The following is a 123,675-nucleotide window of genomic DNA, read 5'->3' as shown; positions in this document are numbered from 1 at the left end:
TTAAGTTTTAGGGTACATGTGCACAACGTGCAGGTTTGTTACATATGTATACATGTGCCATGTTGGTGTGCTGCACCCATTAACTCGTCATTTAACATTTGGTATATCTCCTAATGCTATCCCTCCCCACTCCCCCCACCCCACAACAGGCCCCGGTGTGTGATGTTCCCCTTCCTGTGTCCATGTGTTCTCATTGTTCAATTCCCACTTATGAGTGAGAGCATGTGGTGTTTGGTTTTTTGTCCTTGCAATAGTTTGCTGAGAATGATGGTTTCCAGCTTCATCCATGTCCCTACAAAGGACATGAGCTCATCCTTTTTTATGGCTGCATAGTATTCCATGGTGTATATGTGCCACATTTTCTTAATCCAGTCTATCATTGTTGGACATTTGGGTTGGTTCCAAGTCTTTGCTATTGTGAATAGTGCCACAATAAACATACGTGTGCATGTGTCTTTATAGCAGCATGATTTATAGTCCTTTGGGTATATACCCAGTAATGGGATGGCTGGGTCAAATGGTATTTCTAGTTCTAGATCCCTGAGGAATCACCACACTGACTTCCACAATGGTTGAACCAGTTTACAGTCCCACCAACAGTGTAAAAATGTTCCTATTTCTCCACATCCTCTCCAGCACCTGTTGTTTCCTGACTTTTTAATGATTTCCATTCTAACTAGTGTGAGATAGTATCTCATTATGGTTTTGATTTGCATTTCTCTGATGGCTAGTGATGATGAGCATTTTTTCATGTGTCTTTTGGCTGCATAAATGTCTTCTTTTGAGAAGTGTCCATTCATATCCTTTGCCCACTTTTTGATGGGGTTGTTTGTCTTTTTCTTGTAAACTTGTTTGAGTTCATTGTAGATTCTGGGTATTAGCCCTTTGTCAGATGAGAAAATTGCAAAAATTTTCTCCCATTTTGTAGGTTTCCTGTTCACTCTGATGGTAGTTTCTTTTGCTGTGCAGAGGCTCTTTAGTTTAATTAGATCCCATTTGTCAATTTTGGCTTTGGTTGTCATTGCTTTTGGTGTTTTAGACATGAAGTCCTTGCCCATGCCTATGTCCTGAGTGGTATTGCCTAGGTTTTCTTCTAGGGTTTTTAAGGTTTTAGGTCTAACATTTAAGTCTTTAATCCATCTTGAATTAATTTTTGTATAAGGCGTAAGGAAGGGATCCAGTTTCAGCTTTCTATATATGGCTAGCCAGTTTTCCCAGCACCATTTATTAAATAGTGACTTGTTTCCCCATTGCTTGTTTTTGTCAGGTTTGTCAAAGATCAGATGGTTGTAGATATATGGCATTATTTCTGAGGACTCTGTTCTGTTCCATTGGTCTATATGTCTGTTTTGGTACCAGTACCATGCTGTTTTGGTTACTGTAGCCTTGTAGCATAGTTTGAAGTCAGGTAGCGTGATGCCTCCAGCTTTGTTCTTTGGGCTTAGGATTGACTTGGCAATGTGGGCTCTTTTTTGGCTCCATATGAACTTTAAAGTAGTTTTTTCCAATTCTGTGAAGAAAGTCATTGGTAGCTTGATGGGGATGGCATTGAATCTATAAATTACCTTGGGCAGTATGGCCATTTTCACGATATTGATTCTTCCTATCCATGAGCATGGAATGTTCTTCCATTTGTTTGTATCCTCTTTTATTTCATTGAGCAGTGATTTGTAGTTCTCCTTGAAGAGGTCCTTCACATCCCTTGTAAGTTGGATTCCTAGGTATTTTATTCTCTTTGAAGCAATTCTGAATGGGAGTTCACTCATGATTTGGCTCTCTGTTTGTCTGTTATTGTTGTATAAGAATGCCTGTGATTTTTGCACATTGATTTTGTATCCTGAGACTTTGCTGAAGTTGCTTATCAGTTTAAGGAGATTTTGGGCTGAGACGATGGGGTTTTCTAGATATATAATCATGTCATCTGCAAAGAGGGACAATTTGACTTCCTCTTTTCCTAATTGAATACCCTTTATTTCCTTCTCCTGCCTGATTGCCCTGGCCAGAACTTCCAACACTATGTTGCATAGGAGTGGTGAGAGAGGGCATCCCTGTCTTGTGCCAGTTTTCAAAGGGAATGCTTCCAGTTTTTGCCCATTCAGTGTGATATTGGCTGTGGGTTTGTCATAGACAGCTCTTATTATTTTGAGATACGTCCCATCAATACCTAATTTATTGAGAGTTTTTAGCATGAAGGGTTGTTGAATTTTGTCAAAGGCCTTTTCTGCATCTATTGAGATAATCATATGGTTTTTGTCTTTGGTTCTGTTTGTATGCTGGATTACATTTATTGATTTGTGCATGTTGAACCAGCCTTGCATCCCAGGGATGAAGCCCACTTGATCTTGGTGGATAAGCTTTTTGATGTGCTGCTGGATTTGGTTTGCCAGTATTTTATTGAGGATTTTTGCATAGATGTTCATCAGGGATATTGGTGTAAAATTCTCTATTTTTGTTGTGTCTCTGCCAGGCTTTGGTATCAGGATGATGCTGGCCTCATCAACTGAGTTAGGGAGGATTCCCTCTTTTTCTATTGATTGGAATAGTTTCAGAAGGAATGGTACCAGCTCCTCCTTGTACCTCTGGTAGATTTCGGCCATGAATCCATCTGGTCCTGGACTTTTTTTGGTTGGTAAGCTATTAATTATTGCCTCAATTTCAGAGTCTGTTGTTGGTCTATTCAGAGATTCAACTTCTTCCTGGTTTAGTCTTGGGAGGGTGTATGTGTCAAGGAATTTATCCATTTCTTCTAGATTTTCTAGTTCATTTGCGTAGAGGTGTTTATAGTATTCTCTGATGGTAGTTTGTATTTCTGAGGGATCGGTGGTGATATCCCCTTTATCATATTTTATTGCGTCTATTTGATTCTTCTCTCTTTTCTTCTTTATTAGTCTTGCTAGCGGTCTATCAATTTTGTTGATCTTTTCAAAAAACCAGCTCCTGGATTCATTGATTTTTTGAAGGGTTTTTTGTGTCTCTATCTCCTTCAGTTCTGCTCTGATCTTAGTTATTTCTTGCCTTCTGCTAGCTTTTGAATGTGTTTGCTCTTGCTTCTCTAGTTCTTTTAATTGTGCTGTTAGGGTGTCGATTTTAGATCTTTCCTGCTTTCTCTTGTGGACATTTAGTGCTATAAATTTCCCTTTACACACTGCTTTGAATGTGTCCCAGAGATTCTGGTATGTTGTGTCTTTGTTCTCATTGGTTTCAAAGAACATCTTTATTTCTGCCTTCATTTCATTATGTACCCAGTAGTCACTCAGGAGCAGGTTGTTCAGTTTCCATGTAGTTGTGTGGTTTTGAGTGAGTTTCTTAATCCTGAGTTCTAGTTTGATTGCATTGTGGTCTGAGAGACAGTTTGTTATAATTTCTGTTCTTTTACATTTGCTGAGGAGTGCTTTACTTCCAACTATGTGGTCAATTTTGGAATAAGTGTGGTGTGGTGCTGAGAAGAATGTATATTCTGTTGATTTGGGGTGGAGAGTTCTGTAGATGTCTATTAGGTCCACTTGGTGCAGAGCTGAGTTCAATTCCTGGATATCCCTGTTAACTTTCTGTCTCGTTGATCTGTCTCATGTTGACAGTGGGGTGTTAAAGTCTCCCATTATTATTGTGTGGGAGTCTAAGTCTCTTTGTAGGTCTCTGAGGACTTGCTTTATGAATCTGGGTGCTCCTGTATTGGGTGCATATATATTTAGGATAGTTAGCTCTTCTTGTTGAATTGATCCCTTTACCATTATGTAATGGCCTTCTTTGTCTCTTTTGATCTTTGTTGGTTTAAAGTCTGTTTTATCAAAGACTAGGATTGCAACCCCTGCTTTTCTTTTTTTGTTTTCCATTTGCTTGGTAGATCTTCCTCCATCCCTTTATTTTGAGCCTATGTGTGTCTCTGCACGTGAGATGGGTTTCCTGAATACAGCACACTGATGGGTTACTTGACTCTTTATCCGATTTGCCAGTCTGTGTCTTTTAATTGGAGCATTTAGCCCATTTACATTTAAGGTTAATATTGTTATATGTGAATTTGATCCTGTCATTATGATGTTAGCTGGTTATTTTGCTCGTTAGTTGATGCAGTTTCTTCCTAGCATCCATGGTCTTTACAATTTGGCATGTTTTTGCAGTGGCTGGTACCGGTTGTTCCTTTCCATGTTTAGTGCTACCTTCAGGAGCTCTTTTAGGGCAGGCCTGGTGGTGACAAAATCTCTCAGCATTTGCTTGTCTGTAAAGGATTTTATTTCTCCTTCACTTATGAAGCTTAGTTTGGCTGGATATGAAATTCTGGGTTGAAAATTCTTTTCTTTAAGAATGTTGAATATTAGCCCCCACTCTCTTCTGGCTTGTAGAGTTTCTGCCAAGAGATCAGCTGTTAGTCTGATGGGCTTCCCTTTGTGGGTAACCCGACCTTTCTCTCTGGCTGCCCTTAACATTTTTTCCTTCATTTCAACTTTGGTGAATCTGACAATTTTGTGTCTTGGAGTTGTTCTTCTCAAGGAGTATCTTTGTGGAGTTCTCTGTATTTCCTGAATTTGAATGTTGGCCTGCTTTGCTAGGTTGGGGAAGTTCTCCTGATAATATCCTGCAGAGTGTTTTCCAACTTGGTTCCATTCTCCCCGTCACTTTCAGGTACTCCAATCAGATGTAGATTTGGTCTTTTCACATAGTCCCATATTTCTTGGAGGCTTTGTTGGTTTCTTTTTATTATTTTTTTCTCTAAACTTCTCTTCTCGCTTCATTTCATTCATTTGATCTTCCATCACTGATACCCTTTCTTCCAGTTGATTGAATCGGCTACTGAGGCTTGTTCATTCGTCACGTAGTTCTCATGCCTTGGTTTTCACCTCCATCAGGTCGTTGAAGGACTTCTTTGCATTGGTTATTCTAGTTAGCCGTTCGTCTAATTTTTTTTCAAGGTTTTTAACTTCTTTGCCATGGGTTCGAACTTCCTCCTTTAGCTTGGAGTAGTTTGATCGTCTGAAGCCTTCTTCTCTCAACTTGTGAAAGTCATTCTCCATCCAGCTTTGTTCTGTTGCTGGTGAGGAGCTGCGTTCCTTTGGAGGAGGAGAGGTGCTCTGATTTTTAGAATTTCCAGTTTTTCTGCTCTGTTTTTTCCCCATCTTCGTGGTTTTATCTACCTTTGGTCTTTGATGATGGTGACGTACAGATGGGGTTTTGGTGTGGATGTCCTTTCTGTTTGTTGGTTTTCCTTCTAACAGTCAGGACCCTCAGCTGCAGGTCTGTTGGAGTTTGCTGGATATCCACTCCAGACCCTGTTTGCCTGGGTATCAGCAGCAGAGGCTGCAGAACAGGGGATATTGCTGAGCAGCAAATGTTGCTGCCTAATTTTTCCTCTGGAAGTTGTATCTCAGAGGAGTACCTGACCTTGTGAGATGTCAGTCTGCCTCTACTGGGGGATGCCTCCTAATTAGGCTACTCGGGGGTCAGGAACCCACTTGAGGAGGCAGTCTGTCTGTTCTCAGATCTCCAGCTGCGTGCTGGGAGAACCACTACTCTCTTCAAAGCTGTCAGACAGGGACTTAAGTCAGACCACAGACTTAAGTCTGCAGAGGATTCTGCTGCCTTTTTTTGGCTATGTCCTGCCCCCAGAGGTGGAATCTACAGAGGCAAGCAGGCCTCCTTGAGCTGTGGTGGGCTCCACCCAGTTCGAGCTTCCTGGCCGCTTTGTTTACCTACTCAAGCCTTGGCAATGGTGGGCGCCCCTCCCCCAGCCTTGCTGCCGCCTTGCAGTTTGATCTCAGACTGCTGTGCTAGCAATGAGCGAGGCTCCGTGGGAGTAGGACCCTCCGAGCCAGGCGCGAGATATAATCTCCTGGTGTGCCATTTGCTAAGACCATTGGAAAAGCGCAGTATTAGGGCGGGAGTGACCCGATTTTCCAGGTGCCATCTGTCACCCCTTTCTTTGACTAGGAAAGGGAATTCCCTGACCTGTTGTGCTTCCCGGGTGAGGGGATGCCTCATCCTGCTTTGGCTGATGCTTGGTGCGCTGCACCCACTGTCCTGCACCCACTTTCTGACACTCCCCAGTGAGATGAATGCAGTACCTCAGTTGGAAATGGAGAAATCACCCATCTTCTGTGTCACTCACGCTGGGAGCTGTAGACTGGAGCTGTTCCTATTCAGCCATCTTCGCTCCACTCCCAGAAGGAACTTTCAATGTGGCAGCAAGGAGAACCTCACAAGTAGGGAAGAAGAAAAGGCTATAACAACTGCAAAAATTAACCCAGGCATTGAATTTGGCTGTTCACTTACCAGGACTCAATTTAGGGTACCTTGGGAAGTCAATAATTCTTAACTTGTTTCTAGAGAAGAAGAGTGGTGTAATGGGAAAAGCATAGAATTTGGACTTTGAAGTGCTCAATATACTTAAGTCTAAAGTTAACATATTGATGCACCCACTAAAAAATGAGCACTATAACAATAATTACTTCCAGACATTTTTCCCTTTTTAAAATTATGAAATATACATACAACAATTTTAATAGAGTTTTTAGAGCAGGTTTGACTCACAGCAAAACTGAGAGAAAGATGCACAGATACACCATATAATCCCTACCCCCACGTATGCATTGCTTTCTTATTATCAATATTCCCAACCAGAGTGGTACATTTGTTACAACTGATGAACCTAAATTGAGACATACATGTGGCCAACAAGCATATGAAAAAAAGCTCAATATCACTGATCATTAGAGAAATGCAAATCAAAACCACAGTGAGATACCATCTCACACCAATCAGAATAGCTACTATTAAAAAGTCAAAAAAATCACATGCTGGCAAGGTTATGGAGAAAAGGGAACACTTACACACTATTGGTGGGAGTGTAAATTGGTTCAACCATTGTGGAAAGCAGTGTTGAGTTCCTCAAAGAGCTAAAAACAGAACTACCACTCAACCCAGTAATCCAATTACTGGGTATATACCCAGAGGAATATAAATCAGTCTACCATAAAGACACATGCATATGAATGTTCACTGCAGCACTATTCACAATAGCAAAGACACTGAACCAACCTAAATGCCCATCAATGTCAAACTACATAAAGGAAACGTGGTACATATACACCGTGAAATACTATGCAGCCAAAAAAAAGAACAAGATCATGTGTTTTGCAGGAACATGGATGGCGCCGGAGGCCATTATCCTTAGCAAACTAATGCAGTCACAGAAAAGCAAATACCACATGTTCTCACTTGTAAGAGAGAACTAATTGATGAGAACACATGGACACATAGAAGGGAACAATAGACAATGGGGCCTGTCAGAGGGTGGAGAGTGGGAGGAGGGAGAGGAGCAGAAAAAGTAACTATTGAGTATTAGTTTTAGTACCTGGGTGACTAAATAATCTGTACAACAAAGCCCCATGACACGAGTTTACCTATATAACAAATCTGCACATGTACCCCTGCACCTAAAATAAAAGTTAAAAAGAAAGAAACATTATCACCCAAATATCACCCATAGTTTACATTAGGGTTTACTCCTGGTGTTGCACATTCTAAGGGTTTTGACGAATGCGTAAAGACATTAATGACGTGCATTGACTATTGTACTAGCATACAGAATAGTTTCACTGCCTTAAAAGTCTTCTGCACTTTATTGATTACTTCCTCCCTCCTAACCCCTAGCAACCACTGGACTTTTTATGATCTCTATAGTTTTACTTTTTCCAGAATGTTATACAGCTGAAATCATACAGTACGTAGCCATCCAAATTGGCTTCTCTCACTTAGTAATACACATTTAAAATTCCTCCATGTCTTTTCATGGTTTGATAGTTCATTTATTTTTAGTACTGATTATATACAGATTTGATGCATAAAATATTACCGTACAGCCTAATGAAAACTTATAAAGATAACGTCACAGGATAACCACTGCCTAAGTCAAGAAATAAAAGACTGACAGCATTCAAGAAGCAACATATCCCATGTAGACTTCTAAAAGAAAACTAGTTGGGACTCTAAAATTTCAATAACATGAAAAGAAAAGTTAGGAGGTCTGTTTTAAGTTAAAAAAATATAAAAGGACAAGCAACAAAATGCAGTGTGTGAATCTTGTTTGGTTGCTGGCTTCCCACCCTACCCACCTAAAAAATTATAAAAGATTCTTGGAGAAACTTGAACATGGACTATTCATTAAATAATACTATAGAACTGTGTTAATTTACTCAAGAATGATAATGTATTGTGGTTACATAAGAAGATGTCCTTAATTTGGGAGATGCATGCAGAAGTTCATAGGGATGAAGTTTCCTAATGTCTGCAACATGTTTTGATATGGTTCAGGAAAAATATATGTATGGGAGTTCCATTTCTGGCATAAGAATGTGAGATCTGTGGACTGGTTCTCCCATGAAATGAAAAATTAGGAAAAAAATCCCCAAACCATTAAAAGTCTCTGGAAATGAGTATGAAGACATACAGTGAATGAAGGAACATCTAATCAAGAAAGTCTATTAAAACTCGGTGAGAACATTGAGAGTTTGGTACTTGAACCAAGACTCATCCTCTCCCTTCTTTCCCAGCTCTGTGAGAAGAAATTCCACTCCAGATTGGTACAGCCAAGGACACAGGGCTCCATCTTCCCCCAGCTCCAAGCTGGAAGATTATCTTCTCTGGAGGGGCAGGATGTGAGTGTTTTTCATCCTTCCCTCAACTACCTGTTGCTGAGGCTAAGATCCAGTGAATGTAGTCAAGAAGTGTGGGTTTCCTTCTTCCAACCATCCTCCACTTGGTGGGATGGAGGCTTTACCTTGGGCATGGCACTGCTAAGAATACTGGGGCCCTGATCATCCTTGCCCTGGCTTGTAAGATAGTGGTTTCATACTGGTAGAGGCAAGCCTAGGAGACATAACGCTACTGCCCCCCGACCCACCCACTTCACGGAGCATTAAGTTCCTAGAGTGGGAGTGTCACTCAGAAAAAAGTGTGCTGTTTTACCCACCCCCAGCTCCAGGGCCATGGCTCAGAAATTTTGTCTTGTGGGAGAAGCAGGCCATAAACAGAAAGCTCTGAATGTCTTCCCAAATGAACTGACTTCATTTGCAACAGAGTGCAGAGAAGTTCCAGTTGAAAGGTGTTCTCAGAAACAGTGGAGAGTGTGGTGAAAGGCAGGAGAATGGGAGATTCATTCATCACAAGCTAAACTGTAAGCTGGCTAGTTTGCTGGAGAGAACCTGGGAAAGAGACAGCTAGAAGAAGACTTTCAAGGGTCAGAACAAACCTCAAATACTTGCCTCAGGAAATGTCCTTTCAAGGGAGTCTGAATGTTTGTTTGTTTGTTTAATTTTTTATTTCCATAGGTTTTTGGGGGACAGGTGGTATTTGGTTACATGATAGTGGTGATTTGTGAGATTTTGGTGCACCCATCACCCTAGCAGTATACACTGAACCCAATTTGTAGTCTTTTATCCTTCACCCCCTTCCCACCTTTTTCCCCCTGAGTACAAGGGATTCTGAATTTAATTGGATTAGTCTGTTGAGCAATTTATGCTCCCAGAGCATTGTTGAAAACAATAGGGCAATCAGTTGAAAATTCGTGGAGTTTAACAGCTAGGTTTGGTTAGGGATAAAGAGACTAAGAGAGCCCTGTGAAAACCATTGTTATCACCGGGTAAGGTGGGAATACCCAAGGCTGCATCACTAAGAAGCAATATCACAGCCTTCACATTGTGATGGTAAATAGGAAATAGACTTCACTGAAATAATCCAGACAGCCATTAAACAACAAAACAAAACAAAATGAAAACAAGCAAATACAAATAACAAGCCTTTAAGCAGGGATCAGTACCCAGAGTTGCTATAATATATTATCTAAAATATTCCATTTCCAACAAACATTATGAGACATGCAAAGAAACAGGAAAGTATAATTTATACATGAGGGGAGAAAGGCAGGCAACAGAAACTGTTTGTGACAGTGTTATGGACTGAATGTTTGTGTCCATCCAAAATTCATATGTTGAAGCCCTAACCCCACTGTGATGGTATTTGAAAGTGGAGCTGTCTTAGTCCATTTTCTGTTGCTGTAACTGAATACTACAGACTGAGAAATTTATAAAGAATAAAAGTTTATTTAACTTATGGTCCTAGAGGCTGGGAAGTCCAATATTTAGTAGCTGCCATCTGATGAGGACCCTCTTGCTGCATCGTAACACAGTAAAAGATATCACATATTGAGAGAGCAAGAGCAGCTCAAGTCTCTTCTTATAAAGCCACCAATTCCATCATGGGGGCCCCACCCTTGTGACCTTCTCTAATCCTAATTACCTCCTAAATGTCCCACAGCCAAATGACATCAACATATCAATTTGGGGATTAAGTTTCCAACACATAAAATGTGGGGGACTTGCCAGGCATAGTGGTTCATGTCTGTAATCCCAGCAAGTCGGGAGGCCAAGGCAGGAGGATTGCTTTGACCCAGGAGTTTGAGACCAACCTGGGCAACATAGCAAGACCCCATCATTAAAAACATAAAAAATAAAAAGAAAAGAAAACTGGGGGGACACACTCAAAACATAGCAAGGTCTTTGGGAGGTAACTGGGTTTAGATGAGGGCATGAGGTTAGGGCTCCCATGATGGGATTAGTGTCGTTATAAGAAGAAGAGACTGAAGCTTGCACACATGCTCTCTCCCCCCAGTGATGATACAGCAAGAAGGCAGCCATCTGCAAGCCAGAGAGAGGGCTCTGACCAGAACCCAACTATGCTTGCACCTTAAGTTTTTAATTCCAGCTTCTATACGTGCGAGAAAATACACTTCTGTTGTTTAGGCTACCCAGTCTACGGTATTTGTTATAGCAGCTGAACCAACTAAGACAGACAGTGACCACATGATAGATTTAACAAATACTTCTAAATAGCCATTATGAACATATTCAAAGAATGAAAGGAAATCATGATTAAAGAAGAAAAGGCATGATGACAGTATCACATCAAATACAAAATATCAATAAAGGGATATAAATTATGAGAAAGAGCCAAATCTAACTTCTGGAGTTGAAAAGCAAAATAACTGAATTAAAAATGTCTCTAGAGAGACTCAGCAGTAGATTTGAACTGGCAAAAGAAAGAATTGGTCAACTTGAAGATAGACCAACAGAGTTTATCCAATCCAAAGAACAAGAAAAAAAGATCAATAAAAAAATGAAATGACCCTCAGGGAAATTTAGGACACCATTAAGGACACTGGTATACATGCAATGGGAGTACCAGAAGGACATAAGAGAGAGAAAACAGTAGAAAAATTATTTGAAGAAATGATGGCTGAAAATTTCACAAATTTATTGCAAAACACCTACACATCTAGGAAGCTCAATAATTTCTAAGCAGAATAAAAAAAGATATACAAAAACAGATACATCATAGTAAAACTGCTGAAAGTCAAAGACGAGGAGAACATCTGGAAATTGGCAAGTGAAAAATGATTCATCACCTACAAGGGAACCTGAATGAGATAGCTGACTTCTCATTAGACACAATGGAGAACATTTTCATTTGTATATTGGCCATTTGGATTTTTCACTTTTGTAAAGTAACTGTTTATGGTTTTCACCCATTTTTAAATTTTGTATCATTTTCCAGCAATTCTGTATATGTTCCAGGTCCTAGAACTTTATTTGAGACATATTTATAGCTCTATCTATCTATCTATTGGAAATCATGATTAAAGAAGAATAGGCATGATGACAATAGACAGATATAGATGCTACCTTATAGCTCACTTTTTAATTCTCTTAATGGTGTCTTTTGATGAACTGGACTATTTAATTTTAATGTGGTCAGTTATGAATTCTTTCCTTTATGGTTAATGGTTTTGTGTACTGCTGAAAAGGTTCTTCACTAGCCCATGGTTGTGAATATAATCACTTATATTTTAAAAGCATAATTTTGCCTTTCGGATTTAGATTTATAACTACTTGTAACTGATTTGAGGGTATTAATTGAAGTAAGGTTCATATATACTCTTACTACCCAATTCTGCTTCCTTCTTGTTTATCTTTTAGAGATGATACTCACACACTCCCAATAAACTTCTTGTATTTCTAACTCCATTTAGCATCTGTTTACTGGAGGTCTTAAAACTACACACCTTATTCTATTTTTCTGCGTTGCTACCTCTGTCATAAAAGAAGTCTCCATATATATTAATCTGCTTCAGGGCTCTCTTTTCTGTACTATTTGTCTGTTTGTTTACCTCTGCCAATATTATATTGTCTCATTTACTATAGCTTTATAATATGTCTGATATTTGGTAAAGCGAATTCTCTCACTGTTTTGCTTCATCAAAAGTGTCTACAATATCTCTAATCCATTCCAATGTTTTAAACTATTCTGACATCTTCCACATTTTTATCTCTGTACCAGAATGCCCACTGCCAAGCTTTAGATTTTTAAACACAGCTAGTATCTCTACCTGGATATCTTACAGATATCTCAAATGCCAAAAGTTCAAAATTGAATTAGAGTGATGTCAAAAGCAATAGTGTAGTAAGGAAGAAAAATTTTTCCAAAGAAACTATGAGAATGGTGGCAAAAATGGCCAGAATCAACTTTTATTTTTATTTTTATTTTTAATTTTTTTTAGATGGAGTCTCACTCTGTCACCCAGGCTGGAGTGCAGTGGCACAATCATGGCTCACAGCAACCTCTGCCACCCAGGTTCAAGCCATTCTCCTGCTTCAGCCTCCCAAGTAGCTGGGATTATAGGCACCCACCACCACACCCAGCTAATTTTTGTATTTTTTGTACAGATGGGGTTTCACCATGTTGGCCAGGCTGATCTCAAACTCCTGACCTCAGGTGATCTGCCCACCTCAGCCTCCCAAAGTGCTGGGATTACAGGTGTGAGCCACTGCACCTGGCCCAGAATCAACTTTTTAGACTCTGGAAATTAACCAAAGTTTTGTAGGAAGCAGGAAGTGTTTGTTGAAGAAAAACAACTAAATTATGCAAAAACAACAAGCTCTACAATGTTTTAACTTGTTCTATGCCCATCCCCTTCTCTCCAGCTCTGCAGTAGCCTTGAAAACATATCACACAATAATGTGGAAAATCAGGAGCTTGTAAGTCACTAGAGGAGGAAGAATGGAGTTAGAGCTCCTTCAAAGCTCTATACTCATGTAATTGTCATTACTTGACCCATATGATAGTTCCCTGGAAGACTCTACTCACAAAGTTTGTCTTTATTTTACCTGACTCAGAGCTTGTTCAGTGTGAAAAGCCTTTCATTGAAGATATTTGTTGAAAACAATAAGTGGCAATTGTTTAACATCATGGCTGCCTGCTGTTGAAGTGGATAACAGTTAGGGCAAACATTGTAGACTGACCAAAAAGCTTAAAATAAAAAATGGGGAAATTAAAACTCCACAGGGGCTTTGACAAGCTCTGACAAATTCTCAAGAACCTAGGAGGGAATACATATGCATAGGATTTCCCATTCCCAGGGCTGTGAACATGTTCAGAAAAGACCTGAGAATGTCCAAAGCTGTCATTCCTGACTGACTTTGAGGCCCCACATGAGGAGGAGATGAAAGCCACGACAAAGTTTCAAATCAACTGGCCAAGTGCCAAATGCCTCCAAATAAACACAGAGCCCTTAATAAAGAGTGGAAGCCTTATTGGTTTTAGGCACTTCAGGAGATATCTGTCTCATCATTAGCTGACCACCAAGCTAATCAAGCAGAGACATCAGTGATCACACATGACAAAAATATAAACTTTACAGATCACTTCAGTAAAATTATTAAACAGCAACAGTAATAAAAACAAATGGCAACAAAAACATGCCCTGGAATTAAGAGAGAATCTTATTTCCAGAATTGCCACATTGCATTATTTAAAATATTCAGTTTTCAAAAAAAATTGAGAAATACAAAGAAAAATAAGAAAGTATGGACCATAATGGTGTGGGTGTGTCAGGGGAAGGTGGCAGTAGGAAAAGGCAGTCGATAAGAATTGTCCCTGAGAAAGCCCAGACATCACAATTACTACACAAAAAACTTTATGTGAGATGATTTAAATATGCTCAAATAAAGGAATCCAAATCTACAGAACTAAAGGAAAGTATAATAATGATGTCTCAACAAATAGGGATTATCAATGAAGAAATAGAAATTATAAAAATAATGAAAAGGAAAGTGTGGAGTCAAAAAGTACAAAAACACAAATGAAAAAGTCACTAGAGGAATGTGACAGCAGAATTGAGCCAATCAAAGAAAGAATTAGTGAATTTAAAGATACGTTAATTGAGAGTATTGAATCTGAAGGGCAAAAAGAAAAAATAAAGAAAAATGCATAGAGACTCATAGAGCTGTTGAACATGACCAAGCATACCAACATAGACATGATAGGAGACCCAGAAAGAGAGGAGAGAGAGAATAGCAGAAAACGTATATTTGAAGAAATAATGACAGAAAGCTTTCTGAATTTCACTAAAAACAAGAATCTACACATTCAAAAAACAAAAAGAACTCCAAGTAGTATAAACTTAAAAAGATCCACATCTAGCCAGGCACGGTGACTCATGCCTGTAATCCCAGCACTTTGGGAGGCCAAGGTGGGCGGATCACGAGATCAGGAGATCAAGATCATCCTGGCTAACATGGTGAAACACCATCTCTACTAAAAAATACAAAAAATTAGCCGGGTGTGGTGGCAGGCACCTGTAGTCCCAGCTACTCGGGAGGCTGAGGCAGGAGAAGGGTGTGAACCCAGGAGGCAGAGCTTGCAATGAGCTGAGATCACACCTTTGCACTCCAGCCTGGGTGACAGAGCAAGACTGTCCAAAAAAAAAAAAAAAGTCCACATATAGACACGTTATAATCAAACTGTCAAATGACAATCTTGAAAGCAGCAAGAGAGAAGTGACTCATTAGATAGAAGGGTTACTCAACAAGATTAACAGCTAATTTCTCATCAGAAACCATGGACACCAGAAGGCAGTAAGATGACATACTAAAAGTGCTGAAATAAAAGTATTGTCAACTAAGAATTCTACAGCCAGCAAATCAACTCTTTAAAAATGAAAAAGAAATTAAGACATTCTCAGATAAACAAAAACTGAGAGTGTTGCTGGCAGACGTGCCTACAAGAAATCCTAAAGTGGGGGTTTTCTGGCCACAGTGAAAAAGCAGGCGATAGCAACTCGAATCTACATGAAAAAGCAAATAAACCAGTAAATTTAACTACATAGTAAATATAAAAGACAATATCAGTGTATTTTTTCTTTGTTACTCTTTGTTTTGATAATCACTTCTTTACCCCATTGGTGAAGGATGGATCTCCAACCTAGGGTTATGGAGATGGCTGAAGACACCTGACACTGAACAAATGAGATCAACAGCAGTTTTTTAGTCACATATACCCACGACCCAGGGGAGGAAGACACATGCCATGCAAGACCACAAGGCGCTTGTGTTTGGGACCAGAGTGAACAAGCAGGGTCTGTGGGAGGCAGACTTTGTAATATCAAGAGGATAAGGTGATCCTTGGTTCCCACAGAAGAATGTGATTGGCTCATTTGAATAATGACATGGGCTGGCAGGGACTGAGGCCTGCTACTCAGTGATAAATAACAACTGTGTCTGATCCCTGTGATAAGGAGAGCTTTTTGGCTAGGGGACCTTATCAGTAGGAGCAGAATGGGGAAGGGAACTTGTGGTTAGGCTATTTGAGACCTTCCTGATTTTTCTAGATGTCAAGGCAGCACTTACTATTAATTTTAGGATTTATATCACAACTGACCCCTTGATGTTTTGACATCAGTTTAAACTTGTTGATCACTGCAACTTTGGGGGGAATAGAAGCAGAACATTCCTAGGAAGCAAAGTAGGCACTTGACCAGAAGAAAGATGGGTACATGGTGAGGTGGTCATCAAAAATACATTAACATTAGAGGTATCCCCATTTATGGCCAATAAAGGCATTTGAGGGACCTGTGTGACATTGGTACAGGGAAGGCATGTCCCCAGGGGGCATGAATTTAGACTAATCAATGTCTGTGGCAACAGTGACACCCAGTGGGGTGTCCATTTGTCACTTTGCAAATTAAATTAGAGTTCTCTGAAGAACCCATTATGCTTCCAATTAAACCAGCTGCCTGAGACCTATAGGGGTGGTAGAAGTTCCATTGAATGCTTTCTTCAATAGCTCGGCATTGTGTATTCTGAGAAGCGAAATGAGGGCCTTTGCCAATATCAGAAATGTCTGGAACTCCAAAGGGGATAAGAAGTATCCTGGTAAGGCCATGTATCGTGGCCTTAGTATATGTAGAGATGTGTGTGACCTTGATTTACAGATTGGGTATCTATGAGGCAAGAGATTCCCAGAGTTCTTTACCCCAAAGGAGGCAACTTTTAGGCAGTGGACCAAGAGTTTGCAAAAATGTCCAGATGGAACTATTTTTTGGCCAGGGCATTCAATGTTAAGATGACTGCCTGAAGTGTGGCTAATTGTGCTGACTCTTGGGTCCCATTCTTTTCAGGGACATTCTGGTTAAGGGATGGAAAAGCAGGAACATTCTGCTGAACTCCATCATGTATGATGGCAAGATATCATCCATAAAGTGTATGAATTTCTATTGCTGATCACTCAGTTGATCCTAAGGAGGTTCTTCAGGTAGCCAAGGGCCTGGGAGAGGGCTGACTTCCTCCAGTATTATGGCATCCAACAAGACTGAGAATAAGGGAGGCCAGTCCCTCCTGTAAGATTTACTAGAGTGACCAGGTTTGGCTCTGCTCTGTAGCAAAGAGGCCTCAGTAGCTGTGCTGTGCTTGTGAGGTTCTGCTTCCATAACACAAGACATAATGAGCAGCTGGGTATAGAAGATTACAGGTACAGGGGCTGCAAGAGCCTAGATTTTCAGGATAGCCCAGTATGTGGCCAGCAATTGCTGCCCTAATGGTATATAGTGCAGGTCTGAGAAGGGCAGTGCAGTTTCTTGCACCAGAAGCCTATGGACTGCTTATGTTCGTCATAGGTGGTCCAGAGACCCGAGAAGGCATGAGAGGAGGTTGCTAAAGCTTCTATGGTGAATGAGTCTCTGAGGACACTAACAGGAGTGCCTGTTGATTTGAATTTGGACAGATTCTAGGCTTTTTGTTGGAGAAGGATCCATTCAAGGTGGGCTGATTTGCAAATAACAACATCAGTGAAATTAATTAAATTTGAAACTGAGGAATATGTTGCTTCCAGAACCCCAAAAGTACTAAAAGATGGACATACTAACACTGGGTGCTAAAAGGATCGATAGTTTTTTCTTAACAATGTCAGGAATACAGTAGCTTTCAGTTTACCAAATAATGTTCCGGAATTTAATAGAGGTGGCGGGGCTTTACACTATGTGTGGAGCAATGTTCTTCCCCCTTTTTGTGAGCTCCTTTGTATTTGTAAGTCCTTAATAAATGTGTCAGATGAATCTCCTTGGAGGAGGATGTCATCAATGTAATGTCATACCTGGTCATACGTGTGCCCCTACAGAAAGGTGAGTGCAATTGGGATCTTGCCTGCAAAGATTATGTGCCAGGCAAGGCCTGGCAAACATGTATTGTGTCCTTTAGGTGGTGGAGACAAATGCAATTGAGAGGCTATGAAAAAGACACTAAACAGAACATATCCAAATCTAAAATAGGACAATATTTACCAATTGCTCATTGGATGAGTCAGTAATTCCAATAATATTGAGTATTGGGTATGGGGGCCTCAGTGGATGAGACCATAGCATTGAGGTTGTAGCTACCCAGTGTGACGCCCCATTCATTCTTTTCAGGTTTAAGATCAGGACAATTGAGATGTTAAATAGAGGAGCAGTGGGAGTAATCACTCCTTCACTAATTAGGTCTTAAATAATAAGTTTTAACCCTTGAAGCTCTGTTTTAAGTTACATTGGGCCATAGTAATTATTTTAACTGGGGGGATCCATGGCATCTCATTTAGTTTAGCCAGTTTTTAAGTGTGAAAGACATAATTTAACTTTATTTTTCGTGGGTCAGAGTAACCTTGCCCACCACAGGATACTTTAGGATAATGGGTACTACGACCATAAGGAATTTAGACAAAATATTAATTCTGATGGTTAAGGTGAGGCATATTTATTTGTCCTCTATTTTATATTTGGCAACTCCCTTAAGATTTTAGGGGGTATCTTGTTTAAATATAATGGGTCCCCATGTATAACTGTAATTTGAGCCTCAGTATTGATTAAGTCCATGAAAGCCTGCCAATTAGTGCATTTCGGCAAATGATTTTTTATTGTTCTTTTCTTTTTTCTTTTTTGTTCCTTTTTTCTTGTTCTTTCAGCAAATGTTGATGTTAATTCAGAACCTATTTTGTAGAGGCACAAAAGCCAATCAGAGCCTTTTTTCTTTTTGTTGTGAAAATAATTTTGTCAATAATATCTAATTATGTCAAATTGTGGACCTCTGTTTCAATTTAATTTTTTTCCTGCAAGCTTGAAATTTGAGCTCTTTATTGCAATGGAGGCATAAGCAGGAGAGTGGCGTAGCAGAAGAGCACTGTGCCCACAATTCTGCTACAGACCCGCCCTTTCTCCCACACAGGCTTCCTTTTTGTCCACACTATTTCTGCTGTAAAAATCCCCTCATACTAGGCCAGGAGCAGTGGCTGATGCCTGTAATCCCAGTGCTTGGGGAGGCTGCAAAGGGAGGATCACTTGAGGCCAGGAGATCGAGACCAGCCTGGATAACACAAAATGACCCCCATCTCTTAAAAAAAAAAAAAAAAAAACAGGTGTGGTGGAGTGTGCCTGTAGTCCTAGCCACTCAGGAGGCTAAGACGGGAGGGTTGCTCGAGCCTGGGAGTATAAGGTTACAGTGAGCTATGACTGCACCACTATACTCCAGCCTGGATGACAGTGGGAGACCTTGTCTCTAAAAGAAACAAACAAACAAACAAACACAAGATTCCTTTGTAATAATTTAGATTTATAGTCACATAAAGTTGTTGCTTTCAGTTTCTGTCTGCACAATCACCATGATGCAGCCCTTCTTGATGGTTATGGGAACAGGTTTGGGTTCCTGGGGCCCGACTCATAGGTGGTGGCCTCCTCTTCAAGAGAATGCCAATCAGTCTTTCCAGGGTTGAGTTCCACATCCAGTAAGATAATTTTGTCTGTGGCCTGGATGGAATCTATCAAGTCCTGCTGTCACAAGATTAGCCCTTTGGCGTGCTGGTAAGCAACAGTGCTAAACAAATCCCAGGTACATTGGCTAGGGGTTATGCATTGGGAGAGCAATTGAGTACAAAATGCTCCTTCTCATTTTTAAATAATCAGTGTGTGGCCATGGGCCACCATGGATGTGCACCTCAATACCTTTGGAGGTCAGGAGAGCACATACAACAGCAGCAATGGAAGCAGTATCACAGGAGAGAAGCAACTCTTGCCTGAACAACAATGACTATTATGCAACCAAAATGCCATGCTTAATTCTCCGCAGGGTGGTGGTCTTCTTCTTTTCCACATACTCTACAAAAGGCCATCTTGGGAGTACACAATCACGAACGGTTTCATGGCTGTCCCAAGCAGCCAGTGATGGTAACTAGGCTATACACAGTGATCAGAGAGCTCCAGCTCTGCCTTTGGTAAGGTGGGACTCAGGTGTCAGCTGATTAGGATGCTGTGTTGTCACTTCCACAGGCAGAAGCCTCAGAGATTATCTGCCCAACACAGGCCAAACCCAGTGGCACATCATGCCACAGTATAGTCAATAAACAGAAGTTCTTGTCTTGAGGATTATAGCATTTCGAGTGGGAAGAGATGGCGACATCTGGCAAAGAAAACACAGTTCCATGCAAGCCAAAGCACAAGTCCACTAGTAATCAGCAATTCTGTTCCAGGCAGTATTTGCCATATCATGAAACTAGTTAACTAGCCGTGAGCAGTTAATTAAAGCTGACCAGGTGTCCTTGGTTATTGTTGGTACATCCCATTCACGACACCAATTGTTTTGATCACTTCCCCTCCACCCCATTGGTGAGGGAGGGATTCCACCGTAAGGTTATAAGTATAGCTGAAAACACAACACCCAACACTGGACAGATGAGATTGACAGCAATTTATTAGTCACATATAGTTATAGCCTGGGGGAGAAGGATACCACATAACACACAGGGCCACAAGAGGTTTGCAATCTGGAACAGTGAACAACCAGGTGCTGTGGGAGGCAGGCTCTATAGTAGCAAGAGGGTGGGTAGCCTTTGCTTCCTGAGGGAGGATGTGATTGGCTTGTTTAAACAATTCTATGGGCTGGCAGGGAACTAAAGCCCACTACTCTTAAAGAAAAAAATTATTAAATTACACTGGTTGAAGATGGTAAAGAAGATTTTATTCAGGAGCATTGTGATAGGTGTAGGGACCACTGTAATGTGATCTTATGGTGTGAGAGAGAGATTGGGCTTAACTCCCAATACAGCATAAGAAAATGAGAATTTATAGCCAGGGGGCAGGGTAGGGGTCAGTGGATGGCAAATTACCAAGAGGAAGCAGCAGGGGTAAACGAGAATTCTTTTTTTTTTTTTTTTTTAAATAGAGGCAAGGTCTTGCTATGTTGCCCAGGCTGGTCTCAAACTCCTGGGCTCAAGCGATCTTCCCACCTCAGCCTCCTAAAGTGCTGAGATTACAGGCGTGAGCCACTGCACCAGGCCAGGGAGAATTCTGATTAAACCAACCTAGCAGAATGCTTCCTGAAGGCAGGCCAGGGTGATGATGGAGGATGAAGATGAAGAGCCTGATTAGATATGGAGGGATCAGATATCAAGGGTGAGAGGTTCTGGTTAAACTGACTTCATGGATTCTTGTTAAAATTGGACAATGCAGAGATACACATGGAAGTCTAAAAGTTAGGCCTGGTTGAAAAAGAGTTCAGAGGAGCCTGAGACTGAGTAGAGTTTTGTCAATGAGAAAATCTTTGTTAATATTCAGGGATGAGCATGAACTGTGCCTGGTCTGCATGATAAGGAGGATTGCTTGGCTAGAAGACCTTATCTGTGGAAACAGAGTGGGAAGGAGAATTTGCAGTTAGGCCAATTTTACCATGTCAAGGCAGCACATAATATTAATTTTAGGCCTCATAACACATTCCTTTTTATCTTTTTTGATTTAAGAGACAACTGTGGCCAGGCACAGTGGCTCATGCCTGTAATCCCAGCACTTTGGGAGGCCAAGGCGGGCAGATCACCTAAAGTCAGGAGTTCGAGACCAGCCTGGCCAACATGGTGAAACCCTATCTTTACTAAAAATACAGAAATTATCTGGGTGTGGTGGCACATACCTGTAGTCCCAGCTACTAGGGAGGCTGAGGCAGGAGGATCGCTTGAACCTGAGGGGTGGAGGTTGCAGTGAGCCGAGATCATGCCACTGCACTCCAGCCTGGGTGACAGAGCAAGACCCTGTCTCAAAGATAATAATAATAATAAATAAAAATAAAAACAAAGACAACTGCATAAAGGAATCATGACAAATATGTGTTGATACACATACAATGTATAAAGATGGGTTTTGTATGACAATAACAATACATAGGAATAGGGATGGAATGGAGCTATATTGGAACAACATTCTTGTACAATATTGAAATTAAGTTAGTATTCATTTCAACTAGTTTTTCTAACTTAATATGTTAATTGCAATCCCCAGGGAAGTGATCAAGAAAATGGCAAAAGAAACAACAAAGTAATTAAAATGGTAGGTTAGAAACTGTCCATTTAATACAAAATAAGGCAGTAATGAAGGAACTGATAAACAAAAAAGACATGCCACATACAGAACAAATTGAAAAATGCCAGACACAAATCCTACCTTTTGTTAGTTATATTAAATTTAAATAGATTAAGCCTACAATAAAAAAGCAGAGATTGAAAGAATGAATTAAAAATGATCCAATTATGTGCTATGTATAAGGGACATGACTTAGATTCAAAGACACAATTAATTTGAAAGTAAAAAGATGGAAAAAAGACATATCTTACAAACAGTAACTGATATGGTTTGACTGTGTTTCCACCCAAATCTCATCTTGAATTGTAGTTCCCATAATCCCCACATGTTGTGGGAGGGAACTAGTGGGAGGTAATTGAATCATGGAGGCGGTTACCCCCATGCTGTTCTTGTGATAGTGAGTGAGTTCTCACGAGATCTGATGGTTTTATAAGGGAATTTTCCCCCTTTGCTCAGCACTTCTCTCTCCTGCCACCCTGTGAAGAGTTGCCTTCCACCATGATTGAAAGTTTCCTGAGACCTCCCCAGGCATGTGGAACTGTGAGTAAATTAAACCTCTTTTCCTTATAAATTACCCTGTCTTGGGTATTCTTTCATAGCAGTGTGAGAATGGACTAATGCAGTAACCAAAAGAGAGTTGGAGAAAATATGCTAATACCAGACAAAATAGACTTTAAGACAAGAATTGTTACTAGAGACAAAGGAGAGCATTTTATAATGACAAAATTGTCAATAATTCAGGAAGATATAACAATTATAAACATATACACATCTAAAAACAGACTCCTGATATATATGAAGCAAAAACTGAAAGAACCGCAGGAAGAAATAGACAATTCAGCAATAACGATTAAAGACTTCTATACCTAACTTTATCTAGTGGATAGAACAATTAGACCAGGGGTATCCAATCTTTTGGCTTCCCTGGTCCACATTGGAAAAAGAAGAGTTGTCTTGGGCCACACATAAAATACACTAACACTAACAATAGCTGATGAGCTAAAAAAAATTGCAAAATGTTTTGCAATTCCCATAATATTTTAAGAAGTTTACGAATTTGTGTTGGGCTGCATTCAAAGCCTTCCTTGGCTGCATGCAGCCCACAGACAGTAGATCAACAAGGCAATAGAAGACTTGACCAACAATATAAACCAATTAGACTTAACAGACATCTTTAGAACACTCCACCCCACAACAGCAAAACACATTATTCTCAAGTGCTCATGGAATATTTTTCAAATTAGACCATGTGCTAAGCCATAAATTGTGTCTCAATATATTTAAGAAGGTTGAAAGCATCCAAAGTATGTTTTTTGACCACTATGGAATAAAATTAGAAGTCAATTACAGAAGGAAATTTGGGATATTCACAAACGTGCAAATTAAAAGACAAACTCCTAAAAAAATGGGTCAAGGAAGAAATCACAAGGAAAATTAGACAATATTTTGAGATGAATGAAAACAAAAAACACAACATACAAAACTGATGGAATGGAGCTAAAGCATTGCTTATGGGGAAATTTATAGCTATTAATGCCTACATTGAAAAAGAAGAATGATCTCAAATCAATTACCCAAGCTTCTACCTTAAGAAACTAGAAAAAAGAGCAAATTAAATCCAAAGCAAACAGAAAGAAGGAAATAAAAATATTACAAAGGAAAAAATGAAATAGAGGATAAAAATAAGAAAATCAATAAAACTGAAGCTGATATTTTGGAAAGATCAACAAAATTAACAAAACTTTAGCTAGGCTGACCCAGAAATAAAGAGAAAACACTTGAATTAATATAATCAGGAATAGCAGAGGAGGCATTACTACTGACATCACAGAAATTTGAAAAAATATATGAGAATACTATGAACAATTGTATGCCAACAAATTAGATAACCTAGATGAAACACACAAATTTCTAGAAAGACAAAAGTTGCCAAAACTGACTCAAGGAGAAATAGAAAGTCTGAATAGAACTATACAAATAAAGTGACTGAATCAGTAATCAAGTATTCCCACCAAAAACAAAAAGTCCAAGATCAGATAGCTCCACTGGTGAATTCTACCAAGCATTTAAAGAATAAAAGAAGAGTTAATGCCAAGCCTTGTCAAATGCTTTCAAAAAATACAAGAGAAGGGAATACTTCCCAATTCATTCTGTGAGGCCAGTATTACTCTGATACCAAAACCAGAAAAGCCATCAAAACAAAACTACAGACCAATATCCATTCCTTTAAAATCTATTCACTAAATTCCTCAATAAAATACTAGCAAATAAATTCAACAATGTATCAAAAGGATTATACTTCATCACCAATTGGAATTTATTACAGGAAATGCAAGGTTAGTTCAGTATATAAAAATCAACCATTGTAATACAACATACTAATAGAAGAAAGGAAAAAATAGCATGATTATCTCAACAGATGCAGAATAAGCATCTGATAAAACCCAACATCCTTTCATAATAAAAACACTCAACAAACTAAAAAGAGAAGGGTACCTCCTTAACTTGATAAAGGGCATCTACAAAAAATCCACAGCTAGCATCATACTTAATGGTAAAAGACTAAAAACTTTCTCCCCAATATCAGGAACAAGACAAGGATGTCCACTCTCACTGCTTCTATTTAAGATTGTACTGGAGGTCCTAGCCAGTGTAACTAGGCAAGAAAAATAAGTAAAAGGCATCCAGATTGAAAAGGAAGAAGGAAAACTCTCTGCAAGTGACCTTGTATGCAGAAAATCCTTTAGAAATCACAAAAAAACTATTAAAGCTAATAAATCAACAGTTCAACAAAGTCCCATGATAAAAGACAGACAAAAATCAACTGTATTCCTATATACTTGCAATGAACAGTCTGAAAAATGAAAGTAATAAAATAATTGCATTTATAATAGAACTAAAAAAGAGTAGGCTGGGCACAGTGGATCATGCCTGTAATGCCAGCACTTTGGGAGACTGAGGCAGGCAGATCACCTGAGGTCAGGAGTTCAAGACCAGCCTGGCCAATATGGCAAAACCCCATCTCTACAAAAAAATACAAAAATTAGCCGAGCGTGGTTGTGCGCACCTGTAATCCCAGCTACTCAGGAGGCTGAGACAGGAGAATCGCTTGAACCCAGGAGGTGGAGGTTGCAGAGAGCCGAGCTCGCGCCACTGCACTCCAGCCTGGGCAACAGAGTGAAACTGTCTCAAAAAAAAAAAAAAAAAAAAGTAAAGTATTTAGGAATAAATTTAACGAAAGAATTGCAATACTTGTACACTTGTCAGTGTACCAGATAACATTATTGAAAGAAAATACAGACCTAACTAAATGGAACATTATCCCATTATCATGTATTGGAAGACTTAATATTGTTAAGGTGGCAATACTCTCTAAACTGATATACAGACCCAAGGCAATTCCTATTAAAATCCCAGCTACCTTTTTTTTTTTTTGGCAGAAATTGACAAAAATGGAAATGTAAGGGACCAGAATCTTTTTTTTTTTTTTTTTAGACAGAGTCTCTCTCTGTCACCCAGGCTGGAGTGCGGTGATGTGATCTCGGCTCACTGCAACCTCTGCCTCCCAGGCTCAGGCAATCCTCTCACCTCAGCCTCCTGAGTAGCTGGGACTACAGGCTCCTGACACCACGTCTGGCTAATTTTTTTTTTTTTTTTTTTGTATTTTTGGTAGAGACAGGGTTTCACCGTGTTGTCCAGGCTGGTCTCGAACTCCTGAGCTCAAGCAATCTGCCTGTCTCGGCCTCTCAAAGTGCTGGAACTACAGGCATGAGCCACCGCACCCGGTCGGAAGCAATCCTGAAAAAGAACAAAGGCAGAGGCCTCACACTTAACCAATTTCAAAGCTTACTACAAAGTAACAGTAATCAAGAGTGCATGGTACCTGCATAAGGATAGACATATAGATCAATAGAATGTAACTGAGAATCCAGAAATAAGAGTCACTTTTATGGTTAACTGATTTTTTTTTTTTTTGAGATGGAGTCTCTCTCTGTTGCCCAGGCTGGAGTGCAGAGGCATGATTTCGGCTCACTGCAAGCTCCGCCTCCCGGGTTCACGCCATTCTCCTGCCTCAGCCTCCCGAGTTGCTGGGACTACAGGTGCCGGCCACCACACTCAGCTAATTTTTTGTATTTTTAGTAGAGATGGGGTTTCACTGTGTTAGCCAGGATGGTCTTGATCTCCTTACCTCGTGATCCGCCCTCCTTGGCCTACCAAAGTGCTGGGATTACAGGCGTGAGCCACCAGGCCCGGCCGGTTAACTGATTTTTGACAAGTGTGCCAAGATCATTCAATTGAGAGAAAAAAGAGTGTTTTCAACAAATGGTGCTGAAACAACTGAATATGCACATCAAAAGAATGAAGTTGGACCCCCTACTTCATACCACATACATACATTAACAAAAGATGGATCAAAGACGTAAGCACAAGTTACATCTAGAAAACTTTTAGAAGAAAACGTAAGCACAAATCTTTGTGGTTTTTGGATTAAACAATGGATTTTTAAACATGACACCAAAAGCACGAGTGACAAAAGAAAAAAATAGATAATTGAACTTTATCAGATTTTAAAACTTCCATTCTTAAAAGGACACCACCAAGAAAGTAAAAACTGACAACCCACAGAATGGGAGAAAATTTTTGGAAATCATATATCTGATGAGAGACTTGTATCTAGAATATATTAAAAACAGTTACAACTTAATAACAAAAGGACAAGTAACCCAATTAAAAGATGGTTAAAGGGTCTGAATATACAGTTCTCCAAAGATACACAATGACCAATAAGCAAATGAAGGGATGCTCAATATCATTAGTCACTAGGTGTATTAGTTAGGGTTCTCCAGAGAAACAGAACCAACAGGACACATATATATGTGTGTGTGTGTGTGTGTGTGTGTGTGTGTGTGTGTGTGTGTGTGAGAATAATGCTGCTATGAACATTCATTTATAAGTTTTTGTGTGGACATATGTTTTCAATTCCCTTGGACGTATACCTAAGAGTGGAATATCTATGAAATATCTTAACTCCATAATCAACATTATGAGGAACTGCCAGTTTTACAAAGTGGCTCTAACCATTTTACATTCCACCCAGCAATGTACAAGGGGTCTAATTTCTGCACATCTTCTCCAGCATTTGTTATTATTTGTCTTTATAACATTCATCCTAGTGATGACCTTATGCAGAGGCATGGAGAGGGTGCTGCTGTTTGTTGCGTTTCCTAACTATACAATCATGAGTGTATCTCATGGTTTTGATTTGCATTTCCCTAGCATGATGGTGAATTTTTATCTGTCAACTCGAATGGGCTAAGGGATGCCCAGATAGCTGGTAAAACTTTTGGGTGTGTCTGTGAAAGAGTGTTTCTGGAAGAGATTAGCATTTTAATCAGTAACCTGAGTAAAGAAGATCTCCCTCACCCATGTAGGGTGCATCATTCAATCTGCTGAGGGCCCACATAGAACAAATAGCTGGAGGAAGGGTGAATTCACTCTCTGTTTGATCAGGGACACTCATTGTCTCCTGCACTCAACATCAGTGTCTCTGGTCTCTGGCTTTCAGATTCTTACTGAATTGTACCACTAGCTTTTCTGGTTCTCCACTGGGTCTCCAGCTTGCAGATGGCAAATCATGAAACTTCTTAGCCTCCATAATCATATGAGCCAATTCCTATTATAAATTAATCTCTGATTTATTACATATGTACATTATATATGTTTATAACATATTATATATATGTATACGTATGAGAGAGAGTTTCTTATCAGATATATAGATATATGGTTTTAAAAAATTTTCTCCCATCCTGTGGGTTGTCAGTTTTTACTTTCTTGATGGTGTCCTTTGCCCAGAGGTGGTACCACAGGCAAAGCCTAGGAATCTTGAAGCACTCTCAACTGCCCACAGAGCAGTAGACTACTCTATCCTTTCTTTGAATTTAGAAAGGGTTGTTATGGCCGTATCAGCTTGGGTTCTTTTGGTCCTGAAAGCTACTCTTTCCACTGTAAACTGTGGCCTTAATAGTTCCAAGCACTGCCCCCATCCTGAGTCAGATCCCTGTGGTGATCCTAGGGTACACTCTGGAGGGATTTAGTGGAAGTTTTTCAAACTAGGGAAACAAATACCTGCAAGAAATTGTAACTAGCTCATCCAAATTTTCTCTACTACTGGGAAACATCTTATACCACAGATCCTGTGAGGAAAGCTCAGCATACTCAGCTTGGATGAAATGCACCCAATGTCATTTGAGTGGTAAGACATGGTAGTCACATAGGTCTCCACTGTATTTCCTAGATGTTAGGGAGTATAATACTGACTACAGAATTTTTGCAAGGCAGTGTAATAACCTCTGTGCTTCTGATGGGAAAAATAGTCCAAGAAGTGTTAATTAGATCAGGAGACTCCAGTCATTTTATGGGGAGAGGTCATTTTTCATTTCATTTAAGTCTTGAGAACACCCATGGAGGTAGAGGAGAAATGTATGCATGCACTTGTGCATGTGTGAGTGTGTTGGGAGGAAGCTGTCAGTGAAGGCCTTGAAGCCAGGGTGAGAGTGATGGATCTGAAGGGACTCAGGGAATAGATAATGATAGGAGGGGGCTAAAGGAGCTGACGAAGAAGATCCTGGGGGTGGGAGGGAGGCTGACAGTAAAGGTCCTTGAAGTGGGGAGGAACTGACAATCTGACAGTGATGACCTTACACAAAGCCATGGAGTGGGTGCTGCTATTTGTTGTATTTCCTTACTAGTTGATCCAGTATCCTAGTTTGGGCCCCCTGGGCTGGACTAATAATGTACGTGCCCCACTACAATGCCAACATATCAAACAAGCCACCATTAGAACAGGATCATTTTCCTCCAGGCAGCTGCTTGCTGCAATCATTCTGCTGATTAAATTTCATTCTGGAAAATACTGCACAGACATTAATCAGGTGTCACAGCCACTCCATCCTATAGAGCCAAAGCCTCTCTGGCCTTTAAAAATACACCAAACAGTTGCTAGAACACATCTCCCTAGGAAGGACAGATCCTCAGGCCAGCCCACAGAAATCCATGCTGTCCTCGTCCCCCTCCACCCAACCTTTTTCTCCCCGAAGAGAGCAAACAGTACCAGAAACCATTCTGATATTTTTACCTGGAGGACTCTGGTCAGCCTTCTGTCTTGGTGATACCATCAGCCCCCTACATATGTGGATTTGAAGGTTTGAAAGAGTTTTCCCATCTCAAAATAGCTTCCCCACTGGCCTGTTCGCACTGCCTGACATTTTCACTGTAATAAGCACTTCTCTCAGTGAAAACATTGTAGTCTTCAGAAATCCCTTGTTTAAACAAAATAAAATAAAACTGGTTTACCTGGAAGAAAGAATTCATAAGTAATAATGGCATTTTACAATCTCAGAGCACTTTTCCTTGCTCTCAATGTACTTTCCAACATGTTATTTCATTTTATTTTACATCCATTATATGAGGAAAATATTACTATAATCCCCATTTTACAGATGTCAAAATGGAGCCTCAAAGAGATTAATTGACTTGGTCAGAAACATAGGGCTAGAAAATGGTCTTCTGATGCCACGCCTTAAGTGCTTTCTGTCATGCTAACACAAATGAATGCTGTCAACTGAGACTTCGAAAAAGAGATGTGTTTTGATGGGGGGTGGTGCAGGCAATGGCTAAGGAGGTCATGTCTAAGTAGGATGTCAAAGAAAAGGCCTGCAAACAGCCAGAGGACATGTTGGAGACAATAAACACCTGGGTGAGAGGAGGCAGACAGGATGGGAGAGGGGCCGAAAGCAGCCTGGTCTCCTTCACCAATTCAGATGTTAGTGTAAGTGGTCCCATTTTCCTTTCCCCCAAGCAGGTAGGTGGCAAATAAAGTGCCTTATCTCTAGTTGTGCTTTCCTGCCAGAAGTGGTGAAAAGATGCTGGATGTAATCAGAGGAGGGACAATCACATATTTGTGTTGGGCTGAGTTGGGCTACCCTTGGTGACATGTACCAGCTGCCTCTGACTGCCCACTCTCTTCAGGCGGTGCGCATTCAAGTCTAGGGCATAAGGACTAAGATAGAACATTATAACACTGTATCAATAATGTAAGACAGTGCCCTGTCCTTAAAGCAAAATGTAATTTAAAATGCAGTGTGTAGTAGACTGCAACTTAATTGGAAGGGATGCCTCGGACCATTTGGGACACTACAGAACATTTGGCATAGCCATTAAAAACTGTTCTCCAGAGCCCAGGAAACTAATTGCAAATGGTTAGGTAATGCACAGCTGATAGAAAGAAGATTTTCCTTTAAATTGATTCCATGGTATATGTACAGGGATGTTTATAGCAACATTGCTTGTAACTATAAAAAACTGGTAATAAACTAAATGTCCACCCATGGGGGTTCTTCAAGTAAGTTAAAACATTCGCACAATGGAATGTTAGGCAGCAGCTTAAAAAACATGAGGCAAACCTATATATACTGACACGGAAAATGTATTTATGAAATAGTATTGGATTTCTTAAAAAGTAAGTTGCAGAATAATATTTACAGTTTGCTTCCATTTTTCTTCACTATGTGTGTAATTGTATGTGTGTATGCATATCCTTATATATACATAGGAAAAGTGGAAAATCTTGGGAAAATATACATCAGAATAGAGGTTACCTCTGAAGAATGACATTGGGGAAGGAAAGAATTTCACTTTTTATTTTATACAATTTTGTATTGTTTGAAATCTGTGTGCATATTTTACTTTTGTAATGTTGAGTGTTTGTTAAAGGACAATAGCCTTTATTGGACAGCCCCTTTCTCGTTATAGTGGGATTCCAGGTTCCTGAGCAGATTTGAGCAGTGGGCATGGATTTAGGTGCATTTCACCTTCAATAGAACTTCTTACAGGTCCAATTGAACTGTATTTCTTATAAACAGTAACACACTAAAATATAGCCTTACCAAAGGAATCCTCTCTAATAAGCACAGCTGCTGATTTTTATTCCTCTCTCTATTCTGTTTTACCTCCAAATTTCCTCCTCTCCTCCCACCTAGGCAGAGTTTCTTCTATCTTCCTAGACAGATCAGTTACCCAGAAAGCTGCTCCTTCCAGGCAATCCACAGAGTAGACAGCCCCCTACCGGTGTAATTTTAGGGGCATCGACAAAGCCAGACCAGAAAAAGTACTTGCCCACCTGCCAGCACCAACAAGCCTCAATCATACAATGAAAAAGAAGTACAAATTCCCTTGAGAGAGGTGACTTGTTGCCTGAAACTAGCATTCAGGCAAGAAAGACTGACAGAAGAGCTGTGTGTGTGTGTGTGTGTGTGTGTGTGTGTGTGTGTGTGTGTGTGTGTGTTTGTGTGTCTGTGTGTGTGTGAGAGAGAGAGAGAGAGAGAGAGAGAGACCGACCAAACCAAAGTAGGTGGGTCCTGGGCAGCCCTAGGCTCACACTGCAGGACAGACACAGTGCAATTTATTAAACATTCGCCTGTTTAATTCATTTGTAAAATAGAATTTGAAGTAGTTTGTGCTTTTTAATAATACATGCTCATTGAATGTATTTGAAAGATATAGAAAAGTATAAAAAAGAAAGCAATCTCCTGTAATTTCACTACTCAGAGATAACTACAGTGGATATTTGAGTTTCTTTCTAGTCATTTTTCTCTGTATATATGTACAATTTTAAACAAAATGGGATCAAACTATACATGCAGTGCTTAGCCTACTTTTGCACTCATTATTGTATATATTTCTGTGTTCTTAAATATTTGAAATACAATTTTAATAGCTATATAACATATGGAATCATTTGGTTGTGGTATCATCTAGCTAATCGTTCTCCTAATTTTTGTCATTTCAGGGTTTTTTTTAACTTACGAATAACATTGCCACGGACATTGTTGCACGTAAATCTTAGTCCAGATTTCTCTTTCCTTAGGACTGATTCCCAGAAGTGGGATTACTGGGTCACAGAGTGTAAACATTTTTAAAGGCTCTGTGGAGCAGTTTGAACTGGTAGCAAATTTATTGATTCCTAAGAACCACTGAACACAGAAATCCTCTTCAGTGCAAGCCTGAACCAAGCAGCTGGACACATGCACCCCCGCTTTCAACAATGTCACATCTAATTAGGTGTTTAATGAATGTTTTTTGATGGGGATAAGGGAGAAGGATATACTGAGCTCTGTCATTAATTAAAGGAAGGAAACAGCTTAACTGAATCCCATTCTACTATCCCTACCAACTGTTATCTCTGGCAGGTAAATCATAGCATCTAAACAGTGAGGTTCCCCAAAAGATCCCCAACCCAGTTCCTGTGGGCTTAAAGCTACTCATCTCCTCTCCCTTTCCCCCGATTTAAAAGTAATACATATGGTGAATTTTTCTGTGTAGATGTTTTCCTTCAGTAGTAAATAGTTTGCAGTATAAAATGTTAATTATGCTTCTCATAGACTGATCTCACTCTAACCTTAACATTTGTGGTTATTAACCTCTGTTACATTTATTCTGAAATTCAAAAAAAGTTACCTAGCCTTCTTAAACATCACCATGTCCCTAGTGTATTCATTGATTCATGCATTATGGTTCTCTGTTGCTGTTTTATGCCTTCAAATTAGGAAGATGTGAAATTCTGTGGAAAACAAAGACTAACCTTAAAAATAAACTATCTCCTTTCTGTAGTAGGAAATGGACTGTTTTCAGAACTAACTTTCCTATCAAAAATTCAGTAGAAGTATGTATACCTGAATCATTTTTGTTTTTGTTAATGCTTCCAAACAATGTACTTTGAAATCAGAATCATTTCTTTATATTCATTTTTATGTAATTCTCCTGATGCTCTTCCTTACACAATAGTGATCAGAAAGGAGATGTAGTTTCCTTTCCCTGCCCATTATAGCTAAGTGGGTATCATAATGTAAGTTGGAGGGAATTTTATTATGCAAGAAGGAACTACCATTGGGTTTGATTGATTGAAGATGGACTTTGATGTGGTGTATCTGAAAGCTATTAAATGCAACTTACAAGCCTTAATAAAAATATTTATTATTTCATTATTTAGCAAGTTTACTTTTAAAATACTTTTTAGAGTATTTAACTCTCAAAATAAACAAACAAAGGTAAAACTATGCATGGAGAAAAAATGTGGAATAATGCATTCAAACCCGTAAAGCATTTTTATCTGTGGAGAGTAGAATTGTGGAGCAGGAGTAATTTGCTGCATCAAGCACCTCTGCAGTTTTGGGAACTTTTACCGTGTTGTGTCTTATTTAGTAGGTAGAATAAAGCAATAGATAAAAATAAGTAAAACATGTTCAACAAGTATTGAAATGCCAACTATGTACCAGACGTAATTAAGTGATCATCATCGAAACTGTAAAGGCTAAATATAAGAAAGACTTTGAGTATTTGCACCAGAGAACAATAATGAATATGACAATGAAAACACCTGAGCAGTTGGAATTTTCTAAGGTATAGTCATGCATCGCTTATTGACAGGAACACCTTCTGAGGAATGCGTCGTTAGGTGATTTCGTCCTTGTGCAAACATCATAGAGTGTACTCACACAAATCTAGATAGTATATCCTACTGCATAGCTAGGCTATTAGGCAAAACCTAGATAGTATATCCTACTACACAGCTAGGCTATAAGGCATATGCTATCTCACCTAGACTACAAATGTGTACAGCATGTGACTGTACTGAATACTGTTGTAATACAATGGTCAGTATTTGTGTATCTAAACATAGTTAAACATAGAAAAGGTACAGTACAAATGCAGTATAAAGGATAAAAAATGGTACACCTGTATAGAGCACTTACCATGAATGGAGCCTGCAGAACTGGAAGTTCCTCTGGGTGAGTCACTGAGTGACTCAATACAATCATGGTAGTATTGTGTCCTATTATGAAGGAATGTGAAAGCCTAGGACATTACTGTACACTACTATACACTTTATAAACACTGTACACTTAGGCTGCACTACATTTATTTTAAAAGATTATTCTTTCTTCAATAAATTAACCTTAGCTTACTGTAACTTGTACATTATAAACTTTTTTTTAACTTTTGACCCTTGTAATAACACTCTTAAACACACACCGTACAGCTGTACAAAATATTTTCTTTCTTTACATCCTTATTCCACATGCTTTTTCTATTCTAACTTTTTTCTTTACTTTTCTAAATTTTTTGTTAAGAACAAAGACAAAACACACACACATTAGCCTATGCCTACACAGGGTCAGGATCATCAATATCACTGTCTTCTACCTCCACGTCTTGTTCCACTGGAAGGTCTTCAGGAGCAATAACACACATGGAGCTGTCATCTTTTATGACAACAATGCCTTCTTCTGCAATACCTCCCAAAGGACCTACATGAGGCTGTTTTACAGTTAACTTTTAAAAAATATTTAAGTAGAAGGAGTACACTCTATAATAATGATAAAGTGTATAGTATAGGAAATACATAAACCAGTAACATAGTCATTTATTATCATTATCAAGTATTATGGATTGTACCTAATTGTATATGCTACACTTTCACGTGATTGTCAGCACAGTGAGCTTATTTACACCAGCATCACCACAAACTCGTGAGTAACACATTGCACTATGATGTCACTAGGTGATAGGAGTTTTTCAGCTCCATTATAATGTTATGGGAACACCTTCATATCTGCATTCCATTGTTGACCAAAACATCATTATGTGGCACATGACTGTACTTGTGGGCTGTGACAGTGTTGTCTGCCCTGGCACTGCCCTCGCCCTCTGCCTCCTAGATCTGTGGTTCCCACTGGATGCCTTGTGCCCAACTGAACTTCAGCTTCTTGACTGGCCCTTCCCGTAGCTGACTGCAATTAGGTGTGTCTTCAGTGTTAAACATCTCCTTTTCAAGGTAAAATCAAGAGGTCATGGGAACCCAGACACTTTCAGATGCTGATGGTGGGTATGTACTTTGCTACAAATATTTGGGAGGGCAATTTGGCAATACATTTTCAAAGCCTTAAAAATATTCTGACTTGATAAAAATCAGAATAGTGGTTACCTCTGGGAGGGTTATTGACTGGGGAGGGGGCTCAAGAGAGCCATCTGGGATGTTAGGTTCAATATCTTAATCTGGGTGGTGGTTTACAAGTGTGTGTGTGTGTGTGTGTGTGTGTGTGTGTGTGTGTTAAAATACATTGGTCTGTACATTTTATTACATGTGTGTTGATAAAAAAAGTTTAATTAAAAGTATGTGTTTGGAACGTTTGAACCAATAATTCCATGATAGTATTGTATCCTACGGTGAAAAAGATGCAAAGGTTTAGTTCATTGCATTATTTACAATGTTAAAAAACTGGCAATCTCTAAAATATTCAATAACAGTGAAATGGTAAATAAATTATGTTCCATTCATTTTAAATCATATTATCAAAGGTTTTTTCTTTACTGATATTGGAAAACATTTATTATATAGCGTTTGGTAACTAACACAGGTTACAAAATAGAAATAAATCAATAACAAAGTAAAGACAAGTACCAACACTGTTCCCTGGTGCTATGGTTATTTTCCTGGTACCCAAAGAAAAAGACCAGCTGGCAATGAGAATCAGGCAACACCCTTAACTATGGTTTTCCTCAATCAAGATTCACATGTTTGTGGTGCAGGCACTGAGTACTAGGCATTGACCTAAGGTAGTCTGGTGGGCACACCCCAACCTCAGTTAGGAATGTTTGGACTCTTTGAGGCTCTCCATTATTCTGAAGCTTCTCTCTGTCCTTGATCAACCAAAGTCTGGAAAACGAGAGTTGGATGGTGATAACCAGAGCGTAGAGATACTAGCTGGGATGTCTATAAGTATGTGCACTTGTGAATACCTGTATGGCCACCATTTTAAATATGCATGTATGCATGTATGTGTGTGTAAACATGTAGACATTTCTCTAGCCCACATTCCCAGAATTGGAATCAGGAAGGTATACTATGTAATTTAAATAGTCAAATTGGTCAGCAAAATAAGGAGATAATTGAATGCTATGGCTCTTCCCAGGGAGAATGTGTTAGACACAGAGCACCATCTGGCATTTTTCTACTGGTCTGAAGGCTTCTGGGGAGGGCGCTCATCACTGGTTTGAAGAAGATGGAGAGAAGTAGGCTGCAGCCCCATTGGTAAACATTTCCTGATGCTATAAAGCAGTTTGCAACCTAGGGCAACACTGTATGCTTGATTAAGCTTGCTATGAAAAGGATTTATTTTAAGGCATTTTAATAATTTCTTTTTTTTATCAAAAGCTAACCAAGCAGTTTTATAGTAGCCTTCACTTGCATGAAAGACCTGTTTCTTCATCTAGATGGCTTGCCTATTGGTAAGTTTTATTATAAACCTATTTATGTATAAACTCCACATGTGTTTTGACATGAAGAAAATCAGAATGGAGCCCAGGAAACATTGCCTCTTGCTTTTTAATCATCCTGTTCAATTTGAGTTAAAATAAACTTTTTTTTGGAGGAAAAGAGGTGTATGTACTGGGCTTAGTTAAAATGTAGGGGGTTTTCCCCCCAGTTCCCATTCTAGTCCCTCCCCTTTTCCCGATCCTCTCTCCAGACAAATACACCATCTCTGGGGAGAAGACTGCTACTACTCTCCAAGCTGCTGCAGCTGCTGCTATTGTCACTGCTACTGGTCTCAAAGTCATTTTTAACTTGACTGAGTGCGTGCTGTGCTCCAAGTCCCACAAGGCACCCCAAGAGACAGCACAAAAGAAACATACCATATGCAGTTCTTTTAAATAGCCAGCTCCTCTAGTACTTTATAAAATAATGTTCAATTTCAAGCAGGATTCAGGAATACAGATGTTGAGAAAGCAAACCTCACTCCCATTAAAGGTACCTCACTAGTTTGTGTCTTTGGGATTATAAAGGTCAAATTACATATGCCCTCTGCATCATTTGGTGGGTAGTGTGTTTCTCTCTGAATTGAAAAGCCCTCAATCTGTCCATCAAAACCAGCATGGTAACAAGTTTCTATTTGGCTTCTTTAGGGATCTCTTGCTGTGTGATTGCTATAGGGGAGCCAAGAATCTCTAAAGAAGGTGTCATATAGTCTTTAGAGCCTGTATAAAAACCTCTTTTCTTTCAGGCTACTTTCACAGAAACGAAATATGTTAATTAGCAAGCACTCCTGAGAAATCAGTGCTGGTTGCAGGAGTCCTCCACATTAAGTATGAGATATTTAGAATGAGAGGAGAAAGAGATAAGTAAACAGGACTCAAAGACAATCATTGCAGAAGTATAAATACAGGATTTCTCTCTGCCTTTGTGGAGCTTATAGAGACCCTGACACAAGCTAAGCAGGCTTAAGACACACACATCTACAATAGTAGGCATCTTGTCTCTATCTAGGACATATATCACAGATTTCTAAACCACATGTATAGTGTAGGGTTGCTAATAATACCTGACACAGCATTCAACGTGGCCCCTGGGGTGCCCAAGTTCTTTACAAAGGGCTTCCTTTTTAATCTTCAAGAAACATATTTTCTTCCTTCAGAAGATGGGAAAGGGCAAGGGCCTTCAGTCCCATTTCCTGGATAAGAAAAACAAAGCTTTACAGTAGATTAGCAAGGCAGATCTGGAAAGAGCCAAGTACTCTTCTTCATCCCATTGACTCTTAGAATAGTTTTATACTTGATTTGGTTTGGGTTTTTCGGGGAACATGGAGAAAGGATTGCAGCAACCATCAGAAGGAGGTGGTTGGAAGGAGACCTGGCAAGCAGAGCCTGGGAGCTCCTCAATGGGACAGTATGGGCACCTCCAAATAGGTATATTCTCTTAGCTATGTTAGGCTTCCAGGGCTGTTCCCAGAGGGAGGTGGAGTCCACTGTTACCCGCTTCCTCACCCTCCACCTCCCCTGGCCACCAGATAGATGTCTTGGGGGCACTCCAAGGAGGCCTCATCCTGATCTGCAGTTGTTTTGAGAACATTCAAACCACCTTTTGGTCCAACCACAAGGTGCTTCAAGCCCAATATCCTAATGGGGTCCAAAAGGATAGGTTCGAGAAGGATTTGGCTGTCTTCCAAGATCAATGACATTCCCACCTCATCCCCAGTTTCCCTTAGTAATCCACAGTGGATCTGTCAGCCATGACTTTACTTTCACTCTTTCCAAAGCTACTTGCATTTTCATCTTGCTGCATCTTTTGGAGCTAATGAATTCCTTAGGTTTTCCATTTGCTATAGAGAATAATAGTTCTTTTCAGTCGCCATAGCAAGAACACTCACCTTGGAGTCCAACAGATCTAGGTTCTAGCTCTCACTTCTGCCACTTACTAGCTGAGTGGGCACAGGATATTTTCTTCCCTTCTCTGAGATTCAGTTTCCTCCTCTGCATAATGGGGTTATTGATAACTCCTCTTCCTCCCTTGCATGGCTGCTATGATGATAAAATGAGATCCTTGTTATAAAAGCACTTGAACAGTACAAACTGGGGTTCTGGTGCAGAGTTATACTTTAGCTGAATTTTCTAGCTAAAGATTGGGGGCTGTTGGTTCTAGAATTCTCAGGTCTGGTGAATAAGGCTGTGCTCCTTCTCTCCGTCTCTGCATAATTTTATACACTCTGGTCACATCACTTCCCAGCCTTCATCGTTCTAGACTAAAGAGTCTGCGTTTGTTTAATCTATCTTCATATGTCAGCCACCACCCTCCCCCCGCCCCACACACACCATCCCTTTGATTATAGAGTGGCCCTTCTCTGGATCATCTCCAGCTCCATTATGTCATTCTGGAAGCACTAAGACCAGACCTGCTCAAGTGTGTGTGTGTGTGTGTGTGTGTGTGTGTGTGTTCCTCAGCTCTGAACCTCTGACTCTGACCCCCTCCCCAGTTATAAATCCTAGAACAGGATAATTACCCAAGACCCTGTCCAACTATAGAGAAGGTTGGTTGGCTTCATACTGAAGCCTCCCCCTCTTTCTCTGCGCAGCCCTGGCCCCAAGGGGCTAAAACTGCTCCCTGTCTGGCTTGGAAGGCTGGGAGGTGGATAACTAGGATGGGGAGACTGAGGGGGAGGGAGGAGGGGGGGGGTCTTGCGCAAGCGCACGCGGCTGCACGGACCGCCAATGCTGCTGCCTCCCAGAGCAGAGGGAGGCAGAAGAGGAGGGAGGGAGAAGAGTGGAAGGGAGGGGGAGGCGGCACTTGGGCTGCAGCTCGCAACCAGAGGCAGTGTCTCTCAGCTCTCGGAAGGACCGAGAGAGGCAACCGCGGAGTAGGATGCTCTGCGGGGCGCCCAGAGCCGGGGGCGCTTGAAGCAGCTTCGGGGACTGGGGCAACCGGGCAGTTTTCACCATGCATCAGTCCCTGACTCAGCAGCGGTCCAGCGACATGTCCCTGCCCGATTCCATGGGTAAGTCTAGCGGCCCTTCCTTCGGGCGGCGGCAGCAGGGGTTGAGTGCCCTGGCCTCTGGACTGTGAACGCCCCAGCTGCCCCAAAAGCCGGAGAGCGGGAAACGGGGCATGGATGGGGTGGTCTTCGCGCCCCAGCGTCTGGGTGGTGGACCAGAGTCCCAGGGGAGCGGCCTGGCTGCAGCGGGAGCGACGTGCGGAGATCGGAGCGCCAAGCTTGCGTCGGAGTATCTCTGCCCCGGAGTGCGGGTGTGTGCCTGTTTGTGTGCGTGTGTCTACAGACTTGCAGTCGGTGGTAAATCCCAGCAATCTGAGGATCAAAACACTTCCCTGCAACCTGCGCCTTCGCTTTCCATTCGACACTCCCTCTTTGCAAAGTCCTGGTCACTTCTAAGAGCTCACGACTAACGACAATTAGAAGCAGGGTCCTCGCCCCCTCCCAACTCTCTTGAAGCTGCCCTGAAATTTAGAGATGCAGTTGGGTGGGGGCCTGACTTGCACCTCGCTGATTGGGGGGGGGGGGCGGGTTGCGCAACTCTGGGGGATGGGCGGGGGTGAGAAGAAAGGGGGGGATGAGGGGAGGGGAATTCCTGAGGAATCACTCAAGACAGCCCAGCCCTGCCCTCTGCAGCGGCGGGATCAACATTCTTTGAATTTGATTGTTACTCTGCTCCAAATGCACGGAATGTGCATGAGTGTGAAAAGGGAGTCAGGGGCAGGAGTGAGAGCGCGAGAAAGAAACATCCAGCGCGAGCCCGCGCATCTTCTGAAGTCGCGCTTTTCCTCGCAGGGCGGAATGGAGGGGGAGGGGCACCCTTCGACTCCTTTCCTTATAGAAACTGGGGGACAGCTACCTTCGGGCACCAACTTGGCTGCCCCTCGAAGCTGCTTTTTGGTAGTTACAAAAAAAAACAAACCCAGTCCCCCTCAGCTGTTAGGCACCTTCCCAAGCCCTGTGATTTCACTGGGCGGAGAAATTAATTTGGAGCCCTGGAGAGCGGGAGGGGATTGTAAAATCATGATCCCACCTAATCTTTTAAAATTCGCCTCGGATACACTTCAATCAAATCGAATTCTCTCTTTCCAACATACTTTACATTCTGCAAAATCCCTCTGTCCCGCAGTTCCTGCCATCAGTCTGCTCAGGTCTTCTCCGATGAATTTGCGGGAACATCTCGAGTGGAGGGGGCAGGGAGAAGATCGAACCCCCTATATAATCTCCCTACTGCCCGCAGAAGACTCAGTGTCAACAAAACTCGTTCACCGGAGGGGCCCCAGAAAGTGTTATCTCCTGGATGGTGGAAAGATCCGTATCCTCAATGGTTTTGCATATTCAGTATAAGAATTTGCTTTTTCATTTTTAAGGGCGTAGTTATTTACAACGGGGTACAAATGAGGCCAAGGACTTGGTCCGAATCCCGAGCCCAGCAGTACCAGACTCCCCCTTACTCCCAGCTCGCGCGCGCGCACTCTTTCTCCAACACACACACCACGCGCACACACATACAGAGGGAGAGGGAGAGAGAGAGAGCGCGAGAGCGAGAGAGAGCGACAGCGAGAGCGAGAGAGAGAGAGACAGAGAGGTGGGAATGCACTGCTTACCTTGGCCAGCTGTGGCGCCAACAACGCAGCCCTGGCTCCCCGACGCCAAGCTGTTGCGCTTCGCGAGGGAGGGCAGAGTGGAAGAGTGCTGGGGTTCCGCAGCGTCCATTCCCGCTGCGGACGACAACCACCTAACCACCTGCAAATCAAGCCACAGCGCCCCGGGCCCGTCTGCCTTCGGGGAGTGGGCTGGTTGGTGGCCCAGGGCTTAAAGAGTCGCTACTTGGCGCACTGCTCTGTGGGTTGGGGAACAAGATGAAGAGCTTTCTTTCTTGGGCTCCCAGGGGCCCTCAGCGATCTTGTGTTTCTCGAAAGGTCTGCGCAACAAACAGCTGAGTGGGCTTCGCCCAGCCCAGTCTCCACACTGCGGGAAAGGAATCATAAATCCCAGATAGAAGCGGAGCCGGCGCCACGCATTCCACTTTTTGAAGTCCGCAGACCGACGGCACTGGCAAATTCCTGAGTCCAGTGCTAACGCTGGGTTTCCACAGTTTGGACAGGGGAGTCTCCCCGGAGTTCCCTGGCCCTGGTCCCGCACAGTCCGGGCCTGAATCAGCGTCTAGGCTACTTAGGAGCTACTCCCACTTAGCTCTGGCAACACCACCTTCCCTTGCGTGGGGGGAAGAGGACAGTGGGTAGGTAGGTTAGTGTTTCAGCCTCCAAGGGCAGCATTTCTGAGGGGACTCCCTTTATTGTCAAGACACAACCGCAACCAAAACAATAAAATTTAAAACACGCAGACACACTGCACCAAGGTGCCTGCACTCTACGCTTGCTGGCTGCCTGGGAATAGAGCAGTGCGTCCAAGGCTCAGAGTGGAGCAGGCGCTTTGCAATTAAGAAGATGGTAATTTGACTCCAGTGTCCCCCCATCCCCTCCCAGCAACCCCCTTCTCCCTTTTGGCAACACCGCCCCCAGGCGCAAAGGCACCTCTACTACAGTAGGGCATTCCTTCCTCCCAAATAACACATTTGTAATTCGCGGGCGGCCTCGGATGTTCTCCATTCAGAGAACTGTCTAAAGTGGGGAGGGATGGATTTCAGCGCCTTTAAGGAAATGTTTGGGAGATTGGCAGGGTCTTGAGGCCCTTGTGTGGGCAGCCACTTGTTTCTAGGGATACTCAAGGCTGGGATATCCGGGGACCCACCCTGTGTGGCAAAGCTGACTCAGGTAAGCAAATCCTAATCGGTTCAAAAGATCAACCCAGAGAACTAGCCAGGCATCAACAACACCGTGTACAGGACAGGATACTGGGTTCCCAACTTTTCTGTGCCCAATAAAGATTATACACCTTATCTACTCTCTTGGGAGAGGATAATCAAGAACGTGTGCAAGGTAAAACAAAGTAACAGAGACAGCATCCTACCTTCTAGCAACTCACATCTTGGTTCCCTCAGATACACAATCCTGGGACTGGCAGATATCATATGGGTTGTGGACCAGACCCACGGTTACAATTGTAATGGTACCAGTTACAATTAATATACTTATTGAGTAAGGTACCTGGGAATTTAGGGACATGAATAAGTGATTAATTTTGATCAAGAAAAACTTTTTGGAGGAGGGGAATTTTGAGCATGTTTCAAAGGAAGGGAGGCACCCAGGTTCAAAGACCGCAATGCAGATGGGGGCTCTGACCAGGGGGAATACCCGGATGAGAGAAAAGCTGGTTGTTTTTGGAAGGGTGGAGATAGCAAATAATTGGGTGCTTCTAGAGCTAAGCATCCTGGTCATCAGGAATCTGGGGTGGAGGTGGGGCACTGCAGAGAGGGAGGGCTGCAGTAGTTCTGCAGGGAGGCTGCTGAGGAGGGGCAGGCAAGGCCAATGAAAAGATTTCAGACTCTCTCACTGCTGTTGGTTGCAGAGGTGGTTGTTGTTTAAGCAGAAATATACTGGGTGCCAAGGAGACAGAGTAGTGAGAGATATTGTAGTTTTCACACTAGTTAGCCAGAAGGCTTTTAATTTGAGGGAACCCTCAGGTGTACCCTACATTAAAAAATCAATTCTATGAGACTAGCCCATATTTATTCACACAATTCCTCCCACATCCTTCTTGATTAAAAGGGAAACAATTCTGAGATGTTGCCTCTTGTTTATTCAACAAGTACCGATTGTTTATTAGGTATCAAACACTAGGTATAAATCGTAATAGGCATGATTTTCATATACCTGCTGCTTTATTTAAGTACCTCCTGGTGCCTGAGTTTTTTTACGTGTCACTTTACTAAACAAAATCAGAATAAGATGGTCCTGTGTTTACAGAAACATCTAAGGCAAGCCCCAAATTGTACCAGAATAAGAACACGGCTGTACTTCTCCCTTCTAAAATAAAACAACCACCAGGAAAATGTCCTAAGCAGACACAATAAACTGCCTTTTAGGAGCCTGGGCCACACCTTCAGAAAATGGGTATATCTTGCTCTAAGTAGATGTGAATTTTATTGAGTCGAATTGACACTAAAGATAAATTGAGGGGTGATTCTTCATTTTCAAAACGAGTCACCCTGGGAGGGGGTTTTCTTAAAACAGTCAATTCCCCAAGTGCAACTAGAAATAATTTCATGTTACACAATTATGGTCCTTATAAAATAAGTGGTGACAGGGAAGGACGCTCGTGAGGGGACAGAGATTAGATATTCGACCTGGTGATCAGAGAGTTTTCTTAGGAATTTTATCCAAAGCAAATCCTATCTGGAGTCAAGGCCCCTGTGGGGCTGTGGGATATTTGCCTGGGTTGCTCAAGTGACTGAATTTTCAATTCAGGTTCTAAAGCAGGAAAAAAGATTTTCAAATGACACTATGTGGTTTGCTGAGTCACTTTTCTGACCTGGCTCTTCCTGCGCTTTTAAAAGTTAGAGTGATATTTGCAAAGAAGACCCAAGAGCTGTGAATAAGATTAAAGGCCAGCTGGTGGGGAAGGAGCAGGCAAATGAAACAAACAAACAAACAAACCAAAATTAAAAAGACCATGCATGCACACACACTTCTCCAATTTAGTCTGTCAGGTTACATGTTTTCTGGGTAAGGTGTTGAGACACTTCCATATCACAAAGATATCCGTGGTGTATCCAAATGTTCTCTCACTCTCTTTTGCCAGTTTGGGGCAGGGGAGGGCTAGAGATTGTGTGAGTGACAAAAGAGAAGGGAAGACAAGAATGGGAGGCAATGTTGGTAAGTTTATGTTAGAGCCCCTCTGTAGAACCAACTCACAGATTCACTGAGAAGTATCTATCATCAAATAAACTTAGGCACCCTGGTTTAGAGACTAATTTAGGGTCCCTCAAAATCAAGAGGAAGGATAACTAAACTTCAGGTAACCAGAAGAAATAAATCCTGGCCTTCCCCCAACCCTCTACTATTCCTTTCCCAGTACCATGCAGTCCAGAGCTCCCGGCTTTGCTCCTGTGTTTACCATTAGTCAGCTCCCATTTGCATCCCTAATAGCCCTGTCATGAAAGGGCCCCGATGTTACAGGTGTCTCTAGTGGGCCTTTATGTTTTTGTCCCATGGAGGCTGGACTCAGGTCTCTTTAAAGATGAGTCTCATTTGCCAACTCTTCTTACCTCTTCCCCAGGGTGAGACATGGTGCTTTAGCATTGTAGATGCCTATAAACGTTCAAACCACTTCTACATTTCAACGAAAAATAGTCTTAGATTAGTCCCATATTAGAAATGACCCTGATGAGTCACATCCCTCATTTTCGAAGCTGACGTCAGGGGAGACCGCCTGCCCCTCCCACCTCCCTTGGAGACTTCAGCAGGGACAGTACTGGGGAAGACAGGATGGATGGTGGGGTTAAGCCCGGGTGATACTCCCAGTGCTTTTCTTCCATACAGGAGGGGATATCTGCAGTGGACTGCAAGGCCAGCCACAACCCCTCCCGTCTCACCACCACCTTGCCTCCTGGGTCTCGCTTCGTTTCCTTGACCTCGTCCCCCTTCCTCCATCCCCTCTCCCCTCCCTCTATCCCCTCTCCCCTCCCTCCCCATGGAGCAGTCTGCATGGCTTCTCTCAACAACTGCTTCCTGAGGCTGCAGTGAGGTCTCCCAGAATGACAGGGTCTTATGGACAGACTCAAGTGATCTCTTTAGGGCCATAAATGACAGTCAAGCCACGTGGGTGGGCGACTCCATCAGGGCTCCTCACTGCTTCATCCTCCTCATGCTCCAAACCTCCACTAGAGAGCTAGACTCTTCTCATTTGCTTATTTTTTTTTTTTTGAGAACTCCTAGGTAGTAACTCTCCCCTGGTTATTTCCTGTTGAAGGCCCTCTCCCTATGCCTGAGAAATCCCTGCAGAGTGTGAGACAGTGCTCGGTTCCTTTAAAAAAAAATAAATTAAAAAGTGAGCCTAGATACCATTTTTCTGTCTGACTTAATAATCCTGTTTTCAAAAAAATATTGGTTTGCACTATCATGTCTGATAAGCCCTGAGTGGGAGAATGGGTTTCTCATCATTTATGTTTATGTCACCCTCACATAAGCCTAAATGTGTATAAGTTATAATCCTCCCCACCTAACTCCCCCGATACATATCTTTGTGGACTAATGGCCTCCAAACACTCACTTTATTACACACATTTGTTATGTGACAAATCTTGCCAATACACCATTTTAAAGTTTATACATGAGGTGGCAAATGTCAGAAATAAATGAAAAAAAAATCCCAGTAACTTGGCTTGGCTGTGATATTTACACTGAAAATGAAATTTCATATCTCTAGCTTATGAAAAAAATCTTTTTAGTTGGATATTGGCTTTAAAATGTTTTCATTTAATACCCCCTCCCCCACACACACACTTCCCATTTATCATATGCCTTCTAATTTGGTCTAAAAAACCACTCTACTAAGTAGTTGTGACACATCTCTTACAGAGTGCCAGGAGCACAAAAATTCGTTTTGTTTTTACGTAACTGGTGAAATTTCTTCTGTTGTTTATTTTCAAATTGGAAATACATATTTTATTATAAAAGTGGCACCTGATGACTACAAAAAATAATGCTCTATCCCTTCCCCACAACCCCCCACCCGTCACCACCAAAGATAACTTCAGTTACCGGTAGGAATAGGAAAGGAAAACCTTCTTAGTGTTTTTTTCTTTAAGTCAATCCTTTCCCCAGCTGAAATGAGCAATTTTAATTTCTCTCTGTGCTTTCAGGAGCATTCAATCGGAGGAAACGAAACTCCATCTATGTCACCGTGACTTTGCTTATTGTGTCCGTGTTAATTCTCACAGTGGGCCTTGCTGCAACCACCAGGACCCAGAATGTGACTGTAGGAGGTTATTACCCCGGAGTTATTGTAAGTATAGAAGGCACAGGTAGGTCGCAGTAGCTTGCTGTCTACAGAAATTCTGGCTCTGCTCTGATAGTTTTCAATTCTGTTTGAGTGTCTAGTGTTTGCTCAGATTTCCTCCTTTGTATCTCTGTATATTTATGTGGAGAGGCAACTCTGGGCCCGCTAAGAAGAGCACTGGACTGAGAATCAGAAGAATCCAGCACCATCCCTATCTAACAGTGTGATCCTGAGCAAGTCATCTCACTCTTTAATACCTCAGGTTTCTGGTTTAGGAGATGTTACCAGCAGTGTTAACCTTAGGCTAAGGTCCTTTCTCTCCGGGCATCTGCATTCCCATATATAATAGAGGTCATCTGATCTCACCTGAAATCTGAGGATCCTGGCAGCTTGACACTCTGACCAACAGCACTGATCTCCAAAGTGATCCTGCACTCCTATCAGAAAAAGCTGTGGAAGATATGTTCCTAAAATATGTATATTTATTCACTTATAAATTATATATATACATGTTCATAAAACTTATATAAAAATGAACATTCAAAAATTAGATAAAAATAAGTATACAATAACTTTTAATATCTTCATGTGAACACAAACTAAAATGTCACCAGATAATATGCACTTAGTGTGAAGCTTGTCATTAAAGACAGTGGCTTTAAATCCTTATTTCAAATGGCCCACTAGATAATTGTGAATATTTTTGGCTGCCTTCTTATCCCATATGATTAGACTGTCATTGGAGTCATGTTTTTAAATGTCAATATCACAATTTGGCTGCCAAAAATCTACCCTGGGAGTTAGAAGTATTAAACTCTGCCATTTTCTTGTTGCTTACGTTTGCTTACATTATTAGGGTCATCTTCAACTTCTGGTTTCTCAAGAGGAATCTTTTCAAGCCTCTTATCCATTTTGTTGAGACTAGTTTCGTTAAAATTGGATAATACAATCCAGGCACACATAAAATGCCCCACCATCAACCGTTTGTTGCTTGGAACTTGCCCTCCTCCAGAAGGATAGTTCACCTGATCACCTGACATTCACACGGACAGAGGGTGCCAGTGACAGTCTGTTTATTAAATATTAGTAATGTTTGGTTTCTTATTATTTTAGATAAACAATAAATAGGAAACAGCCGTATTCCAGTGGATTGTTTTATCTACCCTAGGGTGCATGCAGTTCCCTTTGGAGACTGCTAAACTAGTTGCATTAGAAAAACCAAAACCTAATTTGAGTCTACGTACACTGCTGTTGAACCCAAAAACCTAACTCTAGAGGTGAGATCATATTTTAAACACCAATTAAATGGCTCCTCAATTGTTAGAGAGCAGAAGGACCTTTAGGACAATTCAGTTAAGAAATATTTTAGTACAGCAAAGAGGTCAGATGTATTTTTTGTTGTTGTTTTGTTTCATTTCTCTTTGAAATGAAATGAGAGAGAGAGAGAGAGGTGGGGATTGGAGAGAGAAGCAAAGCGAGAGGGGAGATTAAAGATGATGCCTTGGACAAGCCAGAGCTATAAGTGACCAAGCCTGGAGCCTGTTGCCTAGGTCACTGATTTCATTCCACAGTCAGCCTCCTCAATAGCTCTTGAGAAGCTGGGACCTAAAGTGGGCTGCAGGCTATGCCTTCCTGGAGCTGAAGGCTGCTGGGGGAAGTGCCTCCACAGCTCCAGGGCAGGCAGGGCTCCTCCCAGCTGAGGGCAGGTGACCCACAGACACTGTTTGGTGCCCTGTGTTAAACATGTGATGTGAGAACTCACCCAGTGCACTTCCTGTGGTGAGGCAAGAAAACCAGTCGTCAGCAGAATTGGGTTTTATTTTTAAACACAAGCAAAGCCGGTGGGGGGTCGGGGGGTGGGTGTGCAGGGAGGAACAGAGGGGGTAAGATAGCATTTCGGTGGCTTGGAAAAGCAATTTATAGGGTCTGCTTGACTTTGTGTATTTCAGGTAGCTGCATTAGTAAAATATTTCTGACTGATGAGCAAATGCTGAAGCCAAGATTTAGAGTCTCTGTGGGTGAGGGGAAGGTATTTTCCATGTTATTTAAGAGTATGAACTCCTATTCATAAACAGTGGCTGTGAACCTTCTCTGTGGAATATCTTACTGTGGGTGGCTAGGTTGGAATACGTTAACAAAGGAAGGAGGGTGCCTGATTGCTGTTATTCAAGTACCTGATGTTCAGCTAGCACTAGAAGTTGAAGCAGTGGGGGCGTGTGTTTGCGTGTGAGTGGTTCACTAAGAGCTAATATGGAAGTGTTAATAGGAAAGCCATCCCTAACGGACACTGTGCCCCCATGATTTAACCTTTAAAAATGTGCTCTCATAGTTCCTGGAGATTGCTTCTTTAAAATGCATTTTAATTACATAAAATAAAGGGGAAAAGACAGCAGATTGAATAGCAGAAAAATCCATTTGAGTTTATAGGTCAGATCACGTTGTAACAAATACAATTACGACTCATACCTCAGAAACAGTAAACGCCTGAGAATCCAGATTTGTCTGGGAATGGGGTACTTTCATTAACTGAATAGCTTGGTTATTAGGGAGTTACTATAGAAACTCCAAACCAGTGGTTTCCCCACTCTGATGTGAATAAGAATGACCTTGTGAACCTGCAAAAAATGCAGATCTCTACTCCCTAGCCCAAGAGATTCTGATTCAGTTGGTCTGCATGGGCCCTGGCAATCTGAATTTTCTTTTCATAAACTAACCTTTGATTGAAAAAGTAATAAATGTTGAATCCACCTGAGGGGAAAGAATCCGTGGGGGGTGGGGGGAGTCTAATTCAGGTGGACTAGCAACCACCTGGAGAATTAACACACAGTAAAATATGCTTAGCAATAAAACCAGAAGGATCATAATGTGTCATCTGGAGATTCTGCACTGTCAAAGTGGTCACTTTAAATATAAATTACTAATGTATAGAACTGTGAAAAAGTTTCAGCTTATTTAGAACTCTGCTGTTTTAGACTCTGATTAAATGTGTTAACAATCCATGAGAATTTAAATTTTCAAAACAGACAAATTAGGGAGAAGTTATTAGATTAAAAGAAGACTTACCATACAAATCATTTAAATATTGTGATCTCAGGTACTTAAAATATAACTCAATTTGCATAATTCTAAGTCACGTGAAGCTTTTTGGGAGCATCTTTATTTTGCCAAATGAGATATCTTTGTACAGTGAGGTGCATTATCATGGCATGTTAGCTACTCTACCTGAGCTAGCATGTGGTATCATCGTTCTAAGAGACATACGCACACATGCCTCTGTAAAGATGTGCTAGTCTGTACAGTCTGAACTGTAAAGTTTTAAAAAAACTAAAACCAGGCTGGGCACGGTGGCACATGCTTGTAATCACAGCACTTAGGGAGGCTGAGGTGGGAGGATAGCTTGAGGCCAGGAGTTCAAGTCCAGCCTGGGCAACGTGGTGAGACGCCATCTCTACAAAAAGTATATATATAAAAAATTAGCCAAGTATGGTGGTGCACGCCTCTGGTCCCAGCTACTCGACAGGATGAGGTAAGAGGATCTCTTGAGCTCAGGAGGTTAAGGCTGCAGTGAACCATGATCACTCACCCCACTGGGCTCCAGCCTGGGCCACAAAGCAAGACTGTCTCAAATAAATAAATAAATAAAATTTAAAAACTAAAAACGGCCAGGTGCGGTGGCTCACACTTGTAATCCCAGCATTTTGAGAGGCTGAAGCAGGCGGATCACTTGAGCCCAGGAGTTTGAGACCAGCCTAGACAACATGACAAAGCCCCATCTCTACAAAAAAAAAAAAAAAAAAAAATTAGCCTGGCCCTGTGGCATGAGCCTGTAGTCCCAGTTACGTGGGAGGCTAAGGTGGAAGGATCGCTTGAGCCTAGGAGATGGAAGTTGCAGTGAGCTGAGATCGCGCCACTTCACTCCAGCCTGGGTGACAGATCGAGGTCCTGTCTCAAAAAAACAAAACAAAACAAAACAGAAACAAAAACCGAACACCAACAAACAAAGACAAACTGGATTAAGAATTTTACTGTCCTCAAATATTCAAGGCATTTTATTTCAGGAGGGTTCAGATGAGCTTTCTACTCTGAAGGCCTAAAAACCCAAGAGCTTCATTTGTTGCCTGAAGCTGAAAGAGACAGGGGAGGGTGATTGCTGCTTCCCGGTACACCTCCTCTTACCTTAGATGCAGGAAAAAGAGGCCTCTAAATGTGTTTCCCAAGCAACCCACAAGATGGAGTTGGTCCCCTGGATAGTGAGACAAGCCTTTCATTCTTGCACCCTCTCCTCAGCTGCTATATTGATACTATTAGGGCGCATACTAGCCTGAGTCTTCTTTCAGGAAAGAGAGCAAGAATTTCTGCCCCCTTTCCCAGGGAGTGGGTAGGAGAGTCAGTTAATTGAAAATCATTTCAGAGTTACTGTGGGATATTAGGAGATGGGGACAACAGGGATCATTCAAAACAATCAAGATCCCAGAAACCTTCTTTAGGTCAGTGTGGCCTCAGATTCACATGTAAAGACTCCTTGGAAAAGTCCAAAGAAATTTTGATTAACATGAATGCTCAGAAAACATAAGGAGCTCTGGATAGTGGGATTTTGTAGTAAATAGTGAATTAGGCAGAAAGATTTTCAACAGGAGGTGAAAAAGTTTCTACCTCTTGTTTGAAAATGTTTCTAAAATCTAAGTTCATTCTAAAATATAAGTCCCTCACTTACTAAGTACATTTTTAAAATGGCACCTGGGCTGGGTACAGTGGCTCATGCCTGTAATCCCATCACTTTGGGAGGCCGAGGCAGGAAGATCATTTGAGGCCAGGCATTCGAGACCAGTCTGGGCAACAAAGTGAGACCCCCATCTCTATAAGAAATTTTAAAATTAGCCAGGTGTGGTGGTGCACACCTGTAGTCCCAGCTACTTAGGAGGCTGAGGCAAGGGGGTTCCTTGAGCCCAGGAGGTCGAGGCCGGCTGCAATGAGCTAGGATCTCACCACTGCTCTCCAGCCTGGGCAACATAGCAAAACTTTGTCTCTATAAAAAAATTAAGAATTAGCTAGGTACAGTGGCTCAGGCCTGTAGTCCCAGCTACTCAGGAAGCTTAGGCAGGAGGATTGCCTGAGCCCAGGAGTTCGAGGCTAGAGTGAGCCTTGTTTGCACCACTGAATTCCAGACTGGGTGACAGAGTGAGATCCTGTCTCTAAATAAATAAATACATTTGAATCTTGATTTGCTGGATAAGACTTTTATAATACCACAAGGTTCTCACCTTCATTGGCTCCCTGTTGCTTCCTTGGCATGTCATTCAGAGCTCTCCATAGATGCCCTCAGCCTAGTCTCTCATTACTTCTCTTTTGCAAAAATTGCCAATTCACAGTCCTCTGAACACGACTTGGGCTTTTCTGCCTTGGGGCCGTCATAACATTTTTTCCTCATGCCTAGAATATCCTCCCTGATCTCTCTCTCTCTCTCTCTCTCTCTCTCTAGGTGCTCTGTTCTATCCCAACTTAAAAACACAGCAGAAACATGTCTCAAATACTGAGGTCCACAGTGGTGTCTACATCTTTGAACTCCCTACTGTAGATTCCTCCTATTCATGGTTGCTGGAAAACACTTGTGTCCTGCTTTGTGGCATCTGTTGGGCTATATTCTCATTTAGCTTTGTTTATATAGGCCCTCAATCCCTTCTCTGAACCCTTGGGTCAGATGGGATTCAGAATTTAGACTTCTTATTTTAGAAAAATTATACAATACATATACCACATATTATCTAACAACCAAGTAGAGCCTTGAGAAGCATCCCATAATCAAGCACCTCATGTTTCTATAATAAAACATGGATTTTTAAACTAAGTGAGATAAAGATGATAATATAACCTCACATCAGTTCAAGATCAGGTTTTGCCACCAAGTTAGTTACATTCAAGAAAAAAAAACACTTTTTTATTTTAAGAACTTTGTGGATTTCAGGATTATGGAAAGGGATTGTGGACTGGTTTACCTAATTGTAGTATGAGCTCCTTTAGCCTGAGTGGTCTTGATCATACCCCATCCCACCTCCTGGCCTCCAAATTACAGATCGAACACACTGCCAGCCAGAGTAGATGTCCAATTAATATTTACCTAATGACTAATTTTTTTAGCCTTTGTCCTAGATGTCTGGGACAGTGAATGGGAACAGGCATAGGTGACAAGAGTCCAGCCTCAAAAAAGCCCTTGAATCTGACTTTGATATCTAATCATCTGTCTTTTTTTTTTTTCCACAAGTGGAGGACAGCCAAAACAAAGCAAACTAGTTATTTGTTCAGGTAATGGGGAATCAAGATGGAGGTCCAAAGGTCTGAACATTACATGATTCCATGAAGCTCTTGAGGGGAGACCACAGAGCTTACCTTTCTGAGGTCTCAGGGGAGCAAGCAATTGTTTAGAAGCAGCTGTCCATTTTAAGGAAACTGTTGGTTTTCCCTTCTTTATTTTCAACCCCTCAGCTCTTCCGCAAATAAGACTTCTCACTCCATCCTTGCAGAGAACTTCTTCTCTAGGGGGCAACAATGAAGTCCTTGTTGCTTGGAGGTCACAATTCTACTAGCACTGGTCACAAATGCAGCGAGGTGTGGCTAAAAGAACTCAAGCTGTTATTCAGGGGACCCGAGAGCTAGTCCCAGACCTACCATTAACTTGCTATAAGAGGGCATACATCTTTACAATTATCTATGCCTTCATTTTCCTGTCTATCAAATGGGAATGATATGAATTCCACCAAACTCCATAGTATTCCTGTGACCAAAGTAGGGGGCAAGTGCTTCTTTAACTTAAAATGCTTTTGAAATGGAAGATTGTTTTAGCAACACTGGTGAGTTCATTAACCTGTCATCCAGGTAAGTGAATTCTTCCAGCCATGACTCAATACGTATTAGTTCCCTGCCTGCTGAGCTCTAATCCATCTTTTGAGCGCATACAAAAATGTCTCCTCCTCTATGAAACCTTAGCACTACCATTTATTTAGCAGCCTACCTTATGCAAATCACACTACATACTTCATCTCATATAATCCTCAAAGCAACCCTGTATGGCAGGCTCTATTATGATTCCCATTTTATAGATGATGAAACCAAAGCACAGAGTGGTTAAGGAATTGGGCCAAGGGCACAGAGTTTATAAGTAGCAGAGCCAGGAATATATTATATTATATATAATATATATATTATAATATAATATAATATATATAATATTATATATTATAATATAATATAATATATATAATATTATATATATTATAATATAATATAATATATATAATATTATATATATTATATTATATATTATATATTATATATATATAATATATATAATATTATATATTATATATAATATATATATAATATATATAATATTATATATTATATATAATATATATATAATATTATATATATAATATTATATATAATATATATATAATATTATATATATCATATATAATATATATGATATATAATATATTATATATTATATATGATATATATTATATATCATATATATTATATATGATATATATTATATATCATATATATTATATATGATATATAATATATTTAATATATATAATATATAATATAATATAATATAATATATTTAATATATATTAAATTTATTTACCTAAATATATTTAATATATATATTAAATATAATATATATTATATTATAATATATATTATATTATAATATAATATATATATATTATATTCCTGGCTGCGTGAATTATTCCCTGCTCCTATAGCACTTTGTTTTTACCTGGTCTGTGGTCCTTAACCCAGTCTGTCTCTCCCTTACTAGACCGTGAGCTCTTGGAGGACAGTAGCCATGTCTTCTTATTCATCTGACATAAAGCTAGTAGTGAACGTCAGAAAACTGAATGCATTGGAGTGGAATAGAATAGAATAGAATAGAATAGAATAGAATAGAATAGAATAGAATAGAATAGAGGAGAAGGGGAGATAACTGGATGAAGTAACTGGCTGGCCTGGGATTTCCAGTTCTGGAGTGCCTTGTCTTTCCAGACAATTCCACAAGACTTCCACCCACCTCTTCTGGTCACTGCCATCAGAGAGTTATTTGCCATGAGAGAATATGAGGAATAGAGAGTGTCTTTGCTTCCTGTCTTAGGACAAAGACTGCTATCACGATTCAGGAGACATTCTGCGAATACCTTTGGAAGCTGATGAATTGTTAAGTAAAAGGACTTATTTTTCCCGTAAGAAGCTGCCTCCAAATTTCTCTCAACTCAACAAGTGGCCCAGAGTGCCAAAAGGAGAGACTATTCATGGATTTTCTCCTAAAAAATAGAAGCCGTGGAACATCAGAGGGGGAGACAAGATGGAACAAGGAAATTCTCTTAGCACAAAATAGAGCACATAATTATAAGATTTTCCAGCTCAAGTCAGGTTAGAGTGGCTCAAAAGTTAAATGGCTGTAAAAATAATAATAATCACTAGAAAAAAGTAATATTTACTGAGTACTTACTGTGTACCAGGTGCTGTGCAAAGTTCTTTGAATGTATTATCCTGGTTAATTCTCACAAAAGCCCTATAAGGTAGTCACTACTGTGGTTCCTATTTTTACAATATAAGAAAATTGAGGTTTAGAGAGCTTAACCAGTTTGTTCAAGGTTACACAGACATAGAAGAGCTGGGGTTGGAAGCCAGGCTAGTGTGATAACTAAGTTTTAATCAGTATATTTTATGGCAACATATTTTAATTATATCTGAAATAAGACCAGGTGGGAGACAGGCATTGCTTGACTGTTGAATGAGGATGTTCTCAGTAGAGTCTTGGATATTACCCTCATGCACTGCAGCATCTGTTTCCCAAGAGACATTGCTGTCTGAGTGGCCCTGCACAAGGAGTCCTGGAGATTTACATTCATTCCTTCCATTCATTCTCTCATTCTTGGGGTCTGAGACAGCCACCCAGTCCCCCTACACTGCCCTACCAAGCTCCTGCCCAGCCCTTGGGTCTCTTAGATTCCCAAACCTAGGTGCAAGGCTTGGGGGTCTCAAATTGAAATAGATGTCCCTGTGAGCCAAAGTAAGGCTGCAGATGGAAACCCAGACCATTAGTGAGGCTAAAGAGAAAAGTAACTTCATCACTGAACTTGTGTTAAGATTTATTGGTCCGTTCTCACCACTTTTTACTTCTTCCACTTTCATCCCCATCAACAGCTATCAGTTAGTGATCATTTTCATCTAAGACTGGCAGACTCAGTCTTCTAATGGCAGAGCTGAGAGGGCAGTGAGATCTGTTATACCAAGCCATAATCTCAGCCACTTAGACAGGAAAATTGTTTTTAGGGTTTTACACTGCCATTTCTGTTCACCCTTTAATGAATGCTTTCTGTCCATAAATGAAGCAGGGATGGAAGAAGGGGTGAATAAGTGCTAACATAAATTGCAGTGGGTCAACCACAAATACAGGCTTTCAAAAAAAAAGATTTTTAAAAAAATTTTTTAGTGTGGGTTAAGGTGCTTCCTGATTTCTAAAGTACTTCCTGAGTTGGATTGGTATGCCAGATGCATCAAAATTGCTTTTGCAAACCTTTATTTTGTGATCTATACATCAAAGTGGAAGGTCTTTTTCAAAAAAAAGATAAAAATAAAAATATAATGTGTGCTTTTCATCATTATATGTCTCTTACTGACTCACCAGTCACATGCTAGGTAATAGATATTGCAATTGAAATAGGCAGGCTCTGAAAGCTATGGTTGACCTTTACTTTTAGTTTTTGGGCACATAAGTTTCTTCTTAGGTATGATTCATAGCTACAAGGGAAAACTGGCAAATGGTGGGAAAAATACTTTTATTGTACATGCTGTATTTGTGTAAGTAACAGCTGCATGTGGCTTTAGCACCAATACCTTTTTTTTTTTTTTTTTGAGACGGAGTCTCGCTCTGTCGCCCAGGCTGGAGTGCAGTGGCAGGATCTCGGCTCACTGCAAGCTCCGCCTCCCGGGTTCACGCCATTCTCCTGCCTCAGCCTCCCAAGTAGCTGGGACTACAGGCGCCCGCCACTACGCCCGGCTAATTTTTTGTATTTTTAGTAGAGACGGGGTTTCACCGTTTTAGCCGGGATGGTCTCGATCTCCTGACCTCGTGATCCGCCCGCCTCGGCCTCCCAAAGTGCTGGGATTACAGGCGTGAGCCACCGCGCCCGGCCCAGTTTTTTCTTTTATCCTGAATCATATGAAGGGGCTGGAATGATTGTGTGGTCAGCCTGACTGTCATCCCACATACTATGTATGCCATATTGCTTTGCAGCTCGGCTTTGGATCGTTCCTTGGAATCATTGGATCAAACCTTATTGAGAACAAAAGGCAGATGGTAAGTTTTCATCCCTTATAGAGTCAAGTTCTTCCTCTAAAAAAGCACAACATTTATGTGGATAAGTAACACATTTCTTAAGTTTGTGTGATTTGGTCATAAAAGGAACTGCTACTTTGCCGTTTCTCCTAAACCTCTAGGGAATGTGTTTTACTGTGACCCTGTGATATGGGATTGGTTCTCATCTTGCTTGATGCTCCCTCACTGGCCTAGCTAGATTCCTTATGCCAAAGGGATAGAATATTCTGGATCTTGCCCTTTGCTTTCCTCCTTACTCCCAAAGGAGTGCTCCAACCTATCCAATCAGGCTATGGTCCTCACCTAGAATGCTTTTGCTTACATTTCTGTTACTACAGCCCTGGATTATTGGTGGCCGTCACATCTTTCTCTCTGATACATAATCTTTTGGGCAAGTTTTCACAGAGAGTTCCTGCCTTTTAGGAGATTACAATATAGCAGACTTTGATTTAATGAGCAAGTGTACTTGTGGCACACACAAAAAAAGATAAAATAAAATTATAAAGCCATCCTAAAGTATCTCCATTACCCATAGTTCAAAGCTAAGCATGTTGTAAGATTGAAAGGAAGGACAAGCATATAACAGAAGGTGAAGCTTCTATGTCTTAACAGGGGCCCACAAGGGCAAGCTGTTATACTTTCCTGGTTCAATCTGAAAAGGCTCCCTCAAGGGTAAAGGTAGAAGATATAGACTGAATTGCAAGCATATTGCAGTTTTATAGAGTTGTAAATCAAGATGCCTGGTGAGTGGTCAGATGGTGATTGGGCTCCCCCTGTACAGTCTCTGTGGCACTGAAACTTTGACAATGGGGTCTATTTCACAGCAAGTTTAATCAGATAACGTAATAGCTCCAAGGACAGAGAACTCTAACCATATGTTTTCCCCCAGCGATATGGGGAATCACCCTCAAGGGAGTTCTAATAGTTTTTTTCTTCCATTTCACCTGGGCTGCCTCCTTGCCAGTTGTGTTTGCACTTTAGGCTTAAATTATTCAAAATAATGGGGGAATTTTAATTGTAGAGCTGATCATAGCATAGCTAATAATGTCAATTTCATGACATTGTTCATACATTATTTACCAATTCTCTGTAACACTATAAAGTGAGAATTATGGGGAGAGGTTTCTGAACAACTCCCAAAGGAGATAAGTATTTCCTCCTAGCCTGTTGAGGTGGGAGAACCCTAGGGTGGCCTTGATTTTTTTTTTTTCGAGATGGAGTCTTGCTCTGTCGCCCAGGCTGGAGTGGAGTGGCACCATCTCGGCTCACTGCAACCTCTGTCTCCCGGGTTCAAGCCACTCTCCTGCCTCAGCCTCCCGAGTAGCTGGGATTACAGGTGCATATCACCATGCCTGGCTAATTTTTTGTATTTTTAGTAGAGATGAGGTTTTACCATGTTGGCCAGGCTGGTCTTGAGCTCCTGACCTCAAGTGATCCACCCGCCCCAGCCTCCCAAAGTACTGGGATTACAGGCGTGATCCACTGCGCCCTGGGTGGCCTTGATTTTGATTTTCTCCTTCTCCCTGGAGAGCAGCTTGATGCCATGTGATCTCCCCCTCTTTTCTTCCAAAAACCTCAGGGAAAAAAAGTGCTGATTCCATCTAGTTCTGAGGGTCAACACAGGCAGGCGGTCAGCTCAGGTAGCATCTATCTCTGCCCCTGGAAAAGCCTTGAAATTCCTATTTTCCCCCACATTTGGTTGTAGTAGCATCTTTGTAATAGTAGACAAATTATTAGGAAAATTTCTGTTATCTAACACAATTAGAGAATAGGGTAGCCTGGTTCTAGCAAACATTTGTCTTACTTGAAAGTTTTTATATGTACCATACTGGCTGTGCATAGTGGCTCACACTTGTAATTCCAGCACTTTGGGAGGCTGAGGCAGGAGGATTGCTGTTCTCAGGAGTTTGAGACCACTCTAGGCAACATAGGAGACCTGTCTCTAAAAAAATTTAAAAATTTTAAAAATATGTATCATACAACGTTGATTCAGAGACTTCAATCCTTTGTAAAATGTCCTTGACATGTAAGTCTTAAGTTGAATGTCCTGTTTCTTCAGTGTTGCAGAAGGTCATGTAAAGTTTTGCAGGACCCCGGAATCATCATTGCCTTCATCAGTGCCCACTATAGCATCAAGTAGCAGTGTGAGGGGGTAAAAAGAACACTGGATTAGGAGTTGGTGAGCACCAGGCTTTTCCACAGACTAGATGGAGACCCTGGGCACACCATTTCCCCTCACTGTGCCTCCATTTCTACATAAATAAAATAGAGGATTGAACTACCTAATGTCAAAAGTCCAACATTATTTCTGAGTCCAAGGATGGAAGGGCCGTGCAGTCAAATTCCTTCATGGACAGCATGCTAGATACCAGCAAGCCTCCTCTTCATTTGGTGCTCACAGAGTGAATTTCTTAGCTTTCCCTGAAAATGTAAAAATTGCTTCAGTTGCCCATTCTCTGCCTCCCCTGCCTACCTCCCTTCCACTCATCCTGCATGACCAAAAAGAGCATTCCCATGGGGTGGTAGGCTAGAGTTCTGCTTTGGCTGGAAGTCTCTTGGGGATTGCCTGGTCCCCAGAGGCAGCAAGTGCGAAAGGCTAACAGACGCTTTTGTTTTATTCCCCCCTACAGCTGGTGGCTTCTATCGTGTTTATCAGCTTTGGTGTGATTGCGGCTTTTTGTTGTGCCATAGTTGACGGGGTCTTTGCTGCCAGACACATTGTGAGTATTTTTTCGTCCTGAGTTAAAGTAAATAGGCAATACAACAAGGCCCCACTGAATGTGTGCTCGATGTTCAGTCCTTTGCTTAGTGTCATGAGGGTTACATGAGAGGGAGAAGACACAGTCCCTTTTCTCAAGGAGTTGGCAGTCAAGGTGAAGACACCAATGGACACGCGGACATCTAGAGAATGAGGTCTAAGCTGGGGGAACAAACTCCAAGTGCCATAGTGGCTTATCTTGGATTCCAGAGGTCAGAGAAGGCATTCAGTGGTGGTAGGGCTGGAGCTAGGCCTTTGACACGTGGGTAAGATTTGAGAAGGCAAAGGATCAGGGGAATTGCTTAGAACTAGTATTGGGGGCAACGGGGTAGAGAGAGAGCACCAAGAAGCCACATGACTTATGGTCAATGCCGTCACCCAAATAGTCTATGAAATGGCATCTGAAGAAACAATTCCTGGGCAAGGAGAAAAACAAGGAATGCCAGAGAAAGGCCCTTTGCCTGATTTTCTTTCAGGACCAGGAATATAAATGTAGGCCCCTCTACCAGATCCATCCCTTCTGATTTTAGCTGAGATCAGCCATCTTTTTCATCATCTTTTTCTTCTTATAAAGCAAATGACACATCAGTAACTTTAAACATCCATAATTCTACCACCCTAACTTGACAATTTTTATTGTTTTTGCATATTAGCTGCTGAGTATATACCTATTTTTGTAGCATAGTTGCAGTCAATCATAGTATGCATACTATTTTGTATTCAACAGAAGCCATCTTAATAACAATAATTCCTTGTTTTGTGTAGTGCATTTAGCTTTTCAATGTGACTTCACATCTATTACCTCATTTGAAACCCACAGTAATCCTGTGATATATATAGGGCAGGCATTATTATCCCCATTTGACAAACAGTATTCACTCTGAGGCAGTCTCCATGGCAACATAGGCCTAGTGGCTAAGAAGCCTGCAGTAGATTTTGATGGCAGCATGAGCTAAAATGGCTTCCTTTTTTCCCCTCTTCCCCTCATTCCTAATGTTGTTTAATAGCTTTATTGAGATATAATTCACATCCCATACAATTCACCCATTTAATGTGTATAATTCAATGATTTTTAATATATTTAGTATGTATCAGTTATTTATGTGCAACCATCACCACAGTCAATTTTAGATTTTCATCATCTTGAAAAGAAATCCCATACCCTTTAGCTTTCACCTCCACATTCCCACATTCTCCCCAGACCCAAGCAACCACTAATATACTTTCTTTGTGTAAGGTATCCCTATTCTAGACATTTCATATTAATAGAATAATATAATATATATATTCTCTTGTGATTGGTTTCTTTCAGTTAGTATAATGTTTTCAAGATTCGTTCATGTTGTATCAAGTACTTCATTCCGTTTTATGGACTAATAACATTCCGTTGTATGGGTATACCACATTTTCTTTGTCCGTTCACTAGTTGGTGTACATTTGAGTTGTTTCCACTTTTTGGTTATTATGAATAATTCTACTGTAAACATTTATGTACAAATTTATGCATGGATATATGTTTTCATTTTCATTTTCATTTTCTTTCTACCTAAGAGTATAACTGCTGGATCATATAGTAAGTATGTTTATTTGTTTGAGGAACTGCCAGAGTATTTTCCAAAGTGGCTGCACTATTTTACATTCCCACCAGAGTGTTTGATGGGTTTGATTTTGCTACATACTCATCAACTCTCATTATTATCTGACTTTTTGATTCCAGCCATCCTAGTGGGTATGAAGCAGTATCTCATTATGGTTTTGATTTGCATTTTCCTGACATTCCAATGTTTTTGATCATTGGCTCCAGTCAAAGGCAATGGGCAAAAATTCAAATTATATTTACTGGAAGTTTCCTCTAATGACCACTACTTGCCTCTGAGTCCAGGCCCTCTGTACCTCCTGCTGCTGGTGACCTGCAGTACAGCATTTGACTCAAGTATTTGGGGGTACGACTGGATGAATATTTAAGAAAATCTTTCTGCTTATACTATACCTGCCCTAAGACATTGGCTAGTCCTCATTGACACCCAGAGAGCTTTGAGGAAGGAGGCTTTATTAATCTATGATGGTATCTGTTGGCCAACTTAAATGAAAGGCACATTTGGACCCTAGCACAGCTTGGATGGGTGAGAGCCAGCTGTCCTATTGTTGAGGCCCTTTAACATCATCTTTCCCTGTTCCTTTGACTTGGGTGAATCTGAACTTCCTCTCAAGACCTACCACCTTCTCACTCACCCTTCTCTATGTGTCTTGTGCCATTTCTCTTTTGTCTCATATTTCTTTCCTTTCCCCTCTCCCTAGTATAGCCATTAACTAGCTTGGAAAATCACTTTACCTTCTTGTACCATAGTTTTCTTTTCTTCTAAATGGATATAGTAGTAACCTACCTTTCAGGGTTAGCATGAACGTGAAATTAAATAATGGGAATGGATATGCCCTAAGAGGGCCTGGCATAGAGCAGACACTCAACATAAAACAATTTCCTTTTCTACCCCTTCATGCCATAGTTGGTAGCCCTTCAGATTACAGAGGTTGCCAAGCCCTGGCTGAGTGACCTTTTCTTGCCTCCCAATTGCCTTGTTCTTGTTACTCTTCTGGGCCTCAATGAAGAGTATCAGCCAGAGGCAGCAAATGGGCAACTATCACACGTCTGTCTTCATGTAGGGCACTTGGTGCCTGAATGCTTTTTGCAAAACCAGGAGGTGAGAAGGGCTGTGACCAGCACATTAAGCCTCCTCTTCAGCAGGATAATTATGATAATTATTCTGCCACTACCCAAACACCAAACATGGACAATAAGCCCTTCCAGGTGTGAGCATGAACACCCTCATTCCTTTCCAGCTAGACTCCAAGCTAAGCTAACAGGGCAAGGTACTTTCAGAACATTGAGCAGGCAGGAGTTTCATGTAGAAGTAGCTAGCTGATGGAAAGTCCTAGAACCTTAATGGGGAGGCCGGCTAAAAGGCAGGAGGCATTTGAGTGCCAAGTACAAAAGACGCTAAATCACATGTGTGGGGAAAAGCAGCCACTGAGATGATCGTAAATGGTGAAAGAAGTGGGGGCAGAAGGGAAGGAGACAATACATAAATTCCCTCTGCCTGGGTACTTCTGCCAAACCCCAAGGTCAATTTGCATAAGTTGTTTGTCCTGTCCTAAGGTGCCTTTGGAAGAAGCCCCCTACCACTCAGGGGAGGTTTAGCATCAGTCCGGAAAGTGAACAGCAGCTCCTGCCTGCAAGCTTCCAGGCAGCCCTGGCTTGTGTCTATTGGTTCTACCCCAACCCCCATGCATGAGAGCTCTCTCTCATCAGGAAGCTGGCCAAGCCAGCAGAGTAAATCGACTGTCCTTGAGCCCCATGTTAGTTTTCTGAGACTTGAACAGTGTTTTTGGAGTTCACTGATTTTATCTAATCTATGCAGTTGGGTGAAAATGGCTCACAGTTCAATTGAGTTAAAATCTACAGCAGCCTCAGGAGCTGCCCCTCCTCCTGAGGCTTGCTTCCTGAGCTCTTCCTTCTGAAAATGATGCGGAAATGACAGCAAGAGGTACAAGTCAGCCAACCATAGTCCTGTCCCCAGGTGATAATGAAACCTCATTGTTGGACTTGAGCTCTCTCTGCTTGAAAGTGTCATTTCATAATAACCTGGAGTTTTGCATCTTGTTCCCTGAGGACTGTTTACAAGAAGACAAAGGCCAGAAGTAAAAGAAAACCAGAGAGGAAATTTCAAGAAGCCCATTTCTCAATCAGTTTCATAATTTCTCATTAACCAAGTAGTCTAATAGAAAGTAATTTTTAAAGTATTTTTGTCTAATCTTCACTCAGTCTCCCTAGACAGGTGACTTTCAGAAATTAACCCAATCTACTGCCTGCCTGCTTCTGTGTGTGTGTGTGTGTGTGTGTGTGTGTATTCAAACCTTTTATTACCAAGTACAACACTTGCTGTTTTATTTTCCAAAGTCAAAACCCCTTTGTTTTGGTGTTTCCCTTTTCAGGATCTGAAACCACTCTACGCTAACCGGTGCCATTATGTTCCCAAGACATCACAGAAGGAAGCTGAGGAGGTGAGCCAGAATGAGGCTGCATGTCTTTACCTCCTGGGAAAGTCCCCTGTTCTGCCTGAAACACCCTTTCTTTTACTCCTTTTCATGGGCCTAAGTTTTATTTCTAGGTATGTATAGCTGATTTGTTCAGTGGGTCAGAGCACATTGCTAATGAGGCCATGGTCATAGGTTGGAGCCTCATGAGGCCTAATCAGTTTTACTTTGTTCTGTGGCCACAGGCTGACCCTCTGACCCCAGCCGGGAGCCTCCCCATATGTGGCTTTGATCCTCAGGGGGACAAATGAGAGTACAGAGGCCACAGGACATGACCCTCCCCCATCTCTGTGGATGATGGTTCAGTTGCCTGAACTCAGTGCTCAGTTGGAATAAAAGTGGAAGCCCCACCAGGGCACTAGGCCTGAACTACGGAGGCAGAGCCTGAGTTCCACACATAGGATGGGTCTGGAAGCCAAATGAGGGTAACTGAGAAGCCAGATCCACCTTTATGCTCTGGGGAGGCTGGGACTGTCAGCCTGGCCCCTCTCATAACACCTCCAAGAGGCCAGCCTAATAATGCTTGAGCATGCACAGATGAGTCTCTCTTCTGCCCCAAACAGCTCTCCTTATGTTCCATGTTGCCTCAAGCAGAGCTAGATGCAATGCGTAGTGAGGCAAAGTATGACTCCAGGTCATTTTTGGAGAGCTTTCATTTCAGTATACAATAATCCCTTCCCAACCCAGGGATTTCTCCATATGAAACTGTACCTAGGCTTCCAGGAATCTTGACAATTTTGTACTCTATTAACCTCACATTGAAAGTCAATCATTCCCAAATAGTTAGAAAAATGGTAAACTTTCAGTTGGGAAGAGAAAAGGAAGGCAATTGGATGTAAAATGGCCACTGCATTGCACAGCTTCAGGGGAAGCCATTTTACATAAAATACAATGTGAATGGGTGCCCTTGGAGTAAGGCAAAGCAGTCCTGCTCCAAAGGCACCATGGCAAATACTTTGATTATGTCTCTGCCATCCACTTGACTCCTTTTTCTTTTAACAACCATAAATTTACTATTTCTCTCACTGTTCTCAGGTTAGATAGGAGGAATAGAAATGCATATATGATAACAGCTTATCTGAAAGGCAGTAAGCATTTGGATGAAGGACCCAATATAGAAAAAAATGCCCATTTGCTATGAATATTCTCTATAACAAAGCAAGACAAATTTAGCAGCACTTCATTGCATCTGGATGGGGGAGAGAGCTGGACAATTTCTTGCTAACAAGAGATGGTAAATGAAATTCTTTTCCGTTTTTAAAACCTTTTTGCTAACTCAAAATGTGTAAAATGTCATTGCTGTTCTCTAGATTTTGTTGTGATAGCTTTCTTGCGTTAATTTGGTGACTGTAAAAATATTAATAATGACTTCCATAGGTTCACTTGTAACCCTGGTCCCCCTAACCCTATTTTTCCTACATAAGGTCATAAGTTCCTCAACCAAAAATTCTCCTTCCACGAGGGTTATGAGGAACCTTACCCAGGCAGCTAGAGAGGTACTATTGTACTTCAGAGTGCATGCGCCGGCTCCTCTGTCTTCCTTCCCACCTTATCTTCTTTCCTCCTGTACCCTGATTTTGCCTGCCCTCATATTCTCATTTCCTTCAGTCCATTTGTTCTTCCGTCTGTCCTTCCATCTGTCCTTCCTTCTCTCCATCTCCACCATTCAGGGATGGGGCACTGAGGGCTGTGGCAGAGGCTGGACATGAGCCCAGCTACACAGTGACTTGCCTCATGCACAAGTTCGGCCAGCTCCCCATCCAGCCCCATCCTTCCCACACATTGGGTGTTCATTTCAAAGCCATCCTTACTGTCTCCATCAGTCACTAACTCGCATTTCCAATCCCAGAGGGTCCTGCTTCCTATCCAATGCCAGCTCATCTCCTCACTGTTATATACCGTCAGGTTAACTGCCCTCACCTCAGCCGTGAATTCTGCACACCTCGCATCCGGGGCAACACCTGCTTCTGCTGTGACCTCTACAACTGTGGCAAGTAAGTGTTGAGGCCCAGACACAGGAATAATGGTCTGACCACAACGGACACTAGAAGGGCTGAGGTTAAGGAAGGGTGCATTGTGGGAATTAGGGAAGTGGAAGACATTGATCTGTTAACAGATTTTGGCTAACAGACATTACTTGCCTTCTCTGTGCCAGGCATCATGCTAGGTACTTTCACATACTTGATCTCATTTAATTCTTACTTATGATGTATGCAGAGTAATCCTCATTTTATAGATGAGGAGAGTGAAGTTCAAAGGAAACAGACAACTAGCCCAAGGTTACACAGAACTTGAAAATAATATGTATAGGATTCAAACTCAGCTCTGTCTATATCCAAGTTTAACAATGTTCAATAAATAGTTACTGAGTACCTTCTCGGTGCCTGGCTCTGTTCTAGACACTGAAGGTTCAGCAGCCAACAAAACAGAAGTCCTTTCCCCTGTGGAGCTTATATTCTAGTAGGGGAGACAGTCAACAAATACAGAAATATATAATATAATGCCAGGTGGTGATCAGAGCTCTGAAGAAAAATGAAGCAGGAGAGGTAGATAGTGATGAGGGGTGTGTGTGTGTGTGTGTGTGCGTGCACGTGCACATGCACGCACACTGTATGTTAGATAGAGTAGCCAGGGAAGGCCTCTTTGAGCAGGTGACATTTGTGCAGACCTGAAAGTAGTTGGGGGTGGGTGGGCAACCCAGGTAGATACCTGGAGAAAGAGTGCTTCAAGCAGAGGGAATAGCAAGTGCAAAGGTTCTGAGGCAGGAGCAGTTTTGGTGCTGGTTCTGCTACAGCCACTCTGGCTCTGTGCACTCCAAATTGCTAAAACATCCTTTATTCTTTCTTTCAAAATATATTTGGGCGCTAGGAATACAGAGATTGCCACTGAAGAGCTCGTAGACTAGTAAAGAGGATGGACATGTGAACAATCGATTGCAATATAATGTGATAAGTGCAGTGGGGATCAGTGGATGTGGTGGGGATTCTGGAGGCCCAATGAATGAAAGTCAGAGTTTGCCGGGAGGGAAAAGTGTCAAAGAGTAGGTGATATGGGAGCTGAGACTTACAGAATAAGTAGGGAATCAGGAGACAAACCAAAAGAAGACAGAGGTGGGAAGGATATTCCTGGTAGTTGTGAAGAGGTAGTGGGTGGAGGTAGTTACAGAAGGTGTGGTAGGAGGTAAGACAGAGGTGTAGCCAGAGATCAGATGATAGAGAGCTCATTGGCCATAGGAATGACTTCAGACTTGACCCTGTAGGCAACTGGGGGCCATTGAAGGGTACAGCATGGAAGATGGAATTGAGTGGTTGAGGAATGGAGGCAGCTAGGAGGCCATTGCAAGAGCGCAGGCCATAGAGAATGGAGCCTAGATCAAGTTGGAGACAATGCAAAGCGGGGAATCATTTTAAGAGCAATTTAGAAGGTAGAATCAATAGGGATGTGTGAGTAGGTGATGTGCACAGTGAGTGAACACCTCTCCATGCAGGGTATGTCGACCAATGTTCGTCATGCACGTATTTCCTTCAGAATCTTAGTGAAGGCGAACTGAGGGCCACGGGAGGGAGGGAGTAAGGGGAGGAACCTGCAGAGTGGGGCTGGATGGAGCTAGATTCAGAGGCAGCAAGTGGATGCAGCCCCCTCATCACTCACATTCCCTACTGTCGGTATTTTGGGGTCAGTTACTCTGGTTTAAGGATTAAGACTTGCCAGACTAGAGTCAGGGAGGAGAAGGCAGAGACCATACACCAGCTCTTTACCTTCTTTGCTTGTGCCAGTCTTGTTTCATTGAAAGGTTTGGCAGTGGAGGAAGAGAAATTTACAGATTCAAATGAGGTTTAGGGATTATCTGGGGAGTTCAATTATTTATGTTGTAATAATAACCATCACTTGTAAAGGACTTCCCTCCTTAGCAGCAATGATGGAGAGCTGGCTATAACTGTACTTCCTCAGCCCATCCTTACAAAAATGATCAAAGAAATGTAACACGGGTCCTAGGGGAATTGGGGTTATTTTACTATCTTTCCTCTTGCCTCCCCTCATCCTTCCTTCCCCGATCTGTCTTTCCCTTTGTTTTTATCTCCTCCCTCTTCTCTCCCTCCTCCTGCCATCCTTCTCCATTTTCCTTGGTGCTCTCCTCTCCTTTCCCATTTCATGGCCTCCTAGGGTGGTGCTGGGAGCTGGCCAGAACTGGGCCTGAGATCTCAAGGAGAGAGGAGGCCCACTGAGAGGGTTGATAAGTGATTCCTTGCAGACACACCTTTCTCTCTGTGACAGTGTGTTTCTGAAAAAGGTTTGAATACACAAAACCCTACTTTAAATTCCATTTAGCTGAGTCCTCAGGTGAATTGTTTTTGAAAGTGGAGGCTCAAGTCCATTCTATGTTCCTGTCAATCTGAACTTCATAAAAATTGACTTCCTTACTTTCTTAAAGCAAGTTATACCAGAAGAGTCTTCAAGGAATTTTATGAGGAGCTGTGCTAAACTATGCACTCCCCAAGGGCAGGGAGCATGACTTAATCTTATCTATACTTCCCTGGCCCCAGCACAGGGCTGGGCATGAGTAAAGAGCCGATGAAAAGGGAGTGATATTTGTTGAAAAGGAACAAAAAGAAGAACTCCCTTTTCACTGGGGAAAATAAAATATTGGACTAGGCAACTGAGAGGGGTCATGGGAACAGTCCTACTAAAGATCTTCAAGCCTAGAAATGTCTTTCACCTACCTAGTGCCTGGAAGCCAGCCCCGGACATCTCTCAAAGCCCTTTCCCAAGTCTGTAGTGCTAAGATTCCAAGGGCAAAGCCACTAGAAAAGGACTTCCTTAGCTTTTCCTGAGGAAACAGTCCCACCAGGCCATAAACCCAGGCTGAGACTGAAGAGGCGAGGGTCCCACAATAGAGGAAAATGTTTTTTCTTGACCTGGGGCTTTTTCCACCCAGAGCCAAAGAGACCTAAACTCAAGGCCTAAATATAGCTAGCAATAAGCATTCTGAGGCTTGGAGACTTTAATTTTGCCAAATGTGTATTTGTTTTCCTCACACGAAGCCTATTTTTAATCAATTGCCAGCTCCTCCGGTCCATTTCCTGGAAAGGAGGCCAAGAAAAAAAAAGTGGGAACAAAAACATCAGGCAGTCATTTGTACAGTGCTACAGAAACAGAGTCTCTACTGTCCCCTCGAACCCACAGGCCTTCTTTGACGTCAGGGGTGTTGAGGTTTTAATACCAAACATAGATTATTCTATTTAGCCTCATGCAGGAAGGTGGCTTTCTCTAGGACACAGCTCCTCAGCAGTTGCCTTTCAGAGTACTTCAGGCTTTCACCTACTCACTCATCTTTGGAAAGGTCAAGTCAATATCACTGGTTTTCAGCCCGTAACCTAAAGGAAATGAAGTGATTTGTGAACAGCATCAGCTGGTAATAAAATGAAAGAAGATAGCCTACTTCCATTCACTCTTTTCTTCGACAAACTTTTCTTGAGCTCCTACTATGTGCTAGGGGCTGTTCTAAAAGAATGGGCATCAATAAGACACAGCTTTGCCCTTAAGGAACTCAATTTGCCAGGGAGATTGAAGGGAAGGGGACTTAAACGTATATGCAGAATGCATGCAGCAGGAGAGAGACACATAGAGGCTGGCCATTGCCACTGCCTGTCCACCAAGAATTGGTGAGTGCTCCAGGCCCTTATGGAAGAGCAGAAGGATGCCCTCCTGCCTTATCTAAGATCTTCTGCTGCCTACTTTGTTAAGTAGGAGACTGAAACACAGAGAACTTATCCGTTTCTCTAGGTCCACCCAGAACGTTGAGAGCAAGGGGGTAAAAGCCCACATTGGGTAATCAATCTCATGATCAATACAGTGATTAGTCTTTGCACTCAGTTACTCATTCACCGAGTATTTATTGACGACCTTTAATGTTTCTACCACTGTGCTAGGCAGTGAGAGAGACACAAAGGAATGTTAAGAGACGACCCTCGCCCTCAAGAGGTTGCGATTTTGACAGAAACATCATGTCGGCCTTGGCCTTGATTGTAACATTAGCACCAGCACAGTATTTAGCACTGATACGCTACCAACACATATTAGATTAAATAAATAACTGAATTATTGATATATACAAAGTGCCAAACTAAGAGGAATAGACTATGGGAGTCCAAGGAAAAAGCTAATGAATGGGTAGTGGCGTCTTTGAAGAAGGCACTATTGAAGCTTTGAGCAGTGAGAGAGATTAGGATAGGCAGAGAACAGAAAGCAATACCTTCAATGCAGGGGGAGAAATCTGAGCAAAGGTTTGGAATTAGTACCCAGCATAGCCAGTGTGGGGCTTCTGTGGACTCCAGCCTGGCTGGAGTGTATACTCCATTTTGAGGCTGGACTTTGGCAGACTGAGGAATTTGAACACTCCCCTGAAGGTACTGGGGAGCCACAGAAGGGTTTTGATTAAGTGAATGACATATTTTTAAAAGTGTTTTAGGAAGAGTAATCAGGCAGCAGTGGGGTCTGGCAGGACAGCCTTACAGTGATGGAGGCATGAGGATGGGAGCAGTGGGAATGCAAAAGGTGCAATTTCAGAGGAAGCTCTGCCCAGAGACTGAACCAAATGGAATCCTGAATCTCAAGCAGAAAAAAACCACATTAATTTGCTAAACCCGAACCATATCTAAGAATTAGCTTTCTTTTCCTTCATGGTTCAGTGAAAAAAAAAAATTAAATGGCTGCTGGAACCACTCAAACTGAAACCAAGTATATATTATCTAAAATTATTGAATATTTTAAAACAAACTACTATCCTATTCCCATATTGCGGTTTGTGCCTACAAAGTCTTAATACTGGCCAGGGACAGTGGCTCATGGCTGTAATCCCAGGACTTTGGGAGCCTGAAATGGGAGGATAGATTGAGCCTAGGAGTTCGAGGCCAGCCTGGGCAACATGTCAGAACCGCATCTCTACAAAATTTAGCTGGGCATGGCAGTGTGAGCCTGCAGTCCCAGTTACTTGGGAGGCTGAGGTTGGAGGATCACTTGAGTCAAGGAGGTTGAGGCTGCAGTGAGCCATGACCATACCACTGCACTCCAGCCTGGGTGACAGAGCAAGACCCCATCAAAAAAAAAAAAAAAAAAAAAAAAGAAAGAAAAGGAAAGAAAAGAAGGAAGGAAAAAAAAAGAAAAAGAAAAAACCCAACCAACCAAACAAACAAAAAACAAAATAAAGTGTTAATACCTTTAAGAACAGGGTTCAAAGGTTTGAATTGTGTTGCCAGAGGCTGGCTCTTAGAAGGAACAAAATGTAGCTACATATTTTAGTGGAGGCTTTTATTATATGTTGGAGTACTGCTTTCATGCCTGTTGGCATTACATCCCCCGGGCTCAGAGAAGTTAAGTAAAGTAAGTAACCTAAGAGTAAGAAAGTAAGTTGCTAGAGTCAGCATCTGGTGACAGAGCATAGATGACAGAGCCAGGATTCGAACACAGTCTGACTTCAGAGTCAGCTATGGCATACTGCCTGCCTATATATACTACTAGTCCACCCTTGGTGTTTTAGGAGGCAGGCAAACATAATTTGGGGGATGTCAGAAGTTGACTCCCAAGCTACAAAGGTGCTCCTGCAGTTCCACACTCACCCATACACACAGGTCTGTCCTTTTCAGAGAATAGTCCTTGTACAGCTGTCCGTTTTTGGGGGCAGTAAATAATCTGTGCATCCTCCCTGCCCTGTCCCCAGGGCCTAGTACAATGCCAGCTAATAGGAGACAATGTATGCTTATGCATGGGCTCTTGAGATATGCTCCTGAAAATACTGAAATCCAATTCAAACTCTGATTAATTGAAACTCCCTTAAAATTCCACTATGGGCCAAGTGTGGTGGCTCACACCTGGAATCCCAGCACTTTGGGAGGCTGATGTGGGAGTATCTCTTGATGCCAGGAGTTCAAGACCAGCCTGGCCAATATAGTAAGACTCTGTCTCTACAAAAAATATTTTTTTAAAAAATTCCACTACGGAAGCTTACTATTAAAAACAGTGGGTCTCAAACATTGATGAACTTGTTAACACAGATTCTTGACCCCATCACCAGAGATTCTACCAGATTCAGTAGGACTGGGGCTGGGCCTAGGAATCTGCATGTTTAACCATCTCTCTTTCTCAAAGATACATGCACAGATACACGCAGAGACACCCACAGGCACACACAAATAATGCACTGATACAAACAGGCAGGCACACATAGACACAAACACAGATGATTCTGATGCAGTCTGCCCTGTAACCACACTGACTTCACCTCCTTAGAGAAACACTGACTTTAAAGAATCTGAAGATAAATTCATCTGTAAAGTTTAAGTCTTTTCATATGTGAATAGTCCCTCTCTGATTCATTTTGGAGATCAGCCTTTGATTGTTTTTCTGTTTTCTTTTTTGCATTCTTATAGCAGGGGAGTCACATGTAATAATCATCCTAATGCCAGGGCGTTTCGTTGTGACTTTAAGTGTTTTAGATTCGTGATGAACTCCAGTGGCCAAGTTGTAAACTAGTTTGTGACATCCAGGAGGACAGGAACTTTCATTTAATTAATTCCACAGGTATTTATGTAGCACCAACTGTGTGTCAAGCACAGCAGTGAGCAAAATGAACCAGTTCCTGCCCTCATGGAGCTCACGTTCAAGTTGGGGAGGCAGACAATAACGTAGTAGACACATCAGTAAGTTATTTTCATATGGGAATGAATGCTACAGAGAAATTAGAAAAGGGTGATGTATTGCTTAGCTCGGGCTGCCATAACACGATACCATAGACCAGGTGGCTTAAACAATAGAAATGTACTTATTTCTCTCATTTCTGGAGGCTGGAAGTCTAAGATCAGGGTGCCAACATGGTCGAGCTCTGGTGAGGGCTCTCTACCTGGCTTGTGCCACTTCCCCTCTGTGCTCACAGTGACCTTTCCTTTCACATTCAAGTAGGGAGGGAGAGAACGAAAGTCGGGGTCGGGGGTGGGTGGGGGAGGGGCGTGGAGTAGGGAAGTCAGGGGAGAAGGAGGGAAAAAGAGGAGGAGGAGGAGGAGAGCGAGATCTTCCTTTTCTTATAAAGCCACCAATCCTATCCGATTAGGACCCCACCCTTGTGGCCTCATTTAACTTTAATTATCTTCTAAAAGCCCTATCTAAAAATACAGTCACATTGGGGGATAGGGCTTTAACACATGAATTTGGAGGGACAAAATTCATTCCATAGCGGATAATGTGATAGAGAGCGACAGGGCTGGGAAGGGGTGTCTTTGGACAGAGTGGTCAAGAAAGGCCTCCCCACGGAGGCGACTTTCAGGTTTTGTGTAGCAACTCAGCTTTAGTTGTTTACCAGGACATTGGTTTTTATTTGTTTGTTTTTTTGTTTGTTTTGTTTTGAGAGGGCACACACTGAAGTCTTTGAAGCCTGAATTCAGGTCCCAGTTCTACCACTTACGACTTGGGCAAGTTCTTTAACTTCTCTGTGCTTCACTTTCTTCATCTGTAAAATGTGCATGGTGATAGTCCCTATTTGATAGGATACTGTGAGGATTTGCAGAACTTTCTGCAATGATGGAAATGTTCTGTAACCTGCTCTGTCCAGTATAGTAAACACTAGCCACATGTGACTATTGAGCACTTGAAATGTGGCTGGTGAGACTTACCAACTGAATTTTTCTTTTTACTTAATTTTACTTAATTTAAATTTAAATAGCCACATGTGGCTAGTAGCTACCACATTAAACAGCACAGATGCAATGAATTCACACATGTGAAATGCTTAGCACTGTGCCTGGTACATAGCAAGTGTCAATAAGTGCTATCTAGGATTAGTGTTAGTGGTGGTTACAAGTATTTTTCTGGCAGGTAGGAGTTTTTTTTCGGGGAGTGGGGATAAACAATCACACTTTGATTTATTATAGTACATGGCTATGATGTCTCTTACTGTAGCTCCCCACCTGCCCACCTGTCTTTTCACTGAGCTGTATGGTAGCCCAATCCCAGAGTTGGGGAGGGGGCTGGGGAGGACAGCCTGCTCCCTGGGGACTGACTGGAGCATGCTCCTCCCTGTCCAGCCGGGTGGAGATCACTGGTGGGTACTACGAATACATCGATGTCAGCAGTTGCCAAGATATCATCCACCTCTACCACCTGCTCTGGTCTGCCACCATCCTCAACATTGTTGGCCTGTTCCTGGGCATCATCACTGCCGCTGTCCTTGGAGGCTTTAAGGACATGGTAAGGAAAGAATTGACTTTGCATTTCACAGTGGCCCCTGTTGGACATAGGGGGAAGGCTAGGCAGTTGGGGGAAATGCAGACACATATTTTGAAGGGAAGAATCAGAAGCAATTGCTTCAAGGATGTAGCTGCCTTCAAATGTCTCAAGTTGAAGGAGCCAGGTAATGTCATCAGTCTGCAAATATTTCTTGTTATACACAAATTACCTGTGTTCTGGAGGCACCTTCTAGGGGTGGGGGGTGAAAGGAGGAAGGGGTGTTCTCAGTTCCCCCATTCGCACTGGTTATGTAAACATAGTCTTTTATAGCCCCACCCCACACTTTTAGTAAAATTTTTTGGGAATAGTTTTCCCCTAACAAACTTTGGGAGAGATGGAAGGAAAGGTTATTCTAGCTATAGGTAGGATTAATGCTAGTCTTCCCCTCCCCAGGTATTTCATAGTGAAGTTTCTTCAGAAAGAGCATCTGGGCTCTTTTCTGTTTGCATTCGCAGAGCCAGCTCTAGGCTAAGTTGCTTGCCAGGTCTTGCCTTCAACTTGGACCTCAACCTCAGCCTCCCCACTTTCCATTCTTCCCTTCCAAATCTTTTCTATTTGTGTGTGTGTGTCTGCAAAGGCACAGCAGGACTCAGCATTCAGTAGGTACTCCATATAGTAGGCTTCTTTTTTTCCTTTCCTTCTAAGGCATTTCTAAGCATTTATTTGTTTATTTGATAAATCTAGATCTCTAATTATGGAGATAATAGCTTTGAGTTATGGTTATCAACCTGGCTTCATATAAGAATCACCTGCCCAGCATGGTGGCTCATGCTTGTAATCTCAGCCCTTTGGGAGGCCAAGACAGGAGGATTGACTAAGCCCAGGGGTTTGAGACTAGGCTGAGCAACAGCCCCTGTCTCTATTAAGAAAAAACAACTTTTTTTAATTAGCTGGGTGTAGTGGCACATATCTGTAGTCCCAGCTACTTGGGAGGCTGAAGTGGGAGGATCACTTGAGCCCAGGAGGTTGAGGTTGCAGTAAGCCATGATTGCACCACTGCACTCCAGCCTGGGTGACAGAGTAAGACCCTGTCTCTAAAAAAAAAAAAAAAAAAAAAAAAATGCTTGGGCTCCTTCTCTAAAGATTCTGATTTAATTGGTCTAAACTGAAGCCCAGGCATCAGGTTTTGTTTTTTGGTTTTTTGGTTTTTTTTTTTTAAGCTCCCAGGTAATTCTGATCTGCAGCCATGATTGAATACCACTGCTTTAAATGAACATCCCACATCTGTTTATGGAATTATTTTGTGCCTAAGAGGGACTTTCCTTTGACCCCAGAAATTAGCTCCTAGGCCCTTGGCTGTTTCTGTCAGATTTTGGGGTCCCTGAAGAACAGAACCTGAAAGGCAGTTTGTAATTTGATCCTGGACGGTCAAAAGGATGAATGTTGGAAAGTGAAAGGTGGGGTAGGACAAGGGAAAAGAAAGAAACTCTGTCGTTTTGGATTGCAAGTCTCCAGCAGTACTGGGCTGACTGGAACTATTAAGTGTTCCTGCTAGTGACTCTAAGTCAAGAGAAATCCTTTCCTGCCCATCTGCACTCTCTCTTTCTTCTTTCTCTCCCTCTCTCATCCGCACATTTCTCTTCCCAGCTTCCCTCCCCAGACTCTGGAATGCCCAAGCACTAACAAGTAGGGGAAGCATCAACAAAGGTGGAGCCCCAGGAGGGAAAAGGATTTCCTGTAAATTTGGCCTTGAGGAAGCTTTTAGGTTAGAGAGCTGCAAAAAAAGCTGTTTCTGGGTTGGGGCTTCTTTGGAGAAAAGAATGCCCTTTGTTCTTGGAGAATTTCCCCAGGGGGCAGATGAAAGTACAGGTATTGTGTGGAATCTCAGCAGCTTTGGCTGGAAGAGAAGCTCCCAGGTTTGGCGAGTTGAGGAGATGGGACCTCAGGATGAGTGTTAAGAGTTCTCTAAATTGTCCCTAGAGCTTTCAGGCTTGGATGGCAGAGATACCTTGATGCACAAATGGAGTAGGTGGTAGCTACTTGGTAGGCTCTGTGGGGTGCCTGTAAGGCTTCCCCCTCTCCAATTTTACCCTACTGTGGGCGCTGAAACTGCCACCATGTTTTATTCCTTACTTTAAGATAAGCATTGTCCTTTTTCTCCTTGTCCACTTTCAAGATGCGTGTATTAAACAAAGGAATAGGCTAGTAGGCCACAGAGGTGTTTATACTTTGAGTTACTAGTCTCTCAGTGTGAAGGATTTGATAAGACCCTTTTCCATGGTGATGGAAAGAATTGGATTTTGAAGGCAAAGGGCATCTGAGGAAGACAGGGAGAGTGGCTAGATGGACACTTTCAAGAAATTTCTGGAAGTTGGAAAGAAGGGAGGAATAGGAAGATGATATGCTAAGGAACACAACCCTGCCAAGCTTTTAGCCTTAGCTTTAGTCCCGTTTTCCCTCACTGTCCCCCTTTAAAAAAAATTGAGGTGGAAGTCACAAACATAAAATTGATCACTTCAAAGTGTACAATTCAGTGGCATTTAGTACACTCACAATGTTGTGCAATCATCATTTCTGTCTAGTTCTAGAACTTTTTCATTACCTGAAACCTGTACCCATTAAACAATCACTCCTTGTTGCCCCTTCCCTGAGGCCCCAGCAACCCCTAATCTGCTGTCTGTCCCTATGGATTTACCTATTACAGGTATTTTCTATAAATGGAATCATGCAATATTCGAACTTCTGGGTCTGGCTCCTTTCACTTATCATATTTTTTTTGTTTTTAAAATTCATCTACCTTGTAGCATATATCAGTGCTTCATTTCTTTTTATGGCTGAATAATATTCCATTGTATGGATAGACCACGTTTTGTTTAGTTTTTTATCCATTGATATACATTTGGGTTGTTTTCATGTTTTAGCTACTGAGAATAGTGCCTTCATGAACAATCACTTACAAGTACTTGTTTGATTACCTGCTTCCAATTCTTTTTCCACCTATGGGTGGAATTGCTGGGTCATTTGGTAATTCTATGTTTAACTTTTTGAGGAGCTGCCAAACTGTTTTCCACAGCAGCTGTGTCATTTTACGTTCCTACCTGCAGTGTGTGAGGGTTCCAATTTCTCCACATCCTCACCAACACTTTCTCAAAAAAAATTATAAACATTCTAGTGGGCACAAAGTGGTATCTTGTTGTGGTTTTGATTTGTACTTCCCTGCTGACCAGTGATGTTGGGCATCTTTTTATATGTTTGTGTGCAATTTGTATGTATATCTTCTTTGGAGAAATATCTATCAAGTTTTTGCAGATTTTTTTATTTTCCAAACAATATTCAAGATTGTTAAACAAAATTTTAAAGTATTATAAAATGTTTAATTTTCATTAGCTTTAAGGTTTATGTTACCCCCAAATTTTGTATATAACTGAAGTTTCAAATCTACTAACACTCACTGAATTGATACCACTCTGGATTCTAAGGCATCAGTTTCTTCTTACCAATTTTTCTTTGCTTCTTCTAACATTTCTTGTGTTTCATCTTGAGAATGGCTAATGAAAACATCACCAATTTGATAAGGTATCATTAAGCAGTCATCATCTGCAAGCATGATGTCATTGCAAACAACTTCTAAATTGTGGAGTTGTTTCCTTTTAACTTCTGTTTCTTCCTTCAGCTCTGTGATTCTACTCATATTCCTTGCAAATTTGTTTACCTAATGTTGATCTTCAAAAGTAGCGTTGAAATTTTCTGCAGCCTGTAAACAACAGCACTAGTAGCACCTACCTGTGGACTTGTGAGGGCTGATGTGATAACCCAGGTAAAGTGCATGTATTAGTCCATTCTCACACTGCTATAAAGAACTGCCCGGCCGGGTGCAGTGGCTCACACCTGTAATCCCAGCCCTTTAGGAGGCCGAGGTGGGCAGATCACGAGGTCAGGAGTTTGAAACTAGCCTGGCCAACATGGTGAAACGCTGTCTCTACTAAAAATACAAAAATTAGCCGGGCATGGTGGTGCATGCCTGTAATCCCAGCTACTCGGGAGGCTGAGGCAGGAGAATCACTTGAACCTGGGAGGTGGAGGTTGCAGTGAGCCGAGATCGTGCCATTGCACTCCAGCCTGGGCAATAGAGTGAGACTGCGTCTCAAAAAAAAAAAAAAAAAAATAGCCCAAGACTGGGTAATTTATAAAGAAGAGAGGTTTAATTGACTCAGCTCTGCATGACTGAGAAGGCCTCAGGAAACTTACAATCATGGCAGAAGGAGAAGCAGGCACATCTTACATGGCAACAGGTGAGAGTGCATGTGAAGGAAGCAAAGGGGGAAGAGCCCCTTATAAAAGCATCAGATCTCGTGAGAACTCATTCACTATCATCAGAACAGCAGCATGGAGGAACCACCCCCACGATTCAATCACCTCCCACCAGGTCTCTCCCTCAACACCTGGGGATTACAGGGATTACAGTTCAAGAGGAGACTTGGGTGGGGACACAAATCCAAACCGTATCAGTGCATCAAGTGCGTAAAAGCCAACCTCAGTCAATGGGACCTTCAGTTTCCCATACCCTAAGGACAAGGCCTGGGCTGCAGGGTCCTCATGCTCCCCAGAGGCACCCTCAGTACTGAGAGAGGTGCCCAGAGCCCTCCATGGATTCCGGCCTGGGGACCCCCTGCCTCAACAAGCCAGGTGACTAAGCAAATGCTCAGGGCCCTAGGTGCAGACAGGGCTCCCCACAGAGCAGCTGTAAGGGCTGGGGGCCTCAGTCTTGGGCCCCACACTGAGCTTCAGAGCTGGGCACCCCCAGCATCCCACACCCTCCACTCCCCTGCTATAGCTGAGACCTGGCCACTGACCAAGAATCCTGCCCATTTTTAAATCTGTTTTGTTGTTGTTGAGTTGTAAGAGTTCTTTATAAATAGCGGATACTAGAGCATTATCAAATATGTGATTTGCAAGTACTTCCTCCCATGCTGTGAGTTGTCTTTTCACTTTCTTGATAATGGCCTTTGAAGCACAAAAGTTTTTAATTTTGATGAAGTGTCATTTATCTATCTTTTCTTTTGTTGCTTGTGCTTTTAGTGTTATATCTAAGAATCTATTGCCAAGCTCAAGGTCATGATTTCCACATTTTTGCCTAAGAATTTTATAGTTTTAGCTGTTACATTTAGGGCTTTGAAACATTTTGATTTAATTTTTATATCTAGTATAAGTTAGGGGCTCAGTTTCATTCTTTTTCATGTGGATATCCAGTTTTCCCAGCACATCTGTTGAAGACACTGCTCTTTCCCTACTTTATGATCCTAGCAACCTTGTCAAAAATCAATTAACTGCAGATATATAGATTTGTTTCTGCGTTCTTAATTTCACTGTTATCTTTGATCTCCTGAGGAAAAAATGGGTTTGCTGATGGTCTGTCTTGATAGCGGCAATAATGGCCCCTAACCCTCTGCAAAGTGCTTTTGCACAGTTAATCTTCACTATTACTACTTTGTGAGGTAGGTATTACTGTCTCTGTTTAACAGGTGAGGAAACAGGCCAAGAGGGGTCAAGTGACTTGCCCAGAGCTGAGTAGCAGAACTGGGACTGGAGCCCAGATTTGCCAAATGCCAGAGCCTTTGCTCTTTCTATTTCATCCCAGCTGCCCCTGACTAACATTTGGGTAGCCCTTTCTGGTTCTATGAGTGTTTTAACATATATTACCTCCTTTGTTTAGTTGATTTAATTAAAAAATTAAAAGCAAGTTGTTTCCACCTGTTGGGAGCTTCTTTGACAGTACGGAAGGAGAGCAAGGGAAGTACCGAGCATTATCAAATGTGAATCCCGGGAACTCTATCAAGGACCAGGGCAGAAAAAAAATGAAAGCAAAGATCTGGGGAGAAGATCTTTGATTCATGAGATTAGAGAACCAGTGGGGGCACAGATAAGGATACCAAGGAGGAATCATTGCCTAGATCACTCTATTAAAATAAGACCATGGTGTAAAAAGTCCAGGAACATCATTCAGGTGAGCCTAAGTACAATCCTTGGCCTACATCCAAGTGTGGTTGGTGACTTGTGATGTGCCTCTCCCTGAGTAGAGTCCCCGGGGTCTGCAGGGAGGCCCGGGGGTGCTGGCTGATGAAAGCCGTTTGCAGAGAGTGAGGACAGGAGCCGAGGGCTGTGAGCTGGCAGTCTTCAATGGAATCAGCTAGGAACCACCATTTCCAAAGTTGTGGGATCCTGAAAGGAACCCTGACAAGAGGTGCTTGGTGAAAAAGATCTTAAAGAAATGTTTGAAGAAGTGCTTGTTGACCAAAGATATGAGGATTTGAGATGAATTTTTAAAAAGTGAATATATCTTTCCATTTTCTCCTAATTGGTATCGCTGGTTTAGAGTAAACTGGAGAGGGAAAAAAAGTAGCATTCTTTCCAAAGTCCACAATCATTGTCTCAGAATAGACTCAGTTTTGTCCAGGCAAGATTGCTTTCACCATTTGCTGTGCTACCTAGTAACCTTTTGTGTTACTGGAGCTCGGAATGCTACTGATCAATAATGGGGGGGCAGGGCGGGCGTCTCACAACGTAAGCCCCAGAATTCTAACAGAAATACACATACACACACACACACACAAACACACACTCCTATACGTGCACACAAATAGAAACAGGGCCCAAATTTATTGTAAAATCAGATTTATTGATTTAAAATATAACCAGACCACTATTTTGGCCCATCTCTTTTGCCCCATCCCTGACTAAGTCTTCACTCCATTCCCCATTTCCTCTTCTTCCTTCTCTTGCTGGCTTGTCCATTTTCTCTATATCCTCTACCCCTGACTGTCTTCTCTTCAGAGACTTTCCTATACCCATTTAATCTTACTCTCATGTTTCTTCTGTGCTGCCTTCTCTAAATAGTCAACTTCCTTTCAAATATTGTCTAGACCCTTGGCCTTGCTGAACACACAAAAACTTTTATATAGTTTACATTGTATGATTGTTTCTCCACAGTTAGGCTTAATTTATTTAGATAGAAGAGCTGGTTTCATTTTGCGAGAGCTGGAGGGTGTGTTTTTAATTGACAGTATGCCAAGGGAACATGATTTCTGGTACTTCCCCAGAGACAGAATTTCTTTAAAGAATTCTGGGGGAGAGGTAAGGGCATTTCTGAGTAAATGTAAAGCAAGCCAGCCCTTGGAATGGTCAAGATCTCAGCCCTCTTTCACACATTAAAGAGGCTGACAAACATTTATCTGGCTGTCTGTGAGCTGTATTATGACTGAGGTTTGTAGCTCTTCAAACCTCCTAGAGATGTAAACAGTAACCCACTCCAAGGAAGAGAGCAACAGAACTGTGTTGAAACTTGCTGGAAGGGAGTTTCCCCCTGCCAACACCCTAACATGGTTGCCTTTGTGACTGCCAAAGCCTGCCTACACATTTTCATCACTTGAGAGGAAGCTTCTGCTTCTCTGTTAATGTGCTGTAGCTATGTTCCAAAAGGAAGACACATTGATTTTTCAGACAGCTCTCAATTATACACATGAATGGGGGAGGTATCAATGACATAGAAGATGGAAAAATCATTTACCCCACACCTTGATCCATGTGGCACAAAGCACAGTCCTACTTGGGAACTAATGAGTAGTGGTAACTTCCTTTAGCAGTGCTTTGGCTCTGATGAGAGCAGGGCCTCCATTCTGGACAAGGTTAGCTTTAACCCTTGAAGGGCTACACACACCACCATGTTGTGAAAAGGATATAAAATTATGTCTGCATCGTTTTATTTGCAAAAAAAAAAAAGGTGGGGGGATCAATATATTTTTCTTGGTCTTTCATGGCTTCTGTGCACTGCTAGGATTTTGCCTCTACTCTACAGGGCTGATGAGAAATCAATACCCTTCATGTCTTCAGGAGACCCCCTTAGCAAGGTTGGGATCTCTAAGAATCCTTACAACTTTTACAAATTCTTTGTGATTGAACACACTCTGTCACAGCAAGAACACTAGCTGGTTCGGCCTTCTCTATTTGATGTTTTGCATTTTGAGTCTTATTTTTTCTTTTTAATTCTTGTTTTTAAAAATCACACAAATGATTTCAACTTTTCTATAGGTTTAAATTTTTCAAGTTAAAAAGTTTGGGGAAAATGACACAATACAAATTAGTTGTAAACATTTTGACATATATAGTAGAAAGTTAAGAATCCCTATATACCTCCTAATTCTACTCTGCTCCCCAGAGATAAACCACAGTTAATAGTTTGCTATGCATCCTTCCAGGTTAATTTCTTTGCATTTACAAACATACATACATGTATAATTTTGGGGGTCTTTTTTTAAAACATAAATTGGGATCATGTTATATTAATGTAACATAATGGCTTTTAAAACATAAAAATATATCCTGGACAACCTTCTCTAAATAGGTCCACATCATTGTTTATCAATAGCTGCATGGTATTCCATAGTATAGATGTACTAAGTTTATTTAACCATTCTCCTAGTGATGACTGTTTATGTTGTTTCTAATTTGTGTTTTTCTACAGAACCCAACTCTCCCAGCACTGAACTGTTCTGTTGAAAATACCCATCCAACAGTTTCTTACTATGCTCATCCCCAAGTGGCATCCTACAATACCTACTACCATAGCCCTCCTCACCTGCCACCATATTCTGCTTATGACTTTCAGGTATGTTTTGGGAGAAAAAAGAACTCTGTATTACCCTTGTTCTCACTCATGCTCTCTTGTTCTCTCCCTAAATTCAATTATGGAACCTTTCCATTGTCTGCATATGTATGAGGTAGCCATGCATCTCCCTAATGGCCAGCAGCCTGTGGTTGCCAGCTTAAGGACTATGTAGGCAGGCAACGATGGCAGAGATGGGCGGGTGGAAGCTGCGCAAGAGAAGAAACAGAGAGATGGAAGAAAAAGGGAGAGAGGGAGGTAGGATCAAGGTATCCCAAATTGCCTTAAACTACACCAAGGAGAAGATAAGCTAGTTGGGAAATGGCAGCTCATTAGTACACTACCATGGACCCCTGTGCAACAGTGGCTTTTTCCATTCCCCTGATATGGGGAGAGGCCTAATCCTGCTCCTTAACACAAGGGCATTCTGAGCCACACAAGGGTTTGAATCAAACCTGTAATGAGGAAGAAGTCCCATTCTTTTTCTCCAGGCCTCCTAACTAGGACTACACAGAGCAATACACAGAGTATTTTTATAACACCCCTCCCCCTTTTGCCCTGTTATCACGTAAGTCAGAAATAGTGTTAACAAATTTGCACTTTCCCCTTTTCCTTTTGAACTGTGACTACTAGTAGAAAACCAGACCCAAAAAAGGCACTTACTTAAAAGGAATTCATTGCATGCAGAACACTGAACTAGACACTTTGGGCAAACAAGTGAAATGGTCCTTTAGGTATGTATAACGATTATAAACCCTTGACCATAGAAGAGCAAGGTTACACTAAAATCTAGTTAATTCAAACTTTAGAGACCAAAGGAAATACCTTTTAAGGAAGGGAAACTCATAATAAATTTGCTTCTATTGATCAAGAGACCATGAATGTTCCATGGGGACATAAAAGTACAACTATCTGGGGGTACTTCCAACTAACCAGCCAGTTTGGCAATACAAAGCCCTTGGGCAACCTAATTTCAACTTCAGTTTGGCAAAATAACTGAAACTTAAAAATCTGATTAAGTTGAATAAAGTGTTGTTGTGGTTGGTTTAGATACCGTTCAGAGAGGTCTGTGGCTCCATAATGCAATAATAATACATATAGTGTGCACATGTACTTGTTCACTTTTATAAAATATAGTACTAGTTCAAAAAGGTATCCATTAACCCATTGATGCCAGAGGTTGCAAATTTTTTTGTGAAAAATCAGACCTTGGCGATGACCTTGAGCAGGAGGATATAAATAACTCCCACAAGCTTAGCGTTCCAATAATGGGACACTAGGCATAAATGGGTTAAAGCTTAGAAAATATAATGATAAAATTCGTTCTAAAGCCTACTGTGTACACAGGTAGACAACTCAGGTAACTTGTTACCCAAATAGGTGGTATAGACTGGAAAACAAAAATATGTTCAAGAAGGGCATAGATAATTTCAATAGTGACCGAGGCAACAAGGAATTCTTCAAGAGAATGCAGGGATGTTGAAGCTAAAACAAGGAAGGTCATCATTCTCTTGGGGTCCCTATAATAAAAAGTCATCCTTAAATAGAGGAGCCACACATGGGTCTAGCCCAAGAGGCCTCCTCTACTTTTATATCAAAGTAAATTACATTGATTTCAGGAATTTGCACTTTATAATGAACCCTTTAAGTAGGGACAATAATACATCTGGTGATGGTTACCACAAATTATAAGATAGGAAACCTCTCTTTTGGGTATGGAGCCATCATTCCTCATTCAAATCCTACCCCAGAAATGAAAGCAAGATTGAGAATGCCAACGGTGACTTGGATTGTTGGTTTCAGTTCAATCAATGTTTACTCTGTGTTCCATGTGCCACGCATTGAGCCAGGAGCTGTGGAAATAGAAATTAAATGAGACAGTCCCTGCGTTAGTCTAGGGACTTGGGGGTGGGGGGTCAGGGGACAGTAGTGGGGACAAAAAAGTAAAGAAAACATTACCCAGAATGCTATGGAAACAGCATACCTAACCCAGAAAAGGGATCCAGATTTAGCTACCTAGTCCAAACCTATACTATGGGCTTGTAGCAGAGACTTTGGGGATTGTTAGAAGCCTCTCCTTTTTTTTTTTTTTTGAGACAGAGTCTTGCCCTGTCGCTCAGGCTGGAGTGCAATGGCACAATCTTGGCTCACTGCAACCTCCACCTCCTGGGGTCAAGCGATTCTCCTGCCTCAGCCTCCCGAGTAGCTGGGATTACAGGTGCGTGCCACCATGCCCGGCTATTTTTTTTTTTTTTTTTGTATCTTTTGTAGAGACAGGGTTTCACCATGTTGGCCAGGCTGGTCTCAAACTCCTGACCTCGTGATTCACCCGCCTCGGCCTCCCAAAGTGCTGGGATTACAGGCATGAGCCACCGTGCCTGGCCCACCCTTACTTTTTAATAACAGCTACTATTCACTGAGTACTTACTATGTACTAAGCATTGTGCTAAGTGCTTTACATATATCATCATTCAATCATTTACCTCTTTAAGAGAAGTACTCTTGCAATTGCCATTTTTAAGATAAGATGACTGAATCATGGAGAGATTAAGTGACTTCACCAAAGTCACAGAGGTGGTAAGTGAAAGAGTAAGGATTTATATCTAGGGCTGACTGATTCCAGAGATTGGGTTGGGGGATTTTTGAAGTTGTGAATCTAAGCGGAGCACAGCTCTTTCCCCAGTTAATTTTGGGATATTTATACTTTCTACTGGATATTTATACTTTCTACTGGACTCATGGTCCTCAGAAAGGGTCTCTTTACTCTTGATCCCCACTGAAAAAGGATTCCCTTCCTTCATGCATTCCTCAGAGGGGAATTCAGGGGCTGCTTGGACACTTTTTATATGTCTCCCACTTCTTTCCCTAGGCTCAAGATGTCTTTAGTATTTCCTGTTTGAAGACTTTATAATTGTATAGCCTAAGTCTTGAGGGGGTAAGATTTTAAGTGATTTCTCTCTAGAACTTAAATGGTTTCATTTTAGTATTTTAGTTTAGCTTTCTTTTGCTCACCAAGTTTCATTCCCTTATAGTTTCATAGGCGAAAATACCATTCTTTACACAAGAAAGTCAGCCAGGCGCGGTGGCTCACGCCTGTAATCCCAGCATTTTGGGAGGCCAAGGCGGGCGATCACCTGAGGTCGGGAGTTCGAGACCAGCCTGACCAACACGGAGAAACCCCATCTCTACTAAAAATACAAAATTAGCTAGGCATGGTGGTGCATGCCTGTAATCACAGCTACTCAGGAGGCTGAGGCAGGAGAATCACTTGAACCCAGGAGGTGGAGGTTGTGGTGAGCCGAGATCACGCCATTGCACTCCAGCCTGGGCAACAAGAGAGAAGCGCTGTATAAAAAAAAAAAAAAAAGGAAAGTCAAGAGGGCAGGAAACGTCTGCTTATATTCCCAGATAAATAAAAAGGAGTCAGCAAATGCACTCCAGATCTGACAATAAAACCACCTGAAGCACAGACCCACCCCCAAAAGGCCAGAGCTCCCTCATGCTCTTCTGATTGTAAAATGACCTAAGTTACAGCCAGAAAATGGACCTTTCTAGACTTTCTTCTGAATGACTTCCCATTTTGGTTATTTCCAAGTAGGACTATTTCTGTGACTTTGGGTTTGGTGATTTCAACTTCCTTTTGACCCTGAGGCTAATAGGAGGATGAGGAAAAAAGACTTATAATGTTTTGTTTTAACCCCTCAAAGTCATACCCTTATTGGGTAGCTGTCCAGTGAGGAAGCTTGGGAAACACTTCTTGTGGTCAGACATGAGCAAGGATTTGGGTCTGATCAGCTGGCCCTGAGGAAGTTTTGAGTGCTGAGCTTAGAGAAACTGGATTCTTTCAAACACTGGGCTCCAGGGTGTCCTTGCTTCTCAGGAACTCCTCATACTCCAAAGCAGGAAGGATATAAGCTGAGACTACCTTTGCCTCCTCGCTCATCTGTCCAACACTCATTTCTCTTGTCCTTTGCACTATTTCCCCACCACCCCTTCAGCTTTAGCCAAGTAGTCCAAAATCTGTAGGGTACAAAGCATCAGTTTTCACTTCTGCTGGGAAATTAAACCCAGCTATTTATAAACCCCTCAAGGTTCCCAGCAATATTTCCCAGTCTGGCATACTGGGCCAGTACCCCTACTTTACTCTAACCATGGAATGGTCCCTTTCCTATCCATTTGGTGACCAGCCAAGTTTAAGCTTAAAACGAAAGTCTCAACCTATGCAATTCAAAAGTGCCTCTATTTTTCCTCTTTATTTAATCACGAGGGTACACTAGGTTTCACCCTAGCCACTAAAAGTTACTCATTATAAATTGGGCCCATTTATTAAAAGGATTGCTTTGATCCTAGGAGGGTACAGTTTATGGCACAGGTTGCTGAGAGCCTTAGAAGGCTGTTGTTGCTATCACTCAACTTTTTCTTCCCCCCGCCACCCGCCCGCCACCCCGCTGTCAAGTCTTTCCTTTCGTCCCCTCCTTTCCCTTGTTCCTGACTCATCCTTTTTTTTTTCCTCTTTCTTTTACCCACTCTTCTCTCCATCTCCCTAGCCTTTGCTTCCAGGGGCAGAACAGAGAGGGAATGCACAATACCGACAGATGCTGGGATTTTACCCTTGGGACACAGTGTCTTTAACTAGTAATTATCACCAGCCAGTTCCTGGGCTCTTTGTGAAGTCACTGTCCCACAAGGCTCCTGGAGAGAAGCATGCCCTGACGGAAATGCGCATTGATCTTGAAGGGTGTGGGTCAGCCATCAGGCAGGCAGGAGGCAGGCTAAGGTGGAAGAGGAAAGCCATCTGTGTCCCTGAAAGGGTGGTGCTCCTCTTCAAGCACCATCAGCCTGTTGGCCACCCCAGCCTCTAAGAAGCCGCTCAGGAAGCTGGAGCTGACTAGGCCCAGCAGTAGGCTATTTAGATGCTCTTCGTGCTTGGTGGTGCACAAGGATTCAAAGTTCTGTTCTCCTGAGCTGCCCACAGCATTATTAAAGTCACACTCTCAGGCAGGAACCAGAATACACCAGGCCAACTCCCTGGCTGCGACAAAGCCAGATCTTTCCCAAGGTGCCTGCCTGTTGCTAGGAAACTATGCACTGGTACTATGGGCCTTTTCCCCCGCTAAACCCCAAGGGTGTGTGGACTGCAGCCAGTTAGCTCCCTAGCTCTGCCAGGAACCCTTCAGCTTTATCCTTAAGACTCCCAGCATCCTCAAAGGGAAGTGAGAATCATGACCCCCTCCCCCCATACTTCTCAAACACAAAACTAAGAAGTGAAAACCCAAGGGCCGTTGTACCACCCCCTTTTATTATCAAAGTGTACAACTGCCACCCACAGCAGCTGCTGCCCACAGAAGCCTTTTAATGCCTCTCAGGACAGAACTGCCTTTAGCTTCACTTCAGGAAACTTGCCTCTCCCTTCTGTGGCTGGGAACACCTAAAACTGGCCTGCTGCCTCTCATGTCATCTCTGTAGTGGGATTTAGAGAGGCAGTGAGTGCCATATGCCCAGGCACAGAGATTCTTTGCCCTGGTGGGTCTTTGTTCCCCTCTCTGGTTAAGAGGAGAGAGTTCTTAGTTGAGGAAAGCAACAGAACAGGAGGGAGGGAGAGGAGGAGGAAGGGAGAGTTTGAAGGGTGCAAGATGGAAAATCAGGAAATCACTATACCGATGTTTTTAACAAAGGGTATCTTCTTGGAGGGAGGAGGAAAATTGAGTTTTTAAGAAGGAATCTAGATTGTCTTGAGTCCACTGCCTCAGGTTGTTTTGCCTTTAAGGGCTCTCCAGGTTCTACGACCCTGCCATTTCTTTGGAGTGAAATAATGGATGGGATTTGGGAGGCAGGGGATGATGGCAGCTAGCATCTCTTCTCAGTCTTAACATTATGTGGTAAGGAAGATTTTTCTGTGTCTCAAGCAAGGCTTAGAAATCTGGACATAGGTTTTATTTATTTATTTATTTATTTTCGAGACGGAGTCTCACTCTGTCACCCAAGCTGGAGTGCAGTGGCGTGATCTGAGCTCACTGGAACCTCTGCCTCCCAGGTTCAAGCGATTCTCGTGACTCAGCCTCCTGAGTAGCCGGGATTACGGGCACCCACCACCACTCCCAGCTAATTTTTGTATTTTTAGTAGAGATGGGGTTTCGCCATGTTGGCCAGGCTGGTCTCAAACTCCTGACCTCAGGTGCTCCACCCACCTCAGCCTCCTACAGTGCTGGGATTACAGGCGTTAGCCACCGCGCCCGGCCTAGATTTTATTTTTTAAAAGCATGCCAAGTTCATCTACTATGCTCCTGAAGTTGTATTCACTCATTCAAGATTTATTGAGCACCTATTACTTGGCAAGTACTGTTCTGAGCTCTGGAGGATACAGCAACAAACACAACAGGCCACCTCTCCTTCAGCAGGGAAATCACTAGAGTCAAGGATATACGTGGGCCAGGGAGAGAAAGGGGCAAATGACTCCTGCCAATTCACTGCATATTTTAAAAAATTCATTTCCATTCCTTTCCCAAAGTAAGACAACACAAAGTAAAACTGAATACTCAGTGTCTCTGCAACCTGACATATTGCTCCTCATTCTCACCTCCATGCCTTTGTTACTCTTTGCTCTCCAACCTACTCTGCACTTGGGGATGAGGGGGCAGCAGTTAAGGTGGAGTAGAAAATGTTGGACTTGGAGTCAGAAGACTCCAGATCCGAGCAAGCTATTTCACCTCTCTGACCTTAGTTTCTTGTCTATGAGAGGGGCTCCTGACCACTGTACTACCTCTCTGTGATATACTCTTTTAGCAAAGACTTTCCCAGGGATCACTGGCTTAATATCATTAAATGTTCTCAAAGCCAAAAATTACCTTTTGAAGACTAGTTGGGACATTGTTGCCATAGCTTAAGGGAGAGGTATTGGAGGCTTGAGTTATAAATGTAAAAAAGGTAGTGATGGATTCAAGAGACAACACAGAAGTAGAAGCAACAGGATTTGGCAATTGATTGGATGTGGGCTGCAAGGGGTTGCAGAGGAGGATTCCCTATTTCTGCAGGTGGCTTGTAGCCTGAGTGACTGAGAGAACCACCTGTTCCAGGCTCATTAACTCTGTGAGGTTTGGGAGCTCTCTGTTCTTCCAAATAGAAAAAAAGCTTTGGCCCATATTCATTTTTAAATAGTAATGACTGTTCAGGGAATTGCAAACTCACTGCCTAAACTAACGTTTTCTTTTTATCACACAGCATTCCGGTGTCTTTCCATCCTCCCCTCCCTCTGGACTTTCTGATGAGCCCCAGTCTGCCTCTCCCTCACCCAGCTACATGTGGTCCTCAAGTGCACCGCCCCGTTACTCTCCACCCTACTATCCACCTTTTGAAAAGCCACCACCTTACAGTCCCTAAAGAGGAATGCCTGCTGGCTATTGAGATTATTGTGGCTTTTGTATTTCTGCTTCAGTGGAAGTGTGTAGGGTACAAAATTTAAAGTGTGACTCTTATGCATAAAGTTTTACAATGGCCTGCCAGGCTAGGGAAAGATAGGGACGAAGCTTATTCATTATTAGTGCAGAGCAGGGGTGGTCAGGCTGAACGCAGCACAGAAGGGCAGCTCACATTCTCTAAGCAAGACTGGGGAGCCAGCCCAGCAAGAAGCTTGTTTGGACTTGCATTACCCTATGCTCCACCTCTGTATTCAGCAGAAGTGTGGTTGCCATCTTTTTCACTTTATGTAAAGGAGTGTTGCCCTCGGGCCCTTGGCAGATTGCCACCCCAGCACCTAGGTTGAAGCACCTGGTTTATAGGCCCTATCTTTCCCTACCCCTAAAGTCAGTCCCTAAGGACAATTTCCCAGCTGATGGGGCTACACAGTAGTTCCAATACAGAGAGTTCTGGCTAAGATTTTGTTTGCTTGTGTCTGGATGTTGAAAAAGACTGCCCGTATCTCTTACTCCTTCCTTCTCTGTGAGTATTGTAAAAATGGCTGTTGTGATCACTCAGCTCAGCTTTTGTTATTGGTACCTCCTAAAGGGAAAAGTGCAATATTCTTGCATCTTCAGTAGTGGGGAACAGGATGTATTGTTCCGGAAACACTGAAATACACAGCAACATGTGAGATGTTTTAAGTAGATCACTTAGGAGACAGTGGTTCTACTACATGTTGCATTATTACAAAATACATTTGCTACAGGAGATATAAATCTTATGGTTGTAATTCAGAGTTTAAAAATGTTATAAATTAGGTTCTTGGGTCGTGATATGAATTGTTACTAATCTTTGTGACTATTTAATCTTCAAATATTGTGCTTAACCCCAGCAATCCGCACGTATCCTGCACCCCACCCCAAAAGAGTCATCTGTATTTTAATGCCACTGGTCTTATCGGTCCTTTTGTCTGTTGAGACCAGTCATGACAGCATTCAAGATTATGAAAGTGTTACAATGCCGCTTCAAGTCTGCAAAACCTCAAACGTAGCCAACTTGACAAATATTTAAGTGTTACGGCAGATTTAAAATCCATCTGGCACACCGTGGTAGGTATTTGTACAGTTCTTTTAATTACACATAGCTTTAAACCATCAACCTGATGAGTTTAAAGCTTTTGCACCCATGCCTTCACTTCAGAATGAACACCTTCATTGTGATCTTATGTTAACCTGAGAATTGATTTAAAGGAAGATTGATAATCCTATACTTTATAACGTAAAAATACAGGGGCTACAGGAGGGTACCTAATTAGACAGTTCTCCAAACACAGAACACACACTGGAAAATTTTCCGGCCAATTTTGCTACCTCCCAACTTGATGGATTAGAGGTAGCGCAAATGCTGGTGCTCCCATCTACCTTGTAGACACTTAGCCATCAAGAATCAAGGCACAAGAAGTGCACTCTCTCATTAACAGTAAATGTTTGCAAGATATTCAGTTTAACTTTCAGCATCATGAATGTTCTTATCCAGATTTTGAATCCGAAAAACTATAATCCTTTTATGTTATACAAAATTACTATGATTTTTTACAGTTCTGAGCATATTAAAATTCTACTGGATTTCAAAAAGAGACTAATACCCAACTGACTAACTAAACAAATATCAACTTGTAATACTCAATGAATTTTTTTGCCATTTACATTTGACCGTTGGCTTTAGTGAATGTCCATATTTAATTTTTTAAGGCACCATTACACAGTTTATCCTACATTTATCACATTTCTTAAAGTGTTAAGATTCTATGGCTCATTTCTATGTATTTTTCTTACTTTACAAAATAACCTGAAACAGTATAGATTTTGTAACACTTAATTTGAGCAGCTTTTTTATTACATTGAATTATACAAAGTGCATGTTACCTTAGAAAAATTAATATTTGCTGCTTTACTCTTTTGCAAAACATTTGCTGTAATGAATGGATTTGTATTTCCAATATGTATCTTGACTGCATTTTGTAATATTTACTGCTTTATTCCTAATTCTGCTTTAAAGTACTGAACTGGGCATGAAACATTAAAATATTAATCCAGAAACTGTATAAACTGGATGTTGCTTAAAATCTGTATCACTGCCATGTTGAAAACTCAGACTGCTTTTGTGATGTTTCAAATGAATAAAACTATCCTCCCCTCGTTATCCACTTGTGTCAAGGTAGCTATAAAAGTACAGCAAACGCTCTAAAGCAACTGACAGCAGCTGACTCACTTTTGACTATTAGGGTTCAAGATAAAAGGGGACATTTTTAACCAACATATAAAACCTAGTGGGAAATTTTGCCGTGCTGTCATCAGAAATACAGCCCCAGTCTCCTGCTATAAAAATTGAAAAACAATATAAAAACCCATATAATTTCTGAAAGACAATCTTGTAAAACACGCACTCAAACATCAGAATTAAATCATTTTATTTTTGCCACAAGAAGCTCTAAGAACTAATATCAGGCCATGGTTAATGAAAAGTAGAACTTAAAGTCATGACAGGGAAGATTGTACAAGTGTGAACATTACAGTACTCGGAGGAATGAACAAGGTTTCATATAGTTGACCAGCCAGAAAGCCAGTGCTGTTAAGTTAGCATTTAATTCTTTAGAATATGCATGCCTTGACAATACAAAATACCTTGATCAGTGTTTACCATTTTTTTATCTTTTTGGTACAATGGGGGAAAAATGCGGCATTATTTCTTCATAGTGGTTGTGTGTGGGGGATCGTTACCACCAAAATCATAATAATCATTTAAAGTATATTTTAAAGTTAGTCTCGCAAGATTGTTATGGCATTTTTAAATTTCTGTAGTTTAAGCATTTTCATTTTGTCATATCTTTTAACAAATTACTATTTCAAGTAGTTCCTATCCAGAATATTTACAGGTAATTTAGCATAGGAGCAAATTTGAAGCTAACTTCAAACAAGAAAAGGAAGTTCAATAGCCAGAGAGCTAAGTATAAGATAAAAAAACAATATGGTAATTTTAAACAGCATCTTGCTACAGATTTCCAATCCAATAAATACCAGGAATGAAGGACTTTTGCCCCAAAGAAGTATTTCACATGAATTCTGAACTTTGGATATGGAAACTTATAGAAAAACTGAAGACCCTGAGACACATGCAAGTAAGAGTCTTCTGGCAAAAATACAATTTAATTTTCCAGTTTCTCTCCTCCCAAAAACTCCAGAAGATACCTTTAGTAGGCACAGAGTTTAAATGTCATATTCAGAATTTACAGAGCACAGCAGCAGCAGCAAATAATTACATACCTATTATTCAGAATGGATAGTTTTCCATTATAGAATTAGTTCCTGGTTTGTCATAATAGACTTGTAGAATCTGCCAAGTTTTATTATGACAAACTAATTGACCTAGCAGTTGAGTCTGAAAGATCTGGAAGCTCTGCCGGCATCCGTATCATTCACATCGGTAGAAGTAATTATGTCTAACTGGTGAAATAGCATTAATGAAACTCAAAACAAATTTTCACTGAGTACATTTCAGAGTGCACACTATAGTCAAAGAGTAATGTTATTAATATCTACACAAAAAAGAAACATATGGTGATTCCAGAGATCACAGAGTCTTAAGTTATCAGGTAATTTCAAATTTCCCAGGGGTTAGTTTACAAATGGTTTGAAGGTCTAGACTTACAGAACAGAAAACAGATAAATGCACATCACTCTACCTCTTGGCAAGCAAAGGATTTTTTTTCTTGTATTATTGCATGAACTGATGCCTGATACCCTCAGCTACCAACTTAAGAAACACTGAAACCACTACCTTCAAATCCAGCTTACCATCAGAAGAACGATGTATACATGAGAAATTATGATTAAAGCTTTAAGTTCAAAGTCAAGAAATAGACTATATTTTAAAATACATGGTCAGGAGAAAGAAAATATCTATGTTGGACTAAGAAATACTTAAGCAAGGTTACAAATGACTAATAACTATGCACAACAATCTTTTCCAGTATCAATTTTTTCCTTTGCAAAAAAAAAAAAAATCATTTACAGACGTTCAACAATTCTGTTATAAATGCTAGGCTATATGTATGTTCCAACCTGTTTTCTTTTAGTACTAGCACAGTTTAGTACTAGCACTTCAGTAAGTGTTAACTTTATTTTCTAAGTGTTTAAATATGTGTCATTTTTAAAAGTGGTATTTATTGTTGTCAAGAAAAATGGGAACTGACAAGCCTATATAACATTCCTTATGTAGTTTCTGATTACTATAATATTGCAGCAATTTGCAGATGGAATAAAACTTATTTTAGAAGGGGTAAAAACCTAACAAATCTTGCCGAAAGGAAAATACTAGATCACTGATTCAACTATTTCAAATAAAGACTTCCTAGTGGAGATTCTACGCAATATGAACATTTAAAAATATATGCCAGTAGCCTCCCACCCAAAATATGTAAAGTCTCACCCATGGAATCTATCATTTACAAGGATTTATACATAAAGATACATTTGGTGGCTTTCAGATTCAAAATTTGAAAATTTTCATGTTCATGGGAATATTTTTAACCTTAAGAAGCCAAAAGGAAATCTTCATTCCATTCTCTACTATGTGGTAGCCAGAGAATTAAAAATCCATGCAACAGAACTTTTCATCTCCTCCTATCTGCCATTACAGAGATTGTTTTCATTAGTTTTTTGCCCCCAGAGACCACACTGCGAAGGTATAAAGTGGTCTAGCCACCAAAGTCTTTTACAGACTATGGCAATGAAAGCCAGGATTAATTCTAATTAGCTAAATCTAATTTGTTCTTCAGATGAGAGACTTGTCTGCATGGCTATTTTCATAGAGGGAGGGTAGCAGGAGGTTGCTGTTCGCTTGGACTAGCAGATTACACAACCCAAGTACTGACTTATTCTGACATTTTCCAGAACAACTCTAAAACTTATTTACTCTTTATGCCATATACAAGACAAAACACACATTTATTGTCTCAATGTTAAGAAAATTGAGAATTCAGCAGTAAAGTGCTAACATGGAAGGGGAAAGCTGTAAGATGTACTAGGGTATGCTAATAACTCCAGTTATTTTCAAAGAACATTCAGACTGCTTCAAATTCTATTCAGGAAACTATCTCTCCAAGCTTTTAATTTTTGCCTCTTTTAAATGAGCTGAAAACTAACTATATAAACAGATACTTGGGGAGGGGGTCTCACCTCTACTCAAAACTTTCAGGAAAATTTGCTTCTAAAAATTATCAACAAAAATCCCACTACACTTCCTTCAGATAATGTGGCAGATCAAATTAACTTGTTCGCACCTTAATTTGTTTTACAGATCTTCTGAAACCCCTGCCCCATCATCCAAAACAAAACTTTCTAGTATTTCAAAGGAGTTTAGTAAGACTCTGGTATTATAAATTCAAACTCAGTACTGCCATCTGTTACATTTTGTTTAAAAATTGAATCATTTTCCTGCTGAATAAAAATATCTTCCCAGGTCATTGGCTTGTTCTGAGTAGATGTAGTGGTCCCTACTGGAGGTTCTTTTCCAGTGTCAACCTTATACCCAATACCATCATCCTTCATTGCAGGAATAGTGCTTGATCTATCGGAAAGATATGCATATTGTCTGATTTGTAAAGACCTGCATGGATGTAAACGATAAAGCTTTGAGTCCCCAGAAGGATCTTGACTATGAACTGACTTTATATGTGAAGACATAAACTGATAGTTGATGAAAGATTTGCCACAGGCCAAACACTGATACCTTCGCTCCCCTGTGTGATGAATTTCATGCTTTGTGCGATATTCTGCAAGAGGAAATACCTTCTCACAGTAACGGCACGGATACTTCTTCTCCCAAGAATGAATGTTAAAATGTCTCCGCAAGCTTGTCAGACAGACATATGACCTTTTGCATACAATACAGATATAATAGACCCTTCCATCTACTATTAACTCATAGTGATCATCATGTTTTACTTTCATACGTTTGTTTGCCATCTCGCTGCCAGACGTTTTTGGTATTTCATTCTCAAGTCTGGCCTCCCCTTCATCAGGGTCATCTTTGACAGGGATCACTATATCATAAGTATCTTCACCGATATTTGCATAAACCTTGCAACCAGTCGATAAGCCTTCAATTTCAGTAGCTGTATCTAAAGTAATGATCTTCTGACCCTCCATTAGATGTTTTGATCCTACGCCTGGATCATTAGTATTTCTAGTAATTATATCTGAAATTTTTAAGGAATTGGAAAGTGGTTCTTGAAGAAGTGTAGGAATCTGCATCTTCTGTATTAATGATCCATCAAAACTGGTATTTTGGGAGGTATCAGCCTGTGGGACCAAAGATGTATTACTGACGGCCGAGTCAGGACTGGAGCTAATAGTGTCATCATCATCATCTATTATTTCCTCCTCCTCCTCTTCATTGGCCTTGTTTCCTGTTAAAATAGCACTGTTTGGTGTCTGCTGATTCTGCACAAGTAAATTGATTGAAGAGGGCATATGATTTGGAAGTGAAGAACTGACATTTGGTGGTGTAGAAAGTGGTGTCTGATTTAACAAAATAATATTGGGAGTCAGATGTGTTGGAGCTGAAGATACCAACAATTTTTCACTTCCTTGTGTTTGGCTCAAAGTTGCCTGATTCACAGGAGTAGGAAGTTTCTGAGTAGGTGTGATATTTGTTAAAGGGGGCGAGTTATTGCTAGCACTAGGTGCAACATCTGAAATAGCAACAGGGCCTGGGTTAGATTGGACCTGTGCCACTGTGTTATTACTCGGCAAAGTCTCCTTTGTGGGCAGAATCTCGGAGCAAAAAATGACATCATCATCATCATCATCAGAATCGGTAACAATGATCTTTTTCATTTCATAATCTTCGGCAGATAATGAAAAAGACTCTGTTATAATAGGCATTATAGTAGCCCCATTATCTTGGGCTTCATCTTTTGATTTCTGTATTACAAGGTTCTTGTCACCAGAATCAGGAGGTAAAGGCTCAGTATTACCATCCTGCGCTGTACCTGAGATGCTTTTAACCTGTGACAATGGGACACCAAGCTCTGCTATAAATTTCACTCCTAATAACTGCCCTGATTTAATTAACTCATCAAGCAAATCTGATCTAACACGAACAATTTTAGAACTATAGATATAATTGAGAATTTCTGCAAAGATCTCTGCTCTTATAAAGCTCAGTTCAACAACTTGCCCAGCAACAGAGAAGAGCTGATGGAAGTAGGTACTAGAAGCTGAAAGAATATTCTTGTGAGCCCGGAATTTTCGGTCTTCCACAATAACGGTAACATCACAGAAGAGTCCATGGCCACGTTGCTCATTCAAGGAGTTCAGCAGACTGCCAGAGTACTGAATGTCTGTAGCAGAAATCAGTTTTCTACTCTCCATGCCTTTAAGAGAAAGAGAGGAGGGGATGGGAGAGGATTAGAGAGAAAAAACAAAAGTACTTATTTAGAATTTAAGCAGTAGCATCATTAAATAGTTTATTCAAGTTTTAACCAAAGTTCAGCATAATTTTTTGGCTTTTACAGAAATTGTTCATACAGGTTGGCTTTTGGAACAAGTGTCCAATTTCATGGCTTGCTCCTGAGTTGAGCAAGTTTTACATTGTTACAGAGATTTGAACAGTAATCTCCATAGTCACCTTTTTTTGAATATTAGATACATGCACCTCCACTAAGTGATTTTTAAAGATTAGAATTAATTTTCTTAGTCCCAATTTTGGGTTTTCTCTCCAAGAAGAGGTAAGAGTTGACTTTTAACTGTCAAAATTAAGGAAAATCATCATGAACACACAGAAGTTATTTCGCCTGTAAATGATTGAAATGTCAGAAAAGCTCAGCGCGTGCAATACTGTGTCTGAAATACATACTCTTAATTTTAACTAATCTTTAAGAATATATGCAGAATCTACACCCTGGAGCCAATGACATTTATAAACACTGACAATTATTACCTCCCAACGTCCCATTATTTTTCTGTTATTTAAATTGGGGTGCCTCATCTTGATAAACTATTAAACATCTTTCTTACCCTTTCCTCTTTCTTCATCCCCTTGTCCCTTCCCCTCATCTCTCCATCTTTACAATTTCCAGAGGTGGAATGTTAAACAGTGCCAAGTGAAGTCAACAGACACTATCATGAAAAAATATGACAAAGGAAAAGGAAAGTTTACCATTTCTAAATGCCCACTTCCAAGAAAACACGAAACATTTTATTTTTGTTGGTAAAGAATCATATGCATTGGTATGAGAATTTTTTCCACACCAAATGAGTTAGTGAAAATGAAAACATTAACTTATTGGAATAGACTACTCTAGAAAAAGGGGATGATGTCAGTAGAATGCATTGTTGTGTAGCACTAGCAAAACATCATTTTTTGCACTTTGCAGAAGATATTTCCAGTAACAAAGAGGCCAGAGTTTAAAAAAACCCATATATTAAAAATATATAATATCCATACATATTATATATGGATATATTTTAATATATGGATATTATATATTAACAATTAGTTGACAAGTACTTTTAGTGAAGAAATATTTTTATTAATATTCTCTCCCTTTGAAGTTACCAAAAGGGTGTCGATGTCACAATGCTTAAGTTATATACAGGTGGAGGGCAGTTCTGTCTCAAATACCTTCTAAATTTTTCAAAATGATACCTTAAGAACAAACAGCAGGCAAAAAGTCTAAAAATCAAGATTTAAAACATTATTAGAAGGTGTTGCATGTTAACAGTACCAAGGAATTCCAGGTTACCATAAAGGCATTCATCATCAGAAAGGGTGACCTTTGGACAGTTTGCCAAAAACCAGGGCTTCCGAAATACGGGCATTTCGACAGAAGTCGATATTAAGTGGAAAGACAGGTTTTCTGAAAACGGCACGCAATTTTTGTCATTTGCTCCCGGGTTCTTCCAATATGGGAATGCGTCAAATGTACGTGTCCAGGTGACACTGGGACTCGGTTTCGTTTCGTTTATGTGTCCCCCTCCTCCCACTCAGGGTGGCCCCAGAGACAGCACAAGTCGGTCTGAACCCACTCCGAAGATATGCGATTCGACTGTGGAAAAGCCATTCCACATCACTGTGAAACCCTTGACCGAGGGCCAGTTCGGAGGAGCTGGTGACGGTGGAAAGAGATAAAAGCCATCCGCGAGGGAGTGAAACAAACCGACACGCGGCTCCCTGCGGCAGCTGAACCTCATCTCCCTTCCTCCACCTCCCTCTTCCCCATATGGACCCTGCCAGCTGCAACCGAGGTTTTTAACCCCAATTCACGTGCAAAGCAAGCTTCTTGCAAATACAGACGGAGGTACAAACAGCAGAGTGAGGGCGGGAGGAATATGGGGTACCAGGGAAAGTAGAAGGTGGCGAACGGCAGGGTGGGGTGTTGGGGGGGGGATGAAGCGAAGCAGGCGGCATTGTTGTGCCCCGGGAAGGGGACGGAAGGGGAGGATGGGCCTGGCAGAAAAGCTCTAAATCAAAGTAGGGGCTAGGGGAGTAAAAGAGGCACAAAAAAGCAGCGAGAGGGGCGAGGGAAAAGCCAAGTGGGTCTCTGTGATGGATTCCCCAAGCCCCGGGGCCTACCCAGGGCACCGGCAGCCCCTCGGCCCCTAACGGCGAAGGGGACCGCGCCGCGGCCCTCGCGGCTCGTCCCCTCCTTCGCTCCCCGGCCCACACAAAGAAAGAGCCGGAGGAGCTGAGCCTCCGACTCTGCCGCTTCCTGGTTCAAGTGAGGCGAATGCAAACGCAGGCGCGGCCCAGGGACGGAGAAGGCAAGCGCGCTCCTTCGCCCCCTCCCTGATTGGGGCCGGGTCCTCACCTGCTTCCCGGCGCCGCCGCTTCTCCTCCTCCGGACGCGCGGAAGGCTGGGAGTCCCCCAACAAGAAGAAGCCGCACTCCCCAGCGATTCTGCCCCTTCTTTAAACGTCGCTCCAGTCTGGGTCGACGTCGACGCGGCCGCCGCCTCCTGCCGCCAACGCTGCTACAGCTGCCCCACGCCGCCGACAGAGGGCACAGCGCGGGGGCGAAGCGCTGAAGCCAAAGGCGCCCTCCTCTTCCGAGCGCAGGCCGGGGTGGTCCGGAAGGGCCCGAGCTTGAGGCGGCTCCACTTCGGCGCCGTGCTCTGCCTTCGGTTCTTTCCGCAAGGGGGCGGAGGAAGACTGGGAAGCTCTTGTGTGTTCGGCTCTTTCCGGAGGGCTAACGGGTGGGAAAAAAGGAAAGGGAAAGATCGGGTAAGACAGTCGCAAGCAATTGGATGGAAGGGAAGCGAGTCGTTTTCATCGAAATTCAATGTGAACTTCTAGGGCATACAAACTTTTAGAGACTATACAGGTTTCATTTATTTTGCAAGTTTGAATCTGCTCTATTAGACTGTTTGCTAGATGATAAACCATCTTGAAATATAATCAAAATACATACAATCAAATAGAAATTCACAACTTCTTATGGTAATTCAAGTTCTGGGATAACAAGAGAGCAACTACATTACAGTAACTACTTTTAAGAAAGAAATTTAGTGTTTGGACAACTATCTTCTTAATTGAATACTAAATGGTGCAGTACTATGTTAATTCCCTCATTCCAACTAGCATTTACTGACCCCCTGCTTGATCTGTAGCAAAAACCCTATGTTAGGCTCTCGGGAATACAAAAATGAATAACCCAAAGGTCTCTACCTCTTTAGGGAGCTCAGTAGGTAGGTACACAAACATGGACAAAAATATTTGTACAAGGTGTAGAAGCAGAGAGAAGAGAATAGCAAATTGAATGCTGTCATTTGACCTGTATCTTGAAAGATTAATAATATTAACACTTGCATTTTTAATTTTTTATTGTTACTATTTTAATTTTTTATTATTACTATTTCCATAACATTTCATCTTCAGAGGGCTTTAGTGTCTGACACATAGTATGTGTTCAGTGATTGTTTAATGACCGAAAAAATACATTGTGAGTTACATAATTTTTTAAAATCCTCTGGTAATACCCTTCCAACTGAGTACCATAATAAATGAAGCAACAGGATGGGTGTTTGGAGAGCAAAATGTTTCCCTTTTAGGCTGGTTATTGATCGTATTCAACTAAGGAACCAAATAGTAACTTTTTTTCTGCCATAATTAAGGCCATTCACTACCTTCATTATCTTTTTAAAAAGATATATATAGGATAATACTGCATTCATTTCCAAAATCTTAAATTTGTACCTATTAATACCTTGCAGTGGAATTCCTGTGCTTCTTTCCTAAAAAATCTTGCTGAAAATGTCCATCAGGATATTAGACTGAAAACAGATGTAACTATATCTAATTTTCTCTGACAGGAAATCAGACATGGATGTCATCATCTCATCTACCTATCCCTAATCTATTCTTCATCCTCCTCAATAAAGTAAAGCCACATGGTATAATAAAACATCAAAGTGGTATAATATAGCTGTATTTCACATGGAAATATGCAATTCCTTAAGCTCTTCTCCAAGATTTTGTATTGTGGGAAAACAAACTATGTGGGAATTATTGCATTATTGATTTTTGATTAGGACTTAGCATTATGAAAAGTTTCATTGTTTACTATAAAGATATTTCATGGCAAATAGAAGTATGCTGTTGTAAAATAAACTAAGGCAGATTAGTATTTTTCCTGGCAACTGAGTACTTAATAACCATTTTTCTGAGTTATCCTCCCCAAAACTTAGTAGTAAAAAAAAAAATCTTAGTAATTAGAACAAAGTATATCTTGAAAGTTTAGGATCTATTTATCTTTCAGTGGCTTAATTGATGAAAACTAAAATGAGACATATCTTTGAAATACAGATCACAGTGGCAATAGATGCCACTCTAGATATCATGTTTGTTGGTCAGCTCTCAGTAAACTGGAAGGCACAATGCAATTTATTTTGTACCAGCATTTACATCACTGAGGCTGGCAACAGAATTGCCATGCCATTGTCACTTTCCTGAAAGTATTTTAAAAGTTTGGAGTACCAACTAACATATGATGAAACCTGTTCATTCAAAGCACAGTAAACCTTCTCTTCCCTTCTTGCTGTATCTCTCACCCCCTAACCAAGCAAAAACTAAACAAGTTTAAAAGCTACCTATAATGAAAGGGGGTCCAATGGTCAGGAAAGGAATTTTATTTGTAGGAAAGCAGAACAGACCAAGAAGCCTGAGTGGCCTTAATAATTGTCTTTGGGACAGGATCACTGGAAAGTTTAATTAATTTTCTGTTTCTCAACTAGTCATTTCACTTTTACTTTTGTTTTTAATCTGGAGGGCTTAACCCTACTTCAAACAACCCAGTAGTTTGAACTCTATTTCAAACAACAACAACTCACTTTGGGAGGCCGAGGTGGGAGGATCACCTGAGGTCAGAGAACAACCTATATCAAATGGATTTGGAGGTATCAATTGTTTCACATTCTAGAAAGGTTTTATTGGCTGAAAATGGGATGAGTTAGGTTTTATAGCCGTATTGTCAGCGTTTGCTTGCCTTTTGACCTTGATTGTGAATTCCATGAGGGCGGTAACTGTCCTCTCCTGTGTTAAAATGCCAACAATCTTGTGGGTGCTTAATATATATTAATTGATGACAAAAGATAAAGTGACACTCGTTCAGTCTTAGAGCACTTCCTATATGTTATGCTTATGGTTACAGATTTGGTAAGGTCACTCCATGGGATCTGCAGAAACCCTAGTAAGGTAGAGTGGAAGAAACAAAGTCTTAAGCAGAAGATGTGAGTGGGTTGGAATTCTGATACTGCCACTTCCTAGCTCTTTGATCTTATGCCTGATTCTTCATCTGTAAAATAGGGATAATAATACCTTCCCACAGAGTCACTTTGAGGATTAAATGAATCAACTATGCATAGTGTCAAACTGCTCACGGTTTCCAGAATATGCCATGCAATTTACTGCCTTCAAGTCTGAGCCTGGAGCCCTGAGCTTGGAATAGTCATTCCCTTCATAGCCACACCTCGCTTAACCTGTTGTCTGGTTAGTTCCTGGCAAGTGCCTGGTTTTCCATAAAAACCCAACTCAAGTACTAACTTATTTGTGAAGCATCCCTTGGCCCAACAAATTGTAGATAGAGATGGTTGCTTAATGCTGAACGAATGAGTGTCTGGAACCCAGTAAGTGCCAAATATATGTTGCTTTCTCACCACTATCCCCTTTTCTGCTTAATCCCAACAAATCTCTCTTTAAGTGACCTGTCTAATACTGCCTATTGCCCTTTTTTCTTAAAACTTTCCAAAGTCAATTGGATAGGGATATATAACTCTCCTACTGGAAAAGGAGTCGTCGATAATTGCTAACAATAATACAATCTACCAAAAAAAGCAACAGACAGCTTATTCCAAACTTGAACAAAATTGAGGGAATATACTACCTATGAGTCATTTGTGAAAATTACTTGGCAATATATGAAGTCAAATCAAATAAGAAATGAGTCCAAATAAAGAATTAAGAATGGAGATTTTGCAGTAAGCCAATCTATTTAAGTGGAAGACTAAGTCCAAACAACAGATTGATTATGACTATGTGACAATGAAACTTATAAAGCCCGACACTGTAAACTTCATTCATTTTTTCAATACATATTAAACATATATCATTTAGTATTTACTCTGTGCCAGGCAGTGTTGTAGGCAGTGTTGTAGGCACTGTGGATATAATTATCATCAAGTTGAGATATTGGTCTTCATGGAACTTACATTATAATGGAAGAGACATACAATCAACATTTGTATATATATAATATAAATATATAATACAAAAACAGAAAGTAGTAAGTGCTATGAAGAAAAATAGAGCAAAGGGATAGAGAATGATGAGGGTGTTATTGTAAATTGTGTGGTCAAGCACAGCCTCTCTGAAAAGATGATGTATGGCCAAAGAATGGAATGAACTAAGGGAAAGGGCCATATAAATATCTGGGGAAGAACATTTTAGGCAGTGGAATGTGTCATTGCCCTTCAACCAAAGACTACCAGAAACATACCCATAGTTGACAGATTGAGTTTATTACTCTTACTCCAGGGAGGGACAACACACACTATAGGTAACTATGATGTGTTTCAATAAGAAGTTGTTAGAATGAACCTATTATAGGATTTGGACAATTTGGGGGAAGGTCTAGGAATCAGGAGTTCCGTCTCAGATACATCAGAAAGCAGGGGCAATTGTATGATTGCACATTTCAATAAATCTTATTTATAGGGAGGGCAGACTAGAGGGAGGATAAAGCTGTACATTAACTGGCAAAGTAGCAGTGACCTATCTTGGCCAAGAAGGGGTGTTTGGTGTTTTCTGGGTGTCACAGTGAGCTTGTTTTTGTCTGTGCTTAGACAAGCTTATGAAGTGGTCTTGTTTTGTCTCACTTGATCAGGCTCCCAGTGATCTTGTCTTGGGTTGGTGTTCTGTGAGTTTATGTTCAACAAGAGAAGAACATGCCTAATTGTGAGTGCGAGGTCAGTTTGTGGATATCAGGGGCTGCTCCCACTTCCCTTTCTCAAACAGCAAGCGAAAAGCCTTAGAATATAAGGAACAAGGCCGGGCACGGTGGCTCATGCCTGTAATCCCAGCACTTTGGGAGGCCGAGGTGGGAGGATCACTTGAGGTCAGGAATTCGAGACCAGCCTGGCCAACGTGACCAAACCCCGTCTCTACTAAAAATACACAAATTAGCCGAGTGTGGTGGCGGGCACCTATAATCCCAGCTACTTGGGAGGCTGAGGCAGGAGAATCACTTGAACCCAGGAGGTGGAGGTTGCAGTGAGCTGAGATCGCGCCATTGCATTCCAGCCTGGGTGACAGAGTGAGACTCCATCTCAAAACAAAACAAAACAAGCAAACAAAAAAAGAATATAAGAAACAAATTTTAGAAGTAGTAGGAGAGGAAGAAGTACAACCGTGGCTATCACCTCATCTTTAATAGAAAGTAGTCACTTTCTACTGTATTATTGTATGGAACATACTTATACTAAAACATTATTCTTTATTTGAAATTCAAAGATAAGTGGCCTACTGTATATTTCTTTTTGCTATTAATAAATCTGACAACACTGAAATAAACACTTTCAGTTGTGTACGAAATACTTTGAATACTTTGTCCCTTTTCTTCCCATCTCAGATTTTTCTTTTAATTCAAATAGACTCCGAAAAAATATGTGAATCTGTTTGAGCCAGTCCTATTTATTATATATGTACATATATACACACATAACCAAATGTACATATTTTATACACACACACACGACACAGAGTGCGCCCAATATTATAGAACATGTAATACACACATTCACGGAAAGCACCCGTACACGAACAGAATTGTCTATGTTGTTGATATGGCCATTCTGTGAAATGTCTCCAGTGGACTCTCGTCCTGCCCTTCAGTTATTTCAAGTAGAAGCCTAAGGAAGACCTAGTCTCTGTGCGGATTTAGACCCTGGCGAGCCTCAATGCGGAACCAAAGGATGAGCGAAATCGGTTGCAGTAGCGGTTTATTTACACCAAGACACACACCTCTTCACCTTGGCCGGAGGCCACACAGACCTGGGGAAATGTTTTGCCAACGTACTCGCAATAGTTCCCATGGTTTCCTTTGCTCCCAGCGGTTGCGCGGGCTGGGTTTTTGGAGCAAAGGCAACGGATACTGCTGAGGCTCCTGAGAATGTCCCGTTTTCGAGGCTGCAGTAGCTCCGGTGTCCGGTTCTGCAGTGCCGAGAGGGAGGCCTCGGGCTCCGGGCGGGGGAATGTGTTGCAGTTTGTCCAAGAGCCCCAAGCCCAGCAAAGCCGCCCGTTCCCCGCTGGGGCGCAACTCTCACTGGAACTCTTGTTCTCTGACTGGGGAATGGAATGGGCTCAGCCAAGGCTCCCGAAACCAGCCCTGCCGCTCCCAGTTGTGGTCGCATTCTCAAGAGCGGCTGACTGCGCCGTGGACCATCACTTTCGCTTCTGCCTGCTCTTGCGCCTATTGCGGCAACTACTCACGCTCCTACGGGACGAGGAGAGGGAGGTGAATCCGTGGCAGAGGTGAGTGAGATCATGGCTGCACCTTCGCTCTAAGGAGCCCACTTGCCTTCAGCGAGTCCGCTTCATCTTTCAGCCCGCTTCTGACCATTTGCATTTCGCTCCTTCTACCTTCACCGCGCCCATTTTCATCCTTTTCTGCAATCTATCCACGACAGCTCCTTGTTCGCCCCTCTCCTCTCTCACATTCTCACTCATCCTTGGGCCCCTTTGTAGGGTGCCCCGGTCTCCCTCCACCCTCTTTCGCCTCTGATCTCGGAGCAGACACGGCTAAGGGTCACAGACCTACGTATAGCATTTATTTGTTTTGTGTTATCGTTCGTGAACATATTTTTATTCTCCACTAGACTGAGCTCGTGGAAAGGAGGACCCCTATTTTATTCATTACAGAATTTGCAGTGCCTGGCACTTAATAGGGGCTCAATCTACTGAAAGTGTTGTGTGTTGAGTGAATGATCGGTTTGAGATCCTAACAGGCTAACTAAGTGGAAATTCCTTGTAGGGAGTTGGAAAGGGTTGAGATTAAGGGTTTAAATTGGAAAGGAGAAATACCTTCCTCTGAGACAAGATAACTGGATGAATGTAGGCAAAGTGATGTGCTAAACTGCAGATGTGGCTACCTTCAGGAAGGTCTTAAGTGGTCTCAATCTTGACCTTGAAGAATGAGAGGAGAGTGAGATGAGTTTTCCTCTAATGAGAGTGAATATTGGAGTGGGAAGTAGATGGTTTGAGAAGGAAAATAATTATAATTATTGCTGTGTAAGTACTCATATCAAATGTTTATTGAATGTGTCAGGTACTATACTGAGTGCCTTACATGCACTACGGTTAAAAAATGAGAAATTTTAAAACATTACAGGTATTGAGGGGTAGGTTGAAATTCCAACAGGTGGGAGATGTCTTGATGAGTCTTTTTCTTCCACTAGTGGGATGTAATAAAGCATAGTGATGAGAAGGACAGCCTCTGGATTGAGACTTTCTGAGTTTGAAGCCTTGCTTTGCTACTTAATACCTATGTGACCTTGGTAACCTCTCCAAGCTTCATTATTTTTTCACCTGTAAAAGGGGGATACAAATAGTACTGACGTTTTTAGGGTTATTGTAATGATGTAGTGCCTTGAACGTAATAAGCATTTCACAGGTGTTGGTTATTAGAGTTTCATGCCTGGGAGCAGAGGAAGTAAAAACAGTCCTGAGTTAGGTTACAGATACACATTTTTTGCCCATGTGGGAGAGGTGAGTGAAACTACTGCACCTGTCCTCTGAGGAGCGCTCCTGCCTTTGGGATGGAAAGGTCCTCCCAGTTTGTGTCAATCAAAAAACTTCTTATTTTAGAATCCTAACCAAAACATATAAGAACAACTTGGGTAAAATTTGCATTTGTGCACATAGAAGATAAATAATTTATCTTAAGGCACAGATAAAACCAGGTAGCAGCAGGGAGTGTTATAATTGTCTGCTATTCACCATGTTGATGAGGGAAGGATTCCCACCCTTTGTGTTATGGAGTAGCTGAACACAGGACAGATGAGATCAACAGCAGTTTATTAATCACATATGTTCACAGCTGGAATGGGAGAGAACACAGCGTGCCACGAAGGGCCACACCGAGGTTGCTGTTGGTAAGACAGTGAATAATCAGGGGCTGTGGGAGGTAGACTTTGTGGTATCAAGAAATTGAGGTAATACCTGCTTTCCCTTGGAAGGATATGATTGGCTTGTTTGAATAATTCCACAAGCTGACAATGTACTAAAATCTGCTACCCAGAGATAAGCTGGAACTGCGTCTGGTCTCTTTGAGAAGGAGGGTCATTTGGCTAGGGGACCTTATTTGCAGGAGCAGAATGGAGAGGAGAATTCGCAGTAAGGCCATTGGGAGCCCTCCTGGTTTCCCCAATTGTCAAGGTAGTACACAATATTGGGCCTTAATTTTGTGCCTCACACCACAAAGACTGTGTGTCTTTATAGTCTGGCAGGCATCCTTGGTCCCTATACTCATATTCCAAGAACTGTTAGACGTATGTTTACTTTTTGATTACCTGCTCTTGAAATGGGAAACCCTCTGAGACTAACTCTGTATACTTATAATACCTTTTCCCTGAATAAAGAAGTAAAAAATATTTATTCAAACAATGAAATCAAACATTTATTTTATAAGGATTTTTATAGACGTAAGCAGCTAAACTTTGAGGAAATTGAACCTCTCTTAGTTTATTTTTTTCAGCTTATGAGTAACAGCAAAAATTAAAACAATAAATGACAAACATTATAATACAATAAAAAATTAGTGTCCTCCAAAGAACAGATAGGTAAGGTACTCTTTTTTAAAAAGGAACTAAAGGGAGTCTAACATACCTAAGAATTAAAACATGTTGCTAGTGCATTTTAGCATGCTAATTGTTTTCTTTAAATTGTATTCATGGGGTGCTAATTTCCTATTAATAGAGGAGTTCAGTGTTAAAACAGATAATACATTTATATTTTGATTTTTTTCTTCAACCCAGGAGCAGATTGCATTCCAGACAATAGTATTACACAGCGATTTTTAAAAAATGCAGATGCCAGTGTAGTTCGGTTTAGTTAATTTTCCTGTATCCAATACTATGTGAAATATTAGTACTTTTTTTTTTTTGCTTATTTCTTTTCTCTTTGGTGTTGCTCATAAGTTTCTTCTTCCCTCTCCTCTATTTCTGTGTTTAGGTTGAGTTGAGGCAATGTGTTTCACAGGTAAACCTGTAATTTGTGACAAGGTGATAAAACATTATTATCTGAAGTGTATTCTTATAGATACCCTTGGTAAATGCTTAAAGGACCTGAACTCATAGAATTAGAGTCAGAAGGAACCCTAAAAATAATTTTCTAGGCAATACCTAAATTATTGCAGATGTGATCTTCAAAGGGAAAGATTATATAATATAGAAAGTCCCTTTCTAAAGTATTGTAGAACTTTATTTATTGATTTATTTGCTTTCTTTCTCTTTCTTTCTGATGCGGGGTCTCACTCTGTCACCCAGGCTAGAGTGCAGTGGCACGATCATGGCTCACTGCAGCCTTGACCTTCCCAGCTCAAGTGATCCTCCTGCCCCAGCCTCTCGAGTAGCTGGGAATACAGGTGCACACCACTACACCCAGCTAATTTTTAAATTTTTTGTGCAGAAGGGTCTCACTATGTTGCCCAGGCTGGTCTTGAATTCCTGGGCTCAAGCTGTTCTTGTGCTTTGGCCTCCCAAAGTGCTGAGATTATAAGTATGAGCCACCACGCCAAGCCTACTGTAGAACTTTAATAATACTTATTTTAAGAATTCTCTGCAACAAAACAAATACACACACACACACACACACACACACACACACACACACACAATTTTTTACCGTGACATAGCCTCAGGTCCTGAGAACATGTGTCCCCCAAATCTCTTTAGATTGTAGCTTCTTAGGATCTTCTTGCTCTGAGGAGACAGAACAGTTGCTGCTCTACCATTTGTTTTTTACATGCTTAGAATAAAATTATGATATCTTCTTCAGACTTTTTATATACAGTTTCTTTCATCTTTCCTTCTGATTCTGTTTTCTCTATTTTTAGCCTGTGATTTCTTCTGAAAATATAAATCCTCCATGCTGCTTTCAGTTTGAGTAGTGCTTTGTAATCTGTAAAGCATTGTGCAAATGTAAGTTATTTTATTATTATGAAGGTGGCAGACCCTTGAACTGTATTTATTTATTTTTTATTTTATTTTATTTTTAGGCAGTCTTGCTCTGTCACCCAGGCTGGAGTGCAATGGCATGATCATGGCTCACTGCAGCCTTGACATCCCAGGCTCAAGTGATCCTCCCATCTCAGCCTCCTGAGTAACTGGGACTACAAGAAAGCACCACCATACCTGGCTAATGTTTTAAATTTTTTGTATAGATGGGGTCTTGCTATTTTGCCTAGGCTGGTCTTGAACTCTGGGGCTCAAGTGATCCTCCCACCTTGGCTTCCCAAAGTGCCGGGATTACAGACATGAACTGTATTCTTATGAAAGAAGTCCAATGCTTGTTTTTAATGGTTCTTGGACAATTGTCATTGTTGCTGAAAAGTTTTAAGTCTGTGTTTTTATACTCTATGGTCCATATTTCATCACTTTTCTAATTCTTATAACCATTTTCTTTAAATTCAGCTCTGCTGAACATATTGAAGTAAAGAATGAAGAGCCAAAGAAATGCACTACTTCAGTTTCTACATCAGAAAGTATTTTTAAGATACAGACCTTTCTTGAGAAGTTAGAAAAAGTTTATAAATAGTTAAACATTAGACTTTACTTTTATTCAAATTGCCTATCATCTATTCCTTTTCAGTATTTCAAATGCAATAAAATTGATAATCAGAAATACTTTTTTAGAAGTTACTTTTTTATTTATATTTTTACAGAAAAATAGTAGTCTAGTCATTCAAGTGAAAGGTCCAAGAAAGGAAGAAAGAAAAATTTATCAAAAAGAAAACACAAGAAGTATTCTGAAGATAGCGACAGTGACTCTGATTCTGAAACAGACTCCAGTGGTAAGAAAGCCAACAGCATTCTGCAAGCCTTGCTTCAAAACTAGTTTTATTTCTTAAAACTTATTTTAGAAGAAGGTTCCTGAAAACACTAATAATACTGAAGAGTTTTTGAACGCTTGCTAACCTTGTGCCAGGCATTCCCCATAAGTGCTTTATATTCATTATTACCATCTAATCCATAAATAACTGTTGGGTACATCTTATAGATGAGGAAATGGAGACAGAGCAGATTATAAGTACTGTCCCCAAGGTCATACAGTTGGGATTCAAACCTAAGCAATCTGACTCCAGATTGGTTGTGCATAGTTGTACAAAGCACATGGCACCAGACCAAGTCAGGGGATTGGGCTGTACCAAAGTAAGCCTTACAGGGCTGCATCAGCCCAGTGGAAGGGCTCATTTGTGTAATTCTCGTGCCCAGTGGGCACTGCTGTACAGTTTTCAAAAAGGCACTCCCTTTAGACTGGCTGCCAATTTATGGAAGGCACCCCATCTGGGGTAGTGCATCACAAAAAGCCACCTTTTTTACGCCCTCTCCTGTCTAATGATTGACCAGAGGGTGCTTTCTCTTGGTTGGCATATTCCACAAAGGCTCTGCTTCCTCTGATATTGCCCCAGTTTCCTGGTCCCCAATGTCACTTTACTTCCTTGCCACTGGAAAACCAAACTTTCTTAAAGCACACATCTAAGCATGTCAGTGCCATACTCAAAATCCTTCAGTAGTTCTCCATAGCCCTCAGGGTAAAGTTCAGACCCTGACTGATCCTTCTCTAATCACATATACCCTGTCACTTTTTGTTGCACCATACTCTGTGGCCTGAAAACTTTTTTTCTTTCTTCCTTTCTTTCTTTCCTTCTTTCTTTCTTCTCTTCTCTTCTCTTTCTTTTCTTTTCTTTCGTGCCTGCCTGCCTGCCTGCCTTCTTCTTTCTTTCTTTTTCCTTTTCTTTCTTTTTTTTTTCAGGGCCTCCCTCTGTCACCCAGGCTGAAGGGCAGTGGCTCGATCTCTGCTCACTGCAACCTCCACCTCCAGGGTTCCAGTGATTCTCCTGCCTCAGCCTTCCGAGTAGCTGTGACCACAGGCATGCGCAACCATGCCCAGCTATTAAAAAAAAAAAAAATTGTAGAGATGAGGTCATGCTGTGTTGCCTAGGCTAGAACTGCTTTCTGTCTCCTCAGTATTCCATGTTCTTTCTCTTGACTCTATTGCTTGGTAGAGAGGCCCTCTGCCTACAATACCAGTCTCTTCTTCCAACAAGCTTGGCTTACTCATTGCAACAATGGATTTTGTAATCAAATAACTACTCTCAGAGCCACCTTTCTTGGTCAACCATTCCTCAACCCCCCTCCTCAAATCAGTTCTGATTTTGAGACTCCTCTGTGTGTCCAGAGCACCTCAAGCTTCCTTATGTCACTCTGGATTGTATCAATCTCTTTACCTATTTGTCTCCTCCATTAGACTGAGCTCCTAGAAAGCATTCTCCTTCCCCACTCCAACACACACATAGTTTTCTTTCCCTTTTTATCATGGAAATCTTCAAATGTTCAGAAAAGTAAAGGGAATAGTATAATTAATACTATATACCTTAGTACTCAGGTTTAACATTTGTTAGCATTTTGACATGTTTGCTTCAAATATGGATTTTTCACTAAGGTATTCAAAGTAAATTACAAATGTCATCACATTTCACTACAAAATATTTCTGTGTATCTCTTTAAAATGATATTTTCCTACTTAACCATAATACCATTAACTTATGAAAAAATTAACATTAATTTCTTATATCATATAATACCTAATGTGACTTTAATAATATATATATCCCCAGTGCCTAGCACAGTTCTTGACAAATAGTAATAAATGTTTGAATGAATAAATTTCTCTGTAACAACAAATGAGAAACAGCAAAAGCATATTTATTTACTCAAAAGTATTGAGGTTTTAGAGGTAACTTTTTAAAAATTATAATGTGTTTTAATTTGCAGATGAAGACACAAAAATGAGAGCAAAGACAGCTAAGAAAAAGGAAAAGAAATGCAGATGGCCAGATTTTTTCCTTTAATTTTTATTATGGAAAAGGTCAAATGTGTATAAACATACATAGAATGGTATAATGATCCCTCAGGCACGTAGCACCCAGCTTGAACAATTAACAACTTGTGGGAAATTGCCATTGCCCCCTAATTAATTTGAAACCAATCCCAGGTATAATGTCATTTATAAACAATTCAGCATGTTTCTCTAAAAGACTGTTTTCTTTATTAGTCTGTTTTCACACACCATAAAGACATACTTGAGACTGAGTAATTTATAAAGAAAAGAGGTATTGATTCATAGTTCTGTATGGCTTGGGAGGCCTCAGGAAATTTACAATCATGGCGGAAGCCAAAGGGGAAGCAAGGCACATCTGACATGGGAGCAGAAGAGAGAGTGAGAAGGGGGAAGCACCAGACACTTTACAGATAACCAGTTCTCATGAAAACTCACTCAGTATCATGACAACAGCATGGGGGAAACCCATCCATCCAATTACCTCCCACCAGACCCCTCCCTCCACATGTGGGGATTATAATACAAGATGAGATTTGGGTGGGGACAGAGCCAAACCATATCAGATACACGTTCTTTTTCTAAAAACATAACTACAATACCATTATCATGCCTAAAAAAATTAACAATAACTCCTCAACTCTCATCACACTCCATTTTTAAATTTTTGTTGTTTTCTAGCCTAGCAGTTTCACATGAGGAAGACAGCATAAAGAAAGCCAAGGTCTGACTGCTTCTTTTTGATGATCAATTAATCTAGAATATTAATCAGGGAACTACCTCCTCCCTCTTGCTTCTAGCAGCACTAAACAAAAGGTTCCCTTTTTGTGTTTTTATCATCAGGAACCAGGGTCCTTTCAAGGAGGTTGAATGAGACAAAATACATTTGAATGCATGATTGTCAGCTTCTGAGCTGGGGAATATGCAACAATATGCCTTCTGGGCTGGGGATGGGTGAGCAAAGGGAGAACTGCCTCATTCTGGCTTTGGTAGAGTCTCCTCTTGTGTTTCATTTGATGCAGAGGAACTTTGGGCCAGAATGATTCCTATTTCCCTATGTCCTCCACAGAAAGGGAGGATAGTGAACAGAATTTGCAATATACTAGATAGATGTTTGGCTGCCACCTTCCCATAAAGCCCTATGAGTAGCTTCTTCGGAAGATTCCTTTAGACTACAGGGTTGTGTCTAAGCTCTTCAGCATAAATGGAGATGGGCCCTGTCTTGAAACACACTGTTCTTTTACTAGGGACTTTCCCCACCCCCATTTTGCATATGTATGTATGTGAGCCGTACAGGGCGTATTGGTGATTGAGGAATGTCAGCTCATAAAATGAGGCTTCCTTGTAATTCTGTTTAAATGACTTTTCCTTTGAAATTCTTATCCATACCTTATTTGGCACACAAAACAGATATACAGTTGACCCTTGAACAACACAGGTTAGAGCTGCATATGTCCACTTATATGTGGATTTTTTTTCAATAAATAGAATTGGCCCCCCATATCCACAGGTTTCACACCTGCAACCAAATGCAGATCAAAAATACAGTATTCGTGGGATGCAAAACCTGCAGATAGGTAAGGCCAACTTTTTGTATACTTGGATTCTGCAGGTTCAAGTGTGGGGCTTGAGTATGCATGGATTTTGGTATCTGCAGGGGTCCTGGGAACCAATGTTTACAAGGAATTCACAACTTTTTTTAAATAAAAAATGTGCCTTATAAAAAATGGTGCACTGACTTTTTTGTTTATTTAGTTCATTTAACAGACATTTGGTGAACTGCACTTGAGGATGTGCCATGCAGAATTTGAATCTGGCAGAAAAACATTTTGGAAAAATTTGTAAAAAACAGACCTAAGAAAATGGAGACTACAAATGAATGCTGATGACAGGGGCCTATACCAGGCCAAACAAAGTCAGGGCAAAGCAAGGCATAGACAGAGGAGGCAAGGACAGCATGGGAAGCCTGGATATTCTAGGCTGCAGTGGCACTACAAGAACCCAACTCCAACTGGGCTCCAGAACAAGGATGGCATTATAGAGCCCATCCAAGATTATGATGACAGATCGATGGCAATGGGTGACATATATCTAAAATCTAAAGCCTTCTGATATCTTCTCTACTTGATCTTCCTAATCTTAAACCAAACCTTCAGGGGGAGAAGGAGAATTGGTTCAGTATATTTAATAGTTCATATCTTAATAGAAAAATATAACATGCAAATCTATGTGCTATTGAAATTTTAAACCACAGTGGGAGAGACTATTATGTTATTACTAAAATATCTTAGGAAAGTTAACACTGCAAGCCTTCCCTTCAGCTCACCCTTAGTGAGCGTGGACTATTTGCCAAGCTCTGGACTAGGCCTCTGGCTTTGTTTTGTAAACCAAAAAGTATCTGAGACAGGTCTCAATCAATTTAGAAAATTTATCTTGCCAAGGTTAAGTATGCACCTGTGACGCAGCCTCAGGAGGTCCTCACGACATGTGCCCAAGGTGGTTGGGGCACAGCTTGGTTTTATACCTTTTAGGGAGACATGAGACCGATCAATATATGTAAGATACACATTGGTTTGGTCCGAAAAGGCGGGACAACTCGAAGTGGGGAGGGGGCCTCCAGGTCATAGGTAGAGACAAATGGTTGCATTCTTTTGAGTTTCTGATTAGTCTTTCACTGAATACACGATTTACAGGAATATTCACTTATCCCTTAGTCTGGCTTAGTCAAACAATAGGGCAAAGAAAGCAATCAGATAGGCATTTGTCTCACGTGAGGAGAGGGATGACTTTAAATTCTGTCTGTTCACAAGGAATTTCCTTGTGAGCAAATTGTGAGGGAGGTATATAGCTTTGTAAAAAATCTTTGTAGTTATCTTATTTAGGAATAGAACAGGAGGCAGGTTTGTCCTGCCCAGCTTGACTTTTCCCAGCTTGACTTTTCCCTTTGGCTTAGTGATTTTGGGGTCGCGAGATTTTTTTTTTTTTTTTTTTTTTACATTTCCCCCCTTTTAAAAATCCTTCAGAGAAAGCATTTTAGAAGAAAATGAGTCCTTTGGTCTTAGGTTTGTCTGATCTCTCATGGCTAGGATGCTTTATTCCTACATGATTAGGTCCCATGTTATTAGGAAAGCTCATGTTTAGCAGGTTGTGAAGTTTCATGTCCTATGAAGAGAAAACGGGGAGGAAGGGAGAAAGGCAACAACAAACAAGAACAATCCTGGAAAATCTATATAGGCCATATTACTCTGAAGTCCATGCATGAGTAGGCAGTTATGAAAGTGGTTGATGTATGTAAATAGGTTGCTGTTATTTTCTTCTGAAGTTGTCTAGCTTCAGTTTGCAGGGCTTGAAGAAAGCACAGCTTAATTTTTAGTGATTTTAAATGAGGAAAAATGGGGAAGAAGGGAAAGGAAAGAAGGACAATTTGAAAACATTATTTTGGAGACTTGTAGCCAGGAAAAAATTAGAATTCAGTCTAAACTATAGAAAATAATAAAAATTGAAAAACACTAGGCAAACTAGAATCTAACAGGTATGCTATAGTTTATTTGGAAACATATTTTTTTCTCTCTCCAGTCCCGTTTTCACTAAAGACAAATCATAGGACAAATTCATTGGCAAAATAAGTTTTAGTCTTATGGCTGCAGTATTTGCATAAAGTCAGCAAAAATAATTATTTGCCATATAGTCTTCTCTTTTTTTAAAATTGGCTTTGCTGGAACTTTATTCTATAAGGAATCTCAGATTCAACTTTAATGCCTTAAGCCCAGCCTGTGCCTGCAAATACTTGTATTAATTGGGTGAATTCCTCACCTCAAGGTCCCCAGAAAACTTGGGTCTCCTGGGCCTGTCAGAAAGTGGCATTCTTTACTTACCACGTGTTAGGAGACTGTACAGGGACTGTGTAGATAAGGTATGAGGATAGCTTTTACAAGGGGCTTTTTTTGGCCCTGTAAGTCAACTTTGATTTCTTAAAGGAGACTATATCTGAAAGTATGTTATTCCTGTCAATACCTTGGTAAAATAACCAGTTTTTTCCATTTGTATCCTGTTACAAAAGAAAACAGATTCTTATTGCACTTATGCAACTAACTATGTTGCTATAAGTTAAGTATACATGCAACTAGTTTCCAAATTTTGGAGAGATCAGGTAGAGAGAAATATGCACTAAATTTTGTTTATAGGAGTATACTTAAGTGTTAAAAGCTGTAAATAGCTCAAAAGAAAAGTTTTCTTGGCTCTGAAAAACAAAGGATGAGCAACATTTTGAGCAAAAGTCATAATTATTTCAGTCTTCTATTAGTTCAGTCTATGTAGTTAACTCCTGTTCTGCTTGATAATCATAAACATTTCAGCTCTCCATGGGAGCCTTGGAGGTTTTTCCTCTATTCTAGTGTCACAATGTCCAAAGTTATCAAAAGTGTGCATTCAAGAGCACCTGTCAGAGTCCTATGCTGATTATAAAACCACCTTTTGAAAAGGATGAAAGTGGCCAGGCGCGGTGGCTCACGTCTGTAATCCCAGCACTTTGGGAGGCCGAGGCAGGTGGATCACAAGGTCAGGAAATCAAGACCATCCTGGCTAACATGGTGAAACCCTGTCTCTACTAAAAATACAAAAAAAAAAAAAATTAGCCGGGCGTGGTGGTGGGCGCCTGTAGTCCCAGCTACTCAGGAGGCTGAGGCAGGAGAATGGCGTGAACCCGGGAGGTGGAGCTTGCAGTGAGCCGAGATCGTGCCACTGCACTCCAGCCTGGGCAACAGAGTGAGACTCCCTCTCAAAAAAAAAAAAAAAGATGAAAGTAAAATAACTGTGGATGAAAAAATCTTAGAACAGTCATAGTTAAAGAGACAATTGACAAGGAAATTTGGTTACTTCTATGGCATACAACAATTTAACATAATAATCACAATTACCACCGATAACATGCTATAAGACACATCAGAATCACAGGAATTTCATATAATTCTGGAACACATACTAATAACACATTTATATAAATCCAAAGAAAGTTAAACACTTTCATATTTAACAATACTTCTGTATGGTTTTATTATATCAAATAAGCCAAAGATGTCTCTTTTGGACTTCAGGAGACTAATATCAAAAAATTAATGAGGTCTGAAGTTAAAATTTGATTTTGAAAAGTTTGTCAAACATAAAGAGTTTAAAACACATGATATCACAAAATAGGATCACAGGTCATTGTAAAATAAGTCATTCATTTAGCCAAAGTAATAACTCGATTTTTTAAAAAAGTTAAAAACTTTTATTCTTTGAGACAGGAGACTTAATTTCCAAAACAATAAGTCCTAATAAAGATGGCATGAGGCCCAATTAAATTTGTTTTTCAAAATTTTATAAACCTATAAAATTTTAATCATCTTGACTATAAGATATAATTTTCCTAAGTCTTTTTTATAACCTTTATAACCTTTTATTAAGGAGTGGGTGAATGCTTCAAGAAAACCTTGTTAATCTAACACAGGGACCCATATGCTGGTCTTACATCAGTGTGCCTTTGACATTAATGGTCAAAATCGGCCCTTATAATCTCACACATCCACCTCTCTCATGATAGTCCCTGGGCCTTGAGGAGTTGAATAGCTTTAATTTCTGGCCTGTGTCTCATGCATGCAGTTTATTTTGATTGACATCTTCTACCAGCTCCGAAGATGAGGCTTTAACGGCTGTTAGTGTTTAAGATTTAGCAGGACTTGGTCCTTTTTAGACCCTTTTTAGACCCAGGAGTCAAAGCCCCGTAACTTAATAGCACAAGGACTTTAAAAGCACATACAGAAAGTTTCATGGATGTAATACCCTCAATTAAATTTTTTTTAATCTCAGTATTATTTCCAAGCAAACCAATACTTAGTAATGACAGGAATTATTTTGATAAAGCATAAAATCTGTTTATTAGGCCAGTTACCCAAAGGCAAAAGAAAAGATCTGCAGTATGACTGCTGTTCCCTATGGGGAGTCCATTTAGATAACCTGCAACTCAAAACTAATGAAAAGGGTACTTGAATTAGTTAGACATAGAAAGAGTGTTTCCTGGGTCATAAATGCAAATTTTCTGGTTCATAGAACAATTTAGAGCCAAGAGCACAGAATATTATGTTGGAAGGAAACGTTTTCTTTAGACCTTTACAATAAAACATTTTTAGCATCAGGCTACAAAAATTAGAACCTGAAGGGAAAAAAAAACTTACAGGAGCTGAAAATGAGTTGAATGATAGAGTTATTATTTCAGGCCTTTTAAAAGGGGAGAGAAAGCTGAAAACAGTGAGACACAAAGTTGAACTTTGTATTAAAGAATTAAAATGTCTTGTAATTTTAAGAGTAAAGCAATACCTTAAGAAAATTTCATTGTTCAAACCAATTCTTTAGTATATGTCTTTTTTTAATATCAAAACCCAATCTCTAGAAAGACCATTATAAATCATTTCCCTTTAATTATAGCCAATTAGATCATATAAAAGTTTTTTTCCATAAATCTTATGACTTATACATACCATTCATGACACGCTTGGACTTTCTGGTTTGTCCTGAACATCTCTCTTTCTTAAACAACCAGTCATTTTATTCTAGGAGAAAAAAATTTACCATATATGATTCTTTTTTTTTTTTTTTTTTTTTTTTTTTTTTTTTTTTTTGAGACAGAGTCTTGTCTGTTGCCCAGGCTGGTGTGCAGTGGCGCCATCATGGCTCATTGCAGCCTCCACCTCCCAGGCTCAGGCGATCCAATCCTCCTGCCTCAGCCTACCCAAGTAGCTGGGACTGCAGGCATGCACCACCATGCCTGCCTAATTTTTGTATTTTTTTGTGGAGATGGGATTTCGCACTTTTGCCTAGGCTGGTCTTGAACTCCTGGGCTCAAGCAATCCACCCACCTCAGCCTCCCAAAGTGCTGGGATTACAGGCATGAGCTACTGTACCTGGCCTAATATTCTTATATAAAATTATTTTTCTTTAAGCTTTTTTTTAACCAAAAATACCTCTTTATTTCTATAGCTTTCCTTACATCTCTCTTATTTCCTAGTTTCTTTTACCTTGTTTTACACATAACCTTTAAATAAGCTTTTAGTTAGACAAAAGTAGTTCACATTTAAATAAGAGCACACTTCCTTTTTTTAGAAAGAATGTTTTCCTACTATATTATATATATTTTTTATTGGAAAATACCCATTTAATGAAATATCTATTTAGTTTAATATAACTTTAGATTCTAAATTATGACAAATTTGTCTATAAATATCCCATTATATTTACCTAATTTAATTGTTTACCTAGATTATTTATGAAAACTGTGATAGTCATCATTTAAAATTATTTCCCTGTGAAGCGTTTTATAGCCTGTGAATTTCAGGTGTTTACCTAAGTAAGAACCTTAAGATTAAATATATGGTTATCTTACTAAATAATCCAAAATTTAGCTGTTTACATTAAAACAGTATTAACATCTTATTTATCAAGAATTACACAAGCAAATATCATTCTGTTTTGGGCTGGGTTTATAGTTTAACCATTATGCCAAATTTTGACACCTTATAATATTTGGCAGGGATAAGTATGAAATCTCTTGATTCATAAATGCAAACAAAAATGTATGCTGACAATTCTTAAGACATTTCTAATATTATTTTACCAATAATTGTAAAGCTAGCTTATTAAATATTTTAAGTCACATGAACTTGAAAAGCATTTGGGCTTATTTAATTTATGAGTACTACTTAACTTTAAGCCAATTTGGTACCTTGTGACCAAAAACACATAATAAAATGCATGCATGTACACATAAACACACATATGCACACTCATACAAAGATCCTATAGCTTTTAATTCAGAACTCTGGCCATGAGATAGTAATACAAACTCACCAGTTTGCAAACAATAACAAAAAGAAATGGTTGGATGCAAACAGTGAATTTTATTTCAGTAGAAAAGTAACAGCAGACTTAAAGCAGGTAGAAAAGAAAGCTCCCACTCATCACCCAGGGGTGCCTTTCAGCTGGGAGGAGCAAAATGCCCTTTCATTTCGGAGCTGAGGAAACTCAGTCTCTCATTTGTCTATGAAAACAGTTCAGTTCCTCATGCAAATGTGCAGACAAGCCAATTGAGATTAATTTCAGGAGGAAAGGCAACAAAGAAGACCCTTTAGAATGAACCTCTGAACTAGAATTATGATCCTAAACAATTTCCTAGGAGGAAAAATACTCAGCTGAGACCACTTCCTGTAAACTGTCCTCACCCACTCTTAACTTTGTAGCTCTCATTTGCCATTACACATGCCAAAGTCAAATCCTCTTACAGTACGAGGTAATCTCTAGTACTGCCAAAAACCAAAGAGGTCAGGTAAGGCAATACAGGAGAGCAGAGCTTTAGACCTACAAAGAATCTGCCCATGACTCTTGAAACTCCACAAAGAAAACAGAACACTCCAAAGAGGCATGAATAGTGCCTTCATTTTGAGTTCTTTGAGGGGTTTGACTCATTAGAAGCCTTCTCTAGATTTTTTTCTTGGTCAGCAATGGCAAAGGGGAAGGAGGAATAGGGTGAAAGAAAAGACAGGAAGCAGACACAGAAACTAAACATATGTTTTTGTTTTGTTTTCAGCTGCAAGGAATTTTAGCCAATTCAGAGGCCTTTTTCCCCATGATTTGGAATTCTCATTCAGATTTGACCAAATTGGGTAGAGTTGGTCAAATCCGATGGGAGAACGACTGAAACAATAACAAAAAACCCCAACAATATGATCGCTGAGTGTTCTAATGGTAAGGAGAAATTAAGACCAGCTGGTTGTCAATTTTAACCTTTAGTTATTAAGGAGAATTTCCAAGACACACAAAAAAAAACCCAATTCAGTTATTTACCTAGAAATGGGTCTCAGACTGAAGACTGCTCTCTACCATCCTAGAAGCGGGAAGAAACTCAAACTTGCCTTCCTTGTTGGAAGCAAGCTCAAACTCCAGAAAGGAGTTACCTGCCTTCCATCGTCATGGAAGCAGGAAAACTTGCCTGCCTTGTTGGAAGCAAGTAAAACTCCAGAAAAGGAGTTGTACAGCAAAATATACTTTAGATCTCAACCAAATTTTGGGAGATCAGGGATTCTCTGAAGGGAGGGGAGCTCCCAGGCCTCAGGAAATTGTCCTGTTGGTTTGAGCTATAAAGATACCTGAAGCTGGTACCAAGCACCAACAGGAGATTTGCCAAAGGTCAGGGCCACCTCCACTGAGTCCCTCTGTGGTCACCAATTTGTAAACCAAAAAGTATCTGAGATGAGTCTCAATCAATTTAGAAAATTTATTTTGCCAAGTGTCAGGTCCAGGGTCAGGTTCCAGCCTATGCTGAGGTCAGAAGGGAGTGGGTGGATGGGTGGCAGATAGCTGAAAGAACACTCAGGGCAGGGGAGGGGGTGGGTTGTAGGCAGGTGAAAGATGGTTTTATTCAGCAGCTCTCTTACACTGTCTGTCTCTGTCTTGGCTAACTGCTGTACCTGCTCCCACGCGCAGCCACACGGCCAGCTCTCCCTTCAGGGTCAGCAGCTTAACTCTTTCCCTCTGGGTGCAAGCAAGCCAAACTGTGTCCTGGCTTCCCGCTGTCCATCTGCAAGACAGACAGCTCTGGCTCTCTCTTTCTCTGGGCACACCTGTACAGCATTAACAGGGTAGTTGTACCTTTTACAGACAATAGTGGCTCTGAGCTGAGTGATGAGCCTTCCCATGTTATGGCTACATGTCTGTGATTATATAACACGTGGATTTATGTGCCTGTACACCAAACTTGTTGAGTCATGCAGGATGTTTACCTCAGCCTATGTCTGCCTGGCTTCAGTGCAGCCATGTTCCTTCCACCAAGGTTAAGGATGCGCCTGTGACACAGCCTCGGTATGTCCTGACAACATGTGGTCAAAGTGGTTGGGATACAGCTTGGTTTTATACGTTTTAGGGAGATATGAGACATCGATTAATATATGTAAGATATACATTGGTTTGGTCCAGAAAGGTGGGACAACTCGAAGCAGGGAGGGGGCATCCAGGTCATAGGTAAATAAGAGACAAATGGTTGCATTCTTTTGAGTTTCTGATTAGCCTTTCACTGAATACACAATTTACGGGAATAGTCACTTATGCCTTAGTCTGGCTTAGTGAAACAATAGGGCAAAGGAAGCAATCAGATATGCATTTGTTGCACAGCAGCAGAGGGATGACTTTGAGTTCTGTCTGTCCTTTGTCCATGAGGATTTTCCTTATGGGCAAATTGTGACAGGGGTATGTAGCTTTTAAACAAATCTTTGTAACTATCTTATTTAGGAATAGAATGAGAGGCAGGTTTGTCCGATACAGTTTCCAGCTTGATTTTTCCCTTTGGCTTAGTGATTTGGGGGTTCCGAGATTTATTTTCCTTTCAAAGTTTCTACCCGCTTTTAATACTCTTTCATTTTCGTCCAAGTCTTGGATGCAAACCTAGCTAATGAATTGCACTGTGTCCTTTCTGTTAATGCTATGCTTGGTAACAGAATAAAGAAATATTAGTGTCCTGACAACTGACTATCAGCTGTCAGCTGTTCTGTCCCTCTTTACTACAAATAGTGTCACCCTGGTCATGGGGGAAGCTGAGCATCATAAAAACTGAACCTTTTTAAAGTCATATTGAGGGAAATAGTCCTATGATATTATAAGAAATATATTAGGTCTTTGTCCCTGGTTCCCGTCACAGAGCTCCTAAAACCCTTGAAATTTCCTGAGAAATAGTATTATCTTCTTATTTATAATGTGTCCCTTTGGATTACATCTGAGTTTATGCTAATGATATAACTCAGAGTGTGACTCCCAGGTAGCCCAGGATAGGGCCAGTCACCTGAAAAAACAGGTAATAGAGGATTAGAGGATTGGCAAGTTGGAACTTTCAGCCTCACCCACCAACATCCAGGAAAGGCGGGAAAACAGGGCTAAGGGATGAGTTCTATAAAAACTCTTTTTAATAAATTTTTTTTCTAGGCATAGTGGCTCATGCCTGTAATTCCAGCACTTTGGGAGGCTAAGGTAGAAGTATTGCTTGAGGGCAGGATTTCAAGTTCAGCCTGGTCAACCTAGCAAGACCCCATCTCTACAAAAAAAATTTTTTTTAATTATCCATGCATGATGGTGCATACCCGTAGTCCTAGCTACTCAGGAGGCTGAGGTGGGAGGATTGCTTGACCCCAGGAGTTCACAGCTGCAGTGAACTATGATCAGGTCACTGCACTGAAGCCTGGGTCACAGAGTGATACCCTGTCTCTAAAAATATTAATAATAAAACATAAAAATGAAGTATTTTTCATTGACATGATTTTGTACACATTTATGGGGTATAATGTGGTGTGTGTGTGTGTGTGTGTGTGTGTGTGTGTGTGTGTGTGTGTGTTTGGGAGATAGGGTCTCCACTCTGTTGCCCTCACTGGAGTATAGTCGCTTGATTATA

At 41.1% G+C, this 123,675-nt stretch overlaps 2 protein-coding genes and 2 pseudogenes across 9 annotated transcripts, besides 5 other annotated features; 2 read left to right on the top strand and 2 right to left on the bottom strand.

Moving 5' to 3' along the window:
* Positions 9,246 to 9,768: an enhancer, noted in NCBI's record as "NANOG hESC enhancer chrX:119474477-119474999 (GRCh37/hg19 assembly coordinates)". NCBI's record gives its function as "activates a minimal SCP1, AML or CMV promoter by ChIP-STARR-seq in naive H9 embryonic stem cells {active_cell/tissue: H9 hESC(naive)}" and the evidence as "EXISTENCE:reporter gene assay evidence [ECO:0000049][PMID:30033119]".
* Positions 17,447 to 18,189: an enhancer, noted in NCBI's record as "OCT4-NANOG hESC enhancer chrX:119466056-119466798 (GRCh37/hg19 assembly coordinates)". NCBI's record gives its function as "activates a minimal SCP1, AML or CMV promoter by ChIP-STARR-seq in primed H9 embryonic stem cells {active_cell/tissue: H9 hESC(primed)}" and the evidence as "EXISTENCE:reporter gene assay evidence [ECO:0000049][PMID:30033119]".
* On the top strand, positions 38,929 to 98,957 carry TMEM255A (transmembrane protein 255A). Of its 6 annotated transcripts, none has more exons than XM_017029619.3 (10): positions 38,929 to 39,138; positions 45,899 to 46,041; positions 56,339 to 56,401; positions 59,050 to 59,139; positions 63,168 to 63,236; positions 64,694 to 64,765; positions 65,175 to 65,263; positions 73,343 to 73,505; positions 82,003 to 82,146; positions 98,593 to 98,957. In XM_017029619.3, exons 1-10 carry the CDS (start codon positions 39,081 to 39,083, stop codon positions 98,731 to 98,733), a joined length of 1,032 nt encoding a protein of 343 aa, XP_016885108.1. In that variant the 5' UTR covers positions 38,929 to 39,080; the 3' UTR covers positions 98,734 to 98,957. The 6 variants fall into 6 exon arrangements, with proteins under 6 accessions (XP_016885108.1, NP_060408.3, NP_001098014.1 ...); NM_017938.4 differs by lacking the exon at positions 98,593 to 98,957 and adding an exon at positions 89,362 to 91,740; NM_001104544.3 differs by lacking the exons at positions 64,694 to 64,765; positions 98,593 to 98,957 and adding an exon at positions 89,362 to 91,740.
* Positions 40,913 to 40,962: an enhancer, noted in NCBI's record as "active region_29903". NCBI's record gives its function as "activates an Ori minimal core promoter by ATAC-STARR-seq in GM12878 lymphoblastoid cells {active_cell/tissue: GM12878}" and the evidence as "EXISTENCE:reporter gene assay evidence [ECO:0000049][PMID:35858748]".
* Positions 74,933 to 75,610: an enhancer, noted in NCBI's record as "NANOG hESC enhancer chrX:119408635-119409312 (GRCh37/hg19 assembly coordinates)". NCBI's record gives its function as "activates a minimal SCP1, AML or CMV promoter by ChIP-STARR-seq in primed H9 embryonic stem cells {active_cell/tissue: H9 hESC(primed)}" and the evidence as "EXISTENCE:reporter gene assay evidence [ECO:0000049][PMID:30033119]".
* Positions 76,858 to 80,349, bottom strand: PFDN4P3 (PFDN4 pseudogene 3; annotated as a pseudogene).
* Positions 91,992 to 99,578, bottom strand: ZBTB33 (zinc finger and BTB domain containing 33). Of its 2 annotated transcripts, NM_001184742.2 has the most exons (3): positions 99,413 to 99,578; positions 97,620 to 97,721; positions 91,992 to 96,976 (listed from the first exon to the last, which is right to left on the bottom strand). In NM_001184742.2, exon 3 carries the CDS (start codon positions 96,972 to 96,974, stop codon positions 94,956 to 94,958), a length of 2,019 nt encoding a protein of 672 aa, NP_001171671.1. In that variant the 5' UTR covers positions 96,975 to 96,976; positions 97,620 to 97,721; positions 99,413 to 99,578; the 3' UTR covers positions 91,992 to 94,955. The 2 variants fall into 2 exon arrangements, with proteins under 2 accessions (NP_001171671.1, NP_006768.1); NM_006777.4 differs by lacking the exon at positions 97,620 to 97,721.
* Positions 99,033 to 99,871: an enhancer, noted in NCBI's record as "H3K27ac hESC enhancer chrX:119384374-119385212 (GRCh37/hg19 assembly coordinates)". NCBI's record gives its function as "activates a minimal SCP1, AML or CMV promoter by ChIP-STARR-seq in naive H9 embryonic stem cells {active_cell/tissue: H9 hESC(naive)}" and the evidence as "EXISTENCE:reporter gene assay evidence [ECO:0000049][PMID:30033119]".
* Positions 105,123 to 113,938, top strand: NKAPP1 (NFKB activating protein pseudogene 1; annotated as a pseudogene). Its single transcript, NR_027131.1, has 3 exons — positions 105,123 to 105,626; positions 110,035 to 110,163; positions 112,148 to 113,938. The product of NR_027131.1 is annotated as an NFKB activating protein pseudogene 1 (transcript).
* The last annotated feature ends 9,737 nt before the right edge of the window (positions 113,939 to 123,675 follow it).

Source organism: Homo sapiens, chromosome X (genome assembly GCF_000001405.40).
Source record: "Homo sapiens chromosome X, GRCh38.p14 Primary Assembly".
In the NCBI taxonomy this organism is placed as follows: domain Eukaryota; kingdom Metazoa; phylum Chordata; class Mammalia; order Primates; family Hominidae; genus Homo; species Homo sapiens.
Note: the sequence above shows the minus strand (reverse complement) of the source record. Positions and strands in the feature narration are given on the sequence as shown.

Excerpts from the sequence above, each read along its gene's own strand:
- TMEM255A (NM_017938.4), top strand. The coding sequence starts at position 39,081 with ATGCATCAGTCCCTGACTCAGCAGCGGTCCAGCGACATGTCCCTGCCC. Across the intron at positions 56,402-59,049 it reads TTGAGAACAAAAGGCAGATG|CTGGTGGCTTCTATCGTGTT; the intron begins GTAAGTTTTCAT and ends TCCCCCCTACAG. Across the intron at positions 73,506-82,002 it reads TTGGAGGCTTTAAGGACATG|AACCCAACTCTCCCAGCACT; the intron begins GTAAGGAAAGAA and ends GTTTTTCTACAG.
- ZBTB33 (NM_001184742.2), bottom strand. The coding sequence starts at position 96,974 with ATGGAGAGTAGAAAACTGATTTCTGCTACAGACATTCAGTACTCTGGC.